Here is a 144179-nt window from a genome sequence, read left to right as displayed (position 1 = left end):
CAGACTGGCAAATTGGATAAAAATCCAAAACCCATCAGTGTGCTGTATTCAGGAAACCCATCTCACATGCATGGATACACAAAGGCTCAAAATAAAGGGATGGAGGAAGATTTACCAAGCTAATGGAAAACAAAAAAAAACAGGAGTTGCAATTCTCATCTTTGATAAAATAGACTTTAAAGCAACAAAGATCAAAAGAGACAAAGAAGGCCATTACATAATGGTAAAAGGATCGATACAACAAAAAGAGCTAACGATCCTAAACATATATGGACCCAATGCAGGAGCACCCAGATACATAAGGCAAGTTCTTAATGACTTACAAAAAAACTTAGACTCCCACACAATAATAAGGGGAGACATTAACCCTCCACTGTCAATATGAGACAGATCAACCAGACAGAAAATCAACAATGAACTCAGACCTGGAGCAAGCAAACCTGATAGACATTTACAGAACTCTCCACCCCAAATCCACAGAATACACATTCTTCTCAGCACCACACCACACCTACTCTAAAATTGACCACATAATTGGAAGTAAAGCACTGCTCAACAAATGCAAAACAACTGAAATCATAACAAACAGCCTCTCAGACCATAGTGCAATCAAGTTAGAACTCAGAATTCAGAAACCGACCCAGAACCGCACAGCTTCATGGAAACTGAACAACTGGCTCTTGAATGTTGACTGGGTAAACAACAAAATGAAGGCAGAAATAAAGAAGTTCTTCGAAACCAATGAGAACGAAGACACAACGTGCCAGAACCTCTGGGACACATTTAAAGCAGTCTCTAGAGGAAAGTATATAGCAATAAGTGCCCATATGAGGAGAATGGAGAGATCCAAAATTGACACCCTATCATCAAAATTGAAAGAGCTAGAGGAGCAAGATCAAAAAAACTCAAAACCCAGCAGAAGACAAGAAATAACGAAGATCAGAGCTGAACTGAAGGAGATTAAGACACGAAAAACCCTTCAAAAAATCAATAAATCCAAGAGCTGGCTTTTTGAAAAGATCAACAAAATAGACAGACCACTAGCCAGATTGATTAAAAACAAAAGAGAGAACAACCAAATAGATGCAATTAAAAATGATAAAGGGGAAATCACCACAGATTCCACAGAAATTCAAACCATCATCAGAGAATATTACAAACAACTATATGCGCATAAACTTGTAAACCTGGAAGAAATGGATAAATTCCTGGACTCCTGTGTCCTCACAAGCCTAAACCAGGAGGAAGCTAAAACTATGAATAGACCAATAACAAGGTCTGAAGTCGAGGCAGCAATTAAGAGCCTACCACACAAAAAAAGCCCAGGTCCAGACGGGTTCACAGCCGAATTCTACCAGACACAAAAGGAGGAGCTGGTACCATTCCTTCTAAAACTATTTCAAACAATCCAAAAAGAGGGAATCCTTCCCAAATCATTTTATGAGACCAACATCATCCTGATACCAAAACCCGGCAGAGACCCAACGAGAAAAGAAAACTTCAGGCCAATATCCATGATGAACATAGATGCAAAAATCTTCAATAAAATATTGGCAAGCCGATTGCAAAAGCAAATCAAAAAACTTATTCGTCATGATCAAGTAGGATTCATCCCAGGGATGCAAGGCTGGTTCAACATACGCAAGTCTATCAACGTAATTCACCACATAAACAGAACCAAAAACAAAAACCACATGATTATCTCAATTGACGCAGAGAAGGCATTTGACAAAATTCAACAGCTCTTTATGCTAAAAACCCTCAATAAACTCGGTATCGATGGAACGTATCTCAAAGCAATAAAGCTATTTATGACAAACCAACAGCCAATATCATACTGAATGGGAAAAAACTGGAAGCATTCCCTTTGAAATCTGGCACTAGACAAGGATGCCCTCTCTCACCACTCCTATTCAATATACTACTGGAAGTTCTAGCCAGAGCAATCAGGCAAGAAAAAGAAATAAAGGGTATTCAAATAGGAAAGGTGGAAGCCAAATTGTCTCTATTTGCAGACGACATGATAGTATACCTAGAAGACCCCATTGCCTCAGCCCAAAAACTCCTGAAACTGATAAGCAACTTCAGCAAAGTCTCAGGATATAAAATCAATGTGCAAAAATCACAAGCATTCGTCTACACCAATAAAAGAGTTAAAGAAAGCCAAATCAAGAGCGAACTGCCATTTGCAATTGCTACAAAAAGAATAAAATACCTTGGAATACAACTCACAAGGAACGTAAGAGACCTCTTCAAGGAGAACTACAAACCACTGCTCAACGAAATCAGAGAGGACACAAACAGATGGAGAAACATTCCATGTTCATGGTTAGGAAGAATTAATATCGTGAAAATGGCTATACTGCCCAAAGTAATTTACAGAATCAACGCTATCCCCATCAAGCTACCATTGACTTTCTTCACAGAACTGGAAAAAACCACCATGAACTTCTTATGGAACCATAAGAGAGCCCGCATAGCCAAGTCAATTCTAAGCAAAAAGAACACAGCGGGGGGCATCACACTACCGGATTTCAAACTATACTACAAGGCTACAGTAATCAAAACAGCATGGTACTGGTACCAAAACAGAGATATAGACCAATGGAACAAAACAGAGGCACCGGAGGCAACACAACATACATACAACTATACAATCTTTGATAAACCTGACAAAAACAAGCAATGGGGCAAGGATTCCATGTTTAACAAATGGTGTTGGGAAAACTGGCTAGCCATGTGCAGAAAGCAGAAACTGGACCCCTTCCTGACACCTTACACTAAAATTAACTCCAGATGGACTAAAGACTTAAACATAAGACCTGGGACCATAAAAACCCTAGAAGGAAATCTAGGCAAAACTATCCAGGACATAGGAGTAGGCAAGGACTTCATGAACAAAACACCAAAAGCATTGACAACAAAAGCCAAAATAGACAAATGGGACCTAATCAAACTCCATAGCTTCTGCACGGCAAAAGAAACAGTCACTAGAGTAGATCGGCAACCAACAGAATGGGAAAAAATTTTCGCAGTCTACCCATCTGACAAAGGGCTGATATCCAGAATTTACAAAGAACTCAAACAGATTTACAGGAAAAAAACAAACAAGCCCATTCAAAAGTGGGCAAAGGATATGAACAGACACTTTACGAAAGAAGACATATATGAGGCCAAAAATCATATGAAAAAATGCTCATCGTCACTGGTCATCAGAGAGATGCAAATCAAAACCACATTGAGATACCATCTCACGCCAGTTAGAATGGCGATCATTAAAAAATCTGGAGACAACAGATGCTGGAGAGGATGTGGAGAAAAAGGAACACTTTTACACTGTTGGTGGGAGTGTAAATTAGTTCAACCATTTTGGAAGACAGTGTGGCGATTCCTCCAGGCCTTAGAAATAGAAATTCCATTTGACCCAGCAATCCCATTACTGGGTATATATCCAAAAGACTATAAATCGTTCTACTATAAGGACACATTTACAGGAATGTTCATTGCAGCACTGTTTACCATAGCAAAGACCTGGAATCAACCAAAATGTCCATCGATGATAGACTGGATTGGAAAAATGTGGCACATATACATTATGGAATATTATGCAGCAATCAGAAATGATGAGTTTGTGTCGTTTGTAGGGACATGGATGAATCTGGAGAACATCATCTTCAGCAAACTGACACAAGAACAGAAAATGAAACACCGCATATTCTCACTCATAGGCGGGTGATGAAAAATGAGAACACATGGACACAGAAAGGGGAGTACTAAACACTGGGGTCTATTTTGGGGAAAAGGGGAGGGCCAGTGGGAGGGGGAGGTGGGGAGGGATAGCCTGGGGAGAAATGCCAAATGTGGGTGAAGGGGAGAAGAAAAGCAAAGCACACTGCCATGTGTGTACCTACACAAGTGTCTTGCATGTTCTGCTCATGTACCCCAAAACCTAAAATCCAATAAAAATTAAAAAAAAGGGGGGGTTTTCGATTTTGTCAAAGGCATTCTCTGTGACAATTGAGATAATCATGTGGTTTTTGTTTCTGTTTCTGTTTAGGTGTTGGATTACGTATATAGACTTCTGTATTTTGAACCAGACTTGCATCCTCAGGATGAATCCTACTTGATCATGGTGGGTAAGCTTTTTGATATGCTGTTGAAATCGGCTTGCCAGTATTTTATTGAATATTTTTGCATTTATGTTTATCATGAATATTGGCCTGAAGTTTTCTTTTCTGGTTGAGTCTCTGCCGGGTTTTGGTATCAGGATGCTGTTGATCTCATAAAATTATTTGGGAAGGATTCCCTCTTGTTACATTATTTGGAATAGTTTCAGAAAAAAATGGTTACAGTTTCTCTTTGTGTGTCTGGTAGAATTTGGATGTGAACCTATCTGGACCTGGGCTTTTTTTGGTTTGGTAAGATATTAATTGCTGCCTCAACTTCAGACCCTGTTATTGGCCTATTCATAGTTTTGAATTCCTTCTGGTTTAGGCTTGGGAGGACACAAGTGTCCAAGAATTTACACATTTCTACCAGGTTTACAATTTTATGTGCATAGAGTTGTTTGTAATATTCTCTGATGATGGTTTGAATTTCTGTGGAATCTATAGTGATTTCTTCTTTACCATGTGTTATTGCATCTATTTGGTTATTCTGTATTTTTTTATCAATCTGGCTACTGGTCTGTCTATTTTGTTGATCTTTTCAAAAAACCCGTCTGGAAGTTATTGATTTTTTGAAGGGTTTTACCTATCTCTATCTACTTCAGTTCTGCTCTGATCTTAGTTATTTCTTGTCTTCTTCTAGGTTATGAGTTTTTTTTATCTTGCTTCTCCTGCTCTTTCAATTTTGACGTTAGGATGTCAATTTTGAATCTCTCCATTGTCCTCATATGGGCACTTACTGCTATAGATTTTTTTCTAGAGACTTTTTAAAATGTGTCCCAGAGATTCTGGCATGTTGTGTCTTCGTTCTCATTGGTTTTAAAGATCTTCTTTATTTCTGCCTTCATTTCATTGTTTATCCAGTCAACATTCAAGAGCCAGTTGTTCAGTTTCCATGAAGCTGTGCGGTTCTGAGTTGGTTTCTGAATTCTGAGTTCTAACTTGATTGCACTATGGTCTGAGAGACTGTTTGTTATGATTTCAGTTGCTTTGCATTTGCTGAGGAGTGCTTTACTTCCAATTATGTGGTCAATTTTAGAATAGGTGTGATCTGGTGCTGAGAATAATGTATATTCTGTGGATTTGGGGTGGATTCTGGGTTGAAAGTTCTTTTCTTTAAGGATGTTGAATATTGGCCCCCTCTCTCTTCTGGCTTGTAGTGTTTCTACTGAGAGATCTGCTGTGAGTCTGATGGGCTTCCCTGTGTGGTGACCCGACCTTTTTCTCTGGCTGACCTTAGTATTTTCTCCTTTATTTCAACCTTGTTGAATCTGACGATTATGTGCCTTGGGGTTGCTCTTCCTGCGGAATATCTTTGTGGTGTTCTCTGTATTTCCTGAATTTGAGTGGTGGCCTGTCTTGCTGGGTGGGGGAAATTTTTTTGGATAATGTCCTGAAGAGTGTTTTCCAGCTTGGATTCTTTCTCTTCATCACATTCTGGTACACCTATCAAACGTAGGTTAGGTCTCTTTACATAGTCCCACATTTCTTGGAGACTTTGTTCATTTCTTTTTGCGCTTATTTCTCTGATCTTGGTTTCCTATTTTATTTCATTGAGTTGATCTTCAACTTCTGATATTCTTTCTTCTACTTGGTCAATTCGGCTGTTGAAACTTGTGCATGCTTCGCGAAGTTCTCGTATTGTGTTTTTCAGCTCCTTTAATTCATTCATATTCCTCTCTATGTTATCCATTCTTGTTATCATTTCCTCAAATCTTTTTTCAAGGTTCTTAGTTTCTTTGCATTGATTTATAACACGTTGTTTTAGCTCACAAAAGTTTCTCATTATCCACCTTCTGAAGTCTAATTCCTTCATTTCGTCACAGTCATTCTCCGTCCTGCTTTGTTCCCTTGTTGTTGAGGAATTTTGTTTTTTTGTAGGAGGCAAGGTGTTCTGGTTTCGAGTGTTTTCCTCCTTTTTGCGCTGGTTTCTTCCCATCTTTGTGGATTTATCCACCTGTCGTCTGTGTAGTTGCTGACTTTTGGATTGGGTCTCTGAGTGGATGCCCAGATTGTTGATGATGAAGTATTTCTGTTACTTGGTTTCTCTTCTACCAGACTAGCCCCTCCACTGTATGACTGCTGAGGTCCACTCCAGGCCCTGCTTGTCTGGGGTGCACCTATAACAGATGCAGAACAGTGAGGGATGCTACCAGTTTCTTTTTCTGCTATCTTTGTCCCAGAATGATGCCTGCCAAATGTCAGTCTTCTGGATATAGAGGGGTCAGGGAGCTGCTTGAGGAGACAGTCTGTACTTTATAGGAGCTCAAGTGCTGAGCTTGAGCTCTGTTGTTTATTCAGGGCTGTTAGGCTGCTACATTTAATTCTGCTGCAACAGAACTCAAAATGCTTTTTCTCAGGGGGTAGGGCTTTCTTTGTGAGTGTCCGTTGTGCTGTCCTGCCCAGCTAGAAGGCATTCTAGTCACTATTTGCCTGCCAAGGTTCTGCCCTGCTGGTGTGAGTTTCACCCTGTTGCTGCAGGCTCTGCCCTTCTTCTGTGGTCTCTGCCCTTCTTCCATGGGCTATGCCCTGTGGTGGAGTCTCTCTGTTGTAGCAGGTTGCCTCGGCAATGGCAGGCTGCATCAGAAATGGGCGTGTACCTCAGTGGGACGGATCGCCTCGGTATTGGTGGACTTCTTTTCCCCATGGAGCTGCACTGTACTGGGTTCAGCTGTGCCCTAAGGCAACCTCTCCACCGGGAGCGTTTGGAATCACCGTTTTGTTTGTCCCACTGCGCTACCCCAAACTCTGTTTCCCTGGAATCTCCTGAGCTGGCTCACTGTCCAAGTCCCATTCAGTCTCAGGTTCAGCCCTCTCAAGTCTTAGATTGCCGGTTCAACAGGGCATCTGGACCAGTGCACTTTGTGCGGAGCGCTGTGTAGTGCCACTGCGCTACAGCGCCGGCCACCGGCTGCACCAGCCAAAACCTCTGCCTGGCGTTTCGCATCTCTTTTATACCTGGGAATTTCCCCGTTTTGTGGGCAACAAAGATCCTTGTGGAAATGCGGCCCTGACTCACCCTCTCTGCACACTCACCGAGAGCTTCAATCCTGGGTTGTTCTCCCTGCGCCATCTTGAGTCCTCTCTCGGGTTTATATTGTTATGTGTGAATTTGATACTGCCATTTTGATGCTAGCTGACTGTTTTGTCCGTTAGTTGATTCAGATTTTTTAGTTTGTTGATGATCTTTAGCATTTGGTATGTTTTTGGAATGGCTGGTACTGGTTTTTTCTTTCGATGTGTAGTGCCTCTTCCAGGATCTCTTGTAAAGCAGGCCTGGTGGTGATAAAAATCTCTGAGTACTTGCTTGTTTGCAAAGGATTTTATCTTTCATTCACTTATGACGCTCAGTTTGGCTGGATATGAAATTCTGGGTTGAAAGTGTTATTTCTTTAAGAATGTTGAATATTGGTCCCCACTCTCTTCTGGCTTGTAGGGTTTCTGCCAAGAGATCTGCTGTGAGTCTGATGGGCTTCCCTTTCCTGGTGACCTGACATTTCTCTCTGGCTGCCCTTAGCATTTTCTTTTTCATTTCAATCCTGGTAAATTTGACGATTATGTGCCTTGGGGTTGCTCTTTTTGCAGAATATCTTTGTGGTGTTCTCTGTATTTCCTGGACTTGAATATTGGCCTGCCTTGCTAGGTTGGGGAAATTTTTTTGGATAATATCTTGAAGACTATTTTCCAGCTTGGATTCATTGTTTGCGTCGCATCCAGGTACACCTATCAAACGTAGATTAGGTCTCTTCACATAGTCCCACATTTCTTGGAGACTTTGTTCATTATTTTTTTGCGCTTTTTTCTCTAATCTTGGCTTCTCATTTTATTTCACTGAGTTGATCTTAACCTTCTGATATCCTTTTTTCTGCTTGGTCAATTCGGCTGTTGAAACTTGTGCATGCTTCACAAAGTTCTCATGTTGTGTTTTTCAGCTCCTTCAATTCATTCATATTCCTAAATTGTCCATTCTTGTTATCATTTCCTCAAAATTGTTTTCAACGTTCTTTGTTTCTTTGCATTGAGTTAGAGCATGATTTTTAGCTTATGGAAGTTTCTCATTACCCACATTCTGAAGTCTGATTCTGTCATTTAATCACACTCATTCTCAATAAAGCTTTGTTCCCTTGCTGGAGAGTAGTTGTGGTCATTTGTAGGAGGCGAGGTGTTCTGCTTTTTTTTTTTTCTTTTTGTTTTTCTTCTTTTTGTGCTGGTTTCTTCCCATCTTTGTGGATTTATCCACCTGTTGTCTGAGTAGTTGCTGATTTTCTGATTGGGTCTCTGAGTTGATGTCCAGATTGCTGATGATTAAGTATTTCTGTTTATTAGTTTTCTTTCTAACAGTCTGGCCCCTCTGCTGTAGGACTGCTGAGCTCCACTCTAGGCCCTGCTTGCCTGGGGTACACCTGTAGCAGCTGCGGAGTTGTGAGGGTTGTTACCAGTTTCTTCTTCTGCTATGTTTGTCCCTGAATGTTGCCCACAAAATGTCAGTCTGATCAGTTCTTTGTGAGGTGACTCTTTGTATATATGGGTGTCAGGGAGCTGCTTAAAGAGATTCTCTGTACTTTATACTTGAGGAGACAGTCTGTACTTTATAGGAGCTCAAGTGCTGAGCTGTGAGCTCCGCTTTTAATTCAGTGCTGCTAGGCAGGTACGTTTAAATCTGCTGCAGCAGAACTCATAAAGCCCCTTTTTATCCTCAGGTGCTCCTTCCCGGGGAGTTAGGGCTTTATTTATGAGTATCTGTTGCACTGTCCTGCCCAGTAAGGAGACAGTCTAATCACTGCCTGCCTGTAGTGGCTATGCTGAGCGTTATGGGCTCCACCCTTTTTCTGTGGGGCCAGCTGTCGTGGGCTTCACCCTGCTGCCATGGGTTCTGCCCTGCTGCCATGTGTAATCCCTGTAGTCCTGTTTATATGGGTGTGGTTAGAGCTGCCGTGGTGATTGTGGCCCCTCTGTAGTGGCAAACTCTCTCTGTTATGGAAGGTTGCCTTGGCAATTGCGGGTTGCCTCGGCAATGGCAGGCTGCCTCAGCAATGGCAGACTACCTCCATAGGGGTCGAGTGCCTCAGTAATGGCAGACGCCCCTCCCACACTGAGCTTCTTTATCCGGAGTTCAGCTGTTCTTGCAATAAAACTCTCAACCCCGAGTGTTTCCAATTGCTGTTTTGTTTGTTTTTGTTGGGGTGGGCTCCGCCGAGTCTGATCACCTGGCTCCCTTCCTCAGAGCCCTTTTTTTTTCTTTTTAAGTTTAGCGGTTGACTCTTTCCCAGGTGTTCCTGTCACATGCTGAAAGGGCGCTGTGACCTGTGTGATTTTTCATGCAGCGACTCACTGCACTGGCTGGAAAGATGTTGCTTCCCGGGAATCTCCTGGCCTGGCTTTCTGTTTAAGTCCCGTTTAATCTGATGAGTTTGCTAATCTGCCTCCCAAAATCTCCAATTGCTGGTTTAACAGGGAAACCAAACCAGTGTATTTTGTATGGAGTGCTGCTGTGCTGCAGCCTTAGCCCAAACAGCCACGCCGGCCCAAACATCAGCACTGGAAGCCCGTGGGGCTCTGACACCTGGGAATCTCCTGGTCTGTGGGCAACAAAGATCAGTCTGGAAATGCGGCATGCACTCACCCTCTGCCATTTCACTGGGAGCTGCAATCCTGAGTTAATCCTACAGCGCCATCTTCTCCCCTCCTCCAGTTTATTTTTTTATACTCCAGTGGCACCTGGAACACCAGCAAAACAGAACTATTCACTCCCCTGGAAATGGGACTGAAGCCAGGGAGCCAAATGTTCTAGCTTAGCAAATCCTACCACCACAGAGCCCAGCAAGCTAAGATTCACTGGCTTGACATTCTCGCTGCCAACCAAACTCATAGTTTTTTTGGTTTCATAGTATTCCATGGAGTATATGTGTTACATTTTTTCTGGTCCAGTCTATCATAGATGGGCATTTGGGTTGGTTCCAGGTCTTTGTTTCATGACATTCTTAATCCCACATCATACATATTATGGTTCACCCAACATAGCACATTACAGTCAGAAAAATCCTCCTCAACATGGATATCCCCTACCGAATTTTTGTCTGTTAATCTACCATCCCCTGGAAAATCAGCAACCCCCTCAAGCGTACTGCTCCCATGATTGCTTAAGTGGGTGACAGGACAATACCATCATGATGTCTTATTTAAGGGAAACTGTGGGCAAGCTGAACAGTATGACATGGAGTTAGGAACTAGATGCCAGATACAGATATAGTCTAGGCCCCTCTCTGGCCCTGCCTTTTTTCAGTCCATTCTCTCACCTTACCATGGCCCTGGCCACTTTCTGGTACTGCCTTGTTTCTGGTCCTACACTGCCCATGTTCCAAACCTGACTCTGGCCCTGGCTTTCCCTTTCCCTTTTCTACCATCCCCTTCCCCTGTTCTTGCCCTGGCCTTGTTCCCCCTCCTACTGGCCCTGCCCTACCTTTGCTCTGCACTACCCTAGCCCTCCCTTACCCTGGTCCTGTACTCGCCCTGAATTTGCCCTGTCCCAAGCCCTGGTCCTGCAATTCCGTCCTGTCCCTGGTTCTTCCCTGCTTCTGGCCCTTTCCTAGTCCTGGTCTTTGTCCTGTCATGTCTTTGGCTGTGACCTTGCCAATGGATTTTCCTTGGCCATGACCCAGCCCTGGTCTTGCCCTAACTCAGGTTCTGATCTGGCTCTGGTCCTTTCCTGATCCAGTCCTTACTCAGCACTGCCTAATCCTAGACGTGGTCATGTCCCTGCCCCTACCCTGGCCCTGGCATGGACCCTCGCCCTGACCCTTTCCAGCTTAAGGTCTTACCCTGACCCTGGTCTGTCCTTACCCTGATCTTGTCCTGACTGTTATTTGCCTGAGCCCTTCCCTGGCTGGCTATTTGGACCCTAGCCATGTTGCTGGCCCTGTGACTGTCATGGCCCTAGCCATGTTGCTGGTCATGCCATGACCCAGCCAGGCTCTGGCTTTGCCTTGGTTCTGGCATTGCCCTTTTCTGGTCCCAATTTTTCCCTGGTGTTTTTCTGACCATGCTCTGGACACTGGTTCTGTATTGGACCTACCCTACCTTTCCCCTGAGCTATCCTGGCCTGGCCCTGCCCTGTCCCAGTGCTGCTCTAACCCCACCATTTCCTGGTCCTCCCACTGTCCTGCCCAATCCTGCCCTGGTTGTCCCCTGGCTCTACCCTGCCCTTGACTCCCTTGATCCCTGGTACTGTCTTGCATCTAATTCTGACTCAGCCTTGGACCTACCCTAACCCTGCCTCAGTCTTTGCACTCAGGGCTCAGTCTCCATCCTGGCACTATCTGGCCCTGCCTTGGCATTTGCTCTACCTTTCTATGGTCCTTCCCTGCCCTAACCCTGGTCCTGCCATATTCCTGGCCCTACCCTTGTCATGACCTTTATCTGCCATGATTTTTCCCTTTTGTGTCTTGGTCTTGCCCTCACATTGCATTGGTTTTGTACTTGTCCTGCACTACCCTGGCTGTGCCTTGGCCCAGGCACTGACTTCTGTAAGCCTGGAAATGTCTGACCTTGCCCTGACCTGTCCCTGGGCTAACTCCAGGCCTACTCTGTCCATAACATGAACCTAACTCTGCCCTTCCCTCAACTTTCCTAGCCCTGTCATGTCTTGGTCCTAGTGCTTTCCTTGATCTTGTTCCTACTACTGCCACTGTTATGGCCCTGTCCTGCTTTTGGCCATGCCCAGTGCTACCTTACTCCTGCTCTACCCTGTACCTACCCTGGCCATACCCTGCCCTGGTCCAGCCTTTGCCTTGTCCCGATTCTGGTTCTGCCCAGTCCTGGCCCTTGCCCTGAACCCACTCTGGCCCTGTCCATGCTCTGTACCTGTCCCTGATCCAACCTTGGCCTGGCCCTGTCAATGTCCTAGACCTCACTGAGCCTGCATTGACACTGGATTTAGTTGTTGCTTGCATTTGCCCTGGCCCTCCTTGGACTGCATTGTTCCTGGACTTTCTCTGGTTATACCACAGAGATGACCCTACCCTGCTCATGCCATAGACCTGACCCTGTCCTGGCCCTGACATGTCCTCATTCTTTCCTACTTATGTCCAGGCTCTGCCCTTCCCCAGACCTTCCTTTGCCTTGTGCTATTCTAGTCCTGCCTCAGCAATGAACTTGCCCTAGTCCTGACCTTCCCTTGCTTTTGCTCTTCCCTGGTCCTGTCTTTTTCTTTGCTCTTCTCTGGTCTTGCCCTTGTCCTGGCCCCTTTCTGGCCCTGCTTTTCTGTGGGCCCTTCCCTGTACATTTCCCAAACCTTGGCATTCCCTGTCCCTGCCCTGCCATCCCCTTTTACTGTCCTTGCTGTGTACTGACCTTGCCTTTTCTTGGCTCTGCAGTACCCTAGCTCTGCTCTGCACTGGCCTTGAGCAGGTCCTGGCCTTTCCCTGTGCCAAGCCCTAGTCCTGCCATGTCCCTGCTCTGGCACTGGTTCTGCACTTCTTCTGGTCCTGGTCTTGGTCCTATCATGTCTTTGTCTGTAATCCTGTCCCTAGTTTTTTCCTGGCCATGACCCACCCTGGTCCTGCCCTGTCCCAACCAACTGGACACTGCACTCCCCAATATGCTGGCTCTGCTCTGCCCTACACTGTCTATGCCAGGGTGCTATCCTTCCCTAATATTGTCCTGGCTCTGACTTGGCCAAGATGCTCACCCTGCCACTCATCCCACTGTAGCCCTGACTCTAACTTAGCCCTGGCCCTGCCCTTTCATTCATTTATCCCATCGTTCTTAGTTTGCTTCTGGCCCTGTCCTGGTCACTAACTATCCTGGCCTTTCCTTGGCCCTCGGCTAAGCTGGCCATGCCATTCCCTGGCCCTGCCTCTGCATTGGCTTCCCCTGCTCTGAGCATGGAATTGGCATTTGGCCTAGTCCTGTCCTGTCATCCACTGTCCTGGCTCGATACTGGCCTCATCATACTCAAACCCAGTGCTGGACCTGGTCCTGTTCCTAGTCTTGTACCTGCTATGACCCTAGTCCTGACCTGTTTGGTCCTGGTTCTTGTTCTGACCTGGTCCTGCCCTTGATCTGGACCCTCCCTGGTCCTGCCTTCTCTCTGGCCCTGGCCTTGGCCCAGTCTTGATTCTAACCTAACCCTGGCCCTGTGCTATACTAGTCCTGCCCTAGCTCTGACAGAGCCCTGGTTCTGGTCTTTCCCTTTTTCCCTGAACCTGGTTCACCTTGATGCTCAACCTGTCCCTAGCCCAGCCCTGGCCCCAGCATTGACCTTGATCTGGCACTAGCCTCTGCTTCTGACCGTGGTTCTGCTGTGGTCCTGCCCAATCCTTATCCTAGGCCTGGCCATGGTCCTGTACATTCCCTGGCCTTTGCATGAACCCTAGTATTAACCCTTCCTTGCTTAAGTCTTTACCCTAACCCTGTCCTAGCCCGGGCCCTACTCTGACTTCACGTTGGTCCTGACATTTCCCCTTTCTGGTCCTAGTCATGGCCCTAGTCCTGTCCCGGCACTTCTCTGGCCCTGGTCTGCACCCTGACCCTGCATTGTACCTGTCCTGCCTTTGCCCTGTGCTATCTTAGCCTGGCCCTGTTCTGTCCTGGTGCTGACCTGGCCCTGCCATAACCTGGTTCTTTCATCGCTTTGCCCAACCCTGCCCTGGTTTTGTTGTGGTTTTGTCCTGTACCTGATCCTGCCCTAGCACTGTCCTGGATCTAATTCTTACTAAGCCTTGGACCTTCTGTGACCCTGCCTCAGCCTTTGCACTCAGGGCTCCATGTCACTCAGCCCTAGCACTAACTGGACCTGCCTTGGCACTTGCCCTGAACTCTCTATGGCCTGAACCTTGGTCTGTCCTGCCCTTTCTTTGCCCTAACACAGCCCTGGCCCTGGCTCTGGCCCTGTCTGTTCCTGGTTCTGCCCCTACCCTTGTCCTGGCACTAACCTGCTATGGGCCTGCCCTTGCCCTCACCATGCATTAGCCTTGCACCATTCCTGCTCTACCCTGGTGCTTCCTTTGTCCAGACCCTGCCTTCTCTGGGCCTGCACATCGCTGACCTTGCCCTAGCTCTGCCATAGGCTGCTACCAGTACTATTCCATCCAACTCATGTCCCTGTCACTGCCCTGCCCTCATCTGTCCTGGTCCTATCATACCCTGGGCCTAGTGCTTACCCAGGTCCTGTTCCTAGTCCTGCCCCTGCTATAAACCTACCTTTAGCCAGGCCTGTGCTACATTAGTACTGCTCTACTCTGGCCCTACCCTGGCTGTGCTCTGCCATCGCCCAGGCCATACATTGTCCTGGTCCTAGTTCTACCCAGGTCCAGCTCTTTTCCCATATCCTCCCTAACACTGCCCTTGATCTGGCCCTGTCCCTGAACCAATCTTGGACTGGCCCACACTGGCTGTGGCAATTTCCTGGCCATGGACCAGGCATGCATTAGCACTTGTTCAACCCTACGCCTAGCTTTACTCTGACCTCTTTTGGTCCTCCATTGTTTCTGGACCTGTCTTGACTATGGTATGGTGCTGATCCTGCCCTGTCCATCCAAAAGACCTGACCCTGACATGCCATACCCTAGTTCTGTCTTGGTCCTGCCCTTCTCTATCAATCCCATGGCCCTGTGCCTTCATAGTCCTGCTTCAGCCCTGACCTTTCCTTGTCCTTACCCTGGACTGTCATGGCCTTCCCTATTCTGGTCTTGCCCTGTCCTTTGGTCTGTCCTGACTGTGTCTGACCTGGCCTTGTCCTTGCCTTGGCCCCTCCCTGGTCCTGCCTTTTCACTGGACTTTCTCTGGTCTTGCCCTTGCCCTTGCTCCTTTCTGGCCCTGCCTTGTTGTTGGCCATGTTCAATTCATGACCTGGGTCTGATCTTCCCTGTCCATGCCCTGCCATCCCATAGTACTGTCCTTGCTCTACACTGGCCTTGCCTTTCCTTGGCTCTGCACTACCCTAGTTCTGCTCTGTCCTTGTCCTGACCTTTCCCTGTCTCCAGCTCTGTCCCTGCCATGTTCCTTCCCTGGTGCTGATTCTGCAATGTTTCTGGTTCTTACCTGGTCTTGGTCTTGTCCTGTCCCTGTAACCCTGCTGCTGGTATTTCCCTGGCTATGACCCAGTACAAGTTCTCCCCTGGCTCTGTCTCTGACCCTGCCCTGACCCAGCCCTGATTGGCACTGCACTACCCACTACCCTGGCCATGCCTTACACTGCCAATGCCAAGGCCCTGCTTTAGGTCCACCTCTGTTCTGGCCCTGATTTGGCCATGGCCCTCACCCTGCCACTCATCCTGCTGTAACCCTGACCCTGACTTGGCTCTGGTTCTGCCCTTGCCCTGCTTCTGACCCCTACCTAACCTGGAATTTCCTTGGCCCTTTTCTACACTGGCCCTACCATGTCATGATACTGCCACCATCTCGGCTCTGCACTAAGCATGGTCTTGTCATTCAGCCTGGCTCTGCTCTGACCTGGTCCTGGTCTTGCAGTACCCTTCCCTGTGTCTGCCCTACTCTGCCCTGCCCTGCTCCCACTCTGGCGCTGTCTTGGCCATGTGCAAACCTGTCCCTTCCCTGGACCTGCACTCACCCTGCCTTGGCTCTGGTACTGGCCCTCATCCTGACTTATTCCTGCAATGGCCCCAAGTCTGCCAGCAGTCATGGTCCTGGTCCTGTTCTGACCCAGACATGGACATGGACATGTCTTGATTCTGATCTGTCCTGGTCCTGCCCTTGTTCCACTAAGGTCCTGCCTGTTCTTCCCTTCCCTGGACCTGCCCTGACACTGCTTTGTCTTTTGTCCTGCACTTTCTTTGGCCTGGGTCTGTCCCTGACATGTCCCTGGTCTTGCCATATCCCTGACCCTACCTACCTTTATTCTAGCCTTAACCCTGACCTTGCCCTGACCTAGATCCTGGTGCTTCCTTTGATCTTTTGTACCCTGGCCGTACCCTCACCCTGCATTGATCATGCACTGGCCCTCTCTGCCTTGGCACAGCTGTGGTCTAGGTCTTGTTTTCTACCTTGACTTAAGCTTTTCTGGCCCTGTCCTGGGCTGACCCTGGCCTACCATGTACATAACATGGTTCTGGCCCTGTCCTGTCATTCTCTGTCCTGGCCCTGTACAGGCCCCACCACACCCTGTCACAGTGCTTTCCCTGGCCCTGTTCCTGGTCCTATACCTGCTATGGCCATGCCCTGACTTTGACCATGCCCTGTGCTATAGTAGTCCTTCCCTGACCCTAACATGCCCTGTCCCTGCCTTTGCTTTGTACTGGTTCTAGTTCTGCCCTGGCCCTGGCCCAGCCCCTGGCTCTGCATTGTCCCTGACTTGGCCCTGACCCTGTATTGGTCATGACTTTTCCCTGGCACTGCACTATTCTAGTCCTTCCCTGGCCCTGAACTCACCCTGATTCTAGTCTTGACCCTTTGCATTGGCCCTGCCCAGTCATTACCCTGTCCCTAGGCCAGAGCTTGCCCCAGGCCTGACCTTGGCTCATTATAGTCCTGGCTTCTAACTTCATCCTCCCATGGCCCTATCTCTGCCAAGACCATGGCCCAGCCTTGTGCTACACCTGGCCATGATCCTGCTGCTTCCCTGGTCCTGGTATGCACCTGGCCCTGACCATTCCCCAATTAAGGCCTTATCCTGAACCTGGTCTGGCACTGGCTCTGACCCTGTCCTGGCACTAATTTCCTGGGCCCTAACCTGGCATGCTGTTCTGGTCCTAGCCCTGACCATGGTCCCATCACTTCCCTGGCCCTAGTGCTGTTGCCGGTCCTACCACAACATACGTCCCGGCTCTACTCTGTCTTTGCCTTGTTCCTGCATTACCCTTTCCTGGTCCTGGTCCTGGCCATTCCCTGGCATTTCTCTGGCCCTAGTCTGGACCCTGTCTCTCCATTGGAAGTGCCCTGCATTTACCTTGTGCTATCCTGGCCCTGGCCCCCTGTCTTGGTGCTAACCTAGCTTTGCCATATCCTGGTCTTTCCACTGCTCTTCCCAACCATGCCCTGATCCCTCCCTGATTCTGCTCTGGCCATGTCTTGGATATAACTCTGACTTAGCCCTGAAATTGCATAGCCAAGACAGAAAGAACAAAGCTGTAGACTTCATGCTATCTGACTTCAAACTATACTACAGGACTACAGTAAACAAAACAGCATGGTACTGGTACCAAAACAGAGATATAGACCAGTGGAACAGAACTGAGTCTTTGGAAGTGACACAACACATCTTCAACCATATGATTTTTGACAAACCTGACAAAAACAATCAATGAGAAAAAAATATCCTGTTTAATAAATGGTGTTGGGAAAACTGGCTAGCCATGTGCAGAAAGGTGAAACTGCACCTCTTCCTTACACCTTATACAAAAATTAACTCTGGATCGATTAAAGATTTAAAACATGAGACTTAACGCCATAAAAACTCTAGAAGAAAACCAAGGCATTAGCATTCAGAACATGGACATAGGCAATGAATCCATAACTAAAACACCAAAAGCAATGACAACAAAGCCAAAATAGACAAATGGAATCTAATTAAACTCAATAGCTTCTGCACAGCAAAAGAAACAATAGTCATAGTGAACTGGCAACCAGTAGGATGAGGAAAATATTTTGGAAGCTACCCTGACAAAGGACTAATATCCAGAATCTACAAAGAAGTAAAACAGATTTACAAGAAAAAACAAACAACCCCATCAAAAAGTGGGCAAAGTAATATAAATACTTTTCAAATGAAGACATTTATGCAGCCAATGAACATATTAAAAAAGTTCATCATCACTTGACATTAGAGAAATGCAAATCAAATCAAAACCACATTAAGATACCTTCTCATGCCAGTTAGAATGGCGATCATTAAAATATCTGGATACAGGGCCAGGCGTGGTGGCTCAAGCCTGTAATCCCAGCACTTTGGGAGGCCGAGACAGGTGGATCACGAGGTCAAGAGATCGAGACCATCCTGGTCAACATGGTGAAACCCTGTCTCTACTAAAAATACAAAAAATTAGCTGGGCATGGTGGCACGCGCCTGTAATCCCAGCTACTCAGGAGGCTGAGGCAGGAGAATTGCCTGAACCTAGGAGGCGGAGGTTGCAGTGAGCCGAGATCGCGCCATTGCACTCCAGCCTGGGTAACAAGAGCGAAACTCCGTCTCAAAAAAAATATCTGGATACAATAGATGCTAGGGAGGATGTGAAAAAATAGGAATGCTTTTACACTGTTTGTGGTGGGAGTATAAATTAGTTCAACCATTGTGGAAGACAGGTTGGCGATTCCTCAAGGATCTAGAAATAGAAATTCCACTTAACCCAGCAATCATATTTTTTAGTGTATACCCCAAGGATTGTAAATCATACTATTATAAAGACACATGCACGTGTATGTTCATTGTGACACTGTTTACAATAGTAAAGACCTGGACCAAACCCAAATGCCAATCGATGGCACATATACATCATGTAATAATATGCAGCCATAAAAATCGATGAGTTTGTATCCTTTGTAGGAACATGGATGAATCTGGAAACCATCATTCTCAGCAAACTGACACAAGAACAGAAAATTGAACACTGAATTTTCTCACTCATGAGTGTTGAACAATGAGACCACATGGTCACGGGGAAGGGAACATCACACATTGAGGTCTGTGGTAGGATGGGGGACTAGGGAAAGGATAGCAGTGGGTGGGAGGATTGGGGAGTGATAACATTAGGAGAAATACCTAATGTAGGTGATGGATGAATGGAGCCAGCAAATCACCACAGCATGTGTATACCTATGTAACAATTCTGCAAGAACTGCACTTGTATCCCAGAACTTCAAGTATGATTTTTAAAAAAAGACAGAGACAAGTGAGAAATAAAGTTTCTTCTCACTTTGTCCACAGCCCAACTCACTTGAGGAGTAAGAGCTCAGAGTGGGGCTAACAGATTTGTTGGTAAATCGTGGGGAATTGCAGAAAGAAGAGAGTCACTGAGTGTGGGAGTCCCAAATTCTGAATATAAAACGAGGAAAAAAAGCCTTTACTGTCCCTGCCCTATGTGTGTATATGGGAATGGCATGTGGATTCCATATGCACTTTAAATTCACATTCTATGCCTTCACTTTCTCAAATGACAAAATCCTTGGGGAAAAAGTCCCTCTACAGTCAGCACTGCTAGGGGAGATCAGCTGTAGGCACTCATAGAGGTGGACTCTCATTTTCCAGGGCTTGGGCACTGGAGGAGTGCAGGCTTGTGTACTGAGCTAGACAGGAACGTCCAGCTTCCTCCCAATTTTGGAAGCAAGTACTGTTGAAGTAGGATGACGTGAAGCTAAAAAGAAAAGAAAAGAAAATCCAAAATTCTAGATTCTAAAATTATGTGGTTGTATCAATGGTTACAAAGGTTTACTAAAATATTGTAGATGCCAATATTTCAAATTTACAGCATTCTATCCAAAGCTGTTTTGTCTTCTAGGACAATATGTGTCCTCTGTCCTGGGTGCTGAGACACTGCAGGAGGCTTGACCAGCGGGGAGAGATATCTAGACCCATGAGCCCAGGGCAATGTCCACCCATATTTGGAAAAAGCAAGGAAGGAAGCCTGCAGGAGCCTTATAAGGAGATCCAGGGAAGGATGGAGACGCATATAACCCTCATCCTTAGGACCCAAAGAGAAGGCAGAACTGCTGAAAATTTATTACACAAATTTATATCCCAAGGAGAGATCAGGACCTGCGATGAGCATTAATATGTGTAGTTTTAGGAAGATGACAGTACCCAGACATGTGGGTAGTATTAGGTAGGCCAAACCCTGTTGCCAAAGTTTTAAAGCATATGTCAGGGTATACAAGATGTTCCCATTATGCATAATTCCCCACTATTTATAATACCAAAAGCCCAGTTCAATAGAACACCATGTGCTGTAAGACAAACCCACGCTCTTTCGGAGACAGGCCAAGGCACATATTGGAAATAACCGTTTATTATGTAGAAAAGCACTTTGGTATCTCTTTACAAAAATGAACAATGCAGGTTCCACGTCTAATGTTTGGAAAGACAGTCAGGGACCCTCATATCACACTGGTTCCCTATCCTGCTAAGAGGTTTCTGAGTCCTCATTCTCCACCAGATAACAGGTCACAGTGTCACACATACTCATATTTGCACTACTAAAAAACAAGGCAAAACAGGGCAGAGAAAGGCAATTCCTGGCAAGGCAATTTTAGGTAAGGCAAGGCAAGGCAAGGCAATTAAAGGGAAGGCAATCCAGGAAATGCAAGGCAGAGCAATTCCAGCCAAGGCAACTGCCAGAAAGGCAATTCCAGGAAAATTAAGACAAGATAATGCAGGGAAAGGCAATACCAGGCAAGGCAATTCCAGGTAGGGCAAGGCATAACAATTCCAGGCAAAACTATCCAAGGTAAGGCAATTCTAGGTAAGGCAAGGCAAGGCAATTCCACGCAAGGCAAGGGAAAGCAAGGCAATTTTAGGAAAGGCAATTCCAGGCAAGGCCAAAAAAGTAAAGGCCATTCCAGGAAACACAAAACAAGGCAAGACAAGGTAAGGAAATTCCAGGCAAGAAAGCTCCTGGCATGGCAAGTCAATGCAAGGCAATTCGGGGCTAGTCAATTTCAGGCAAGGCTAGGGAAGGAAATTGCTGGAAAGGCAAATCCAGGCAAGGCAAGAAAATTTCAAGCTAGGCAAGGGAAGGCATGACAATTGCAGGCAGGAAAATTTCAGGCAAGGCAAGGCAAGGCAGGGCAATTCCAAGCAGGGCAATTTCAGACAATGCAAGGCAAGGCAAGACAATTCTAGGAAAGGCAATTCCAGGTAAGGCAAGAAAAAACAAGGCAATTTCAGAAAGGGCAATTCCAGGCTAGGCAAGGAAAGGCAATGCAAGAAAATTCCAAGCAAGGCAAAACAATTCCCAGCAAGGGAATTCAAGGCAAGGCAAAACAAGGCAAGGCAGGACAATTCCGAACAAGGGAATTCGACGTAAGAAAAGGCAAGGCAAAGCAAGGCTATTCCAGACAAGGCAATTCGAGACAAGGCAAGGCAGCAAAATTTCAAGCAAGGGAATTCAAGGCAAGGCAAGGCAAGGGTAAAAAGGCCAATTCCAGGAAAGGCGATTTGATGCAAGGCAAGGCAAGGCAATTTCTGGCCAAGCAAGACAAGACAAGGCAAGACAATTCCAGACAACGAAATTCCAGGAAAGGCAAGCAAAGGAAATTCCAGGCAAGGCAATTCCAGGCAAGGCAGAGTAAGGCAAGGCAATACAATGCAATTCTAGGCAAGGCAAGACAATGCAAGGCAAGGAAATTTTAGGCTAGGTAATTCCTGGCAAAGAAAGGCAAGGCAATTCCAGGCAAGGCAATTTCCAGAAAGGCAATTGCAGGCAAGGAAAGGAAAGACAAGGAAGGGAAAGGTATTTTCATGCAAGGGAATTTCAGCTAAGTCAAGGCAAGATAATTTCAGGCAAGGTAATTCCAGTTGAGGGAAAGCAAGACAACGCAAGGTAAGGCAATTCCAGTCAAGGAAGGGCAAGAAAAATCAATTCCACGCAAGGCTACTTCCGAAAAAAAAAGGCAGGGAAATTACAGACAAAGAAGCAAGGCAATGCAAGGCCATTATAGGCAAGGCAAGGCTAGACAAGGCAATGACATGCAAGGCAATCCCAGGAAAGGCAAGGCAAGGGAAGGGAAGGCAAGGCAAAGCAATGCAATTCTAGACAAGGCAATTGCAGGAAAGGCAATTTCAGGCAAGGCAAGGCAAGAGAAGGCAGAGAAAGGCAATACCCAGCATGGCAATTTTAAGTAAGGCAAGGCAAGGAAATTACAGGGAAGACAAGGCAAGAGAAAGGCAATTCCAGGCATGGCAATTTTAGGTAAGGCAAGGAAAGGCAATTCCAGGGAACACAACTCCAGGAAATGCAAGGCAGGGCAATTCCAGGCAAGGCAATTGCCAGAATGGCAAATCCAGAAAAATTCAAGCAAGAGAAAGCAGGTAAAGGCAATCCCAGGCGAGGCAATTCCATAGAAAACAACTCCAGACAAGGCAAGCCAAGGTTATTATAGGAAAGGCACTTCCAGGTAAGGCATGTCAAAACAAGTCCAGGTAAGGCAATTCCAGGCAAGGCAATTCTTGGCAAGGCAAGGCACAGCAAGGCACAGCAAGGCAATTCCAGACAAGAAAATTCCTAAGAAGGCAAGTGAATACAAGGCTATTTCAGGCAAGTAAATTCCAAACAAGGTTATGCAAAAAAAAATGCAGGCAAGGAAAACCCAGGCACGACAAGGCAAGGCAAGGCAAGGCAGGGCAATTCCAGACAACAGAAGACAAGGCAAGACAATTTTAGACAAGGCAATTACAGGCAAGGTAAAACAAGCCAAAGCAAGGCAATTCCAGACAGGGCAATTCCAGGCTAGGCAATGAAAGGCAATGCAAAAAAATTCCCAGCAAGACAAAAATATTCCAGGCAAGAAAATTCAAGGCAAGGCAAAACAAAGCAAGGCAGGCCAATTCCAGGCAAGGCAATTCTAGGTAAAGAAAGGCAAGACAAAGCAGGGCAATTCCAGGCAAGGCAATTCGAGGCAAAGCAAGGCAAGGCAGAAAAGTTTCAAGAAAGACAAGTTGAGGCAAAACAAGGCAAGGCAACAAAGGGCAATTCCAGGCAAGGCAACAAAGGGCAATTCCAGGCAAGGCGATTTCAGACAAGCCAAGGCAAGGCAATTTCAGGCAAGGCAAGACAAGACAAGGCAAGGCAGTTCCAGAAAAGAAATTTCAGGCAAGGCAAAGAAGGCAATTTCAGGCAAGTCAAGGGAGGGCAAGACAATATAATTCTAGGCAAGGCAAGTCCAGGTTCGGCAAGAAAATGAAAGGCAAGGCTATTTCAGGCAAGCCAATTCCTAGTAATGTTAGGCAAGGCAATTCCAAGCAAGGGAATTCCTGGCAATGCAATGCAGGACAATTCTAGGCAAGTCAAAGCGAGACAGTGCAAGAAAAGGCAATTTCAGACAAGGCAATTCCAGCTAAGTCAAGGCAAGGCAATTCCAGGCAAGGCAATTCCAGGTAAGGCAAGGCAAGGCAATGTAAAGCAAGACAATTCCAGGCAAGGCAATTTGAAACAAGGCAATTCCAATCAAGGCAAGGCAAGACAAGGAAATTCCAGGCAAGACTATTTTAGGGAAAGGAAAACAGGATGATTCCAGGCAAGAAAAAGCAAGGCAAGGCAAGGAAAGGCAATTTGAGGCAAGGGAATTCCAAGCAAGGCAATGTAAGGCAATGCAATTCAATTCTAAGCAAGGCAATTCCAGGCAAGCCAAGGCAATGCAAGGCAAGACGATTCCTGACAATGCAAGGCAGGGCATTATCAGATAAGGCAAAACAAGAAAAGGCAGGAAAAGGCAATTCCACCGAAGGCAAGGCAAGGCAAGGATAGGCAAGGCAAGGATATGCAAGGCAAAACCATTCTAGGCAAGGCAATTCCAGGCGAGGAAAGGCAAGGCAAGGCAATTGGAAACAAGGCAATTCCAGTCAAGGCAAGGCAAGACAAGGTAATTCCAGTCAAGGCAAGGCAAATCAAGGCAATTCCCAGCAAGGCAATTCCAGGAAAGGCAAGGCAATTTCAGACAAGGCAATTCTAGGCAAGACAAGGCAGGGTTAGGCATGGCAATTCCAGGCAAAATAATTTTTTTCAAGGCAAGTCAATGCAAGGCAATTTTAGGCAAGTAAATTTCAGGCAAGTCTAAACAAGACAACTGCAGGCAAGTGAAATCCAGGCAAGGCAAGGCAATTCCAGGCAAGGCAAGGCAAGGCAGGTCAATTGCAGGTAGGGCAATTTCAGGCAAGGGAAAGCAAGGCAGGGAAATTCCAGACAATGCCATGCAAGGCAAGGCAAGACAGTTTTAGGCAAGGCAATTCCAGGCAAGGCAAGTCAAGTCAATGGAAGACAATTCCAGACAGGGCAATTCCAGGCTAGGCAAGAAAATTTCCAACAAGGCAAAAACGTTTCAGGCAAGGAAATTCGAGGCAAGACAAAACAAGGCAAGGCAGGCCAATTCCAGGGAAGGCAATTAGAGAAAAGGAAAGAAAAGGCAAAGCAGGGCTATTTCAGGCAAGGCATTTTGAAGCAAAGCAAGGCAGGGAGATACCAAGCAAGACAATTCGAGGCAAGGCAAGGCAACGCAAAAAGGGCAATTCCAGGCAACTCGGTTTCAAACAAGGCGAGGCAAGGAAATTCCAGGCAAGGCAAGACAAGACAAGGCAACGCAATTCCAGACAGGAAAATTCCAGGAAAGGCAATTCCAGGCAAGGCAAGGTAAGGCAAGGCAATTCCAGGCAAGGCAAGGAAATGCAAGGCAAGGCAATTTCAGGCAAGGCAATTTCTGACAATGCAAGGCATGGCCATTCCAGGTAAGGCAATAGCCAAAAAGGCATTTCCATGCAAGGCAAGGCAAGACAAGGCAGGGAAAGTTATTTCCCGACAAGGCAATTTCACCTAAGGCAAGGAAAGACAATCCCAGGCGAGACAATTCCAGTAAAGGCAATTCAAGGTAACGCAAGACAAGGCAATATTAGGCAAGACAATTCCAGGCGAGTAAAGTCAAGGAAAGGCAATTCGAAGCAAGGCAATTCCAGTCAAGGCAAGGCAAGGCAAGGCAAGGCAACACCAGGCAAGGCAGAGCAATTCTACGCAAGGCAATTCCAGGCAAGGCAAGGCATGGCAATTCCAGGCAAGCAATTCCAGGCTAGGCAAAACAAGGCAAGGCAGGCCAATTCCTAGCAAGGTAATTCGAGGTAAGGAAAGGCAAGGCAAAGCAGGGCAATTCCAGGCAAAGCAATTCGAGGCAAGTCAAGGCAGAAAAATTCCAAGCTAGGCAATTCAAGGCAAGGCAAGGAAAGTCAAAAAGAGCAATTCCAGCCAAGGCGATGTCAGGCAAGGCAAGTCAAGGCAATTAAAGACAAGAAAACTCCAGACAAGGTAGTTCTAGGCAAGGAAAGGAAAGGAAATTTTATTCAAAGCCAGGTAAGTTAAGGCAATGCAATTCTGGGCAAGGCAATTCCAGGAAAGGCAAGGGAAGCAAAACAATTACAAGGGAGGCAAAACAAGGCAATTATAGGCAAAGCAAGGCAAGGCAGAGCAATTCCAGGCAGGGCAATTTTAGACAAGAAAAAACAAGGCAATTCTAGGCATGGCAATTCTATGCAAGGCAAGGGGCGCCACGGAAAGGACATTCCAGACAGGGCAATCCAGGCTAGAAAAAGCAAGGCAATGCAAAAAAATTACCAGCAAGGCTAGGAAATTTCAGACATGGCAATTTCAGGCAAGACAAGGCAAGGCAATTCCAGGCAAGGCAAGGCAAGGTAAGGTAAAACAATGCATCTCTCAGCAAGGCAATTCATGAAAGGCAAGGCAAAACAAAGCAATTGTAGGCAAAGCAAGGCAAGGCAGGTCAATTTTAAATAAAAAAAAAGTCAAGGCAATTCTAGGCATGGCAATTCCAGGCAAAACAAGGCAAGCCAAGGCAAGGAAATTCGACAGGACAAATCCAGGCTATGTAAGAAAAAGCAATACAAGAAAACTCCCAGCAAGGCGAAGAAATTTCAGGCATAACAATTTCTGGCAAGGCAAAGTATGGCAATTCCAGGCAAGGACATTCCAGGAAAGGCAAAACAAAAAAATCGCAGGCAAGACAATTCGAGGTAAGAAAAATTAAGGCAAAACAAAGCAACTCCAGACAAGGCAATTCAAGGCAAGGCAAGGCAGGGAAATTCCAAACAAGGCAATTCTAGGCAAGGCAAGGCAAGGCCAAAAAGGGGAATTCCAGGTAAGGCGAGTTCAGGCAAGGCAAGGCATGGCAATTCCAGGCAAGGCAATTCCAGGAAAGGTAATTCCAGGCAAGGTAAGAAAAGGCAATTCGAGGCAAGGGAATTCCAAGCAAGTGAAGGTGAGGCAACGCAATGCAATTCTAGGTAAGGCAATTTCAGGCAAGGCAATTCCAGGCAAGGAAAGGCAATGTAAGGCAAGGAAATATAAAGCAAGGTAATTCCTTGCAATGCAAGGCAGGGAAATTCCAGGCGAGGCAAGGCAAGGCAAGGCAAGGCAGGGAAAGGCAATTTCAGACAAGGCAATTCCAGCTAAGGCAAGGCAAGGCAATTCCAGGCAAGACAATTCCAGGTAAGGCAAGGCAACGCAATGCAACACAAGGCAATTCTAAGCAAGGCAATTCCAGGCGAGAAAAGGCAAGGCAAGGCAATTCGAAACAAGGCAATTCCAGACAAGGCAAGGCAAGGCAATTTCAGGCAAAGCTATTTTAGGGAAGGCAAGGCAGGGCAATTCCAGGCAAGGAAAAGCAATGCAAGGCAAGGCAATGCAATGCAAGGCAATTCCAAGCAAGGAAATTAGAGGCAACGCAATACAAGGCAATTCCAGGCAAGGCAGTTCTAGGGAAGTCAAGGCATGAGAAGGCAGTGGAACTCTAGGCAAGACAATTCCAGGCAAGGCAGGGCAAGTCTATGTGGGGCAATTCCAGGCAAGGCTCTTTGAGACAAGGCAAGTCATAGCAATTCCAGGAAGGGCATTCCGGGCAAAGCAAAACAATGTAAGGCAGGCCAATTCCAGGTAAGATGATTCGAGGTAAGAAAAGGCAAGGAAAAGCAAAACAACTCTAGACATGGCAATTCGAGACAAGGCAAATCAACACAGAAACATTTTGAACAAGGCAATTCTAGGCAAGGCAAGGAGAGGCAAAGTAGGGCAATTCTAGGCAAGGCTCTTTTAGGCAAGGCAAGGAAAACGCAAGCGAACGCAAGGCAATTTCAGGAAAGTCAACATTAGGCACGGCAAGGCAAGGCAAGAAGAGCTAATTCCAGGCAAGGCAATTTCAGACAAGAACAGAAAAGGCAATTCCATGTTAGGCAATTTCAGGCAACACAAGGCAATGCAAGGCAAGGCAATTCAAGGCAAGACAATTCCAGGCAAGTAAATCCCATGCAAGGCAAGGTAAGACAATGCAAAGCAATTCCGGGAAAGTCAATTCCAGGCAAGAAAAGGCAAGGCAATTCCAGGCAAGGCAGTGCAATTCCAGGCAGGGAAATTTCAGACAAGGTAATGCAGGGCAGGTTAGTTTCGGGCAAGACAAGGCAAGGCAAGTATAACCAAGGCAATTCCAGTCAAGGCAAGGCAAGCCAAGGCAAAATAATTCCTGGCAGGGCAATTCCAGGCTAGGAAAAGCAAAGCATCGCAAAAAAATTCCAGACGAGGGAGGGGACTCAAGATGGCGCTGTGAGAACAACCCAGGATTGGAGCCCGTGTTGAATTTGCAAACGGTGAGTCAGTGCTGCATTTCCAGACTGATCTTTGTTGCCCACAGAACGGGGAAACTCCCAAGTATAAAAAGACACGGGACGCCAGGCAGTAGGTCTGCCTGGCGAAGCCGGCAGCCGGGGCGGCGGCGGCCGGCCCTACCCAGCAATCCCCACAGGGTGTGCTTGTCCGGGTGCCTTGTTGAACCGGCAACCTGAGACTTGAGAGGGCTGGACTTGAGACTGAACGAGACTTGCACAGTAGCCCAGCCCAGGGGATTGCAGGGACAGATCGTTTGGGATACCCAGTGGGATGAACAAAACCGCGATTTCAAACTATCCCGGGCAGACGGTCCGAGACACTCTGTGGGGGAGGGGCGTCCACCACTACGGAGGCAACCTGCCCCAACTGATATACACGCCCACTGCTGAGGCAGCCAGCCATTGCCGAGGCACCCCGCCCAAACTGAGATACACGCCCACTGCTGACGCAGCCTGCCGTTGCTGAGGCAACACGCTACAACGAAGAGACTCCGCCACAGGGCGTGGCGGAGACCACAGCAGAGCCGGCAGGAACAGCGCGAATCACACAACAGCAGGGCGGAGCCTCAGCAGCAAAACAGTGGCTAGTCTGCCTTTGAGCTGGGCAGGACACCTGATCGGACATCCAAAAATAAAGCCCAAACCCCTCAACACAGAGCATTTGAGAAAAAAAAAGGGTTGTTTAATGAGCTGTGTTGCAGCAGAATCAAACATAGCAGCCTAACAGCCCTGAATGAACAACAGAGTGCACAGCTCAGCAATTAAACCCCTATAAAGTACAAACTGTCTCCTCAAGCAGCTCCCTGACCCCTCTATATCCAAAAGACTGTCATTAGGCAGGCATCATCCTGGGACAAAGAGAGCAGAAAAAGAAACTGGTAACATCCCTCGCTGTGCCACGGCTACTAGAGGTGCACCCCAGACAAGCAGGGTCTGGAGCGGACCTCAACAGTCGTACAGTGAAGGGGCTAGACTGGTAGAAGGAAAACCAAGCAACAGAAATACTTCATCATCAACATTCTGGGTGTCCACTCAGAGACCCAAACGAAAAGTCAGCAACTACGCAGACGACCAGCGGACAAATCCACAAAGATGGGAAGAAACCAGCGCAAAAAGGAGGAAAACACCCGAAACCAGAACACCTCACCTCCTAGAAAGGACCAAAACTCCTCACCAGCAAGGGAACAAAGCTGGACGGAGAATGACTGTGACGAAATGACGGAATTAGACTTCAGAAGATGGATAATGAGAAACTTTGGTGAGCTAAAAGATCATGTATTAAATCAATGCAAAGAAACTAAGAACCTTGAAAAAAGATTTGAAAAAAGATTCGAGGAAATGATAACAAGAATGGATACCTTAGAGAGGAATATGAATGAATTAAAGGAGCTGAAAAACACAATACGAGAACTTCGCGAAGCAAACGCAAGTTTCAATAGCCGAATTGACCAAGCAGAAGAAAGAATATCTGAAGTCGAAGACGAACTCAATGAAATAAAACGAGAAACCAAGATCAGAGAAAAAAGCGCAAAAAGGAATGAACAAAGTCTCCAAGAAATGTGGGACTATGTGAAAAGACCTAACCTACGTTTGATAGGTGTACCAGAAGGGGACGAAGAGAATGAATCCAAGCTGGAAAATACTCTTCAGGACATCATCCAGGAAAATTTCCCCCACCTAGCAAGACAAGCCAACACTCAATTGCAGGAAATACAGAGAACACCACAAAGATATTCCGCAAGAAGAGCAACCCCAAGGCACATAATCGTCAGATTCAACAGGGTTGAAACAAAGGAGAGAATACTAAGGGCAGCCAGAGAGAAAGGTCGGGTCACCCACAAAGGGAAGCCCATCAGACTCACAGCAGATCTCTCGGCAGAAACACTACAAGCCAGAAGAGAGTGGGGGCCAATATTCAACATTCTTAAAGAAAAGAACTTTCAACCCAGAATTTCATATCCAGCCAAACTGAGCTTCAGAAGTGAAGGAAGAATAAAATCCTTTGCGAACAAGCAAGTACTCAGAGATTTTGTCACCACCAGGCCTGCTTTACAAGAGCTCCTAAAAGAGGCACTACACATAGAAAGGATCAATCAGTACCAGCCATTCCAAAATCACACTGAATGCTAAAGAGCTTCAACATAATGAAGAATCTACAACAACTAACAGGCAGAGCAGCCACTTAGAATAAAAATGGCAGTATCAAATTCACACATAACAATATTAACCCTAAATGTAAATGGACTAAATGCACCAATCAAAAGACACAGACTGGCAAATTGGATAAAAATCCAAAACCCATCAGTGTGCTGGATCCAGGAAACCCATCTCACATGCAAGGATACACAAAGGCTCAAAATAAAGGGATGGAGGAAGATTTACCAAGCTAATGGAAAGCAAAAAAAAGCAGGAGTTGCAATTCTCATCTCTGATAAAATAGACTTTAAAGCAACAAAGATCAAAAGAGACAAAGAAGGCCATTACATAATGGTAAAAGGATCGATACAACAAGAAGAGCTAACGATCCTAAACATATATGGACCCAACACAGGAGCACACAGATACATAAGGCAAGTTCTTAATGACTTACAGAAGGACTTAGACTCCCACACAATAATAGTGGGAGACTTTAACACTCCACTGTCAATACTAGACAGATCAACCAGACAGAAAATCAACAAGGATACCCAGGGCTTGAACTCAGACCTGGAGCAAGCAAACCTGATAGACATTTACAGAACTCTCCACCCCAAATCCACAGAATACACATTCTTCTCAGCACCACATCACACCTACTCTAAAATTGACCACATAATTGGAAGTAAAGCACTGCTCAACAAATGCAAAACAACTGAAATCATAACAAACAGCCTCTCAGACCATAGTGCAATCAAGTTAGAACTCAGAATTCAGAAACAGACCCAGAACCGCACAGCTTCATGGAAACTGAACAACTGGCTCTTGAATGTTGACTGGGTAAACAACGAAATGAAGGCAGAAATAAAGAAGTTCTTTGAAACCAATGAGAACGAAGACACAACATGCCAGAACCTCTGGGACACATTTAAAGCAGTCTCTAGAGGAAAGTATATAGCAATAAGTGCCCATATGAGGAGAATGGAGAGATCCAAAATTGACACCCTATCGTCAAAATTGAAAGAGCTAGAGGAGCAATATCAAAAAAACTCAAAACCCAGCAGAAGACAAGAAATTACTAAGATCAGAGCTGAGCTGAAGGAGATTGAGACACGAAAAACCCTTCAAAAAATCAATAAATCCAAGAGCTGGTTTTTTGAAAAGATCAACAAAATAGACAGACCACTAGCCAGATTGATTAAAAATAAAAGAGAGAACAACCAAATAGATGCAATAAAAAATGATAAAGGGGAAATCACCACAGATTCCACAGAAATTCAAACCATCATCAGAGAATATTACAAACAACTCTATGCACATAAACTAGTAAACCTGGAAGAAATGGATAAATTCCTGGACTCCTGTGTCCTCCCAAGCCTAAACCAGGAGGAAGCTGAAACTATGAATAGACCAATAACAAGGTCTGACGTTGAGGCAGCAATTAAGAGCCTACCTCACAAAAAAAGCCCAGGTCCAGACGGGTTCACAGCCGAATTCTACCAGACACACAAGGAGGAGCTGGTACCACTCCTTCTAAAACTATTTCAAACAATCCAAAAAGAGGGAATCCTTCCCAAATCATTTTATGAGACCAACATCATCCTGATACCAAAACCCGGCAGAGACCCAACGAGAAAAGAAAACTTCAGGCCAATATCCATGATGAACATAGATGCAAAAATCTTCAATAAAATATTGGCAAGCCGATTGCAACAGCAAATCAAAAAACTTATTCATCTTGATCAAGTAGGATTCATCCCAGGGATGCAACGCTGGTTCAACATACGCAAGTCTATCAACGTAATTCACCACATAAACAGATCCAAAAACAAAAACCACATGATTATCTCAATTGACGCAGAGAAGGCATTTGACAAAATTCAACAGCCCTTTATGCTAAAAACCCTCAATAAACTCGGTATCGATGGAACGTATCTCAAAGTAATAAAAGCTATTTATGACAAACCAACAGCCAATATCATACTGAATGGGCAAAAACTGGAAGCATTCCCTTTGAAATCTGGTACTAGACAAGGATGCCCTCTCTCACCACTCCTATTCAATATAGTACTGGAAGTTCTAGCCAGAGCAATCAGGCAAGAAAAAGAAATAAAGCGTATTCAAATAGGAAAGGTGGAAGCCAAATTGTCTCTATTTGCAGACGACATGATAGTATACCTAGAAGACCCCATCGCCTCAGCCCAAAAACTGAAACTGATAAACAACTTCAGCAAAGTCTCAGGATATAAAATCAATGTGCAAAATCACAAGCATTCGTCTACACCAATAACAGACTTAAAGAAAGCCAAATCAAGAGCGAACTGCCATTCGCAATTGCTACAAAAAGAATAAAATACCTTGGAATACAACTCACAAGGAACGTAAGGGACCTCTTCAAGGAGAACTACAAACCACTGCTCAACGAAATCAGAGAGGACACAAACAGATGGAGAAACATTCCATGTTCATGGTTAGGAAGAATTAATATCGTGAAAATGGCTATACTGCCGAAAGTAATTTACAGAATCAACGCTATCCCCATCAAGCTACCATTGACTTTCTTCACAGAACTGGAAAAAGCACCATGAACTTCATATGGAACCAAAAGAGAGCCCGCATAGCCAAGTCAATTCTAAGCAAAAAGAACACAGCGGGGGGCATCACACTACCAGATTTCAAACTATACTACAAGGCTACAGTAATCAAAACAGCATGGTACTGGTACCAAAACAGAGATATAGACCAATGGAACAAAACAGAGGCACCGGAGGCAACACAACATACATACAACTATACAATCTTTGATAAACCTGACAAAAACAAGCAATGGGGAAAAGATTCCATGTTTAACAAATGGTGTTGGGAAAACTGGCTAGCCATGTGCAGAAAGCAGAAACTGGACCCCTTCCTGACACCTTACACTAAAATTAACTCCAGATGGATTAAAGACTTAAACATAAGACCTGGCACCATAAAAACCCTAGAAGGAAATCTAGGCAAAACTATCCAGGACATAGGAGTAGGCAAGGACTTCATGAACAAAACACCAAGAGCATTGGCAACAAAAGCCAAAATAGACAAATGGGACCTAATGAAACTCCACGGCTTCTGCACGGCAAAAGAAACAGTCACTAGAGTGGATCGGCAACCAACAGAATGGGAAAAAATTTTCGCAGTCTACCCATCTGACAAAGGGTTGATATCCAGAATTTACAAACAACTCAAGCAGATTTACAGGAAAAAAACAAACAAGCCCATTCAAAATTGGGCAAAGGATATGAACAGATTCTTTAAGAATGAAGACATATATGAGGCCAACAATCATATGAAAAAATGCTCATCGTCACTGGTCATCAGAGAGATGCAAATCAAAACCACATTGAGATACCATCTCACGCCAGTTAGAATGGCAATCATTAAAAAATCTGGAGACAACAGATGCTGGAGAGGATGTGGAGAAAAAGGAACACTTTTACACTGTTGGTGGGAGTGTAAATTAGTTCAACCATTGTGGAAGACAGTGTGGCGATTCCTCAAGGCCTTAGAAATAGAAATTCCATTTGACCCAGCAATTCCATTACTGGGTATATATCCAAAAGAGTATAAATCGTTCTACTATAAGGACACATGTACACGAATGTTCATTTCAGCACTGTTTACAATAGCAAAGACCTGGAATCAACCCAAATGCCCACTGATAATAGACTGGATTGGAAAAATGTGGCACATATACACCATGGAATATCATGCAGCAATCAGAAATGATGAGTACGTGTTGTTTGTAGGGACATGGATGAATCTGGAGAACATCATCCTCAGCAAACTGACACAAGAACAGAAAATGAAACACCGCATATTCTCACTCATAGGTGGGTGATGAAAAATGAGAACACATGGACACAGAAAGGGGAGTACTAAACACTGGGGTCTATTGGGGGGAAAATGGGAGGGCCTGTGGGAGGCGGAGGTGGGGAGGGATAGCCTGGGGAGAAATGCCAAATGTGGGTGAAGGGGAGAAGAAAAGCAAAGCACACTGCCATGTGTGTACCTACGCAACTGTCTTGCATGCTCTGCTCATGTACCCCAAAACCTATAATCCAATAAAAAATTAAAAAAAAAAAAAAAAAAAGAAAACAGAAAAAGAAAAAGAAAAAAAGAAATTCCAGACAAGGCAAGAAGAGGCAAGGCAAAGAATGTCAAGACAAAGAAGAAAAAGGGAATTCCAGGCAAGACTATGTTAGGCAAAGCAAGGCAAAGAAAAACAAGGCAAGACAAGGCAAACCCAGGCAAGGCAGTTTCAGGCAAGGCAATACAAGGAAAGGCAATTTCAGGCTAAACAATTGCATGTAAGGCAAATCCAGGCAAGGCAAAGCAAGACAAGGCAATTCCAAGCAAGGCAATTCCACCTAAGGTAAGGCAGAGCAATTCTAGGAAAGGCAAATTTAGGCAAAGCAATTGCAGGCAAGGCAACGCCAGGCATTTCCAGGGTAGGCAATTCCAGGCAAGGCAAGGAAATTCAAAAAATGGATTTGCAGGCGAGGCCAGGAAAGTCAAGGCAATTCTCAGCAAAACAATGCAAGCCAAAGCAAGACAATGCCAGATAGGGCAATTCCAGGATAGGCAAGGAAAGGCATTGCAAGAAAATCCCCAGCAAGGCAAAAAAAACTTCAGGCAAGGGAATTCAAACCCAGGCAAAACAAGGCAAGGCAGGCCAATTCCAACCAAGTCAATTGGAGGTAAGGAAAAGCAAGGCAAAGCAGGGCAATTCCAGGCAAGGAAATTCGAGGCAAAACAAGGCAGGGAAATTCCAAGCAAGGCAATTTGAGGCAAAGAAAGGCAAGGCCAAGAAGAGCAATTCCAGGCAAGGCGATTTCAGGCAAGGCAAAGCAAGGCAATTCCAGGCAAGGCAAGATAAGACAAGGCAAGGCAATTTCAGACAAGGAAATTTTAGGCAAGTCAAGTAAAGGCAAATCCAGGCAAGGCAATTTCGAGCAAGACAAGATAAGGCAAGGCAATGCAATTCTAGGCAAGGCAATTTCAGGCAAGGCAAAGCAATTCCAGCCAAGGCAAGTCAATTTCAGGCAAGGCAATTCCTGGCAATTATAGGCAAGGCAATTGCCGGAAAAAACAATTCCAAGCAAGGCAAGGCAAGAAAAGACAGGGATAGGTATTTCCAGGCAAGGCAATTTCAACTAAGACAAGGCAAGGCAACTCCAGTCAAGGCGAGGCAAGGCAATTGAAGGCAAGGCAATTCCAGGCAAGGAAAGGCAAGGCAAGGCAATTTGACGCAAGGCAATTCCAATCAAGGCAAGGCAATACAAGGCAATTTCACGCAAGGCTATTCCAGGGAAGGCAATGCAAAGCAATTCCAAACAAGGAAAAGCAAGTCAATGCAAGGCAAATCCAGGCAGTGCAAATCCAGGTAAGACAAGGCAAGACAATTTCAGGCAAGGCAATTCCAGGCAAGGCAAGGCCAGGGAAAACAAGGCAATGCCAGGCAAGGCAGTTCCAGTCATGGCAAGGCAAAAGAAGGCAAGGCAAAGCAAAGCAATACTAGGCAAGACAATTGCAGGAAAGGCAATTCCATGCAAGGCAGGGAAAAACAAGGCAGAGAAAGGCAATTCCAGGCAAGGAAATTTTAGGTAAGGCAAGACCAGGCAATTCCAGGGAAGGTAGCTGCAGAAAATGCAAGGCAGGACAATGCCAGGCAAGGCAATTGCCAGAAAGGCAATTCCAGGAAAATTAAGGCAACAAAATGCAGGGAGAGGCAGTCCAGGCAAGGAAATTTCATGTAAGGCAATGCAAGGCAATTCCAGGGAAGGCAACTCCAGATAAGGCAAGGCATCACTATTCCAGGCAAGGCAATTCCAGGAAAGGCAAGGCAAAATAATTCCAGGCAAGGCAATTCCAGGAAAGGCAGGGAAAAATAATTCCAGGCAAGGCAATTCCAGGAAAAGCAAGGCAAAATAATTCCAGGTAAGGCAATTCCAGTCAAGGAAATTCTAGGCAAGGCAAGGAAAGGCAATGAAAGGCAAGGCAAGGCAATACCAGGTAAGACAATTTCTGGCAAGGCAAGTCAATGCAAGGAAATTACAAGTAAGTAAATTTCAGGCAAGGCTAGGCAAGGAAATTGCAAGAAAGGCAAATACAGGCAAGGCAATGAAAGGCAACGCAATTTCAGCCAAGGCAAGGGAAGTCAGGGCAATTGCAGGCAGGGTAAATTCAGGCAAGGCAAGGAAAGGCAATTTCAGTCAAGGCAAGGTAAGGCAAGGCAATACAATTCTAGGCAACGTAATTCCAGGCAAGGAAAGGCAATGCAAGGCAAGGCAATTCCAGACAGGACAATTTCAGCCTATGCAAGGCAAGGCAATGCAAAAAAAAATTTCCAGTAAGTCATGGAAATTTAAAGCAAGGCAATTTCATTCCAGGCAAGGCAATTGCAGGCACGGCAAAGCCAGGCAAGGAAGGGCAATTCTAGGAGAGGCAATTCCAGGCAAGGCAATGCATAAGAATTCCAGGCAAGGCAATTTTAGGTAAGGCGAAGCAAGGCAATTCCAGGGAAGGCAACTCCAGACAAGGCAAGGCAAGGCAATTCCAGACACAGCAGGTAAAGAAAGTCAAAACAATTCCAGGCAAGACAATTCTAGGCAAGGAAAGGCAAGTCAAGTCAATGCAAGGAAAGGCAAGGCAATTCCAGGCAAGAAAATTTTTGGCAAGAAAAGTCAATGAAAAACAATTCCAGGCAAGTAAATTCCAGGCAAGTCTAGGAAAGGAAATTGCTGGCAAGGAAAGCAAAAAAATTCCAAGCTAGGCAAGGCAAGTCAGAGCAATTGCATTCAGGGCAACTTCAGGCAAGGCAAGGAAAGTCCAAGCAATTCCAGTCAGGGAAATCCCAGACAACACAAGGCAAGGCAAGACAATACTAGGCAAGGCAATTCCAGGCAAGGCAAGACAAGCCAAAACAAGGAAATTCCAGACAGGGAAATTTCAGACTAGGCAACAAAAGGCAATGAAAAAAATTTCCCAGGCAAGGAAATTCAAGGCAAGGCAAAGCAAGGCAAGGCAGGACCATTCCACGCAAGGCAATTCGAGGTAAGAAAAGGCAAGGCAAAGCAGGGCAATTCCAGGACAGGCAATTCGAGGCAAGGCAAGGTAGGGAAATTCCAAGCAAGGCAATTCTAGGCGAGGCAAGGCAAGGAAAAAAAGGACAATTCCAGGCAAGGTAATTTCAGGCAAGGCAAGGCAAAAAAGGGCAATTCCAGGCAAGGTGATTTCAGGCAAGGCAAGGCAAAAAGTTCAATTTCAGGCAATGTGATTTCAGGCAAGGCAAGGCAATTCCAGAGAAGGCAAGACAAGACAAGGCAAGGCAATTCCAGACAAGAAAATTCCAGGCAAGGCAAGGAAAGGCAATTCCAGTCAAGGCAAGGTGAGGCAAGGCAATGCAATTCTAGGCAAGATAATTCCAGGCAAGGCAATTCCAGACAGGGCAATTCCAGACTAGGCAAGGTAAGGCAATGCAAGGAAATTTCCAGCAAGGCATGGAAATTCTAAGCAAGGCAATTTCAGGCAAGGAAAGGAAAGGCAATTGCAGGCAAGGCAAAGCCAGGCAAGGAAGGGAAATTCTAAGCAAGGCAATTCCAGGCAAGGCAAGTCATGGCAATTACAGGCAAGGCAAAAAAGGAAAGGCAGGCCAATTCCAGGCAAGGTAATTCGAGGTAAGAAAAGGCAGGGCAAAGCAGGGCAATTCTAGGCAATGCAATTCGAGGCAAGCAAGGCAGAAAAATTCCAAGCAAGTCAATTCGAGGCAAGGAAAGGAAAGGCAAAAAAATGCAATTCCAGGCACGGCAATTTCAGGCAAGGCAAGTCCAGGCAATTAAAGGCAAGAGAACATCACACAATGTAATTCAATGCAAGGCAAGGAAAGGAAATTTCAGCCAAGGCAAGGCAAGACAAGGCAATTCCAGGCAAGGCAAGACAAGGCAAGGGAATTCCAAAAACGGAAATTCCAGGCAAGGCAAGGCAATGCACTTCTAGGCAAGGCAATTCCACGCAAGGCAAGACAATTTAAGCCAAGGTAATTTTAGGCAAGGCAATTCCTGGCAATGCAAGGCAGGGCAATTTCAGGCAAGGGAAAACAGGACAAGGCAGGGAAAGGCAATTTCTGACAAAGCAAGTGAAAGCAATGCAAGGCAAGGCAATTCTCGGCGGGGCAATTCCAGAGGAAGAAAGGCAAGGCAAGCAATTTGAAACAAAGCAACTCCAGTCAAGGCAAGGCAACACAAGGCAATTCGAGGCAAGGCTATTCTAGGGAAGTCAAGGCAGGGCAATTCCAGGCAAGGAAAAGTAAGGCAAGGCAAGGCAATGAAATGCAAGGCAATTCCAATCCAAAAAATTCCAGGCAAGGCAACGCAAGGCAAATCCAGGCAAGGCAATTCTAGTCAAGGCAAGACAAGGGAAGGCAGTGCAATTCTAGGCAATGCAATTCCAGCCAAGTCAGGGCAAGACAATGTAGGGCAATTCCAGGCAAGTCTCTTTTAGGTAAGGCAAGGCAATGCAAGGCAGTTTCAGGAAAGTCAATTTTAGGCATGGCAAGGCAAGGCAAGGCATGGAGAGGCAATTCCAGCCATGGCAATTCTCGGCCACGCAAGGCAAGGCAAGCGAATTCCAGGCAGGACAACTAATGGCAAGGCAACCCCATGCAAGAAGAGGCAAGGAATGCAAGGAAATTTTGGGAAAGTCAGTTCCGGGCAAGAAAATGCAAGGTAATTCCAGGCAAGGCAAGGCAGTGCAATTCCAGGCAGGAAAATTTTAGGGAATGTAATGCAAGGCAGGTCAATTCCAGGCAAGGCAAGGCAAGGCAAATATAGGCAAGGCAATTCCAGGCAAGACAATATAAGCCAAGGCAAAACAATTGCAGGCAGAACAATTCCAGGCTAGGCAAAGCAAGCCAACGCAAAAAAGTTCCAGGCAAGGCAAGGCAATTCCAGGCAAGGCAAATAAAGTCAAGGCAAAGAAAGGCAAGGCAATTCCAGGTAAGGCAATGCCAGGCAAAACAATTCTAGGCAAAGCAAGTAAAGGAAAGGCAAGGAAATGCAAGACAATGCCAGACAAGCTAAATCCAGGCAAGGCAGATCCAGGCAAAAAAAAAAAACAAGGCAAGAAAAGGCAATTTCAGGCAAGGCAATTGCTGGAAAGGCAACTCCAGTCAAGGCAAGGCAAAACAAGGAAATTCCAAGAAAGGCAATTCCACGAAAGGCAAGGCAGGGCAATTTTAGGAAAGGCAAATCCAGGCAAGGCAAGGCAATTCCAGGCAAGACAACTTCATGTAAGGCAAGGCAAGGCAATTCCAGGTTAGGAAATTTCAGGCTAGGCAAGACAAGGCAGAGCAATTTCAAGCATGGCAATTTCAGGCAAGGCAAGGCAAGTCAGAGAAATTCCAGGCAGGGCAATTCCAGACAACACTAGGCAAGGCAAGATAATTCTAGGTAAGGCAATTCAAGGCAAGGCAAGGCAAGCCAAAGCAAGGCAATTTCAGACAGGGCAATACCAGGCTAGGCAAGGAAAGGCAATGCAAATAAATATCCAGCAAGGCAAAGAAAGTCCAGGCAAGGGAAATCAACACAAGGCAAAATAAGGCAAAGCAGGCCAATTCCAACCAAGTCAATTCGGGGTAAGGAAAGGAAAGGCAAATCAGGGCAATTCCAGGCAAGGCAATTCGAGGCAAGGCAAGGCAGGGAAATTTCAAGCAAGGCAATTCGAGGTAAGGCATGGCAAGGCAAAAAAGGGAAATTTCAGGCAAGGCGATTTCAGGCAAGGAAAGGCAAGGCAATTCAAGGCAAGGCAAGACAAGAGAAGGCAAGGAAATTTCAGACAAGGAAATTCCAGGCAAGGCAAGGAAAGGCAATTCCTGGCAAGGAACGGTAAAACAAGGCAATGCAATTATCAGCTAGGCAATTCCAGGCACAGCAAGGCAATTCAAGCCAAGGCAATTACTGGCAATGCAAGGCAAGGCAATTCCAGACAAGGCGATTGCCAGAAAGGCAATTACAGGCAAGGCCAGGAAAAACAAGGCAAGGCAACGCAATTCCAGACAGGGCAATTCCAGGCCAGGCAAGGCAAGGCAAGGCAATGCAAGAAAATTTTCAGCAAGGCGTGGAAATTCTAAGCAAGCCAATTTCAGGCTAGAAAAAGCAAAGCAAGGCAGAACAACTTCAGGCAAGGTAATTCGAGGTAAGATAAAACAAGGCAAAGCACGGAAATTCCAGGCGAAGCAATTCGAGGCAAGGCAAGGCAGGGGAATTTCAAGAAAGGCAATTCGAGGCAAAGCAAGGAAAGGCAAAAAAGAGAAATTCCAAGGAAGGCGATTTCAGGCAAGGCAAGTCAAGGAAATTAAAGACAAGACAACTCCACACAAGATAATTTCAGGTAAGGCAAAAATAGGCAATTCCAGGCATAGCAATATAAGTTGAGGTGATGTAATTCTAGGCATGGAAGTTTGAGGCAAGACAAGGGAAGGCAGGGAAAAACAAGGCAATTCCAGGCAAGTAAAAGCAAAACAGGGCAATTCCAAGCAGTGCAATTTCAGGCAAGGCAATTCCAGAAAGGGCAATTTCACGCTAGGCAAGGCAAGGTAATGCAAAAAAAAATTTCTCTGCAAGGCAAGAAAATTTCAGGCATGGCAATTTCAGGCAATGCATAGCGTGGCAATTCCAGGCAAGGGCATTCCAGGCAAGGCAAAACAAGGCAAGGAAGGCTAATTCCAGGCAAGGCAATTCGAGGTAAGGAATGGTAAGAAAAAGCACGGAAACTCCAGACAAGACAGTCCTAGGGAAGGCAAGGCAGGGAAATTCCAAACAAGGCAATTTGAGGCAAGGCAGGGCAAGCCAAAAAAGGGCGATTCCAGGGAAGGTGATTTCAGGCAAGGCAAGGCAAGGCAATTCCAGGCAAGACAAGGCAATTCCAGGCAAGGCAAGGCAAGACCAGGCAAGGCCATTCCAGACAAGGTAATTCCAGGCAAGGCAAGGAAAGCCAATTCGAAGCAACAGAATTCCAAGCCAGGCTAGGTAAGGCAAGGCTATGCCATTCTAGGCCAGGCAATTCCAGGCAAGGCAAGGCGATTCCAGGCAAGGCAATTCCTGGCAATGCAAAGAAGTTCAATTTGAGGCAAGGTAAGGCAAGACAAGGCAGGGAAAGGCAATCCAGACAAGGCAATACCAGCTAAGGGAAATCAAGGCAATTCCAGGCAAGGCAATTCCTGTTAAGGTAAGGCAAGGCAACACAAGGCAAGGAAATTCTAGGCAAGGCAATTCCAGGCGAGGAAAGGCAAAGCAAGGCAACCCAAAACAAGGCAATTCCAGTCAAGACAAGGCAAGACAAGGCAATTCCATTCAAGGCTATTCCAGGGAAGGCAAGGCAGGGAAATATCAGGCAAGGAAAAGCAAGGCAAGGGAAGGCAATGCAATGCAAGGCAATTCCAAGCAAGAAAATTAAAAGCAAGGCAAGGCAATTCTAGGCAAGGCAGGGCAAGGTAATTCCAGGCAAGGCAATTCTAGGCAAGGCAAGTCAAAGTAATGCAGCACAATTCTAGGCAAGGCAATTCCAGACAAGACAGGGCAAGGCAATGTAGGGCAATTATAGGCAAGGATCTTTTAGGCAAGGCGAGGGAACACAAGGTAATTTCAGAAAAATCAATATTAGGCAAAGCAAGGCATGGCAAGAAAAGGAGAGTCAATTCCAGGAAAGGCAATTAGGAAAGGCAAGGCAAGGCAATTCCAGGCTAGACAACTCCAGGCAATGCAAGGCAAGGCAAGGCAAGAAAAGGCACAGCAATTCCAGGCAAGACAACTCCACGCAAGGCAATACCATGGAAGAAAAGACAAGTCAATGCAAGGCAATTTCTGGAAAGTCAATTACAGGCAAGGAAAGGCCAGACAATCCCAGGCAAGACAAAGCAAGGCAGTGCAATTCCAGGCAAGGAAATTTCAGGCAAGGTAATGCAAGTCAGGTCAGTTACAGGCAAGACAAGGCAAGGCAATTCTAGAAAAGGCAAGGCAAGGCAATACAATTCCAGGCAGGGCAATTCCAGTAAGACTAAGCAAGGCAACTCAGAAAAATTCAAGGCAGGGCAAGGCAACAAAAGACAAGGCAAAGAAAGTCAACGCAAAGAAATTCAAAACAAGTAAAGGCAAGGCAATTCCAGTCAAGGTAATTCCAGGCAAGGCAATTAAAGGCAAGGCAAGGCAAGACAAGGCAAGTCCAGTCAAGGCAATTTTACATAATGCAAGGCAGGGCAATTCCAGAAAATGTAAATGCAGGAAGGCAAGATAAGGCCATTTCAGGCAAGGAAACTCTAAGCAAGGCAAGGCAAGGTATTTCCAGTCTAGGCAATTCCAGACAAGGCAAGGCAAGGCAAAACAATTAAAGAAAAGGCAATTTCAGGCAACGCCAGGAAATTCAGGGCAATTCCAGGCAAAACAAGGCAACGCAACGCAACGCAACGCAACTCCAGGCCAAAGAAAAAATCCTGGCAAGGCTAGCCAATTCAAGGCAATTCCAGGCAAGTCTAGGCAAGAAAATTGCAGGAAAGGGAAATTCAGGCAAGGCAAACAAAACAAGGAAATTCCAGGCAAGGCAAGGCAATTTCAGGCAGGGCAATTGCAGGCAAGGTAACGCAAGGCAGGGCAATTTCAGTCACAAAAATTCCGAACAACGCAAGGTAAGGCAAGACAGTTCTAGTCAAGGCAATTCCAGGCGAGGCAATGCAAGCCAAAACAATGCAATTTCAGACAGGGCAATTCCAGGCTAGACAAGGAAAGGCAATACAAAAAAATTTCTGGAAAGGCAAAAATATTTTTCGCAAGGGAATTTAAGGCAAGGCAAAACAAGCCAATTCCAGGCAAGAAAATTCCAGCTAAGGCAAGGCAATTTCAGGCAAGGCAATTCTAGTCAAGGCAGGGAAATTGCAGGCAGGGCAATTGCAGGCAAGAGAAAGCAAGGCATGGCAATTTCAAACATAGCAATTTCAGACAATGCAAGGCAAAGTAAGACAATTCTAGGCATGGAAATTTCAGGCAAGGCAAGGCAAGCCAAAGCAAGGCAATTTCAGACAGGGAAATTCCAGGCTAGGCAAGGAAAGGCAATGCATAAAAATTCCCAGCAAAACAAAACAATTCTAGGCAAGGCAAAACAAGACAAGGCAGGCCAATTCCAGGCAAGACAATTAGCATTAGAATTTCATGCAAGGCAATTCGAGGCAAAGCAAGGCAAGGCAAACAAGGGCAATTCCAGGCAAGGCGATTTCAGGTAAGGCAAGGCAAAGAAATTCCAGGCAAGGCAAGACAAGACCAGGCAAGGCAAGACAAGACAAGGCAAGGCAATGCCAAACAAGAAAATTCCAGGTAAGGCAAGAAAAGGCAATTCAAAGACAATTCAAGGCAAGGCAGGGCAAGAGAAGGCAAGGCAAGGCAATGCCATTCTAAGCAAGGCAATTTCAGGCAAGGCAAGGCAATTCCAGGTAAGACAATTCCAGGCAAGTCTAGTCAATACAAGGCATAGCAAGGCAATTCCAGGCAAGGAAATTTTAATTAAGGCAAGGCAAAGCAATTCCAGGTAAGGCAAACTTAGAAAATGCAAGGCAGGGAAATTTCAGGCTAGACAATTGCCTGAAAGGCAATTCCAGGAAAATTAAGGCAAGAGAAAACAGGGAAAAAAAATTTCAGGCAAGGCAATTCCAGGTAAGGCAAGGCAAGCAATTCAATGGAAGGCAACCTGCAAACAAGGCAAGGCAAGGCAATTCCCGGCAAGGCAATTCCAGGTACGGCAGAGAAAAACAATTCGATGCAAGGCAATCCCAGGCAAGGCAATTCTAGGGAAGATAAGGCAAGGCAATGGAAGGCAATTCCAGGCAAGAAAATGTTGGGCATGGCAAGTTAATGCAAGGCAATTTCAGGCTAGTAAATTTCAGGCAAGACAAGGCAAGGCAAGGAAATTTTATGAAAGGCAAATACAGACAAGGCAAGGCAAGGCAAGGCAAGGCAATATCAGGCAATGCAAGGCAAGGCAGGACAATTCCAGGCAGGGCAATTCCAGGCAACGCAAGGCAAGGCAAGACAATTCTATGCAAGGCAATTTCAGTCAAGGCAAGGCAAGCCAAAGCAAGGCAATTCTAGGCTAGACAAGGAAGGGTAATGAAAAACAATTCTCAGCAAGGCAAACAAATTCTAGGAAAAAGAATTCAAGGCAACGCAAAACAAGGCAAGGCAGGCCAATTCCAGGCAAGGCAATTCGATGCAAGGCAAGGCAGGGGAATTTCAATAAAGGCAATTAGAGGCTAGGCAAAAAAGGACAATTACAGGCAAAGCGATTTCAGGCAAGGCAATGCAAGGTGATTCCAGGCAGGCAAGACAACGCAAAGCAAGGCAATTCCAGCCAAATAAATTTCAGGCAAGGCAAGGAAAGGCAATTCCAGGAAAGCCAATTTTAGGCAAGGCAAGGTAAGGCAAGGCAATGTAATTCTAGGCAAGGCAATTTCAGGCAAGACAAGGCAATGCAAGGCAAGAAAATTTCAGGCAAGGCAATTCCTGGCAATGCAAGACAAGGCAATTTGAGGCAAGGCAATTTCTGGAAAAACAATTGCAGGCAAGGCAAGGCAAGACAAGGTAGAGAAAGTTATTTCAAGGCAAGGAAATTCCAGCTAAGGCAAGGCAAATAAATTGCTGTCAAGGCAATCCATTCATGGCAAGGCAAAGCAATGCAAGGCAAGGGAATTCTAGGCAAGGAAACGCCAGTTGAAGAAAGGCAAGGCAAGGCAATTTGAAGCAAGGCAATTCTAGTCAAGGCAAGGCAAGACAATGAAATTCCACTAAAATCTATTCCAGGAAAGGCAAGGCAGGGCGATTCCAGGCAAGAGAAAGCAAGGCAATGCAAGGCAATTCCAGGTAAGGCAACGTAAGACAAGGCAAGGCAATTCCAGGAAACGAAATTCCCGGCAAGGCAAGACAAGGCAATGCCAGGCAAGGCAAGGGAAGGCAAGGCAATGCAATTGTATGGAAGGCAATTGCAGAAAAGGCAATTCCAGACAAGGCAGAGAAAAACAATTCCAGGCAAGGCAATTCCAGGTAAGGCAAGGCAAGACAATTCCAGAGAAGGCAACTCCAGACAAAGCAGGGCAAGGCAATTCCAGGCAAGGCAATTCTAGGTATGGCAAGGCAAAACAATTCCAGGTAAAGCAATTCCAGGCAAGGGAAGACAACCCAGGGCAAGGCAATTTCAATCAAGGCAAGGCAAGGGAATGCTATTTTAGGCAAGACAATTCCAAGCAAGGCAAGGGGAAAAAATCCAGATAAGAAAATTTCAGGCAAGGCAAAGAAAGGCAAGGCAATGAAAGGACATTCCAGGCAAGGAAATTTCTGGCAAGGCAAGGCAATGCTATCCAAAGAAATTCCACGCAAGGAAATTTCAGGAAAGACAAGGCAAGGCTAGGAAATGCAAGGCAAGGCAAGGCAGGGCAATTCTAAGCAAGGCAATACCAGACAAGTTAGGGCAAGGTAATGAAGGGCAATTTCAGGAAAGAAAATTTTAGTCACGGCAAGGCAAGGCAAGGCAATTTCAGAAAAGGCAAGTCAAGTCAGGGCAAATCCAGGCAGGGCAATTTCATGCAAGGCTCTGCAACGGAAGGCAATTCCAGGCAGGGCAATTTTAGACAAGGCAAGGCAGGCACAGCAGTTCTAGGCAAGGCAATTCCTGGCAAGGCAAGGCAAGGCAAGCCAAGGCAAGGCAATTCCAGACAGGTCAAGTTCAGGCTAGGCAAGGCAAGGCAATGCAAAAAAAATTTCCAACAAGGCATAAAAATTCCAAGCAAGTCAATTTCAGACAAGGCAAGACAATGCAATGCAACGTAATTCCAAGCTAGGAAATTCTAAACAAGACAGGGCAAGGCAATTCCAGACAAGGTAGTTTCAGACAATGAAAGCAAAGGCAACTCCAGGCAAGGCAAAAAAGGGCAATTCCAGGCAAGGCGATTTCAGTCAAGGCGAGGCAAGGCAATTCCTGGTAAGGCAAGGCAAGACAAGGCAAGGCAATTCAAGATGAGGTAATTCCAGGAAAGGCAAGGCAAGGCAATTCTAGGCAAGACAATTTCCAGAAAGGCAATTGCAGGCCAGGCAAGGCAAGGTAAGAAAACTAAGAGAAAGAAAATTCCAGGCAAGGCAATTCCCGTTAAGGCAAGTCAAGGCAATTTCAGGCTAATCAATTCCAGTCAAGGTAAGGCAATTCTAGGCAAGGCAATCCCAGGTGAGAAAGGGCAAGGCAAGGCAATTCGACATGAGGCAATTCCAGTCAAGGCAAGGGAAAACAAGGCAATTCCAGGCAAGGCTACTCAAAGAAATTCAAAACAGGTCAATTCCAGGCAAGGAAAAGCAAGGCAATGCAAGGCAATTCTAGGCAAGCCAATTCCAGGTAAGGCAAGGCAAGGCAAGGCAATTCCAGTTAAGTCAATTCCAGACAAGAGAACTCTAGGCAAGGCAATTGAGGCAAGGTAAGGCAAGGCAAGGTAATGCAATTCCAGGTAAGGCAATTGCAGGAAGGGCAATTCCAGGCAAGTCAAGGCAAAACAAGGCAGGAAAAGAAAATTCAAGGCAAGGCAATTCCGGGTAAGGCAAAGCTAGGCAATTCTAGGAAAGGTAACTCCAGACAAGACAAGGCAAGGAAATTCCAGGCAACGTAAGGCAAACGAGGACAAGGCAATTCCAGGGAAAACAATCTAAGGCAATCAAGGCGACGCGGTTCCAGGCAAGGCAACTCCAGGCAAGAAAAGACAAGACAATTCCAGGCAAGGCAATTTCAGGCAAAACAAGGCAAGGCAATTCTGGGAAAAGTAATTTCAAGCAAGGCAAGGCAAGGCAAAGCAAGGCAATTCCAGGCAAGGCAAGACAACGCAAGGCAACGGAAGGCAAGGAAAGGCAAAGCAGAAGAATTCCTGACAAGGCAAGTCAATGCAAGGCAATTCCAGGCAAGTAAATTTTAGGCAAAGCTAGGCAAGGCAATTGCAAGTAAGGCAAATCCAGGTGTGGCAGACAAGGAAAGGCAACGCAATTCCAGGCAAGGCAAGCAAGCCAAAAAAAAGGCAATTCCAGACAGAACAATTACAGGTCACGCAAGGCAAGGCAATGCAAGAAAATTCCCGGCGAGATAAGAAAACTTTGAGCAAGGCAATTTCAGGCAAGGCAAGGCACGGCAATTCCAGGCAAGGTAATTCTAGGCAAGGCAGGCCAATTTCAGGCAAGTTAATTTGAGGTAAGAAAAGGCAAGGTAAAGCAGAGTAATTTCAAGCAAGGCCATTCAAGGCAAGGCAAGGCAGGGAAATTCCAAGCAAGGCAATTCAATTCAAGGCAAGGCAAAGCAAAGAAAAGCAAGGCAAGGCAAAAAAGGGCTGATTGAGGCAAAACGATTTCAGGCAAGGCAAGGCAAGGCAAGGCAATTCCAGAGATCACAATTCCAGGAAAGAACCAGGAAAGGCAATTCCAGGCAAGGCAATTTTAGTCAAGGCAAAGTAAGGCAAGACAATGCAATTTTAGGCCAGGCAATTCCAGGAAAGGCAAGGAAATGCAAGGCAAAGCAATTCCAGGCAATGCCAGTCAAGACAATTCCAGGCAAGGCAATTTCCAGAGAGGCAATTTCAGGCCAGGCAAGTCAAGACAAGAAAGGGAAAGGCAATTCCAGGCAAGGCAATTCCAGTTGAAGCAAGGCAAGGCAACTCCAGACAGGGAAATTCCAATCAAGGCAAGGCAAGGCAATGCAAGGCAATGAAATTCTAGGCAAGGCAATTCCAGGTGAGGAAAGGCAAAAACAAGTCAATTTGAAATAAGACAATTCCAGTAAAGGCATGACATGACAGGGTAATTCCAGGCAAGGCTGTTTTAAAGAAAACAAGGCAGGGCAATTCCAGGCAAGGAGAAGCAAGGTAATGCAATGCAATTCCATTCAAGACAAGGTAAGGCAATGCAAGAAAATTCCCGGCAAGGCAAGAAAAGTGCAGGCAAGGCAATTTCAGGCAAGGCAAGGCATGGCGATTCCAGGCAAGACAATTCTAGGCAAGGCAAAATAAGGCAAGGCAGACTAATTTCAGGCAAGGTAATGTGAGGTAAGGAAAGTCAAGGTAAAGCAGGATAATTCCAGGAAAGGCAATTCGAGGCAAGGCAATTCAAGTCATAGGAATTACAGGAAAGGAAAAACAAGGCAAGGCAAGGCAATGCAATTTCAGTCAAGGCAATTGCAGGAAAGGCAATTCCAGGCAAGGCAATTCCAGGTAAGGCAAGGCAAGTCAATACCAGGGAAGGAAACTTCAGGCAATGCAAGGTAGGGCAATATCAGGCAAGGCAATTCCAATCAAGGCAAGGCAACACAGATTAAGGCAATTTCAGGCAACAGAAGGCAAGACCATTTCCGGCAAGGTAATTTCAGGCAATGCAAGGCAAGGCAAGGAAAAATAATTTCATTAAGGAAATTTCAGTCAAGGCAAGGAAAGGCAAGGAGAGGCAAAGTCACTCCAGGCAAGGAAATTTCAGGTAAGCCAAGGCAATGCAATGCAACGCAATTCCAGGTTAAAAATTTTCAGGCAAAGCAAGGCAAGACAATAACAGGAAAGATAATTCCAGGTATAAGAATTCCAGGTAAGGCAAGGCAAGGCAATTCTAGCCAACACAATTCTATGAAAGGCAAGGCAATTTAACTCCAGGCAAGGCAATTCCAGGTAAGGCAAGGCAAGGCAATTCTAGGGAAGGCAAATCCAGGTAAGGCAAGGCAATTCTAGGGAAGGCAATTAAAGGCAAGGCAGGGCAAGACAATTCCAGGTAAGGCAAGGCAGGGCAAGACAATTCCAGGTAAGGCAAGGAAAGCCAAGGCAAGGAAATTCCAGAAAAAGAAATCCCAGGCTTGGCAAGGCAGGGCAGTGCAAGAATATTCCCAGCAAGGCAAAAAAAATTTAGGCAAGGAAACTTCAGGCAAGGCAAGGTATGGCAATTCCAGCAAGGCAATTCCAGGCAAGGCAGACCAATTCCAGGCAAGGTAATTCGAGGTAAAGAAAGGCAAGGCAAAACATGGTAATTTCAGGCAAGGCAAGGAAAGACAAGGCATTTCCAGGAAAGTCAATTCCAGGAAAGGCAAAGTATAACAAGGCAATGCAATTCTATGCCAGGCAATTCCAGCTAAGGTGAGGCAAGGCAATTCAAAGCAATACAAGGCAAGGGAATTCCAGGCAAGACAATTGCTGGAAAGGCCATTCCAGGCAAGGCAGGGAAAGACAAGGCAGAGAAAGGCAATTCCAGGCAAGGCAATTTCAGCTAAGGCTAGGCAAGGCAATTCCAGTCAAAACAAGGCAAGGCAACAAGAGGCAAGGAAGTTCTAAACAAGGCAATTCCAGTCAAGGCAAGGCAAGACAAGGCAATTCCAGGCAAGGCTATTCCAGGAAAGACAAGGCATGGAAATTTCAGGTAAGGAGAAGCAAAGTAATGGAATGCAATCCCAGACAAGGCAATTCCAGGTAACGCAAGACAAGGAAATTCCAAGCGTGTCAATACCAGGCAAGTCAATACTAGGCAAGGCAATGCAAGTCATAGCAATTTCAGGCAAAGCAAAACAAGGCAAGGCAATGCAATACCAGTCTAGGCAATTGCAGGAAAGGCAATTCCAGGCGAGTCAAGGAAAGACAAAGCAGGTAAAAAGAATTCCAGGGAAGAAAAGGCAAGGCAAGGCAATATCAGGCAAGGCAATTTCAGGCAAGGCAAGGCAACACATGGTAAAACAATTCCAGGCAAAGGAAGGCAAGGCTATTTCAGGCAAGGCAATTCCAAGCAATGCAAGGCAAGGCAAGGCAAACAAATTCCAGCAATAAAACTAAAGGCGAGGCAAGGAAAGTCAAGGAGAAGCAAGGTCATTCCAGGCAAGACAAGGCAAGGCAATTCCAGAAAAGGTAATTTTAGAAAATAACAGAAAAGGCAACTCCAGGCAAGGCAAGGCAACGCGAAAAAGAGCAATGCCAGGCAAGGCGAGGCAAGGCAATTCTAGATAAGGCAAGGCAAGACAAAGCAAGGCAATTCCAGGCAAGGTAACTCCAGGCAAGGCAATTCTAGGCAAGGCAATTGCCAGAGAAAACATTTTCCGGCCAGGTAAGGCAAGGCAAGAAAACACAGAGAAAGCAAATTCCAGGCAAGGCAATTCTCGCTAAGGCAAGTCAAGGCAATTTTAGGCAAATTAATTCCAGGCAAGGTAAGACAATTTCAGGCTAGAAAAGGCAAGACAAAACAATTCAAAATGAGGCAATTTCAGTCAAGGAAGGGGAAGTCAAGGCTATTCCAGGAAAGCCAAGGCAGGTCAATTCCAGGCAAGGAAAAGCAAGGCAATTCTAGGCAAGGAATTCCAGGTAAGGCAAGGCAAGGCAAGGCAAGAAAAGGCAAGGCCATGCAAGCCAATTCCAGGCAAGACAAGGCAATTCCATGCAAGAGAATTTCAGAAAAGGCAATTCCAGGAAAGGCAAGGCAAAACAAGGCAGGGAAAGAAAATTTAAGGCAAGGAAATTCCAGGGCAAAGCAAGGCAATTCTAGGAAAGGTAACTGAAGGCAAGGCAAGGCAATTTCAGGCAAGGAAATTCCAGGCAATGCAAGGCAAAACAGGGCAAGGCAATTCCAGGCAAGGCAAGGCAAGGCTATTCCAGGCAAGGAAATTCCAGATATTGCAAAAAAAGGCAAGGCAAAAAAAATTCAAGGCAAGGCAAAAAAAGCAAGGCAAGGCCATTCCAGGCAAGGCAATTTCAGACAAGGCAAGGCAATTCCCGGGAAGGCAATTTAAGGCAATCAAGGCAACACAATTCCAGGCAAGGCAAGGCAAGGCAAGACAACGCAACGCAATTTCAGGTGAGGCAACTTCAGACAAGGCAAGGCAAAGCAAGGCAATTCCAGGCTAGGCAAGTAAAGTCAACTGAAGGGAATTCCATGCAAGGCAAGGCATGACAAGTCAAGACAATTCCAGGCAAGTCAGGACAATTCCAGGCAAGGCAAGACAAAGAAAGGCAAGGCAATGCAAAACAAGGCAGGGAAAGAAAATTCAAGGCAAGGCAATTCCAGGTAAGGCAAAGCAAGGCAATTCTAGGAAAAGTAATTGTGGGCAAGGTAAGGCAAGGCAATTCCAGGCAAGGCAAAGCAAAGGAGAGCAAGACAATTTCAGGAAAGGCAAGGCAAGGCTATTTAAGGCAAGGCAACTTTAGGTATTGCAAGGCAAGGCAAGGCAATTTCAGTCAAAAAAATTCCAGTCAAGCTAGTCAAGACAAAGCAATTCCAGGCGACTCAAGGCAAGAAAAGGCAAGGCCAGGCAATTCCAGGCAAGGCAAGGCATGGCATTTAAAGGCAAGGCAAGACAAGGCAAGGAAATACTGGAACAGGCAATTGCAAAAAAGGCAAGGCAATCAAGGCAATTCTAGGCAAGGCAGGACAAAGCAAGGCAAGGAAAGGAAAGGCAAAAAAAAGCAAGACAATTTTTGGCAAGGTAAGTCAATGCAACGCAATTCAAGGCAAGTAAGTTTTAGGCAAAGCTAGACAAGGCATTTGCAAGCAAGGCAAACCCAGGCTTGGCAGGCAAGGAAAGGAAAGGCAATTCTAGGCAAGGCAATTACAGGAAAAGAAATTCTAGGCAAGGCAATTCCAGAAAGGGACATCCCAGGCTAGGCTAGGCAAGGCAATGCAAGAAAATTCCCGGCAAGGCAAAAAAGTTTTAGGCAAGGCAATTTCAGGCAAAACAAGGCATGGCAATTCCAGGCAAGGCAATACAAGGCAAGGCAGGAAAATTCCAGGTAAAATAATTTGAGGTAAAAAAAGGCAAGACAAAACATGGTAATTCCAGGCAAAGCAATTCGAGGCAAGGCAAGGCAGGGAAATTCCAAGCAAGGCAATTCGAGGCAAGGCAAGCCAAGGCAAAAAAGCACAATTCCAGGAAAGGCGATTTCAGGCAAAACAAGACAAGACAAGGCATATCCAGGAAAGGTAAAGTATGGCAGGGCAATGCAATTCTATGCCAGGCAATTCCAGGCAAGGCAAGGCAATGCAAGGCAAGGCAATTCCAAGCAATGCAAGGCAAGTCAATTCCAGGGAAGGCAATTTCTGGAAAGGCAATTCCAGGCCAGGCAAGGCAAGACAAGGAATGGAAAGGCAATTCCAGGCAAGGCAAGGCAATTTGAGGGAAGGCAATTCCAGGCACTATAAGGCAAGGCAATTCCAGGCAAGGCAAGGCAAGGAAAGGCAAGGCATGGAAATGCAATTACAGGCGAGGCAACTCCAGGTAAGGCATAACAAAGCAAGGCAATTTCAGGCAAGGCAAGAAAGTCAACTGAAGGAAATTCCATGCAAAGCAACGCATGGCCAGGCAAGGCAATTCCAGGCAAGACAAGCCAAGGCAAGGCAAGGGAAGGCAATTCCAGGAAAGGCAAGAAAAGGCACGGTAAGGCAATGCAATTCCAGGCAAAAGATTCCAGTCAAGCAAAGCAATGCAATTCCAGGCAAAAAATTCCAGGCAAGGAACTTCAGGCAAGGCAAGGCACAGTAATTCCAGGAAAGACTATTCCTGGCAAGGCAAGAAAATGCAAGGTAATTCCAGGCAAGGCAATGCAAGGAAATTTCAGGCTAGGCAATTCCAGGCAACGCAAGGAAATGCAAGGAAATGCAAGGCAATTTCATGCAAGGCAAGGCAGGGCAATTCAATTCCTGGAAAGACAATTCCAGGAAAGGCAAGGCAAGGCAATTCCAAGCAAGCAAGACACGGCAAGGCATGGGAAGGCAAGGAAAAAAAAGACAAGAAAATTCCTGGCGAGAAATGTCAATGCAAGAAAATTCCAGGCAAGTAAATTTAAGGCAAAGCTACACAAGGCAATTGCAAGCAAGGCAAATCCGGACTCAGTAGGCAAGGCAAGGCAAGGCAAGTCAATTAAAGGAAAGGCAAAGCCAGGCAATACCAGAAAAGGCACTTCCAGGGAAGGCAAGGAAAGGCAACACAAGGCAATTCCATGCAAGGCAAAACAAAACAAGTCAAGTCAATGCAACGCAATGCAAGGCAAGTAAATTTTAGGCAAAGCTAGGCAAGGCAATTGCAAGCAAGGCAAATCCAGGCACGGCAGGCAAGGTAAGAAAGGCAATTCTAGGCAAAACAACTTCAGGCAAGGCAAGGCAAGGCGATTCCAGGCAAGGCAAGGAAAGCCAAGGAAAGGCAATTCCAGACAGGGCAATTCCAGGCTAGGCAAGGCAAGGCAGTGCACGGAAATTTCCAGCAAGGCAAGAATATTTCAGACAAGGCAATTTCAGGCAAGGCAAGGCATGGCAATTTCAGGCAAGGCAATTCTAGGCAAGGCAAAACAAGGCGAGGCAGGCCAATTCCAGGCAAGGCATTCGAGGCAAGGCAAAAAAGGGAAATTCCAAGCAAGGCAATTCGAGGCAAGGCAAGGAAAGTAAAGGCAAGGCAAAAAATGGCAATTCGAGGCAACACAATATCAGGCAAGGCAAGTCAAGGCAATTCCAGGCAAGTCAAGGGAAGACAAGGCAAGGCAATTCCAGAGAAGGCAATTTCAGGAAAGGCAAAAACGGCAATTTCAGGCAAGGCAAAATAAGGCAAGGCAATGTAATTTTAGGCCAGGCAATTCCAGGGAAGGGAAGGCAATGAAAGGCAAGGCAATTTCAGGCAATGCAAGGCAAGGCAATTCCAGGCCAGGTAAGGCAAGACAAGGTAGGGAAAGGGAATTCCATCAAGGCAATTCCAGTTAAGGCAAGGCAAGGCAACTCCAGGCAATGCCATTTCAATCAAGGCAAGGCAAGGCAAGGCAACCCAAGGCAAAAAAATTCTAGGCAAGGCAATTCCAGGTGAGGAAAGGCAAGGCAATTTCAGTCAAGGCAAGGCAAGACAAGGCAATTCCAGGCAAGGCTATTCCAAAGAAGGCAAGGCAGGGCAATTCCAGGCAAGGAGAAACAAGGTAATGGAATGCAATTCCAGGTAAGGCAAGACAATGCAATTCCAGGCATGCTCATTTCAGGCAAAACAATTCTAGGCAAGGCAAGGCAAGTCAAAGAAATTCCAGGCAAGTCAAAACAAGGCAAGGCAATAAAATTTCAGTCTATGAAATTGCAGGAAAGGTAATTCCAGGCAAGGCAAGGCAAACCAAGGCAGGGAAATGCAATTCCAGGCAAGGCAATTATAGGTAAGGCAAGGCAAGGCAATTCCAGGTAAGGCAACTCCAGGCAAAAAAAGGCAGGGAAATACCATGCAAGACAATTCCAGGCAAGGCAAGACAATGCAAGGTAAGGGAATTCCAGGCAATGGAAGGCAAAGCCATTCCACCTAAGGTAATTCCAGGCAATGCAAGGCAAGGCAAGGAAAAATACCAGCAAGCAAATTTCAGGTGAGGCAAGGAAAGGCAAGGAGAGGCAAGGTCATTCCAGGCAAGGCAATTTCAGGCAATGCAATGCAACGCAATTCAAAGCAAGGAAATTCCAGGAAACTCAAGGCAAGGCAATTCCAGACAAGGTAATTTCAAACAAGAGAAGGAAACATAATTCTAGGCAAGGCAAGGCAAGGTACAAAAGGGAAAGTCCAGGCAAGAAAATTTCAGGAAAGGCGAGGCAAGGCAAGGCAAGACAAGGCAAGGCAATTCCAGATAAGATAATTCCAGAAAAGGCAAGAAAAGACAATTCCAGACAAGGCAATTCCAGGTACGGTAATGCAATTCTAGGCAAAACGCAGAGAAAAGCTGTTTTAGGGAAGGCAATGGCCACTAAGCAAGTCAAGAAAATTCCAGGCAAACCAATTACAATCAAGGCAAGGCAAGGCAATTCTATTCAAGGTAATTCAAGGTGAGAAAAAGCAAGGCAAGGCAATTCAAAATGAGGCGATTCCAGTCAAGGGAAGAAAAGACAAGGCAATATCAGGCAAGCCTATTCCAGAAAAGTCAAGGCAGGGCGATTCCAGGTGAGACAAAGCAAGGCAATGCAAGGCAATTCCAGGAGAGCCAATTCCAGGTAAGGAAAGGCATGGGAATTCCAGGCTAGTAAATTCCAGGCAAGACAATTCTAGGGAAGACAAGGCAAGACAACGCAATGCAAGGCAAGAGAAGCCAATGCCAGGCAAGGCATTTCCAGGCAAGGCAAGGCAAGGCAAAGCAAGTCAAGGCAAGGCCAGGCAAGGCAAAATGATGCAATTCGAGGCAAGACAATTGCAGGATAGGCAATTCCAGCCAAAACAATTTGAGGCAAGGCAAGGCAATGCAATTCCACTCAAGGCAATTCCAGATAAGGCAAGGCAAGGCAATTCCAGGGAAGGCAATTCAAGGCATGGCAACGCAAGACAATTCCAGGCAAGGCAACTCAGGGCAAGGCAAGGCAATATCCAGCAGCGCAATTCCATTCAAGGCAAGGCAAGTCAAGAAAATTCCAGGCAAGGCAAGGCAATTTTAGGTAAAACAAGACAAGGCAAGGCAATGCAAGGTAATTTCAGGCAAGAAAATTCCAGTCAAGCAAGGCAAGGGAAGACAATTCCAGACAAGACCATTCCAGGCAAAAAAAGGCAAAGCAAGGCAAGGCAATTCCAGGCCAGACAATTCCAGGCAAGGCAAGGCAAGACAATTCTAGGCTATGCAATTCCAGGTAATGCAAGGCAAGGCAATTCCAGGCAATGCAAGGCAATTAAAGGCAAGGCAAGGCAATACCAGGAAAGTAAATTCCAGCCAGGCAGAAAAAGGCAACTCAAGGCAATTCCACACAAGGCAAGACAATGCAAAGCAAGGAATTGCAATGCAAGGAAAGGCAAGGCAAGGCAATGCAACACAATTTCAAGCAAGTAAATTTTAGCCAAAACTAGGCAATGCAATTGCAAGCAAGGAAAATTCAGGGAAAGCTGTCAAGCTAAGGCAAGGCAATTTTAGGCAAGGCAATTCCAGAAGAAGGAATGCAGGGTAAAAAGGGCAAGACAATTTTATCCAAAACAATTCCAGGAAAGGCAAGGCAATTCCAGGTAAGGCGAGGCAAGACAATATTATGGAAGGCAATTCAAGGCAAGGCAAGGCAAGGAAATTCCAGGCAATGCAACTCCAGGCAAGGAAAGGCAAGGCAAGGAAATTTCTAGCAAAACAAGCAAAGGCAACTCAAGGCAATTCCAGTCAAGGCTAGCCAAGACAAGGCAATTCCAGGCAAGGCAAGACAAGGTAAGACAATGCAATGCAAGGCAAGGCAACTCCAGGAAAAATAATTCAGTCAAGCAAGACGAGATGTGGGGGTCTGGCACATCTGCCGGGGGGCTTTTGACCAGTGGAGAGCCTCAGTCCCATCTAAATGTTCTCAACCTGGAAGAGGGAGTGCGTGGAAGAAAAGATAGATAAACAGTAAGGTCTAGAGGACTTCCAAGCTATGCCAGAGCAGCAAGTTTATTTGTGCACACCATAGTTTATATACTTTTCAGTGTTTAAGCAGTGACATAGATTCCATTGTATCTTGAAATAAAATCATGAACATAAATCACAAGAAAAGGGGTACAGAATGCATGACTCTTAATCATAGGGTGTACAGGAAAGGGACAAGAAAGTTTGCAAGAGGGGGTCATAAATCTAAACATATGTTTATCTAAAATCAGTCAAGCAAGCAAGTAAGATCGTTAACAAGGTACAGCTGGACCTTTCCAAATGTCATTCTAACCTCTCCTATTCATATAAGATCATATGCAAACAATATGATTGAGTGAGCAGAGGTAAACAAAGTCATACAGTTATTGTGCAGAGAAGGAACTAAGAGTCACACAATGTCTAACCACACAATGTCTCATTAGACCAAAAAGCCTGAGCTCAGACATCCTGTTGTAAATGTCAGAGGCAAAGATAGATGTTTATAAAATCAGTGCAACCAGACTTCCTCTTTTCCCTTAGCTCAACAACCTCCAAGAGAGGAGAAAGGTGTATGGGCCCAAGCTCAAGATGGCGAGGGTCCTGTCAAGGATCTCTTGCAGCAGGAGAAATCCCCACATTTTCACCTTTGTTTTTAGATTTTAAATGCGACTCAAAAAGCTTAAGCTGTATCTTCTGGAGGGAGGAGAACACAAGGTGAAAGATGAAAGGCAGTCACACGATGAGCAAAAGAACACAGCCTTTAACTGCAATGATAGAAGAAAAGGATGGCAGGTGTAGACCACGGGTTCAAGAAGACAGAGTGTCAACGATGTCACGAGCAATTGTGGCATCCTGAGGAATCTCTCTGTGGGAAATATCAATAGCATGAATTTCTTGCTGCAATTTAAGAATATCCAATGACATATTATTATGACTCCATATACCTTGCAAGTGAGCCTTAACTAAGGGCCAATTCCTATGAGTATCATTATAGGGAGTATTAGTAACACAAATATACTTAAAATGCACGTGACAACGAAGAGCAAGACGATTTTGAATATTATACACCTTATCTGCAATTATGGTAACAGTTTCTTCTAAAGCATTACGTTTAACCTCAATTTTCTTTCCAATGTCCATTTTAGTTCCCATAGTAACTGAAATATTTTTTGCCAAATGATTAACATAAGAAGCAGTCTGAACACTATGAGCAAGAACAGCAGCCACAGTGGCAGCAGTAGCCACAACAGAAACAATAGCTATAATATTAGCAATGAGAATACCAATAAATTGTTTAGGTCTTAACAGAAGTTCATAAACTTCATGAAAAATTTGTAAGGCTCTTTCATCATACCAATCACCATAAATGTTAACAGGAAGCAAAACATAAGGAGGTTGATGAACAATCAATATTGTAAAAGTAGGAAACATAGAGGAGTCAATACAATTGGTGAGGGTAAAATTAAACCAAGAAATTGAATAATGTTCATTGTTTTTAGAAAAAGAAACATTACCAAGTAAAATAGCATAGGGGGATGCAACACAAGATTGAATGTATACATGATCTTTTCCTGGATAGGCAGGGCTACGAGAGCCAGCAAAATAATAACTGGGGTACAAAGACAAAAACAATTTCCAAAGAGAGGTGTAAGTTGTGCCCTTATCAGTGGTAAAAATAGAAGTGCTCCACCCACCGGGCATTTCATAACGAGTTAGATCGTCATGGAAAGGGTTAGGGATGGACCAGTCATACAAAGTAAAACCAGAAGGCAGAGTATAAAACAGAGCTTGGTTTTGATTAGGATAACAAAATCGCCATGGGGGAGAAGGATAAAAGGGAGCATTGCTGGAGTGAGAGAGTTGTTGTTCCATGAAAGAAAAATTAGGATAACACATGTTAGTAGATTTCTGAATACTAAGATAAAATAGTGTCCAATCTCTTTTAAAAACAGACTCACCAGGGAAAAGAGTGGAAGGGCCATTGTATGTTTGTAATTGCTTAACTCCTAAAGGAAAGCAGAAGTTTCCAGGAATAGCCAGAGGAGAGGAAGGTTGTAAAGAAACATTATCACTGTAAGAAAATTTATCTTATATAAAAGAAGCATAAAAACACATAGTAGGAGCAATGGCCTGAGCTGTATTTGTGTAATTGTCAAGTTGAAAAGTAATATGAAAGGAAGAAAAAAAGCCAAGTATAAAGGTATCATTAATGTAAACAGGAAAAGCAGGATCATCCCAAGTGATGGTCTTAAGACAGGTGGATCAGGAACATAAGCCCACAGCGTTTGGCAGGTAGAGGGGGTAGAAAGAGAAATGGGAAAGGTGGTAGCCTGTTCACAAGTCAAAAAACAAGCATAGCAAGAAACAAGGTAGCAGGATTTCTAGAATGTCCTTGTTGCTTAACGAGATCAGAGACTTCAGCACTAAGATGGCAAAGTTGATTCCAGCAAAGTAGAGACACATCATGGTATGAGGAGTTACGTCTGTTGTTTTGCCAGGGTCGGTGTCTGTGACGAGCAGGAGTCATCACCCGTGGTTGACGAAGCCTCGAGATCAAGGAGTTTGGACCTCATCTGTTGTTTATGTTTATGCTTCACAAGGCATGTAGGAACCCAAATAGGTGAATCAGCAGACCTAGGAAAAACACAAACATGTCCTTGGCCCCATATGAGGACTGGATCTGGGCCATGCCACTGATTAGAAAGGGCGTCTTTCCAGAGAACTTTGGGGTGAGCCTTATAATCAGGATACCGAAAGCCATCAGCAGCAGAACAATTGTTGTCATCTAAAGTGAGAAAGTTTAGTACATAGAGTGCATGACGAAGCCAGTCATGCGGTGACTTGGAGAAAGACACAGCATTAGAATCATGTTTCAGTTTGGATAGCAGATTTTTGAAAACAGCATGAGAGCGTTCAACAATAATCTGGCCTTGAGGGTTGTAAGGAATACCTGTATGAAGAGAGATTTGAAATTGTCAACAAAATGACTGAAAACTTGTACTAATATATGCAGGGCCATTGTCAGTTTTTAAAATCTTAGGAGGACCAATAATAGAGAAAACCAAAAGGCAATGACATCTTTAACTGCTTCTCTGGTGTGGGCGGAAGCTGCAAGAGACTGGGAAAACGTATCAATGGTAACATGAATAAATTTAAGTTTACCAAAAAAAAGAAAATGTGTAACATCCATTTGGTAGATATGGGCAGGTTGTAAACCGCGCAGGTTAACTCCAAGATGAATGGTCTGTGGGAGAAAAGAAACACAGGCAGGGCATTGTTTTACAATTTGTCTTGCCTGTTTCCTAGTAATGTGAAACTGTAGTCAGAGGCTCCTTGTGTTTTGATGATGTATAGTATGGGAAGACTCTGCCTGCTGTATAGGAGAAAGGGCAGGAAAAATATTTTGAGTTAAACTGTCAGCGGCATAATTTCCACTAGCCAAGAGTCCGGGTAGGTTAGAGTGGGCTCTGATATGTCCTACAGAGAAGGAATGAAATCTGCATCAAAGAACCTGTTGGAGAGGCAGAAGTAAGGAAATGATGGAAGAGGAGTCTGAGAAAGACAATGGAGCAGTTTCAAGGTTTTGGACTAAGTTAACAACATATTGGCTATCAGAATATAAATTTAAAGGGAAATCCCAATTTGAAAGCACATGTTGAACAGCAAGTAATTCTACTCTTTGCACAGAGCGTTCCTCAGTCTGAAAAGGAAAAGATTGATCATTAACTACTCCAGCAGCGATGCCAGATGCTGATCCATCAGTAAAGGCTAAATAGGCTGATGGCAAAGGGGTTTTTACACAAACTTGTGGGAAAATAAGACAGCATTGAGAATAAAATTGGAGGAATTTATCAGTAGGATAATGACATAAAATTTTACCAGGATATCCAGCAAAGGCAATCTGCCAATAATCAGAAAATGTCCAAACCCATTGTTGTTGAGAATTATTTTATGGAATAACAATTTCCGGTGGTTCACAACCAAGGAATGTTAGGGCTCTGGATTGGCCTTTGATGACCAGAATGGCTACAGGGTCAAAATAAGGAGTGATGACCTTGCCTCTACTGGCCGGCAGATGGAGCCACTTTAACACTCCCTGTTACCAAAAAACTCCAGTGGGGGTATACTGCGTGTGGAGCACACAGTAGCACCAGGAAGTTTTTACAGAAATTCTAGTAAGTTTCTGTTGTCTTCAAGACTCATTAACCAACTGTAAAGCCTGCTTAGCTGGTTCCGTCAGTTGCCTAGGAGACTTGGGATCAGAGGAACCCTTAAGAATGTCAAACAAATATTTCAATTGTCCAGTAGTTAATTTTAAACTCGGTCGTATCCAACTAATATTTCCTAGAAATTTGTGAAAATCATGAAGAGTTTTTAAATGGCTTGTAACTAATAAAGAAGTTTTAAAAGAAACCTGGTAAGATTCAATAAGTCTGCCTAGATAATGATAAGAAGCAACTAGCTGAACCTTGTCAGTAGCAACAACAAGATTAGCACTTAATAAACATGCCTGCAAGGAGTTGTAGATTTCAAAAAGAAGCCCCTCTGTGGGTGCAGCTAAGAGTAGGTCATCCATGTAATGTAAGAGTAAGGCCTCAGAAAACTGATGATGAAGTGGAGAGTACCTTAGCAACATAGGATTGACACGAAGTAGCACTATTAGCCATACCCTGAGGTAAGACAACCCATTCAAATCTTTCATAAGGTCTGCCATAATTGGTAGCTGGTACGCTAAAGGCAAAACATTTACAATCCTGAGGAGCTAATGGGATGGAAAAGAAATGATTCTTTAAATCAATAACTAACATATGCCATTCCTGTGGAACCACAGCAGAGGAGGGCAGTCCAGGTTGAAGTGCCCCCATAACCACCATGGTGTTATTAACTTTTCTCAGGTCCTGTAACAATCTCCATTGGACAGACTTTTTCTTGATAACAAAAATAGGAGAAATCCAAGAACTATTAGTGGGTCTGATATGGCTCACTTCGAGTTGCTCCTGAACCAACTTGCGAGCTGCTAAAATTTTTTCAGAAGAGAGGGGCCACTGCTCTACCCAAATTGGTATATCAGATACCCAAGTGATGGGATCAGCATGAGTATCAGGAGTTACAGTGGCCCCCTCTAAAAACACCCAAGACCGGCATGGTCAGTTTTCACCTGTACAGGCAGGAGCTCAGAAGAGCCCTGCAGATGTTTACCAAGACCTGTAGCTGGATGGAATCTTTGTTTAAGCATAATGTCTAAAGCAGGGCTGTGTGTAACTAGGTTAGTCCCCATAGCTCCCAAAATGTTTCTGCCCCACAAATTAATGGGAATGCCCAGGAGGACATAGGGGTGAACAGTACCAGAATGACCATCAGAGTCTGTCCAATACAGTAGCAGACTGTTGGGGATTGGAACTCATGCCAATACCTTGTAAAGAGGTTATTGCCACAGTAAGTGGCCAGGCAGAAGGCCAATGTATAGAAGAGATGACTGAAACATCGGCAACAGTGTCCAAAAGTCCTTTAAACATTTTACCATTAATGTTAAGAATCATCTCAGGCCTACTAGCCGAGATGGATTGAATCCAATATGCATAAGAAGAGGAGCCAAAACCTTCAGATCCTCTAGTTTCCTTTGATAAAGGATGTCCAATTGATACGTTAACAGGAACTAACAAGAGCTGAGCAGAAGGCTGAGCTGGGTCTATAGTGCAAACACCCAAAGGAGTACATGCAATTACCTTAATTTCTGCAGTATAGTCATTACCAGTAACCCCAGATATAATCTGTAAACCTCAAAGGGAGGAGGAATTACGTCCAAAAATTAAACCTGCATACCCAAAGGAAAGAGGGCCATAAATGCCAGTTGATATTAAATAAACACCCGAGTTAGGTGTTAATACCTGTCGGTGGAGGAACAGAGGTCAAGTCCTGCACTGTTGGGTGTGGCACGGCGGAGGTCAGAAATGGATTTGTGGCGACTTGTGAGGTTTGTACTAGAGGTGGCCTGATTTGTTGCAGGGGCCGAGGCTGCCCCCTCTTGGAGTTTCCCGAATGGGGCACCAAAGGATTATCTTGTGCATCCCGTTTGGGTCTGCACTCATTGGCCCAGTGATTTCTGCGATGACAACGGAGACACTCGCCAGCAGGGCGAGTTTTAGATTTCTCTGATGTGGGTGGTGCAGGGAGAGCTAAAAGTTGCATAGATGGCTGTGCAGGGGCAGGTAAAGCCAATTGTTGTCCAGATGGGCATTTATTTGCTACATGGCCAGGTAAACCACCACGAAAACACTTGATATTAGAATTATGAGACTGTCTCTTTTATTTTTTTATTTTTATTTTTAATATTTTATTGGATTATAGGTTTTGGGGTACATGAGCAGAGCATGCAAGACAGTTGCGTAGGTACACACATGGCAGTGTGCTTTCTTTTCTTCTCCCCTTCACCCACATTTGGCTTTTCTCCCCAGGCTATCCCTCCCCACCTCCCCCTCCCACTGGCCCTCCCCTTTTCCCCCCAATAGACCCCAGCGTTTAGTATTCCCCTTTCTGTGTCCATGTGTTCTCATTTTTCATCACCCGCCTATGAGTGAGAATATGCGGTGTTCCATTTGCTGTTCTTGTGTCAGTTTGCTGAGGATGATGTTCTCCAGATTCATCCATGTCCCTACAAACGACACAAACTCATCATTTCTGATTGCTGCACAGTATTCCATGGTGTATATGTGCAACATTTTTCCAATCCAGTCTATTATCAATGGGCATTTGGGTTGATTCCAGGTCTTTGCTATTGTAAACAGTGCTGCAATGAACATTCGTGTACATGTGTCCTTATAGTAGAACGATTTATAGTCTTTTGGATATATACCCAGTAATGGGATTGCTGGGTCAAATGGAATTTCTATTTCTAAGTCCTTGAGGAATCGCCACACCGTCTTCCACAATGGTTGAACTAATTTACACTCCCACCAACAGTGTAAAAGTGTTCCTTTTTCTCCACATCCTCTCCAGCATCTGTTGTCTCCAGATTTTTTAATGATCGCCATTCTAACTGGCGTGAGATGGTATCTCAATGTGGTTTTGATTTGCATCTCTCTGATGATCAGTGACGATGAGCATTTTTTCATATGATTGTTGGCCTCATATATGTCTTCTTTCGTAAAGTGTGTGTTCATATCCTTTGCCCACTTTTGAATGGGCTTGTTTGTTTTTTTCCTGTAAATCGGTTTGAGTTCTTTGTAAATTCTGGATATCAGCCCTTTGTCAGATGGGTAAACTGCAAAAATTTTTTCCCATTCTGTTGGTTGCCGATCCACTCTAGTGACTGTTTCTTTTGCCGTGCAGAAGCTGTGGAGTTTCATTAGGTCCCATTTGTCTATTTTGGCTTTTGTTGCCAATGCTTTTGGTGTTTTGTTCATGAAGTCCTTGCCTACTCCTATGTCCTGGATAGTTTTGCCTAGATTTTCTTCTAGGGTTTTTATGATGCCAGGTCTTATGTTTAAGTCTTTAATCCATCTGGAGTTAATTTTAGTGTAAGGTGTCAGGAAGGGGTCCAGTTTCTGCTTTCTGCACATGGCTAGCCAGTTTTCCCAACACCCTTTGTTAAACATGGAATCCTTTCCCCATTGCTTGTTTTTGTCAGGTTTATCAAAGATTGTATAGTTGTATGTATGTTGTGTTGCCTCCGGTGCCTCTGTTTTGTTCCATTGGTCTATATCTCTGTTTTGGTACCAGTACCATGCTGTTTTGATTACTGTAGCCTTGTAGTATAGTTTGAAATCCGGTAGTGTGATGCCCCCCGCTGTGTTCTTTTTGCTTAGAATTGACTTGGCTATGCGGGCTCTCTTTTGGTTCCATATGAAGTTCATGGTGGTTTTTTCCAGTTCTGTGAAGAAAGTCAATGGTAGCTTGATGGGGATAGCGTTGATTCTGTAAATTACTTTGGGGAGTATAGCCATTTTCACGATATTAATTCTTCCTAACCATGAACATGGAATGTTTCTCCATCTGTTTGTGTCCTCTCTGATTTCGTTGAGCAGTGGTTTGTAGTTTTCCTTGAAGAGGTCCCTTACGTTCCTTGTGAGTTGTATTCCAAGGTATTTTATTCTTTTTGTAGCAATTGCGAATGGCAGTTCGCTCTTGATTTGGCTTTCTTTAAGTCTGTTATTGGTGTAGACGAATGCTTGTGATTTTTGCACATTGATTTTATATCCTGAGACCTTGCTGAAGTTGTTTATCAGTTTCAGGAGTTTTTGGGCTGAGGCAATGGGGTCTTCTAGGTATACTATCATGTCATCTGCAAATAGAGACAACTTGGCTTCCACCTTTCCTATTTGAATACACTTTATTTCTTTTTCTTGCCTGATTGCTCTGGCTAGAACTTTCAGTACTATATTGAATAGGAGTGGTGAAAGAGGGCATCCTTGTCTAGTGCCAGATTTCAAAGGGAATGCTTCCAGTTTTTGCCCATTCAGTATGATATTGGCTGTTGGTTTGTCATAAATAGCTTTTATGACTTTGAGATACGTTCCATCGATACCGAGTTTATTGAGGGTTTTTAGCATAAAGGGCTGTTGAATTTTGTCAAATGCCTTCTCTGCGTCAATTGAGATAATCATGTGGTTTTTGTTTTTGGTTCTGCTTATGTGGTGAATTACATTTATAGACTTGCGTATGTTGAACCAGCCTTGCATCCCTGGGATGAATCCTACTTGATCATGATGAATAAGTTTTTTGATTTGCTGTTGCAATCGGCTTGCCAATATTTTATTGAAGATTTTTGCATCTATGTTCATCATGGATATTGGCCTGAAGTTTTCTTTTCTTGTTGGGTCTCTGCCGGGTTTTGGTATCAGAATGATGTTGGTCTCATAAAATGATTTGGGAAGGATTCCCTATTTTTGGATTGTTTGAAATAGTTTTAGAAGGAATGGTGCCAGCTCTTCCTTGTGTGTCTGGTAGAATTCGGCTGTGAACCCATCTGGACCTGGGCTTTTTTTGTGTGGTAGGCTCTTAATTGCTGCCTCCACTTCAGACCTTGTTATTGGTCTATTCATAGTTTCAGCTTCCTCCTGGTTTAGGCTTGGGAGGACACAGGAATCCAGGAATTTGTCCATTTCTTCCAGGTTTACTAGTTTATGTGCATAGAGTTGTTTGTAATATTCTCTGATGATGGTTTGAATTTCTGTGGAATCTGTGGTGATTTCCCCTTTATCATTTTTTATTGCATCTATTTGGTTGTTCTCTCTTTTATTTTTAATCAATCTGGCTAGTGGTCTGTCTATTTTGTTGATCTTTTCAAAAAACCAGCTCTTGGATTTATTGATTTTTTTGAAGGGTTTTTCGTGTCTCAATCTCCTTCAGCTCAGCTCTGATCTTAGTTATTTCTTGTCTTCTGCTGGGTTTTGAGTTTTTTTGATCTTGCTCCTCTAGCTCTTTCAATTTTGACGATAGGGTGTCAATTTTGGATCTCTCCATTCTCCTCATATGGGCACTTATTGCTATATACTTTCCTCTAGAGACTGCTTTAAATGTGTCCCAGAGGTTCTGGCACGTTGTGTCTTCGTTCTCATTGGTTTCGATGAACTTCTTTATTTCTGCCTTCATTTCGTTGTTTACCCAGTCAACATTCAAGAGCCAGTTGTTCAGTTTCCATGAAGCTGTGCGGTTCTGGGTTGGTTTCTGTATTCTGAGTTCTAACTTGATTGCACTATGGTCTGAGAGGCTGTTTGTTATGATTTCAGTTGTTTTGCATTTGTTGAGCAGTGCTTTACTTCCAATTATGTGGTCAATTTTAGAGTAGGTGTGATGTGGTGCTGAGAAGAATGTGTATTCTGTGGATTTGGGGTGGAGAATTCTGTAAATGTCTATCAGGTTTGCTTGCTCCAGGTCTGAGTTCAAGCCCTGGATATCCTTGTTGATTTTCTGTCTGGTTGATCTGTCTAGTATTGACAGTGGAGTGTTAAAGTCTCCCACTATTATTGTGTGGGAGTCTAAGTCGTTTTGTAAGTCCTTAAGAACTTGCCTTATGTATCTGGGTGCTCCTGCATTGGGTCCATATATGTTTAGAATCATTAGCTCTTCTTGTTGTATCGATTTTTTTTACCATTATGTAATGGCCTTCTTTGTCTCTTTTGATCTTTGTTGCTTTAAAGTCTATTTTATCAGAGATGAGAATTGCAACTCCTGCTTTTTTTTGCTTTCCATTAGCTTGGTAAATCTTCCTCCATCCCTTTATTTTGAGCCTTTGTGTATCCTTGCATGTGAGATGGGTTTTCTGGATACAGCACACTGATGGGTTTTGGCGTTTTATCCAATTTGCCAGTCTGTGTCTTTTGATTGGTGCATTTAGTCCATTTACATTTAGGGTTAATATTGTTATGTGTGAATTTGATACTGCCATTTTGATGCTAAGTGGCTGTTTTGCCTGTTAGTTGTTGTAGATTCTTCATTATGTTGATGCTCTTTAGCATTCTGTGTGATTTTGGAATGGCTGGTACTGGTTGTTTTTTTCTATGTGTAGTGCCTCTTTTAGGAGCTCTTGTAAAGCAGGCCTGGTGGTGACAAAATCTCTGAGTACTTGCTCGTTCGCAAAGGGTTTTATTTTTCCTTCACTTCTGAAGCTCAGTTTGGCTGGATATGAAATTCTGGGTTGAAAGTTCTTTTCTTTAAGAATGTTGAATATTGGCCCCCACTCTCTTCTGGCTTGTAGTGTTTCTGCCGAGAGATCTGCTGTGAGTCTGTTGGGCTTCCCTTTGTGGGTGACCCGACCTTTCTCTCTGGCTGCCCTTAGTATTCTCTTCTTCATTTCAAGCCTATTGAATCTGACGATTATGTGCCTTGGGGTTGCTCTTCTTGCGGAATATTTTTGTGGTGTTCTCTGAATTTCCTGCAATTGAGTGTTGGCCTGTCTTGCTAGGTGGGGGAAATTTTCCTGGATGATGTTCTGAAGAGTATTTTCCAGCTTGGATTCATTCTCTTCGTCCCCTTCTGGTACACCTATCAAACGTAGGTTAGGTCTTTTCACATAGTCCCACATTTCTTGGAGACTTTGTTCATTCCTTTTGGCGCTTTTTTCTCTGATGTTGGTTTCTCGTTTTATTTCATTGAGTTAGTCTTCGACTTCAGATATTCTTTCTTCTGCTTGGTCAATTCGGCTATTGAAACTTGTGCATGCTTCGCGAAGTTCTCGTATTGTGTTTCTCAGCTCCTTTAATTCATTCATATTCGTCTCTAAGGTATCCATTCTTGTTATCATTTCCTCGAATCTTTTTTCAAATCTTTTGTCAAGGTTCTTAGTTTCTTTGCATTGATTTAATACATGATCTTTTAGCTCACCAAAGTTTCTCATTATCCATCTTCTGAAGTCTAATTCCGTCATTTCGTCGCAGTCATTCTCCGTCCAGCTTTTTTCCCTTGCTGGTGAGGAGTTTTGGTCCTTTCTAGGAGGCGAGGTGTTCTGGTTTCGGGTGTTTTCCTCCTTTTTGCGCTGGTTTCTTCTCATCTTTATGGATTTGTCCGCTGGTCGTCTGCATAGTTGCTGACTTTTTGATTGGGTCTCTGAGTGGACACCCTGAATGTTGATGATGATGTATTTCTGTTGCTTGGTTTTCCTTCTACAAGTCTAGCCCCTTCGCTGTATGACTGCTGAGGTCTGCTCCAGACCCTGCTTGTCTGGGGTGCACCTCTAGCAGCTGTGGCACAGCAAGGGATGCTACCAGTTTCTTTTTCTGCTCTCTTTGTCCCAGGATGGTGCCTGCCTAATGTCAGTCTTTTGGATATAGAGGGGTCAGGGAGCTGCTTGAGGAGACAGTTTGTACTTTATAGGGGTTTAATTGCTGAGCTGTGAGCTGTATTGTTCATTCAGGGCTGTTAGGCTTCTATGTTTGATTCTGCTGCAACAGAGCTCATTAAAAAAACCCTTTTTTTTCTCAAATGCTCTGTGTTGAGGGGTTTGGGCTTTAATTTTGGATGTCCGTTGAGGTCCTGCCCAGCTAGGATGCAGACTAGCCACGGTTTGCCTGCCGAGGCTCCGCCCTGCTGTTGTGAGGCTTGCCCTGGCTCCGCTGTTCTGCTGTTCTCCGCCACACCCTGCGGCGGAGTCTCTCTATTGTAGCGTGTTGCCTCGGCAATGGCTGGCTGCGTCAGCAGTGGGCGTGTATCTCAGTAGGGACGGGTTGCCTCGGCAACGGCTGGTTGCGTCAGCAATGGGCGTGTATCTCAGTTGGGGCGGGTTGCCTCGGTAATGGTGGCCGCCCCTCCCCCTCAGAGCGTCTCGGGCCGTCTGCACGGGGCTTTTTTGAAATCGCGGTTTTGTTCGTCCCACTGGGCCAATCCTAACGCTCTGTTCCTGCAATCCCCTGGGCTGGCCCACTGTGCAAGTCTATCTCAGTCTCAAGTCCAGCCCTCTCACGTCTCCAGTTGCCGGTTCAGGTTCAACAGGGCACCCGGACAAGTGCGCCCTGTGGGGAGCGCTGGGTAGGGCCGGCCGCTGCCACCCCGGCTGCCGGCTTCGCCAGGCGGAATATCTGCCTGGCGTCCCACGTCTCCTCTTCACTTGGGAATTTCCCCGTTCCATGGGCAACAAAGATCAGTCTGGAAATGCAGCTCAGACTCACCTCTCCACAGGCACAACGAGAACTCCAATCCTGGGTTGTTCTCACAGCGCCATCTTGAGTCCTCCTCGAGACTGTCTCTTTTAAAAAGCAACCACCATCATGCCATTCTGAGCAGCAGCCCCAGCTAAGCCGTGCTGATATGCTGTGCCAATATCTGCACACATTCGGATATAATCAGAAATAGTGGTATGTTGCCATTGTGTTATGGCAGCCTGACATGCAGCATTAGCGTTCTCAAAAGCCAATTGTCTGGCCAGCATAAAGCTGGCTTCCTGATCACCAACCTGACGAGTAATTGCTTCTAAGAGATGAGAAACAAATTCCTGATATGGTTCATCAGGTCCTTGGCAAATTTTAGATAGCTCTTCTGTTTTAGCTCCTTGAGACGGAAGTTGGTGCCATGCCTTTAGAGCTAATGTATTAATTTGTAACAAAGCATCGTCAAGAAGAGAACTTTGATTTTGCAAAGTTTCAGAAGCACCTCTGCCCAGAAGAATATCTAAAGTAACCTGGCTTCTGGCATGGCAGTTGCACTCAGACTGATTAAAAGTGGCCTCATCATAATAGGCCCTCCACAACAAAAATTCTCCACCAGAAAGACAAGCTCTAGTTAGTCTTATCCATTCAGCTGGTGGCAAGGCAGCTGTTGAAAAATTTTCTAAAATAGACAAAGTTTAAGGAGCTGTAGGGCCATAGTGTGTGACAGCTTCTTTGAGATCTTTTAAAAACTTAGAAGAAATAGCTTCATAATGACGGGTGACATTGCCTGCATTATCAGTAACTTCTATGAGAGGATATAATGACATACTATCAGCGTTGACAAAACCCTTATGCATGGACATCATGGCTTGTGTTAACGGAGAGATGGGAGAAGTGAGGGTGGATCTAATTACCAATGAATTGAAAGGTACAGAAGACGGTGCCTGAGCAGCAACATAGCAATGTTGTTGTTGTAGGGTAAGTGTTTTAGAACAAAGGAAAGCAAGATTCTGACTTGATCAGAAAGATCTGAGGGGAGAGTGAAAGTTACAGGATTATGATCTTGGTGAGAAGTGTTAGGTGGGGGAACACACCCATTGGGTTCTTTTAAAACAGCTTCTGTAACAAGTTGGCAACTATCCATAGGTGGATGTCTAGAAAAAGAATCATCAAGACCACGCTCCATTCGATCAAGAGGATTAAGTTCAGAAGCAGGAGGGGAAAAAGCAGCAGCAGGGGAAGAAACAGCAAGTCAGGAGCAAGGGTGAGCAGGTTCCGCTTGAGAGGAGAAGACACTGTTCTTAAGCCTAGACAAAACAGAAAGTAAAACCTCAGTCTGAGGTAAAGCTTTGTTATGAAAGGCATATTGTTCAATTTTCTCACCAATTGCGTCCCATGCAGTTTCCTCCAATATTCCTTCTTCTGGAACCCACAGGCAAATTTCACGAATAATGTGCACAGATTCCTCCACTGTTTTTAGCTTAATATCATGTCCATGTGACTTAATCATTTTTTGCAATAATTGTATAAAGGTACACTCCTTATATTCTATATTCCCCATGTTTTACTCCAGATGAAACTTAAAAATTCTGTTTACTTTGACTTGCATGGACAACAAAGAGAGAAAAAATTTGATTAATATTATACAAAATCAAAAATAGAGAGTTTACTTACAAAAAAAGCCAAACTTACTGCTGCAGCCTTACCTTTATAACCTGAGCGTCACTGTGATCCCTCGTGTCCAGGGTCCCTGTTCGGGCACCAGATGAGGGGGTCTGGCACGTCTGCTGGGTGGCTTCCGACCAGTGGAGAGCTTCAACCCCACCTAAATGTTCTTAACCTTGAAGAGGGAGTGTGTGGAAGAAAAGATAGATAGACAGTGGGGTCTGGAGGACTTCCAGGCATTGCCAGAGCAGGAAGTTTATTTGTGCACACCATAGGTTATATACTTTTCAGTCTTTAAGCAGTGACGTACATTCCATTGTATCTTGAAATAAAATCAAGAACATAAATCACAAGAAAAGGGGTACAGAAAGTATGACTCTTAATCATAGGGTGTATAGCAAAGGGACAATAAAGTTTGCAAAAGGGGATCATAAATCTAAACATATGTTTATCTAAAATCAGTCAAGCAAGCAAGTAAGATTGTTAACAAGGTACAGCTGGACCTTTCCAAATGTCATTCTAACCTTGCGTATTTATATAGGATCATACGCAAACAATATGATTGAGTTAGCAGAGGTAAACAAGGCCACACAGTTATTGTGCAGAGAAGGAACTAGGATGCACACAATGTCTAACCACACAATGTCTCGTTAGACCACAAAGCATGAGCTCAGCCATCCTGTTGCAAATGTTAGAGGCAAAGGTAGATGTTTATAAAAGCAGTCCAACCAAACTTCCTCTTTTCCCTTAGCTCAACAGCCTTCAGGAGAGGAGAAACGTGTATGGGCTCAAGCTCAAGATGGCGAGGGTCCTGTCAAGGATCCCTTGCAGGAGCGATCCCCACAGCAAGACAAGACAATTCCAGGCAAAGGAGTTCCAGGCAAGGCAAAGCAGGACAACTATTGTCAAGACCATTCCAGGCAAAGCAAGGTAAGGGAATTCCAGGCAAGGCAATTCCAGGCTACACAATTCCAAGCAACGGAAGGCAGGCAAGACAAGCCAAGGCAATTCCAGGCAATGCAACGCAAGGGAACACAATTCCAGGCAAGGTAAGACAAGGCAAGGCAATTTCGAAAAAGGCAATTCCCTGTAAAGCTAAAAAATGCAAGTCAAGGCAATTCCAGGCAAGGAAAGGCAAGGCAATTCCAGGCTAGACAATTTCAGGCAACGCAAGGCAGGCAAGACAAGGCAATTCCGGAAAAGGCAATTCCAGGAAACGCAAAAAAAGGCAACTCAAGGCAATTCCAGGAAAGGCAAGACAAGGTAAGGCAATTCCAGGCAAGGCAAGGCAATTCCAGGCACGGCAAGGAAAGGCAACTCAAGACAATTCCAGGCAAGGCAAACAAGGCAAGGCAAGACAAGGCAAGGCAATTCCAGTGAAGCAATGCAAGACAAAGCAATTCTGGAAAAGGCAACACCAGGCAAGGCAAGGCAGGGCAATTTTAGGCAAGACTCTTCCAGGCAAGGCAAGGAAAGACAATTCCAAGAAAGGCAAGGCAAGGCAGGGCAATTCTAGGCAAAACAATTTCAGGCAAGACAAGGCAGGGTGGGGCAATTCCAGGTAAAGCAAGAAAAGGCAAAACATGCCAGGCAAAACAACACAATTTAAGGAAGGCAAAGAAAAGCGAGGCAATGCAAAGCAGGGCAAGGCAATTTAAGGCAAGGCAAGGCAATTCCAGGCACAGCAAGGAAAGGCAACTCAAGACAATTCCAGGCAAGGCAACTAGGCAAGGCAAGACAAGCCAAGGCAATTCCAGTGAAGCAATGCAAGACAAAGCAATTCCAGAAAAGGCAACACCAGACAAGGCAAGGCAGGACAATTTTAGGCAAGACTCTTCAAGGCAAGGCAAGGCAAAAAAGGCAATACAATTCCAGGAGAGGCGATTCCAGGCAAGGCAAGGGAAGGCAATTCCAGGCTAGGGAATTCCAGGCAAAGCAAGGCAAGGCAAGGCAATGCAGGCAAGGCAAGCAACTCTAAGCAAGAAAAAAAGGCAAGGCAATTCCAGAAAAGGCAATTTTAGGCAAGGCAAGGAAAGGCAAGGCAATTCAAAACAAGGCAATTTAAGTCAAGGCAAGGCAAGACAAGGCAATTCCAGGCAAGGCTATTTCAGGGAAGAAAAAGAAGGGCAACTCCAGGCAAGGAAAAGCAAGGCAATGCAAGGCAATTCCAGGCCAGCCAATTCCAGGTAAGGCAAGGCAAGGCAAGGCAATTCCTGGCTAGGGAATTCCAGGCAACGCAAGGCAAGGCAAGGCAAGGCAAGGCAAGGCAAGGCAAGGCAAGGCAAGGCAATGCAGGCAAGGCAAGCAACTCTATGCAAGAAAAGGAAAGGAAAGGCAATTCCAGGAAAGGCCATTTTAGGCAAGGCAAGAAAAGGCAAGGCAATTCAAAACAAGGCAATTTAAGTCAAGGCAAGGCAAGACAAGGCAATTCCATGCAAGGCTATTCCAGGGAAGAACAAGAAGGGCCATTCCAGGCAAGGAAAAGCAAGGCAATGCGAGGCAATTCCAGGCAAGCTAATTCCAGGTAAGGCAAGGCAAGGCAATTCCAAGTAAGCCAATTCCAGTCAAGGCAATTCTAGGCAAGGCAAGGCAAGACAAGACGAGGCAATGCCAGGCAAGGCAATTATAGGCAAGGAAGGCAAGACAATTCCAGGCACGGCAAGGAAAGGCAACTCAAGACAATTCCAGGCAATTCTATGCAAGGAAAAGCAAGGCAAGGCAAGGAAATTCCAGGCAATAAAATTTCATTCAAGCAAGGCAAGACAAAACAATTCCATGCAAGGCAATTCCAGGCAAGGCAAGGCAAGACAAGTCAAGGCAATTACAAACAAGGTAATTCCAGGCAAGACAATTCCAGGAAAGACAGGGTAAATCAAGGCAATTCCAGGAAAAACAAGGCAATGCAAGGGAAGGCAATTCCTGACAAGGCAATTCCAGGCAGTGCAATTCAAAGCAAAACAAAAATATTTCAACAAGGAAATTCAAGGCAAAAGAAAAACAGGCAAGGGGAGGCAAGGTCATGCCAGGCAAGACAATTTCATGCAAGGCAAGGCAATGCAATTCAAGGCAATTCAAAGCAAAAAAATTCCACGCAAGACAAAACAAGGCAATTTCAGACAAGGTAATTTCAGACAAAAAAGAAAAGGCAACTCCAGGCAAGGCATGGCAAGGAAGAAAACGGCAACTTTAGGAAAGGCAATTTCAGGAAAAGCAGGCAAGGAATGGCAGGGCAATTTCAGGCAAAACAAGGCAAAATAAGGCAAGGCAATTCCAGAAAATATACTTCCAGGAAACGCAATTCTAGGCAAGGCATTTCCAAGCAAGGCAAGACAATGCAATTCTAGGCCAGGGAATTTCAGGCAAGGCAAGGCAAGACAGGGAAATTCCAGGCAAGGCAATTCCATGCAAGGCAATGGCTGGAAAGGCAATTCCAGGCCACGCAATGCAAGAAAAGGCAGAGAAAGGCAATTCCAGGCAAGGCAGTTCCAGCTAAGGCAAGGCAAAACAAGTTTAGCCAAAACAATTCTAGTCAAGGCAAGGCAATTCCAGGCAAGGCAATGCAAGGCAAGGAAAGACAATTCCAAGCAAGTCAAGGAAAGGCAGGGAAATTCCAATCAGGGCAATTTCAGGCAAGACAAGGCAAGGCGGGGCAATTCCAGGCAGGGCAATTCCAGGTAAGGCAAGGCAAGGCAATTACAGAAAAGGCAACTCCAAGCAAGACAAAACAAGAAAATTGCAGCAAGGAAATGAAAAGCAACGCAATGCAACACAGGGCAAGGCAATTCCAGGCAAGGCAAGGCAATTTCAGGCACAGCAAGAAAAAACAACTCAAGACAATTCCAGGAAAGGCACACAAGGCAAGGCAATTCTAGGCAAGGCAAGACAAGGCAAGGCAATTCCAGGCTAGGCAATTCCAGGCAACACAAAGCAAGGCAAGGCAAGGCAATGCAGGAAAGGCAAGCAACTCCAGAAAAGGAAAGGAAAGGAAAGGCAATTCCAAGAAAGGCAATTTTAGGCAAGGCAACGAAAGGCAAGGCAATTCAAGTCAAGGCACGGCAATTCAAGTCAAGGCAAGGCAAGACAAGGCAATTCCAGGCAAGGCTATTCCAGGAAAAGAAAGGCAAAGCAATTCCAGGCAAGAAAAAGCAAGACAATGCAAGACAATTTCAGGCACGCCAATTTTAGGTAAGACAAGGCAAGCAAATTTCAGGAAAGCCAATTCTAGGCAAGGCAAGACAAGAGAAGGCAATGCCAGGCAAGGCAACTATAGGCAAAACAAGGCAAGGCAAAGCAAGGCAAGGCATTTGCTTTTCTTCCAGGCACAGCAAGAAAAGGCAACTCAAGACAATTCCAGGAAAGGCACACAAGGCAAGGCAATTCTAGGCAAGGCAAGACAAAGCAATGCAAGGCAAAATAATTTCAAGAAAAAAAATTCCCGTCAAGCAAGGCAAGACAAAGCAATTCCAGGAAAGGCAATTCCAGGCAAGGCAAGGCAGGGCAATTTTAGGCAAGACTCGTCCAGGCAAGACAAGGCAAGGAAAGGCAATGAATTCCAGGAGAGGAAATTCCAGGAAAGGCAAGGCAAGGTAATTCCATGCTAGGCAATTACAAGCATGGCAAGAAAAGGCAACGCAATGGGAGGCAAGGCAATGCAGGCAAAGCAAGCAACTCCAGTCAAGGAAAGGAAAGGCAATTCCAACAAAGAAAAGAAAAGGCAAGGCATTTTGAAACAAGGCAATTCCAGTCAAGGCATGCCAGGACAAGGAATTTCTAGGCAAGGCTATTCCAGGAAAAAAAAAGGCAGTGCAATTCCAAGCAAGAAAAAGTAAGGCAATTCCAGGCAAGCCAATTCCAGGTAAAGCAAGGCAAGGAAATTCCAGGCATGGCAATTCTAGGTAAGGCAAAGCAAAGCAAGACAAGGCAATGCCAGGCAAGGCAATTATAGGGAAAGCAAGGCAAGGCAAGGCAATTCCAGGCAAGGTAATTGCATTAAAGGCAATACCAGGCAAGGCAAGGCAAGACAAGGCAAGAAAAGGAAATTTCAGGCAAGGCAATTCCAGGTAAGGCAAGACAATTCTAGGGAAGGCAACTCCAGGCAAGGCACGAAAAGGCAATATCAGGCAAGAAAATTCCAGGCAAGGCAATTCTAGGTAAGGCAAGACAATTCTAGGAAAGGCAACTCCAGACAAGGCACGAAAAGGCAATATCAGGCAAGGAAATTCCAGGCAAGGCAAGGCTATTCCAGGCACGGCAATTCCAGGCAATGCATGGCAAGACAAGACAAAAGAATTCTTAGCAAGGAAATTTCAGGTAAGGCAAGAAAAGGCAAAAAAAGGCAAGGCCATTCCAGAAAAGGCAATTTCATGCAAAGCAAGGCAATGCAATGCAAGGCAATTCCAAGCAAGAGAATTTCTGTCAAGACAAGGCAAGGCAATTACAGAAAAGGTAATTTCAGATAAGGAAAGAAAAAAAAATTCCAGGCAAGGCATTTCTAGGCAAAGCAAGGTAATGCAAGGCAAGACAATTCTAGGCAAGGCAATTCCAGGAAAGACAGGAGAAGGCAATTCCAGGCAAGGCAAAGCAAGGCAGGGCAATTCTAGGCAAAGCAATACTAGGCAAGGTTGGACAAGCCAATGTAGAACGATTATAGGCAATGCTTTTTTACACAAAACAAGGCAACGCAAAGCAATTACGGAGGGGAGAACTCAAGATGGCGCTGTGAGAAAAACCCAGGATAGAAGCTCTCGGTAGATGCGTGGAGAGGCTGCTATAGGTGCAACCCAGACAAGCAGGGCCTGGAGCGGACCACAGCAGTCGTACAGCAAAGGAGCTAAATTGGTAGAAGGAAAACCAACTAACAGAAATACTTCATCATCAAAAATCTGGGTGTCCATTCAGAGACCCAACCGAAAAGTCAGCAACTACACAGATGACAGGTGGATAAATCCACAAAGATGGGAAGAAACCAGGGCAAGAAAAAGGAAAAGACCCAAAACAAGAACACCGTCTCCTACAAACGAACAAAACTCCTCACCAGCAAAGGAACAAAGCTGGACGGAGAATGACTGTGAGGAAATGACAGAATTAGACTTCAGAAGGTGGATAATGAGAAAGTTTTCTGAGCTAAAAGAACATGTTTTAAATCAATGCAAAGAAACTAAGAACCTTGAAAAAAGATACGAAAAAAGATTTTAAAAAACGATAACAAGAATGGATAACTTAGAGAGAAATATGAATGAATTAAAGGAGATGAAAAACACAATACGAGAACTTCGCGAAGCATGCACAAGTTTCAATAGCCGAATTGACCAAGCAGAAGAAGGAATATCAGAAGTCGAAGATCAACTCAATGAAATAAAATGAGAAACCAAGATCAGAGAAAAAAGCGCAAAAAGGAATGAACAAAGTCTCCAAGAAAAGTGGGACTATGTGAAGAGACCTAACTTACGTTTGATAGGTGTACCAGAAGGGGACGAAGAGAATGAATCCACGCTGAAAAATATTGTTCAGGATATTATTCAGAAAAATTTCCCCCACATAGCAAGACAGGCCAACACACAATTTCAGGAAATACAGAGAACACCACAAAGATATTCCGCAAGAAGAGCAACCCCAAGGCACATAATCGTCAGATTCAACAAGGTTGAAATAAAGGAGAAAATACTAAGGGCAGCCAGAGAGAAAGATCGGGTCACCCACAAAGGAAAGCCCATCAGACTCACAGCAAACCTCTCGGCAAAAACACTACAAGCCAGAAGAGAGTGGGGGCCAATATTCAACATCCTTAAAGTAAAGAACTTTCAACCCAGAATTTCATATCCAGCCAAACTGAGCTTCATAAGTGTAGGAAAAATAAAATCCTTTGGGAAAAAGCAAGTACTCAGAGATTTTGTCACCACCAGGCATGCTTTACAAGAGCTCCGGAAAGAGGCACTAAACATAGAAAGGAACATCAAGTACAAACCATTCCAAAATCACACTAAATGCTAAAGAGCATCAACATAACGAAGAATCTACAACAACTAACGAGCAAAACAGCCAGCTAGCATCAAAACGGCAGTATCAAATTCACATATAACAATATTAAACCTAAATATAAATGGGCTAAATGCACCAATCAAAAGACACTGACTGGCAAATTGGATAAAAATCCAAAACCCATTAGTGTGCTGTATCCAGGAAACTCATCTCACATGCAAGGATACGCAAAGACTCAAAATAAAAGGATGGAGGAAAATTTACCAAGCAAATGGAGAGCAAAAAAAGCAGGAGTTGCAATTCTCATCTTTGATAAAATAGACTTTAAAGCAACAAACATCAAAAGAGACAAAAAAGGCCATTACATAAGGGTAAAAGGATCGATACAACAAGAAGAGCTAACGATCCCAAACATATATGGACCCAATACAGAAGCACCCAGATATATAAGGCAAGTTCTTAATGACTTACAAAGAGACTTAGACTCCCACACAATAATAGTGGGAGACTTTAACACTCCACTGTCAAGATTAGAAAGATCAACCAGACAGAAAATCAACAAGAATATCTAGGGCTTGAACTCAGACCTGCAGCAAGCAAACCTGATAGACATTTACAGAACTCTCCACCTCAAATCCACAGAATACACATTCTTCTCAGCACCACATCACACCTACTCTAAAATTGACCACATAATTGGAAGTAAAGCACTCCTCAGCAAATGCAAAACAACTGAAATTATAACAAACAGCCTCTCAGACCATAGCGCAATCAAGTTAAAACTCAGAATCCAGAAACCAACCCAGAACCGCACAGCTTCATGGAAACTGAACAACTGGCTCTTGAATGTTGACTGGATAAACAATGAAATGAAGGCAGAAATAAAGAAGTGCTTCGAAACCAATAAGAACGAAGACACAACATGCTAGAATCTCTGGGGCACATTTAAAGCAGTCACTAGAGAAAAGTGTATAGCAATAAGTGCCCATATGAGGAGAATGGAGAGATCCAAAATTGACACCCTATCGTCAAAATTAAAAGAGCTAGAGGAGCAAGATCAATAAAGCTCAAAATCCAGCAGAAGACAAGAAATAACTAAGATCAGAGCTGAACGGAAGGAAATTGAGACACGAAAAACCCTTCAAAAAATCAATAAATCCAAAAGCTGGTTTTTGGAAAAGATCAACAAAATAGAACAGTAGCTAGACTGATAAAAAAGAAAAGAGAGAACAACCAAATAGATGCAATAAAAAATGATAAAGGGGAAATCACCACAGATTCCACAGAAATTCAAACTGTCATCAGAGAATATTACAGACAACTCTATGCACATAAACTAGTAAACCTGGAAGAAATGGATAAATTCCTGGACTCCTGTGTCCTCCCAAGCCTAAACCAGGAGGAAGCTGAAACTATGAATAGACCAATAACAAGGTCAGAAGTCGAGGCAGCAATTAAGAGCCTACCACACAAAAAAAGCCGAGGTCCAGACGGGTTCACAGCCGAATTCTACCAGATACACAAAAAGGAGCTGGACCCATTCCTTCTGATACTATTCCAAATAATCCAAAAAAAGCGAATCCTTCCCAAAACATTCTAAGATACCAATATCATCCTGATGCCAAAACCCGGCAGAGACCCAACCAGAAAAGAAAACTTCAGGCCAATATCCATGATGAACATAGATGCAAAAATCTTCAATAAAATATTGGCAAGCCTATTGCAACAGCAAATCAAAAAAACTTATTCATCATAATCAAGTAGGATTCATCCCGGGGATGCAAGGCTGGTTTGACATACGCAAGTCTATAAACGTAACTCACCACATAAACAGAACAAAAAACAAAGACCACATGATTACCTCAATTGATGCAGAGAAGGCATTTGACAAAATTCAACAGCCCTTTATGCTAAAAACCCTCAATAAACTCGGTATCGATGGAACGTATCTCAAAGTAATAAAAGCTATTAATGACAAACCAACAGCCAATATCATACTGAATGGGCAGAAACTGGAAGCATTCCCTTTGAAATCCGGCACTAGACAAGGTTGCCCTCTTTCACCACTCCTATTCAATATAGTACTGGAATTTCTAGCCAGAGCAATCAGGCAAGACAAAGAAATAAAGGATATTCAAATAGGAAAGGTGGAAGCCAAATTGTCTCTATTTGCAGACATGATAGTATACCTAGAAGACACCATCGCCTCAGCCCAAAAAATCCTGAAACTGATAAGCAACTTCAGCAAAGTCTCAGGATATAAAATCAATGTGCAAAAGTCACAAGCCTTCCTCTACACCAGTAACAGACTTAAAGACAGCCAAATCAAGAACAAACTGCCATTCACAATTGCTAAAAGAAGAATAAAATACCTTGGAATACAACTCACAAGGAACGTAAGGGACCTCTTCAGGGAAAACTACAAACCACTGCTCAATGAAATCAGAGAGGACACAAACAGATGGAGAAACATTCCATGTTCATGGTTAGGAAGAATTAATATCGTGAAAATGGCTATACTGCCCAAAGTAATTTACAGAATCAATGCTATACCCATCAAGCTACCATTGACTTTCTTCACGGAACTGGAAAAAACCACCATGAACTTCATATGAAACCAAAAGAGAGCCTGCATAGCCAAGTCAATTCTAAGCGAAAAGAACACAGCGGGGGGCATCACACTACCGGATTTCAAACTATACCACAAGGCTACAGTAATCAAAACAGCATGGTACTGGTACCAAAACAGAGATATAGAACAATGGAACAAAACAGGCATCGGAGGCAACACAACATATCTACAACCATACAATCTTTGATAAACCCGACAAAAACAAGCAATGGGGAAAGGATTCCCTGTTTAACAAATGGTGTTGGGAAAACTGGCTAGCCATGTGCAGAAAGCAGAAACTGGACCCCTTCCTGACACCTTACTCTAAAATTAACTCCAGATGGATTAAAGACTTAAACATAAGACCTGGCACCATAAAAATCCTAGAAGGAAATCTAGGCAAAACCATCCAGGTCATAGGAGTAGGCAAGGACTTCATGACCAAAACACCAAAAGCATTGGCAACAAAAGCCAAAATAGACAAATGGGACCTAATGTAACTCCACAGCTTCTGCACAGCAAAAGAAACAGTCATTAGAGTGAATTGGCAACCAAAAGAATGGGAAAACATTTTTGCAGTTTACCCATCTGACAAAGGGCTGATATCCAGAATTTACAAAGAAGTCAAACAGATTTACAAAAAAATAACGAACAAACACATTCAAAATTGGGCAAAGGATATGAACAGACACTTTACGAAAGAAGACATATATGAGGCCAACAATCATATGAAAAAATGCTCATCGTCACTGGTCATCAGAGAGATGCAAATCAAAACCACATTGAGATACCATCTCACACCAGTTAGAATGGTGATGATTAAAAAATCTGGAGACAACAGATGCTGGAGAGGATGTGGAGAAATAGGAACACTTTTACACTATTGGTGGGAGTGTAAATTAGTTCAACCATTGTGGAAGACATTGTGACGATTCCTCAAGGCCTTAGAAATAGAAATTCTATTCGACCCAGCAATCCCATTACTGGGTATATATCCAAAAGACTATAAATCATTCTACTATAAGGACACATGCACTCGAATGTTCATTGCAGCACTGTTTACAATAGCAAAGACCTGGAATCAACCCAAATGCCCATTGATGATAGACTGAATTGGGAAAATATGGCACATATACACCATGGAATATCATGCAGCAATCAGAAATGATGAGTACGTGTCGTTTGTAGGGACATGGATGAATCTGGAGAACATCATCCTCAGCAAACTGACACGAGAACAGAAAATGAAACACCGCATATTCTCACTCATAGGCGGGTGGTGAAAAATGAGAACACATGGACACAGAGAGGGGAGTACTAAACACTGGGGTCTATTGGGGGGAAAAGGGGAGGGCCAGTGGGAGGGGGAGGTGGGGAGGGATAGCCTGGGGAGAAATGCCAAATGTGGGTGAAGGGGAGAAAGCAAGCAAAACACACTGCCATGTGTGTACCTATGGAACTATCTTGCATGCTCTGCACATGTACCCCAAAACCTAAAATGCAATAAAAAAATAAATAAATTTATAAAAAAGCAATTACAGGAAAGTCAATTTTAGGCACGGCAAGGCAAGGCACTTCAAGGCCAAAAAAGGAGAGGATATGCCAGGCATGGCAATTCCAGGCAAGTCAAGACAAGGCCATTCCATTCAAGACAATTTTGGGCAAGGCAATCCCATCCAAGAAAAGGCAATGCAATGCAAGGCAATTCCAGGAAAGTCAATTCCATAAAAGGCAAGCCAAGGCAATTTCAGGCAAGGCATGGCAAGGCAATTCCAGGAAAGGCAATTCCAGGAAAGGCAATTACAGGAAAGGCAATTACAGGCAAGGCAATTCCAGGTAAGGCAAGGCAAGGAAATTCCAGCCAAAACAATTCCAGGCAAGGCAAGGCAATTCAGTTCCAGGCAAGAAAATTCCAGATAAGACAAGTCAAGGCAATTCTAGGGAAGGCAATACAAGTCAAGGGATGGCAAGGCAAGGCAACTTCAGGCAAGGCAAGGCAAGTCAATTTCAGGCAAGACAAAGAAAGGCAACTCAAGGCAATTCGAGGCAACGCAAGGCAAGGCAAAACAAGGAAAGGAAAAGCAAGGAAATTTCAGGGAAGGCAAATCGAGGCAAGGCACGAAGAGGCAATATCAGGAAGGCCATGCAAGGCAAGGCAACATAGAGCAAGGCAATTTCAGGTAAGGCAATGCAAGGCAATGCAAGAAAATTTCAAGTAAGAAAATTTCTGGCAAGGCAAGGCAAGGCAATTCCAGAAAAGGTAATTTCAGACAAGGGAAGGAATGACAATTTCAGGCAAGGCAAGGTAAGGCAAGGCAGTGCAATTCTAGGCAAGGCAATTAAACACAAGGAAAGGCAATGCAATGCATGGCAAGAATATTCCAGATGGGGCAAGGAAAGGTAATTCCAGGCAAGACAATTCCAGGCAAGGCAAGGCAACTGTGTACCTTTAGTCAGGCTCTCAATGAGTGGCCATATGACAGAGACTTCTGACTATTCCGCAAGTGTGCATTATTCCATGAGGCTGTGAAAGAGTGGCCATATGAAATAAACTTCTGACAATTCCTCAGGTATGTAATATTCAGTGAGGTTCTGAATGAGTTTCCATATGTAATAGTCTCCTTTTACCTGGTGTGCATTATTCAGTGAGGCTCTGAATGTGTGGCCCTAAGAAATAGACTCCAGACTATATCACAAGTGTGCAATATTCAGTGAAGCTGTGAAAGAGTGGCTGTATGAAACAGACTCCTTATTACTCCACATGTGTGCATTATTCACTGATTATCTGAATGAGTAGCCATATGAAATAGACTCCTAATTATTCTCCATGTGTGCATTATTCAAAGAGGTTTTGTATGAGTGTCCATACCAAATAGCCTCCTGACACTCCACCAGGTGTGTATTATTCAGTGAGGCCCAGAATAAGAGGTAATATGAAATAGACTCCTGTGGAGAGGGGAGAAGATGGCGCTGTAGGATCAACTCAGGATTGCAGCTTCCAGTGAAACGCAGAGGGTAAGTAGATGCTGCATTTCTAGTCGGATATTTATTGCCCACAGACCAGGAGATTCCCAGGTGTAGGAGGCCCACAGGCCGTCAGCACAACTGTTTGGGCTGGTGTGGCTGCTTGGGCTGGGACCGCAGCACAGCAGCACTCCGTAAAAAATACACTGGTTTTGTTGCCCTATTAAACCGGAAACTGGAGATTTCAGAAAGCAGGTTAGCACATTCATCTGATTAAATGGGACTTAAACAGAAAGCCAGGCCAGGAGATCCCTGGGCAGCAATGTTGTTCCAGCCAGTGCAGTGGGTCTCGGCATGGGAAATCACACAGATCCTGGTGCCCTTTCAGCAGGAGACTGGAACACCTGGTAGAGAGTAAACGTTCAACTTAGAAAAAGGGGCTCTGAAGCAGGCAGCCAGGTGATCAGGTTTGGTGGGTCCCACCCCCCAAAAAAACAAACAAAACAGCAATTGGAAACAATCGGGGTTGAGAGTTTCATGGCAAGCACAGCTGAATGCAGAGCAGTGCAGCTCGGTGGAGGAGGGGCGTCCACCATTACCAAGGCACTTGAACCCAAAGGAGGTAATCTGTCATTGCTGATGCAGCCTGCTGTTGCCAAGGCAACCCACCATAACAGAGAGAGTCTGCCACTACAAAGGCAGGCCACCATCACCACGGCAGCTCTAACCACACCCATATAAACAGGAAGACAGGGAATTACACACAGAAGCAGGGCAAAGCCCAGGACAGGAGTGCAGAGCCCATGGCAGCAGGGTGGAGAACACGACAGCAGGGTGGAGCCCACAGATACAGGGCAGAGCAAACAGCAGCTCAGCATAGTCACTAGAGGCAGGCAGTAATTAGACTGGCTCTTTGCTGGGCAAAACAGTGCAACGGATACTCATAAATAAAGCCCTAACTCCCGGGAGAGAGCACCTGAAAAAAAAAGGGGCTTTATGCATTTTGCTGCAGCAGACTTAATTACACCTGAGTAGCAGCCCTGAATAAAAAACGGAACTCACAGCTCAGGACTTGGGCTCCTATAAAGTACAAACTGTCTACTCAAGTATAAAGTACAGACAGTCTCCTCAAGCAGCCCCCTGACCCCATATATACAAAGAGTCACCTCACATAGGACTGATCAGACTGACATTTGGCGGGCATCATTCAGGGACAAAGATAGCAAAAGAAGAATCTGGTAGCAACCATCACGGTTCCGCAGCTGCTACAGGTGTACCCCAGGCAAGCAGGGCCTGGAAGGAACCTCAGCAGTCTTACAGCAGAGGGGACAGACTGTTAGAAGAAAAACTAAGAAACAGAAATAATTCATCATCAACAATCTCCGAGACCCAGTCGGAAAATCAGCAACTACTCAGACGACAGGTGAATAAATCCACAAAGATAAAAAAAAATCAGCGCAAAAAAAAGGAAACACCCGAAACCATAACATATCACCTCCTACAAGGGACCACAACCGCTCACCAGCAAGGGAACAAAGCTGGACAGAGAATGAGTGTGATGAAATGACAGAATCAGACTTCAGAAGGTGGGTAATGAGAAATTTTCGTGAGCTAAAATAACATGTTCTAACTCAATGCAAAGAAACTAAACCTTGAATAAAGATTTGAGCAAATGATAACAAGAATGGACAACTTAAAGAGGAATATGAGTGAATTGAAGGAGCAGAAAAACAAAACAGAAGAACTTCGCAAAGCATGTACAAGTTTCAACAGCTGAACTGACCAAGCAGAAGAAAGGATATCAGAAGTTGAAGATCAACTCAATGAAATGAAAGGAGAAGGCAAGATTAGAGAAAAAAGCACAAAAAGGAATGAACAAAGTCTCTAAGAAATGTGGGACTATGTGAAGAGACCTAATCTATGTTTGATAAGTTTACCAGAATGTGACAAAGAAAATGAATCCAAGCTGGAAAATGCTCTTCAGGATATTATCCAGAAAAATTTCCCTAAACTAGAAAGGCAGGCCAATATTCAAGTCCAGAAAATACAGAGAACGCCACAAAGATATTCCACAAGAAGAGCAACCCCAAGGCATATAATTGTCAAATTGACCAGGGTTGAAATGAAGGAGAAAATGCTAAGGGCAGCCAGAGAAAAAGGTCGGGTCACCCACAAAGGGAAGCCCATTAGACTCACAGTAGATCTCTCGGCAGAAACCCTACAAGCCAGAAGAGAGTGGAAGCCAGTATTCAACATCCTTAAAGAAAAGAACTTTCAACCCAGAATTTCATATCCAGCCAAACTGAGCTTCATAAGTGAAGAAAAAATAAAATCCTTTGCAAACAAGCAAGTACTCAGAGATTTGGTCACCATCAGGCCTGCCTTACCAGAGTTTCTGAAGGAGGCACTACACATAGAAAGGAACAACCAGTACCAGCCATTCCAAAAACATACCAAATGCTAAAGAGCATCAAAAAAATGAAGAATCTACATCAACTAATGGGCAAAACAGTCAGCTAGCATCAAAATGGCAGTAAAAAATTCACACATAACAATATTAACCCTAAATGTAAATGAGCTAAATTCACCACTCAAAAGTCACAGACTGGCAAATTGTATAAAAAGCCAAAACACATTGGAGTGCTGTATCCAGAAATCCCATCTCACATACAAGGATACATAAAGGCTTAAAATAAAGGGATAGAGGAATATTTGTCAAGCAAATGGAGAGCAAAAACAAGCAGGACTTGCAATTCTCGTCTCTGATAAGGTAGACTTTAAAGCAACAAAGATCAAAAGAGACAATAAAGGACATTACGTAATGGTAAGAGGATCGACACAACACGAAGAGCTAATGATCCTAAATATATATGGACCCAATACAGAAGCACCCAGATATATAAGGCAAGTGCTTAAGGACTTACAAAAAGACTTAGACTCCCACACAATAACAGTGGGAGACGTTAACACTCCACTGTCAATATTAGACAGATCAACCAGACAGAAAAGTAACAAGGACATCCAGGACTTGAACTCATACCTGGAAAAAGCAAACCTGATAGACATTTACAGAATTCTCCACCCCAAATCCACAGAATACACATTCTTCTCAGCACCACATCAAACCTACTCTAAAATTGACCACATAATTGGAAGTAAATCACTTCTCAGCAAATGCAAAACAACGTAAATCATAACAAACAGTCTCTCAGACCATAGTGCAATCAAATTAGAACTCAGAATTCAGAAACTAACTCAGAATCGCACAGCTTCATGGAAACTGAACAACTGGCTCTTGAATGTTGACTGAATAAACAATGAAATGAAGGGATAAATAAAGAAGTTCTTTGAAACCAACAAAAACAAAGACACAACATACCAGAATCTCTGGAACACATTTAAAGCAGTCTGTAGAGGAAAATATATAGCAATAAGTGCCCACATGAGAAGAGTGGAGAGATCCAAAATTGACACCCTAACTTCAAAACTGAAAGAGCTGGAGAAGCAAGATAAAAAAAACTCAAAACCTAGCAGAAGACAAGAAATAACGAAGATCAGAGTAGAAATGAAGGAGATAGAGACACAAAAATCCCTTCAAAAATGAACACATTCAAGCGCTGGTTTTTTGAAAAGATCAATAAAATAGACAGACCACTAGACAGATTGATAAAAAAAGGAAAGAGAGAATAACCAAATAGATGCAATAAAAGACGATAAAGAAGAAATCACCACAGATTCCACAGAAATTCAAACCAGCATCAGAGAATATTACAAACAACTCTATGCACATAAACTAGTAATCCTGGAAGGAATGGATAAATTTCTGGACACTTGTGTCCTCCCAAGCCTAAACCAGAAGGAAGCTGAAACAATGAATAGACCAATAACAAGGTCTGAAGTTGAGGCAGCAATTAAGAGCCTACCACACAAACAAAGCCCAGGTCCAGATGGGTTCACAGGCAAAATCTACCAGACACACAAGTAGGAATTGTTACCATTCCTTCTAAAACTATTCCAAATAATCCAAAATGAGGGAATCCTTCCCAAATCATTTTATGAGACCAACATCATTCTGTTACCAAAACGCGGCAAAGATTCAACAAGGAAAGAAAACTTCAGGCCAATATCCATGATGTACATAGATGCAAAAATCTTCAATAAAATACTGGCAAGCTCATTGCAACAGCACATCAAAAAGCTTATCCACCATGATCAAGTATGACTCAACCCGGGATGCAAGGCTGGTTCAACATACACAAGTCCATAAACGTAATTCGCCACATAAAAAGAACCAAAAACAAAAACCACGTGATTATCTCAATCTATGCAGAGGCCTTTGACAAAATTCAACAGCACTTTATGCTAAAAACCCTCAATAAACTCGGTATTGATGGAACGTATCTCAAAATAATAAAAGCTATTTACGACAAACCAACAGCCAATATCATACTCAATGGGCAAAACTGGAAGCATTCCCTTTGACATCTGGCACTAGACAAGGATGCCCTCTCTCACCACTCCTATTCAATATAGTACTGCAAGTTCTAGCCAGAATAATCAGGCAAGAAAAAGAAATAAAGGGTATACAAATAGGAAAGGAGGAATCCAAATTGTCTCTATTTGCAGGCGACATGATAGTATATCTAGAAGACCCAATGGTCTCAGCCCAAAAACTCCTGAAACGGATAAGCAACTTCAGCAAAGTCTCAGGATATAAAATCAATGTGCAAAAATCACAAGCATTTTTATACACCAATAACAGACTTAAAGAGAGCCAACTCAAGAACGATCTGCCATTCGCAATTGCTACAAAGATAATAAAATACCTAGGAATACAACTAACAAGGAACGTAAAGAACCTCTTCAAGGAGAACTACAAACCACTGCTCAAAGAAATAAGAGAGGACACAAACAGATGAAGAAACATTCCATGTTCATGGTTAGAAAGAATCAATATTGTGAAAATGGCCATACTGCCTGAAGTAATTTACAGACTCAACGCCATCCCCATCAAGCTATTATTGACTTTCTTCACAACTAAAAAAAATCACCTTGAACTTCATATGGAACCAAAAGAGAGCCTGCATAGCTAAGTCAATTCTAAGCAAAAAGAACACAGCAAGAGGAATCACACTACCGGACTTCAAACTATAAGACAAGGCTACAGTAATCAAAGCAGCGTGGTACTGGTATCAAAACAGAGATATAGACCAATGGATCAGAACAGAGGCATCGGAGGGAACATAACATGTCTACAACCATAAAATCTTTGATAAACCTGACAAAAAGAAGCAATGGCGAAAGGATTTTCTGTTTAATAAATGGTGTTAGGAAAACTGGCTAACCATGTGCAGAAAGCAGAAACTGGACCTTTTCCTGACACCTTACTCTAAAATTAACTTCATATGGATTAAAGACTTAAACATAAGACCTGGCACGATAAAAGCCCTAGAAGAAAATCTAGGCAAAACCATTCAGGACATAGGAGTAGACAAGGACTTCTTGACCAAAACACCAAAAGCATTAGCAGCAAAGGCCAAAATAGACAAATGGAACCTAATTAAACTCCACAGCTTCTGCAGGGAAAAAGAAACAGTCCCTAGGTAAATTGCAACCAACAGAATGGGAAAAAAATGTTCAGTGTACCCATCTGAAAAAGGGCTGATATCCAGAATTTACAAAAACACAAACAGATTTACAAGAAAAAAACAAACAGGCCCATTCAAAAATGGGAAAAGGATATGAACAGACACTTTACAAAAGAAAACATACATGAGGCCAACAAACATATCAAAAAATTCTTATCATCACTGGTTATAAGAGAAATGCAAATCAAAACTACATTGAGATACCATCTCACGCCAGTTAGAATGGCAGTCATCAAAAAGCCGGAGACAACAGATGTTGGAGAGGATGTGGAGAAATAGCAACATTTTTACACTGCTGGTGGGAGTGCAAATTAGTTCAACCATTGTAGAAGACACTGCAGCGATTCCTCAAGGACCTAGAAATAGAAATTCCATTTGATCCAGCAATCCCATTACCGGGTATATATCCAAAGGACTATAAATCGTTCTACTATAAGAACACATGCACACGAATGTTCATTGCAGCACTATTTACAAAAGCAAAGACCTGCAACCAACTTAAATGTCCATCGATAATAGACTGAACTGAAAAACTGTGGTACATATACACCATGGAATATTATGCAGCAATAAAAAACGATGAGTTCATGTCTTTGTAGGGACATGGATGAATCTGAAGAACATCATTCTCAGCGAACTGACACAAGAACAGAAAATGAAATACCGCATATTCTCACTCATAGGTGGGTGATGAACAGAGAACACATGGACACAGGGAAGGGAGCACCACACACTGGGGTCTATTGAGGGAATAGGGGAGGGACAGCGGGGGGGGGGAAGCTGTGGAGGGATACCATGGGGAGAAATGCCAGATGTGGGTGAAGGGGAGAAAGACTACAAATCACACTGCCACGTTTGTACCTATGCAACTATCTTGCATGTTCTGCACATGTACCCCAAAACCTAAAATGCAATAAAATAAATAAATAAATAAACAAATATACTCTTGAGAATCCTCCAGGTGTGCACTATTCCCTGAGGCTCTGAATGAGTGACCACATGAAATAGACTCCTCACTCTTCCCCAGGGGTTTAGTATTCACTGAGGCTCAGAAGGAGTGGCCAAATGAAATAGATTCCTGACTATTCCACAGGTGTGCATTATCCAGTGTGGCTCTCAATGAGTGTTCATATGAGACAGTCCTGACTATACCTCAGGTGTGTATGACTCAGTGAGGCGCTGAAAGAGTGGCCATATAAAATAGACTCTTGACTATTTCCCAAGTGTGTATTATTCACAGAGGCTCTGGATGAATGTTCATCGGAAATAGACTCCAAATTATTCTCCAGATGTGTATTATTCAGTGAGGCACAGAATAAGTGGCCATATTAATTAGATTCCTTACTATCCCACAGGTGTTCATTATTCACTGAGGCTCTGAATATGTGGCTACATGAAATAGACTCCTGACTACTCCACATTATTTAGTGACACTCCGAATGAGAGGCCACATGAAAAAGACTCCTGACTATTCCACAGGTGTGCATTATTCAGTGAGACTGAATGAGGGATAAAACAGAATCCTGACTATTTCCACAGGTGTGTACATTTAGTGAGGCTCTCAATGAGTTGCCATATGAAAGAGACTTCTGACTATTCCGCAGGTATGCATTATTCCGTGAGGCTGTGAAAGAGGGGCCATATGAAACAGACTCCTGACAATTCCCCAGGTATGTCATATCCAGTGAGGTTCTGAATGAGTTTCCAAATGAATTAGTCTTCTTTTACCTGGTGTGCATTATTCAGTGAGTCTCTGAATGAGTGGCCATAAGAAATAGACTCTAGACTATATCACAAGTGTGTAATATTCAGTGAGGCTCTAAAAGAGTGGCCATATGAAACAGACTCCTTATTACTCCACGTGTGCGTTATTCAGAGAAATTCTGTATGAGTGTCCATACAAAATAGACTCCTGACACTCCACCAGGTGTGTATTATTCAGTGAGGCCCAGAATGAAAGGTCATATGAAATAGACTCCTCACTACCACCCAGGTGTGTATCATTCAGGGAGGCACTTAATTCGTGGTTATCTACTACTTCATAGGGGTTCATTATTCACTGAAGCTCTGAATGAGAGACCATATAAAATAAACTCATCACTATTGCCCCGTTATGAATTATTCAATAAGGCTCTGAATGAGTGGTAGTATGGAATAGAATCCTGACGATTCCCCAGGTGTGTATCATTCAGTGAGGCACTGAATGAGTGGCCATATGAAAGAGGCTCCTGACTATTACCCTGGTGTGCATTATTCACTGTGGCTCTGAATTATTGGCCATGTGAAATAGACTCCTGAGTATTCCCCAAGTCTGCATTATTCACTGATTCTCTGAGTGGCCATATAAAATAGACTCCTGACTATTCCCCAGTTGTGTATTTTTCCCTGGGGGTCCTACTGAGTGACGATATGAAAAAGACTCCTGACTGTTCCCCATGTGTGCATTATTCAGGGAGTCTCAGAATCCAGGGTGATATGAATTAGTCCCCTCAGTACTCCACAGATGTGCATTATTCACTGAGGCTCATAATGAGTGGTCATGTTAAACAGACTCGGGACTATACCCCAGGTGTGCATTATTCACTGAGGCTCTGAAACAGTGTCCCTATGAAAGAGACACCTGACTATTCCCAAGGTGTGCATTATTCAGCTTGGCTCTCAATGACTGGTCATATAAAATAGAATCCTGACTATTCCTCAGGTGTGTATCATTCAGTGAGGCTCTGAATTTGTGACCATATAAAATATGCCATTGACTATACCCCAAGTATCTATTACTTACAATAAAATCCTCAGTACTCCCCAGGTGTGCATTATTCACTGAGGCTCCGAATGAGTGGCAATATGAAATAGACTCTTGACAATCCCTCAGGAGTGTTTCATTCAGTGAGGCTCTGAATGAGTGGCCATATGAAAGAGAATCCTCACTTATCCAGTGGTGTTCATTACTCCATGAGATTCTGAATTAGTGGCCATATATGACTATTCCAAGGTGTGTACCATTCAGTGAGGCTCTGAGTGGCCATACTAAAAAAATTCCTGAATATCCACAAAAAACTTATTACTCAGAGAGGCTCTGAATGAATGGCTATATAAATTAGGCTGCTGACTACTTCACAGGAGTGCATTATTCAGTGAAGCTCCGCATGAGAGGCCAGATGAAATTGTCTCCTAACAATTCCCCTGGTGTGTATTATTCACTGAGCTTCTGAATATGTGGCCATTTGAAATGCAGTCCTGACTATTCCCCAGGTGTGTATTATTCACTGAGGTTCTGTATGAGTTGCCATACAAAGTAGACTCCTGACACACTCCAGGTGTGCACTACTCCCTGAGGCTCTCACTTAGTGGCCATATGAAATTGACTCCTGACTCTACCCCATATGTGTATTCTTCAGAGAGGCTCTGAAAGAGTGTCCATATGAAATACACTCCTGTCGATTCCCCAGGTGTGCATTATTCACTGAGGCTCTGAATTACTTTCAATATGAAATACACTCCTGACTATTCTTCAGGGGTGTTTCATTCACATGGGCTCTGAATGAAGGGAGGTATGAAATAGACTCCTAAATATTCCACAGGTATTATTCACTGATGTTCTAAATGTGTCACCAAGGAAAATAGACACATGGCTACTCCACAAGTGTGCATTCTTCACTGACGCTCTAAATGAATGAACATGTGAAAGAGACTCCAAGATTTTTCCAGGTATGCATTATTCAATGAGACTCTGAATTAGAGGACACCATTAATAAACTTCTGATAATTTTCCAAACTTGCACTATTCGAAGGGCTCTCAAGGAATGGCAATATGAAATAACCTATTCTATATTACTCTGGTGTGTATTATCCATTGAGGCTCTAAAACAGTTTTCATATGAAAGAGAAACCTGTCTATTCCAAAAGTGTGCATTATTCAGTTTGGCTCTAAATCACAGGGCATATGGAAGAAGATACTGGTTGGTCCCCAGGCGTGTATCATTCACTGAAGCTCTGAATGAGTGGCCATATGATATAGAGTCCTTAATATTCCCCATGTGTGTATTATTCACTGATGTTTTGAATGAGGACTCATTTGATACGGAATCCTCAGTACTCCCCAGGCATGCATTATTCACTATGGCTCTGAATGAGTGGAAATATGAAATAGACTCCTGACTATTCCACAGGTGTGTACCATGCAGTGAGGCTCTGAATGAGTGGCCATATGAAAGAGAATCCTGTCTATTCCAAACGTGTGCATTATTCAGTGAAGGTCTAAATGAGTGGCCATATGAAATAGATTGCTGAGTACTCCCCAGGTATGCATTATTCACGGAGGTTATGAATCAGTGGTTACGTAAATACACTTCTGAATATCCCCCATGTGTGCATTATTAAGGGAGGCTCTGAAAAAGTATCACTATGAAATAGATTTCTGACTATAACCCAGGTGTGGATTATTCACTGAGGCTATGAATGGGAGGCAATGTGAAATAGATGCCTGATTATTTTCCACGTGGGTTTTATTCACACAGGCACTAAATGAGGGGCCGTGTGAAATAGACTCCTGTCTATTCCACAGGTGTGTATGATTCGCTGAGGTTCTTAACGTGTGGCCAAAGGAAATATACACCTGGCTACTCCACATGTATACATTATTCACCGACGATCTGAATGAATGGCCATATGAAAGAGACTCCAAATTTTTCTCCAGGTATGCATTATTCAATGAGGCTCTGAATACAGGCCACATGAAATAGACTCCTAACAATTCCCCAGGACTGTATTACTCAGTCAGAATCAAAAGGAGGGGCGATATGAAATAGACTTCTCACTATTCTACAGGCATAGGTTATTCAGTGAGTCTCAAAATGGGTGTCCATATTAAATAGAATCCCGACTATTCCCCACGTGTGTGTCATTCAGTGAGGTGCTGAATGAGTGGCCATATGACATACATTCCTGAGGACTCAACAGGTGTTCATTGTTCACTTAGGCTTTGAATGAGGAGCTATATGAAGTCGACTCCTGACAATTTCCCAGGTGTGTATAATTCACTGAGCCTCTGAATCATTGGCCTGAAGAAATAAACTCCTGACTATTACCCAGGTGTGTATTATTCAGTGAGGCTCAAAATGAGTAGCCATATGAAATAGACCTCTTAGTACTCCACAGGGGTGAGTTATTAAGTGAGACTCTGAAAGAGTGAGCATATGAAATAGACTCCTGACTATTCCTCGGGTGTGCATTATTCACTGAGGCTCTGAATGTGTGGCTATTGGAAATAGAATCCTCGCTATTCCCTAGGTGTGTATTTTTCACTGGGTCTCTGAATAAGTGGCCATTCTAAATAAACTGCTGACAATTCCTCAAACTTGCACTACTTCGAGAGGCTGTGAATGAGGGACAATATTAAAAAGACTCCTCAGTATTCCCCTGGTGTGTATTATTCACTGAGGCATTGAAAGAGTGTTTCTATGAGACTCCTCACTATTACCAAGGTGTGCATTATTCAGTTTGGCTCTCAATATTGGTCGTATGAAATAAAACCCTGATTATTCCCCAAGTGTGTGTCATTCACTGAGGCTCTGAATGAGTGGCCATATGGAATAGACCCTTGACTATTCCCCATGTGTGTAGTATTCACTGAGGCTTTGAATGAAGGGTCATTTGAAATAAAATCCTCAGTCCTCCTCAGGAGTACATGATTCACTGAGGCTCTGAATGAGTGGCTATATAACATAGTCTCCTGACTATTCCACAGGTGTGTGCCATTCAGTGAGGCTCTGAATGAGTGGCCATATGAAACAGAATCCTCACTATTCCAAATGTGTGCATTATTCAGTGAATGTCCAAATGAGTGTTCATAAGAAATAGAATCCTGACTATTCCCCTGGTGTGCATTATTCACTGATGTGAGTAATGAGTGGCCATATGAAATAGATTGCTGAGTACTCCCCAGGTATGGTATGCATTATTTACTAAGACGTTGAATCAGTGGCAATATGAAATAGAAACCTAAATATCTCCGAGGTGCATATTATTCAGAGAGGCTCTGAATGAGTAGCTATATCAAATAGGTTCCTGACTATTCCACAGGAATGCGTTATTCAATGAAGCTCTGAGTGAGAGTCCAGATGACATTGACTCCTGATTCTTCCCCAGTTGTGTATAATTCACTGAACCTCTTAGTGTGTGCTTAATTGACATACACGTCTGACTATTCCCTAGGTGTGTCTTATTCGCTGAGGTTCTGTATGAGTTGCCATATGAAATAGACTCGTGACAATTCCCCAAGTGTGCATTATTCCCTGGGAGTTTCAGTGACTGGCCATAAGAAACAGATTACTGACTGTTCCCAATGTGTGTATTATTCAGGGAGGCTCTGAAAGAGTGTCCATATGAAATAAACTCCTGACTATTTCCGACTTGTGCATTATTTACTGAGGCTCTTAATAAGTTGCAATATATAATAGTCTTGACTATTCCCCAGGTGTGTATTCTTCACTCAGCCTCTGAATGAGGGGCCTTATGTAATAGACCTCTGACTATACCACAGGTGTTTATTATTCACTGATGTTCTGAATGTGTGGCCAAAGCAAATAGACACCTGGCCACTCCACAGGTGTGCATTCTTTGCTGATGCTCTGAATAAATGGCCATATGAAAGAGACTCCAAATTTTTCTCCAGGTATACATTATGCAATGAGGCTCTGAAGGAGGGGCCATACGAAATTTACTCCTTACAATTCCGCATGTGTTAATTTTTCTGTTAGACTGGGAAAGGGGTTCAATAGAAAATAGACTCCTTGGGATTCCAAGGCATACATAATTCAGCGAGGCTCATAATGGGTGTTCATATTAAATAGAATCCTGACTATTCCCCACGTGTGTATCATTCAGTGTGGTGCTGAATGAGTGGCCATATGAAATAGAGTCCTGAGTACCCAACAGGTGTGCATTGTTCAGTGAGGCTTTGAATGAGACGGCCTATGTAATAGACTCCTGAGTATTTCCTAGATGTGTATTATTCACTGAGGCTCTGAAGGAGTGTTTATATGACATAGCCTCCTGATTAATGTCTGGGTGTGCATTGTTCAATGAGGCTCTCGATCAGTGGTCATATGAAACAGAATTCTGCCTATTTCCCAGGTGTGCATCATTCAGTAATGCTCTGATTGAGTGGCTATATGGCATGGACTCTGACTATTTCCCAGGTGTGTATCATTCAGTGAGTTTATTTCATGTGGTCACTCGTTCAGGACCTCAGTGAAAAATACACCCCTGGGAAATAGTCAGGAGTCTACTTCAAATTGACTTTCCTGAAGTTGCATTGCCTTAGCTGGAATTGCCTTGCATGGAAATACCTTACCCTGCCTCGTCTTGCCTTGGCTTGCCTGAAATTGCCTTTCTGGCAATTGCTTTGTCTGGAATTGCCTTGCCTTGCCTTGCATTGCCTGAAATCGCCTTGCCTGGAGTTGCCCTTTTTTGCCTTGCCTTGCCTTGACTCAAATTGCCTCGCTTGGATTTTCTGTGCCTTGCCTTGCCTGGAATTGCCCTGCTTTGCCTTGCCTGTAATTGGTCTGCCTTGCCTTGTATTCCCTTGCCTAGAATTTTTTTGCTTTGCTGGGAATTTTCTTGCATTGCCTTTCCTTGCCTAGCCTGTAATTGCCCTGCCTGGCTTGCCTTGCCTGAAATTGCCCTGCCTGCAATTGCCGTGCCTTGCCTTGCCAAGCTTGGAATTGCCTTGCCTTGCCTTGACTGCATTTACCTTGCCTGCAATTTTCTCGACTAGACTTGCTTGGAATTTACTTGCCTGGAATTGGCTTGCATTGACTTGCCTAGCTGGGAATTTTCTTGCCTGGAATTGCCTTGCCTTGCCTTGTCTTGCCTTGCCTAAAATTGCCTTGAATTATTTGGCCTTGCCTGGAGTTGTCTTTGCTGGAATTGTCTTGCCTTGCCTTGCCTTGCCTTGTCTGGAATTGCCTTGTCTTGCCTGAAGTTGCCTTGCCTGCAATTGCCTTGCCTTGCCATGCCTTGCCATGCCTTGCCTGGATTTGCCTTTCCTGGAATTGCCCTGCCTTAAATTACATGGAATTGCCTTGCCTGGAATTGCTTTGCCTGAAATTGCCTGTCTTGCAATTGCCAAGCCTTGAATTGAATTGCCTTGCCTTGCCTTGCCTTGTCTGGAACTGCCTTGCATGGATTTGCCTTGTCCTGCCTTGTCTTGCCTTGCCTTGACTCTCCTTGCTTTGCCTTGCCTAGCCTAGAATTGCCTTGCGTGGAATTGCCTTGCATGGAATTTCCTTTCCTTGCCTTGCCTTTTTGTTTTTTGCCTGATATTGCCTTGCCTTGCCTTGCCTGGAATTTTTTTGCATTGCCTTGCTTTTCCTAGTTTGGAATTACCCTGCCTAGAATCGTTTTGCCTTGGCTTGCCTTGCCTTGCCTGGAATTCCCTTGCCTATAATTGTGTTGCCTTGTCTTGCCTGAAACTGACCTGCCTTGCATTACCTTGCCTGAAATTTCCCTGCCTGGAATCGCACTGTATTGCCTTGTCTTGCCTTGCCTGGAATTGACTTTCACAGAATTGCCCTGCATTGCCTTGCATTGCCTTGCCTTGCCTTGCCTTGCCTGGAATTGCCTTGCCTGAAATTGTCTTGCCTAAAATTGCCTTAGCTTGCCTTGCGTTTCCTTGTGTTGCCTGGAATTGCCCAACCTAATATTGCCTTGCCTTGCCTTGCCTTGCACGGAATTCCCTTGCATGAAATTGACTCTTCTTGCCTTGCCTTGCCTTGCCTAAAAGAGCCTTGCCTGGAATTGCCCTACAATGCCTTGCCCTGCCTTGTTTGGAATTGCCTTGCCTCAAATTGCGCTGCCTTCCCTTGACTTGTTTTGCCTAGCCTAGAATTGCCTTGCCTGGAATTGCCTTGCCTTGCCTGGGAATTCCTTGCTTGGAATTGCCTTGCATTGAATTGCCTTTCCTTTCCTTGCCTTGCCTTGCTTTTTCTTGCCCAGAATTGCCCTATCTTGCCTTCCCTGGAATAGCCTTGCATGGAATTGCCTTGACTGGAGTTGCCTTGTTTTGAATTGCCTTGCCTTGCCTTGCCTTTCCTCGCCTGGAATTGCCTTGCTTAGAATTGTCTTGCCTTGTCTTGCCTTACCTTGCCTTGACTGAAATTGACTTGCCTTACCTTGCCCTCCCTGGAATTGCCTTTTTTTCAATTTTTTTTTTTGCCTGGCCTGGAAGTACTTTGTCCAGAATTGTCTTGCCTTGTCTTTCCTTGCCTTGCTGGAATTGCCTTGTGTTGCCTTGCCTAAAATCGCCTTGCCTGGAATTGCCTTTCCTGCAATTGCCTTGCCTGGAATTGCCTTGCCCTGCCTTGCCTGGATTTGCCGTGCCTTTCCTTGCCTGGAATTGGCTTCCCACAATTGCCTTGCATTGCCTTGCCTTTATTTGCATGGGATTGACTTGCCTGAAATTTTTTTGCCTGGCATTGCCTTGCCTTGCCTTGGGTTGCCTTGTTTTGCCTAGCCTGGTATTGCCTAGCCTGGAATTGCTTTGCCTAGAATGGCCTTTCCTTACCTTAGCTGAAATTACCTTGTCTGGAATTGCCTTTCCTTTCCTTGTCTTGTCTTGCCTTGCCTGGAATTATCATGCACAGAATTGCCTTGGCTTGCCTTGCCTTGTCGGGAGTTGCCCTGCCTTAAATTGCCCTGCCTTGTTTTGCCTTTCCTGGAATTGCCTTGCCTTGAGGTGCCTAAAGTCGACTTTCCTGAATTTGCCTTGCATTTTTTTGCCCTGTCTAAATGTGCCTTGCCTGTAATTGCCCTACATATTTTTGTCATGCCTTGCCTGGAATTGCCTTTCTTAGAATTGCCCTGCCTTGCCTTGCCTTGCCTTCCCTTTTCTTGCCTTGCCTTGCCTTGCCTGGAATTTCCTTGCTTGGAATTTCCTTGCATTGCATGGTCTTGCCTTGCCTGAAATTGCCTTGCCTGAATGTCCTTGCCTTGCCTTGCTTTACCTAGCATTGCCTGGAATTGCCTTGCCTGAAATAGCCTTGCATTGGTTGAAATTACCTTCCCTTGCATTGTCTTGCCTTGCCTGGAATTGCCTTGCTTTGCCTTGTCTGGAGTTCCCTTTCCTGGAATTACCTTGCCTTGCATTACCTGAAATTGTCTTGCCTGGGATTGCCATTCCCTGCCTTCTCTTGCCTTAATTTTTCTGGAATTGCCTTTTTGGGAAATGCCTTTCCTGGAATTGCCCTTCCTTGCATTTTCTGGAGTTGTCTTTTTTGGAATTGCCTTGCCTTGCCTTACCTATAATTGCCTTGCCTGGAATTGCTTTTCTCTGCCTTGTCTTGCCTTACCTTGGCAGGAATTGCCTTTCCTGCAATTGCCTTGCCTAGGATTGCATTGCCTTCCCTTGCCTTCCCTTTCCTTGCCTTGCCTGGAATTACCTTGCCTGTCATTGCCTTGCCTTGCCATGCCTTGCCATGCCTTGCCGTGCCTTGCCGTGCCTTGTTTTGCCTAGAATTGCCTTGCCTTGTTTTTCCTGGAATTGCCTTGAATTTCCTTGCCTGGAATTGCCTTGCCTAGAGTTTCCCTGCCTTGACTGGCTTGGCCATCCTGGAATTGCCTTGCCTGAAGTTGCCTTGACTGGAATTTCCATGCCTTGCTCAAAATTCCCTTACATTGCCTTTTTTTTGCCTAGCCTGGAATTGCCTTGCCTTCGCTTGCCTTGCCTTGTCTGGAATTGCCCTGCCTGGAATTTCCCTGCCTTGCCTTGCCTAGCCTGAAATAGTTCTGCCTGGAATTGCCCTGCCTTGCCTTGCCTTGCCTAGCCTGCAACTGCCCTGTCTGGAATTGCATTGCCTTGGCTTGCCTTGCCTTGCCTGGAATTGCCTTGCCTAGAATTACCTTGCCTTGCCTTGTCTTGTCTGGAATTGCCCTGCCTTGCCTTGCCTTGCCTGTAATTGACCTGCCTATAATTGCCCTGCCTTGCATTGCTTTTTCTGATATTGTCTCGCCTTGCCTTGCCTTGCCATGCCTAAAATTGACTTTACTAAAATTGCCTTGCGTTGCCTTGCCTTGCCTAAAAGAGTCTTGCCTGGAATTCCCCTACATACCCTTGCCCTGTCTTGGCTGGAATTGCCTTGCTTAGAATTGCACTGCCTGGAATTGCCTTTCCTTTCCTTGCCTTGCCTTGCTTGGAATTGCCTTGCATTGCATTGCCTTTCCTTGCTTGAAATTGCCCTGCCTGGAATGTTCTTGCCTTATCTTGCTTTCCTTTCCTTGCCTGAACTTTTCTTTCCTAGCATTTCCTTGCCTTTCCTGGAATTTCCTTACCTAAAATTTTTGCTGTGCCTTGCCTTGCATTGCCTAGAATTGTCTTGCCTAGGATAGCCTTGCCTTGACTTGTCTTCATTAGATTTGCCTTGCCCTGCGTTTTCTTACCTTTCCTGGAATTGCCTTGCTTGTGATTGTCTTGCCTTGCCTTGTCTGAGGTTGCATTCACTGGAATTGCCTTGCCTTGCCTTATCTGGGATTGCCTTTCCCTGCTTTTTCTTGCCCTAACTTTTCTGGAATTTCCTTTCTGGCAATTGCCTTACCTGGAATTACCCTACCTTGAATTTCCTGGAGTTGCCTTTCCTTGAATTGCCTTGCCATGCCTTATGTAAAGTTGCCTTTTCTGGAATTGCCTTTCTCTGCCTTGTCTTGCCTTGCTGTGCCTGGAATTGCCTTGCCTTGTCTTTCCTGGCATTGCCTTGCCTTGCCTTGCGTTGCCTAGAATTGCCTTGCCTAGAATTGTCTTGCCTTGCCTTACCTGGAATTGCCTTGCCTGGAATTGCCTTGCATTGCCTTGTTTTTTCTTGCCTGAAATTGCCCTGCCTTGCCTTCCATGAAATAACCTTGTGTGGAATTATTTTGTCTTGCCTTGCCTTGACTGCAATTGTCTTGCTTTGAATTGCCTTGTTTTGCCTTTCCTCACCTGGAATTGCCTTGCCTTGCCTTGCGTTGCCTTGCCTTGACTGGAATTGCCTTGCCTAAATTTTTCTTTCCCTGCCTTAGCTGGAATTGCGTTGCCTGAAAATACCTTTTCCTGCCTTGTCTTGCCTTGCCTTGCCTGAAATTGCCTTTCTGGAAATTGCCTTGCCTGGAATTGCCTTGCCTTGCATTGTCAGGAATTGCCTTGCCTGGAATTGCCGTGTTTTGCCTTGCATTGCCCTTCCTTGCCTGGAATCGCCTTGCGTAGAATTACACTGCCTTGCCTTACCTTGCCTTGCCTGGAATTGTTTTGCCTGGAATTGCCTTATTTTGCCTTTCTGGAATTGCCTTGCCTGGAATTGCCTTGTCTTGCCTTGCCTGAAATCGCCTGTCCTGGAATTGCCCTTTTTTCCCATGCCTTGCCTTTCCTCAAATTGCTTTGCTTGGAATTTCCTTGCCTCGCCTTGCCTCGAATTTCCTTGCCTGGAATTGCACTGCTTTGCCTTGCCTTTCCTTACCGCGAATTGCCTTGCCTGGAATTGGCCTGCACTGTCTTGTTTTGCCTTGCCTGGAATTTTTTTAACTTCCTGGGAATTTTTTTGCATTTCCTTTCCTTGCCTAGCCTGTAATTGCCTTTCTTTGGCTTGCCTTGTTTTGCCTGAAATTTCCTTACCTAGAATTGTCTTGCCTTGCTTTGTTTTGTCTGGAATTGCCCTGCCTGGAATTGCCCTGCCTTGCCTTGCCAGAAACTGCCCTGCCTGCAATTGCCCTGTCTTGCCTTGCCTTGCCTGGAATTTCCTTTCCTTGCCTTGCCTGGATGTGCCTTGCCTGCAATTTCCTTGCCTAGCCTTGCCTGGAATTGCCTTGCATTGACTTGCCTTGCCTGGAATTTTTTTACCTGGAATTTCCTTGCCTTACTTTTCCTTGTCTTGCCTTGCCTGGAATTGCTTTGACTTTCCTGGTCTTGCCTGGAATTGCCTTTCCTGGAATTGCTTTGCTTTGCCTTGTTTTGCCTGGAATTGCCTTGCCTTGCCTTGCCTGGAGTTGCCTTGCCTAGAATTGCCTTTCCTTGCCTTGTCAGAATTTGCCCTTCCTAAAATTGTCCTGCTTTGCCTTATGTGGAATTCCCTTTCCTGGAATTGCCTTGTCTTGCCTTGCCTTGCCTGGAATAGCCTTTCCTGTATTGCCTAGCCTGGAATTGCCTTGCCTTGCTTTGCCTGGAACTGCCTTGCATTGCCTGGAATTGCCTTTCCTGCAACTGCCTAGCCTGGAACTGCCTTACTTTGCCTTTCATTGCCTTGCCTTGACTACAATTGCCTTGCCTAGAATTGCTTTTCCTGGAACTTTTTTGTTTTGCCTTGTCTTGCCTGGAATTGCCTAGCCTGGAATTGCCTTGTCTTCCCTTGCCTGGTTTTGCCTTTACTGGAATTGCCCTACCTTGCCTTACATGGAATTTCCCTACCTTGCCTTACGTGGAATTCCCTTACCTGGAATTGCGTTGTCTTGCTTTCACTTGCCTGGAATTGCCTTGCCTTGCCTGGAACTGCCTTGCCTGGATTTGCCTTGTCTTGCCTTGTCTTACCTTGTCTTGCCTTGCCTAGAATTGACTTTCCTGGAATTGCCTTTCCTGGAACTTTTTTGTTTTGCCTTGCCTTGCCTGGAATTGCCTAGCCTGGAATTGCCTTGTCTTGCCTTGCCTAGATTTGCCTTTCCTGAATTTGCCCTGCCTTGCCTTAAGTGGATTTGCCATGCCTGGAATTGCCTTGTCTTGCCTTGCCTTTCCTGGAATTGCCTTTCCTGCAATTGGCTAGCTTGGAATTTTTTTACCTTGCCAAGAACTGCCTTGTCTTGCCTTGTCCTGCCTTGCATTGCCTTTCCTAGACTTGCCTTGCCTGGAATTGCCTTGCCTGGAATTGCCTTGCCTGAAGTTGCCTTGCCTTGAATTGCGTTGCCTTTCCTTGTCTTGACTTTCTTTGCCTTGCCTTTTCTTGCCTTGCCTAGTATTGCCTTGCCTTGCCTGGAATTTTTTTGCATTGCCTTGCTTTGCATAGCCTGGAATTGCCCGGCCTGGAATTACCTTGCCTTGGCTTGCCGTGCCTTGCCTGAAATTGGTTTTTCTATAATTGCCTTGCTTTATTTTGCTTAAAACTGACCTGTTTTGCATTACCTTTCCTGAAATTTTCCTGCCTGGTATTGCACTGCCTTGCCTTGCCTTGCCTGGAATTACCTTGCTTTTGTTTCCCTGGAATTGACTTTCCCGGAATTGCCTTGCATTGTCTTGTCTTTTTTTGCATGGGATTGCCTTGCCTGAAATTGTCTTGCCTGGAATTGCCTTGCTTTGCCTTGTGTTGCTTTGCTTTGCCTGAAATTGTTTAGCCTTGCTTTGCCTTGCCTTGCATTGCCTGGAATTGCCTTGCCTGGAATTGACTCCTTGCCTTGCCTTCCCTTGCTGTGCCTAAAATTGAAATTTCTAAAATTGCCATCCGTTGCCTTGCCTTGCCTCAAAGAGTCTTGCCTGGTATTGCTCTACATACACTTTTGCCTTGCCTTGCCTTGCCTTGCCTTGCCTTGCCTTGCCTTGCCTTGCCTCGCCTCGCCTCGCCTCGCCTCGCCTCGCCTCGCCTCGCCTCGCCTCGCCTCGCCTCGCCTCGCCTCGCCTCGCCTCGCCTCGCCTTGCCTGGAGTTGCCGTGCCTGGATTTGACTTCTTTTGCCTTGCCTTGCCTTACATAGAATTGTCTTGCCTGGAATTGCATTGCCTGAAATTGCCTTTCCTTTCATTTTTCCTTTCCTTTCCTTTCTTTTTTTTTTTCTTACCTTTCCTTTTCTTTCTTTCCTTTCCTTTCCTTGCTTTTTTTTGCCTTTCCTTTCTTTCCTTGCTTTGTCCGGAATTTTCTTGAGTGCCTTGCGTTGCCTAGCATGGCACTTCCCTGAATGAAATGGTCTTGCCTTGCCTGGAATTGCCTTGCCTTGCCTTGCCTTGAATTGCCTTGCCTAAATTTGCCTTGTTTTGCCTTGCCTTGCCTAGCCTTTCCTTTCCTTGCCTTGCCTTACCTAGAATTGTCTTGCCTGGAATTGCCTTGATTCGAATTGCCTTGCCTTGCCTTGCCTGAAATGGCCTTGCCTTGCCTTGTCTGAAACTGTGTTGGCTGGAATTGCCTTGCCTTGCTTACCTGGAATTGCCTTGCTTGGATTTGCCTTTTCTGCAATTGCCTTGTCTGGAATTGCCTTGCCTTGCCTTTCTCTGCCTTGCCTGCCATTGCCTTGCGTGGAATTTCCTGGCCATGCCTTGTCTTCCCCTGCTGTGCTTGGAATTTTTTGCCTGGAATTGCTTTGCCTCGAATTGCCTTGCGTGGGATTGTTTTGTCTTGCCTTGCCTAAAATTGCCTTTCCTTTCTTTTCCTTGCCTTTTTTTGCCTTGGCTGAAATTGCCTTGCCCTGCCTGGAATTATCGTGCATAGCCTGGCATTCGCTAGCATGGAATTGCCCTGCCTGGGCCGGTTTTGCCTCGACTGGAATTGCCTTGCCTAGAATTGCCATGCCTTTCTTCACAAAGAATTTCTTTTCCTGGATTTGCCCTGCCTTGTTTTGCCTTACCTGAAATTGACTGCCAGGAATTGTGTGGCCTTGCTTTGCCTTGCCTGGAATAACCTGGCATTGCATTGCCTGGCCTTGAATTGACTATCTCAAAATTGCCTTGCATTGCCTTGCCTGTCCTTACATTGGAATGCATTGCCTGGAATTGTCTTGCTTGGAATTGCCTTGAGTTGCCTTTCGTTGACTTGCCTGAAATATCCTGGCCTGGAATTGCCTTGGCTGGCATTGCCTTGTCTTGCCTTCTTTTTCTTTGCCTTGCCTTCCCTTGAATTGCCTTGATTTACCATGCCTTGCCTGGGATTGCCCTGCCTGGATTACCTTTCCTTGGATTGCCTTGTTTAGCCTTGCCTTGCGTTTCCTTTCCTTGTTTTGCCCTGCCTTGCCTTGCCCAAAATTGCCTTGCCTGAAATTGATTTGCCTTGCCTTGCCTTTTATTGCCTTGCCTTGCCTTATCTTGCCTAGAACTTTCTTGCATTGCCTGCGTTGCCAAGCCTAGAATTGCCCTGCCTGTAATGGCCTTACTTGCCTTGCCCGGAATTTTCCTGCCTGGATTTGCCCTGCCTTGTTTTACCTTTTATGAAATTACCCTACCTGGAATTACACTGCCTTGCCTTGACTTGGCTGAAATTGCCTTGTGTTGTCTTGCATGGAACTGACTATGCTAAAACTGTCTGGCATTGCCTTGCCTTTACTTGCATGAAATTGAATAGCCTGGAATTGCCTTGAGTTGCCTTTCCAGGTCTTGCCTGGAATTGTTTTGCCTTGCTTTACGTTTCTAGTAAAAGCTGCGTTTGGATATTCCTAAGTGAATGGGAGTATATGCAGTAATGACAAATATCTGGTCCTAAAACCAAAATGGAACTATCTAATAGAATGGTTGTTAATCTGTGCATTCAACATACAGAGTTAAACTGATGTCTTTATGCAGCAGCTTGGAAAAATTTCTGTGGAAAAACTAAATACAGACATTTTCAACAAAATACCCAGATATAACAGATATGGATAAGACTGCCTCAGAAACACAGAAGAAAGGTATCCATCAATCTGCTCTGCTGTGCGTTAGTTCAACTAAGTGACTGAATCTATATTTAGATTCAGGAGTTAGGAACACGTTTCTACTAAGAGCTCCTTTTGGATATTCCTGAGTGAATGGGAGTATCTGCTGTAATGAGAAATGTCTGGTTCTAAAACCAAAACAGAGATATCTAACAGAATGGTTCCCAATGTGTGAATTCAACTTACAGAGTTAAACTGATGTGATTTTGCAGCAGTTTGGAAACACTTTCTGTGAAGAATCTATAAAAATACATTTCCAGCAAAATACCCTCATATCAAAAATAACAGTAAGACTGCCTCTAAAACACAAAAGAAACGAATCCTTCAAACTGCTGTGCTGTGCATTTGTTCAAATAACTGAGCTGAATCTGACTTTGGATTCAGGAGGTAGGAACACGTTTCTCGTAAAAGCTGTGTTTTGATATTCTTGCGTGAATGGGTAGTATATGCTATACTGAGAAACATCTAGTTCTAAAATCAAAACGGAGCTATCTAACAGAATGGTTGTCAATGTGTGCATTCAACTTACAGAGGTAAACTGATGTGTTTATGCAGCAGTTTGGAAACGCTCTCTATGGAGAATCTAAAAACAGACATTGCCAGCAAAATACCCGCATATAATAAATTAGCAGTAAGACCGCCTCTAAAACACAGAAGAAACGTATCTTTCCATCTGCCCTGCTGTGCCTTCGTTCAACTAGGTGAGCTAAAGCTATCTTTAGATTCAGGAGTTAGGAACACGTTTCTAGTAAAAGCTGAATTTGGATATTCCTGGGTGAATGGGAATATATGCTATAATGAGAAACACCTGGTTCTAAAACCAAAACGGAGTTATCTAACAAAATGGTTGTCAATGTGTGCATTCAACTTACAAAATTAAACTGATGTTTTTATGGAGAAGTTTGGAGACGCTTTCTGTGGAGATTCTAAACTCAAACATTTCCAGTAAATCCCGCATATAACAGAAAACTGCCTCTAAAACACTGAAGAAACTTATCCCTCAATCTTCTCTGCTGTACATTTGTTCAACTAAGTGAGCTGAATCTACCTTTAGATTCAGGAGATAGGAACACGTTTCTAGTAAATGCTGCGTTTGGATATTCCTGAGTGAATGGGAGTATATGCTGTAATGAGAAATATCTGGTTCTAAAACCAAAACAGAGCTATCTCACAGAAGGGTTGTCAATGTGTGCATTCAACTTACAGAGGTAAACTGATGTCTTTATGCAGCAGTTTGGAAATGCTTTCTGTGGAGAACCTAAAAACAGACATTTCCAGCAAAATACAGCATATAATAAATAGCAGTAAGACTGACTCTAAAACACAGAAGACACGTATCCTTCAATCTGCCATGCTGTGCGTTCGTTCAACTAAGTGAGCTGAATGTATCTGTAGATTCAGGAGTAAGGGACACGTTTCTCATAAAAGCTGCCTTTGGATATTTCTGAGTGAATGGGAGTATGTGCTCTAATGAGAAACATCTGGTTCTGAAACCAAAACGGAGCTATTTAACAGAAAGATGGTCAATGTGTGCATTCAACTTACACAGTTAAACTGATGCTTTTATGCAGCAGTTTGGAAAGGCTGTCTGTGGAGAATCTACAGACATTTCCAGCAAAATACCCGCATATGACAAATGCAGTATGATTGCCTCTAAAACACAGAAGAAAGGTATTCTAAAATCTGCACTGCTGTGCGTTTGTTCTACTAAGTGAGCTGAATGTATCTTTAGATTCAGGAATTAGGAACACGTTTCTCGTAAAAGATGCCTTTGGATATTCCTGAGTGAATGGGGTCCATGCTGTAATAAGAAATATCTGGTTCTAATACCAAAATGGAGCTATCTAATAGAATGGTTGTCAATGTGTGCATTCAACTTACAGAGGTAAACTGATGTGTTTATGCAGCAGTTTTTAAACGCTTTCTGTGGAGAATCTAAAAACAGACATTTCCAGCAAAATACCCGCATATAATAAATAGCAGTAAAACTACCTCTAAAACACAGAAGAATGCCTCAATCTGCTCTGCTGTGCGTTCGTTCAACTAAGTGAGTTGAATCTATGTTTATTTTCACGAGTTCAAAAGACGTTTATAGTAAAAGCTGCATTTACAGTAAAAGCTGCGTTTATAGTAAAAGCTGCGTTTGGATATTTCTGAGTGAATGGGAATATATCCTATAATGAGAAATATCTGGTTCTAAAACCAAAACGGAACTATCTAACAGTATGTTTGTCAATGTGTGCATTAAACTTACAAAGTTAAACTGATGTGTTTATGCAGAAGTTTGGAGAGGCTTTCTGTGGAGATTCTAAATTCAGACATTTTTATTAAATTCCCACATATAACAATTAGCAATAAGAGTACCTCTAAAACACAGAAGAAACGTATCCTTCAATCTGCTCTGCTGTGCATTTGTTCAACTAACTAAGCTGAATCTATCTTTAGATTCAGGAGTTAAGAACACGTTTCTTGTAAAAGCTGCCTTTGGATATTCCTGAGTGAACGGGAGCATATGCTGTAATGAGAAATATCTGGTTCTAAAACCAAAACGGAGCCGTCTAACAGAATGGTTGTCAATAAGTGCATTCTACTTCCAGAGTCAAACTGATGTGTTTTTGCAGCAGTTTGGAAAAGCTTTCTGTAGAGAATATATAAACAGATATTTCCAGCAAAATACACTCATATCAAAAATAGCAGTGAGACTGCCTCTAAAACACATAAGAAACGTATCTTTCAATCTGCTCTGCTGTGCGTTTATTCAAATAACTGAGCTGAATCTGCCTTTGGATTCAGGAGTTAGGAACACGTTTCTCATAAAAGCTGCATTTGGATATTCCTGAGTGAATGGGAGTATATGCTGTAATAAAAAATATCTGGTTCTAAAACCAAAACCGAGCTATCTAACAGAATGGTTTTCAATGTGTGAATTCTACTTAAAGAGTTAAACTGATGTGTTTTTGCGGCAGTTTGGAAATGCTTTCTGTAAATGATCTAAAAACAGACATTTTCAGCAAAATACCCGCATATAATAAATAGCAGTAAGTCTGCCTCTAAAACACAGAAGAAACGTATCCTTCAATTTGCTATGCTGTGCGTTCATTCAACTAAGTGAGCTGAATCTATCTTTAGATTCAGGAATTAGGAACACGTTTATACTATAAGCTGCTTTTGGATATTCTTGAGTGAATGGGAGCATATGCTGTAATGAGAAACATCTTTTTTTAGAACCAAAACGAAGCTATCTAACAGAATGGCTGTCAATGTGTGCATTCAACTTACAGAGTTAAACTGATGCCTTTATGCAGCAGTTTGAAAACTCTTTCGATGGAGAATCTAAAAAAAGACATTTCCAGCAAAATACGATCATATAAAAAGTAATGGTAAGACTGCCTCTAAAACACAGAAGAAACGTATTCTTCAATCTGCTCTGCTGTGCGTTCGTTCAAAGTGAGCTGAATGTATCTTTAGATTCAAGAGGTAGGAACACGTTTCTAGTAAAATGTGCGTTTGGATATTCCTGAGTGAATGCTAGTATATGCTGTAATGAGAAATATCTGGTTCTAAAACCAAAACAAAGCTATCTAACATAATGGTTGTAAATGTGTGCATTCAAATCACAGACGGAAACTGATGTATTTATGCAGCAGCTTGGAAACCCTTTCCGTGGAGAATCTAAAAACAGACGTTTCCAGCAAAATACCAGCAGAAAACAAATAGGGGTAAGACTGCCCTTAAAACACAGAAGAAACGTATCCATCAATCTGCTCTGCTGTGTGTTCGTTCAACTAAGTGAGCTGAATCTATCTTTAGATTCAGGAGTTAGGAACACATTTCTAGTAAAAGCTGCATTTGGATATTTCTAAGTAAATGGGAATGTATGGTATAATCAGAAATATCTGGTTCTAAAACCAAAACGGAGCTATCTAACAGAATGTTTGTCAATGTGTGCATTAAACTTAAAGAGATAAACTGTGCTTATGCAGCAGTTTGGAAACGCTTTCTGTGGAGAATCTAAAAACAGACATTTCCAGCAAAATACCCGCATATAACAAATAGCTGTAAGACTACCTCTAAAACACATAGGAAACGTATCCTTCAAAAATCTCTGCTGTGCGGTGAATCTATCTTTAGATTCAGGAATTATGAACACGTTTCTAGTAAAACCTATGTTTGGATATTCCTGAATGAATGGGATTATATGCTTTAATGAGAAATATCTGTTTCTAAAAGAAAAACGGAGCTACCTAACAGGATGGTCTTCAATGTGTGCATTTAACTTACAGAGTTAAATGTGTTTTCAGAGTTAAGTGTGTTTGCAGCAGTTTGTAAACCCTTTCTGTAAAGAATGTAAAACAGATATTTCCACCCAATTCCCAGCATATAAAAAAATAGCAGTAAATCTGCGTCTAAAACACAAAACCCATTTTTCAAACTGCTCTGCTGTGAATTCGTTCAACTAAGATAGTTGAACCAATGTTTAGATTCGGCGAGTTAGAAACACGTTTCTTCTAGTAACGGCATTTGGATATTCCAGAGTGAATGGAAGTACATGCTGTATTGAGAAATATCTGGTGCTAAAAGGAAAACGGAGCTACCTAACAGAATGTTCTTCAATGTTTGCTTTCAACTTACAGAGTTAAACTGATGTATGTTTGCAGCAGTTTGTACACCCTTTCTGTAAAGAATGTAAAAACGATATTTCCAGCCAAATCCCAGCATATGACAAATAGCAGTAAGTCTGCCTCTAAAACATAAAACAAACATATCTTTCAAACTGCTCTGCTGTGGGCTCATTCTACTAAGAGAGTTGAACTGGTGTTTAGATTTAGCGAGGTAGAAACACGTTTTTTCTAAGAGGGGCGTTTGGATATTCCAGAGTGAATGGGAGTACATGGTGTATTGAAAAATATCTGGTTCTAAAAGGAAAACAGAGCTACCAGCAGAATGGTCTTCAATGTGTGCTTTCAAATTACAGAGTTAAACTGATGTGTGTTTGCAGCTGTTTGTAAACTCTTTCTGTAAAAACATAAAACGGTTATTTCCTGCCATATCCAGCATATAAGAAATAGCAGGAAGTCTGCATCTAAAACACAAAACTAACATATCTTTCAAACTGCTCTGCTGTGGGTTAATTCAACTAAGAGAGTTAAACAGGTGTTTAGATTTAGCGAGTTAGAAACACGTTTCTTGTAAGGGCTGAGTTTCGATATTTCACAGTGAATGTGATTACATGCCGTATTGAGAACTATCTGGTTTAAAAAGGAAAACGGAACTACCTAACAGAACGGTCTTCAATGTGTGCATTCAACTTACAGAGTTATACTGATGAACTCTATAAAAGCAGTTTGTAATCCCTTTCTTTAATGAATGTGAAAATGGCTACTTCCAGCCAAATTTCAGCATAAAAGAAATAGCCTGGGGAGAAATGCCAAATGTGGGTGAAGGGGAGAAAGAAAGCAAAACACACTGCCATGTGTGTACCTATGCAACTGTCTTGCATGTTCTGCACATGTACCCCCAAACCTAAAATGCAATAAAAAATTTAAAAAATAAATAAATAAATAAATAAAACCCACATTTATTGAGAAAAAAAGAAATAGCATTAAGTCTGCGTTTAAAACACAAAACAAATGAATCTTTCAAACTGCTCTGCTGTTGGTTCGTTCAGCTAAAAGGGTTGAAATGGTGTTTAGATTCAGCCAGGTACGAATACGTTTATTCTAGGAGGGGCATTTGGATATTCCAGAATGAATGGAAGTACATGCTGTGTTGAGAAATATCTGGTTCTAAAAGGAAAACGGAGCTACCTAACACAATGGACTTCAATGTCTGCATTCAACATACACAGATAAAGTGAGGTGTGTTTGCAACAGTTTGTAAACCCTTTTTGTAATTAATGTAAAAACAGACATTTCCAGCCATCTCCCAGCATGTAATAAATAGCAGTAAGTCTGCATCTAAAACACAAAACAAACGTATGTTTCAAAAAGCTCTGCTGTGGGTTCGTTCAGCTAAGAGAGTTAAACCAGTGTTTAGATTCAGCGAGTTAGAAACACGTTTCTTGTAAGAGCTGAGTTTTGATATTCCAGAGTGAATGGGAGTACATGCTTTATTGAAAATTATCTTGTTCTAAAAGGAAAACAGAGCTACCTAACATAATGGTCTTCAATGTGTGCATTCTACTTACAGAGTTAAACTGAGGTGTGTTTGAAGCAGTTTGTAAACCATTTCTTTAAATAATGTAAAAACGGATATTTCCAGCCTACTCCCAGCAATTAGTAAACAGCAGTAAGTCTGCGTCTGAAACACAAAACAAATGTATCTTTCAAATTGCTCTGCTGTTGGTTCATTCAACTAAGAGAGTTGAATCGGTATATAGATTCAGCGAGTTAGGAACATGTTTCTTGTAAGGGCTGAGTTTCGATATTCCAGAGTGAATTTGAGTACATACTGTATTGAGAAATATCTGGTTCTAAATGGAAAATGGAGCCACCTAACAGAATGGTCTTCAGTGTGTGCATTCAACTTACAGAGTGAAAGTGATGTGTGTTTTCAGCAGCTTGTAAACCCTTTTTGTAAAAAAATCAGAAAACGGATATTTCCAGCCAATCCAAGCATTTAAGAAATAGCTTTGAAACTGCATCTAAGACACAAAACAAAAGTATCTTTCAAACTGCTTTGCTGTGGGTTTGTTCAACTAAGAGAGTTGAAGATTTTTTTAGATTCAGCGAGTTAGAAACACATTTTTTCTAAGAGCTGCATTTAAATATTCCAGGGTGAATGGGAGTACATGCCATATTGAGAAATATCTGGTTCTAAAAAAAAAAAAAAACGGAGCTACCTAACAGAATGGTCTTAAATGTGTGCATTCAACTAACAGAGTTAAAATGATGTGTGTTGGCAGCAGTTTGTAAACCCCATCTGTAATGAATGTAAAAACAGATATTTCCAGCCAACTCCCAACATGTAACAAATAACAGAAAGTCTGCGTCTAAAACACAAAGCAAAGGTAGCTTTCAATCTGCTCTGCTGTGGGTTCATTCAACAAAGAGAGTTGAACCGGTGTTTAGATTCAGCGAGTTAGAAACATGTTTCTTGTGAGGGCTGAGTTTCGATATTCTAGAGTGAATGGGAGTACATGCTGTATTGAGAAATATTTGGTTCTAAAAGAAAAACGGAGCTACCCAACATAATGGTCTTCAATGTGTGCATTCAAATTACAGAATTAAACTGATGTGTGTTTGCAGCAGTTTGTACACCCTTTCTGGAAAGAATGTAAAACCGATATTTCCACCCAATTCGCAGCATATAACAAATACCAGTTAGTGTAGTTGTAAAACACAAAACAAACGTATCTTTCAAACTGCTCTGCTGTGGGTTCTGTCAACTAAGAGAGTTAAACCGTGGCTTAGATTCAGCGAGTTAGAAACACCTTTCTTGAAAGGGCTGAGTTTCGATATTCCAGTGTGAAAAAGAATACACGCTTTATAGAGAAATATCTGGTTCTAAAAAGAAAACGGAGCTACCTAACAGAATGGTTTTCAATCTGTGCATTTAACTTACAGGATTAAAATAATGTGTGTTTGCAGCAGCTTGTAAACCCTTTCTGTAAAGAGTGTAAAAACGCATATTTCCAGCAAAATTTCAGCATATATGTAATAGCAGTAGGTCTGGTTCTAAAACACAAAACAAACGTATCTTTCAAACTGCTCTGCTGTGGGTTCGGTCAACTAAGAGAGTTGAACCGGTGTTTAGATTCAGCGATTTAGAAACACGTTTCTTCTATGAGTGGCATTTGGATATTCCACAGTGAATGACAGTACATGCTGTATTGAGAAATCTCTGGTTCTAAAAGAGTAACGGAGCTACCTAACAAAATGGTCTTCAATATGTGCATTCAACATACAGAGTCAAACTGATGTGTGTTTGCAGCAGTTTGTAAACCCTTTCTTTAATAAATGTATAAAGGGGTATTTGCAGCCAAATCCCAGCATATAAGAAATAGCATTAAGTCTGCGTTTAAAACGCAAAACAAACGTATCTTTCGAACAGCTCTGCAGTGGGTTCCTTCAACTAAGAGAGTTGAACTGATGTTTAAATTCATCGAGATAGAAACAAGTTTCTTCTAGGAACTGCGTTTGAATATTCCAGAGTGAATGGCAGTATATGCTGTATTGAAAAATATCTGATTCTCAACAAAGATCAAAAGAGACAAAGAAGGCCATTACATAATGGTAAAAGGATCGATACAACAAGAAGAGCTAATGATTCTAAATATATACGGACCCAATACAGGAGCACCCAGATACATAAGGCAAGTTCTTAATGACTTACAAAGAGACTTAGACTCCCACACAATAATAGTGAAAGACATTAACATTCTACTGTCAATATTAGACAGATCAACCAGAAAGAAAATCAACAAGGATATCTAGGGCTTGAACTCAGACCTGAAACAAGCAAACCTGATAGACATTTACAGAACTCTCAACCCCAAATCCACAGAATATACATTCTTCTCAGCAGCACATCACACCTACTCTAAAATTGACCACATTATTGGAAGTAAAGCACTCCTCAGCAAATTCAAAAAAACGGAAATCAAAACAGTCTCTCAGACCATAGTGCAATCAACTTAGAACTCAGAATTCAGAAACCAACCCAGAACGGCACAGCTTCATGGAAACTGAACAACTGGCTCTTGAATGTTGACTGGAAAAACAATGAAATGAAGGAATAAATAAAGAAGTTCTTCGAAACCAATGAGAACGAAGACACAACATGCCAGAATCTCTGGGATACATTTAAAGCAGTCTCTAGAGGAAAATATATAGCAATAAGTGTCCATATTAGGAGAATGAAGAGATCCAAAATTGACACCCTATCGTCAAAATTGAAAGAGCTAGAGGAGCAAGATCAAAAAAACTCAAAACTCAGCAGAAGACAAGAAATAACTAAGATCAGAGCTGAAAGGAAGAAGATAGAGACACGAAAAACCTTTCAAAAAATTAATAAATGCAAGAGCTGGTTTTTTGAAAAGATCATCAAAATAGACAGACCACTAGCCAGATTGATTAAAAAGAAAAGAGAGAACAACCACATAAATGCAATAAAAAATGATAAAGGAAAAATCACCACAGATTCCACAGAAATTCAAACCATCATCAGAGAATATTAGAAACAACTCTGCACAAAAACTAGTAAACTTGGAAGAAATGGATAAATTCCTGGACTCCTGTGTCCTCCCAAGCCTAAAACAGGAGGAAGCTGAAACTATGAATAGACCAATAACAAGGTCAGAAGTCGAGGCAGCAATTAAGAGCTTACCACACAACAAAAGCCCAGGTCCAGATGGGTTCACAGCCGAATTTCATCAGACACAGAAAGAGGAGCTGGTACCATTCCTTCTGAAACTATTCCAAATAATCCAAAAAGAGGACATTTTGCCAAATCATTTTATGAGACCAATATCATCCAGATACAAAAACCCGGCAGAGACCCCCGAAAAAAAGAAAACTTCAGGCCAATATCCATGATGAACATAGATGCAAAAATCTTCAATAAAATACTGGCAAGCCGATTGCAATCGCAAATCAAAAAACTTATTCATCTTGATCAAGTAGGATTCATCCCGGAAATGCAAGGCTGGTTCAACATATGCAAGTCTATAAAGGTAATTCACCACATAAACAAAACAAAAAAAAAAAACACATGATGGTCTTAATTGATGCAGAGAAGGCATTCGACAAAATTCAACAGCCCTTTATATTAAAAACCCTCAATAAACTCGGTATCGATGGAACGTATCTCAAAGTAATAAAAGCTATTTATGACAAACCAACAGCCATATCATACTGAATGGGAAAAAACTGGAAGCATCCCCTTTGAATTCCGGCACTAGACAAGGATGCCGTCTTTCTCCACTCCTATTCAATATAGTACTGGAAGTTCTAGCCAGAGCAATCAGGCAAGAAAAAGAAATAAAGGGTATACAAATAGGAAAGGTGGAAGCCAAATTGTCTCTATTTGCCGATGACATGATAGTATACCTACTAGACTCCATCGCCTCATCCCAAAAACTCCTGAAACTGATAAGTAACTTCAGCAAAGTCTCAGGATATAAAATCAATGTGCAAAAATCACAAGCATTTCTCTACAGCAATAACAGACTGAAAGGGAGTCAAATCAAGAACGAGCTACCATTCGCAATTGCTACAAAAAGAATAAAATACCTAGAAATACAACTCACGAGGAACGTAGGGGACCTCTGCAAGAGAAACTACAAACCACTGCTCAACGAAATCAGAGAGGACACAAACAGATGGAGAAATATTTCATGTTCATGGTTAGGAAGAATTAATATTGTGAAAATGGGTATACTGCCCAAAGTAATTTACAGAATGAACGCTATCCCCATCAAGCTACCATTGACTTTATTCCCAGAACTAGAAAAAACCACCATGAACTTCATATGGAACCAAAAGAGAGCCCACATATCCAAGTCAATTCTAAGCAAAAAGAACACAGCGGGGGCATCACACTACCGGATTTCAAACTATACTACAAGGCTACAGTAATCAAAACAGCATTGTCCTGGTACCAAAGCAGAGATATAGACTAATGGAATAAAACACAGGCATCAGAGGCAACACAACATATCTACTACCATACAATCTTTGATAAACCTGACAAAAACAAGCAATGGGGAAAGGATTTCCTGTTTAACAAATGGTGTTGGGGAAACTGGCTAGCCATGTGCAGAAAGCAGAAACTGGACCCCTTCCTGACACCTTACACTAAAATTAACTCCAGATACATTAAAGACTTAAATATAAGACCAGGCACCACAAAAACCCTAGAAGGAAATCGAGGCAAAACCATCCAGGACATAAGAGAAGGCAAGGACTTCATGAACAAAACACCAAAAGCATTGGGAACAAAAGCCAAAATAGACAAATGGGACCTAATGAAACTCCACAGCTTCTGCACAGCAAAATAAACAGTCACTAGAGTGAATCAGCAACCAACAGAATGGGAAAAAATTTTTGCAGTTTACCCATCTGACAAAGGGCTGATATCCAGAATTTACAAAGAAATCAAACAGATTTACAGGAAAAATCAAAGAAGCCCATTCAAAAGTGGGCAAAGGATATGAACAGACACTCTACGAAAGAAGACATATATGAGGCCAACAATCATATGAAAAAATGCTCATCATCCCTGGTCATCAGAGAGATGCAAATCAAAACCACATTGAGATACCATCTCACGCCAGTTAGAATGGCGATCATTAAAAAATCTGGAGACAACAGATGCTGGAGGGGATGTGGAGAAAAAGGAACACTTTTACACTGTTGGTGGGAGTGTAAATTAGTTCAACCATTGTGGAAGACAGTGTGGCGATTCCTCAAGGCCTTAGAAATAGAAATTCCATTTGACCCAGCAATCCCATTACTGGGTATATATCCAAAGGACTATAAATCATTTAACTATAAGGACACATGCACATGAATGTCCATTGCAGCACTGTTTACAATAGCAAAGACCTGGAACCAACACAAATGCCCATCGATGATAGACTGGATTGGGAGAATGTGGCACATATACACCATGGAGTATTATGCAGCAATCAGAAATGATGAGTTCGTGTCGTGTGTAGGGACATGGATGAATCTGGAGAACATCATTCTCAGCAAACTGACACAAGAACAGAAAATGAAATACCGCATATTCTCACTCATAGGCGGGTGATGAAAAATGAGAACACATGGACACAGGGAGGGGAGTACTAAACACTAGGGTGTATTGGGGGCAAAAGGGGAGGGCCAGCGGGGGAAGGAGCTGGAAAGGGATAGCCTGGGGAGAAATGCCAAATGTGGGTGAAGGGGAGAAGGAAGCAAAACACACTGCCATGTGTGTACCTATGCAACTCTCTTGCATGTTCTGCACATGTACCCTAAAACCTTAAATGTAATTAAAAATTAAAAAAATAAATAATAAAACGTATAAATATAAGGAAAAATATCTGATTTTTTTTTTAAAGAACCTTTGGATATATACCCAGTAATGGGATTGCTGGGTAAAATGGAGTTTCTATTTCTAAGGCCTGGAGGAATCGTCATACTGTCTTCCACAATGTTTCAACTAATTTACACTCCCATCAATAATGTCAACATGTTCCCATGTCTCCACATCCTCTCCATCATCTGTTTTCTCCAGATATTTTATGATCGCCATTGTAGCCGGCTTGAGATGATATCTCAATGTGGTTTTGATTTGCATCTCTCTAATGACCAGTGATAATGAGCATTTTTTCATGTGTTTGTTGGCCTCATGTATGTCTTCTTTTTAAAGTGTCTGTTCATATCATTTGCCCATTTGTAAATGGGCCTGTTTATTTATTTCCTGAAAATCTGTTTGAGTTTTTGTAAATTCTGGATATCAGCCGTTTGTCAGATGGGTAAACTGCAAAAAATTTTTTCCCATTCTGTTGGTTGCCCATTCACTCTAGTGACTTTTTCTTTTGTCGTGCAGAAGCTGTGGAGGTTGATTAGGTCCCATTTGTCTTTTTTTTGTTGTTGCCAATGCTTTTTGTGTCTTGGTCATGAACTCCTTGCCTACTTCTATGTCATTAATGGTTTTGCCTTGATTTTCTACTAGGGTTTTTATGGTGCCCCGTCTTATGTTTAAGTCTTTAATCCATCTGGAATTAATTTTAGTGTAAGGTGTCAGGAAGGAATCCAGTTTGTGTTTTCTGCACGTGGTTAGCCAGTTTTTGCAACACCATTTATTAAGCAGGGAATCTTTTCTCCATTGCTTTTTTTCGTCAGGTTTATCAAAGATTGTATAGTTGTAGATATGTTGTGTTGCCTCCGATGCCTCTGTTTTGTTCCATTGCTTTTTATCTCTTTTTTGGTACCAGTACCATGCTGTTTTGATTACTGTAGCCTTGTGGTATAGTTTGAAGTCCGGTAGTGTGATTCCATGCGCTTTGTTCTTTTTGTTTAGTATTGACTTGGCTATGTGGGCTCTCTTTTGGTTCCATATGAAGTTCATGGTGGTTTTTTCCAGTTCTGTGAAGAAAGTCAATGGTAGCTTGACGGGGATAGCATTCATTCTGTAAATTAATTTGGGCAGTATAGCCATTTTCAGGATATTAATTCTTTCTAACCATGAGCATGGAATATTTCTTCGTCTGCTAGTGTCCTCTCTTATTTCGTTGAGCAGTGGTTTGTAGCTTTCCTTGAAGAGGTCTGTTACATTTTTGTGAGTTGTATTCCTAGGTATTTTATTCTTTTTGTAGTAATTGTGAATTCTTGATTTGGCTCTCTTTCAGTCTGTTATTGGTGTATAGGAATGCTTGTGATTTTTTCACATTGATTTTATATACTGAGACTTTGCTGAAGTTGCTTATCAGTTTCAGGAGTTTTTGGGCTGAGGCAATGGGGTCTTCTAGGTATACTATCATGGCGTCTGCAAATAGAGACAATTTGGCTTCCTTTTTTCCTATTTGAATATATTTTATTTCTTTTTCTTTCCTAATTTCTCTGGCTGGAACTTCTATTACTATATTGAATAGGAGTGGTGAGAGAGGCCATTCTTGTCTAGTGCCAGATTTCAAAGGAAGGGCTTTCAGTTTTTTTAATTCAGTATGATATTGGTTGTTGGTTTGTCATAAATAGGTTTTTTTACTTTGAGATATGTTCCATCGAAACCGAGTTTATTGAGGGTTTTTAGCATAAAGGGCTGTTGAATTTCGTCGTATCGCTTCTCTGCATCAATTGAGATAATCATGTGGTTTTGTCTTTGGTTCTGTTTATGTGGTGAATTATTTTTATAGACTTGCGTATGTTGAACCAACCTTGCCTTTCCGGGATGAATCCTACTTGATCATGGTGGATAATTTTTTTGATGTGCTGTTGCAATCATCTTGCCAGTATTTTATTGAAGATTTTTGCCTCTATGTTCATCATGGATATTGGCCTGAAGTTTCTTTTTTTGTTGAGTCTCTGCCGGGTTTTGGTATCAGGATGATATTTGGCTCATAAAATGATTTGGGAAGGATTCTCTTCTTTTGGATTATTTGGAATAGTTTCAGAAGGAATGGTACCAGCTCCTCTTTGTGTGTTTAATAGAATTTGGCTGTGAACCCACCTGGACCTGGGCTTTTGTTGTGTGGTAAGCTCTTAATTGCTGCCTCGACTTCAGACCTTGTTATTGGTCCATTAAGAGTATTGGCTTACTTTTGGTTTAAGCTTGTATAGACACAGGTTTCCAAAAATTTACCCATTTCTTCCAGTTTTACTAGTTTATGTGCATAGATTTGATTGTAATATTCACTGATGTTCGTTTGAATTTCTGTGGAATCTTTGGTGATTTTTCCTTTATTGGTTTTTATTGCATCTATTTGGTTGTTCTCTCTTTTTTTTTCTATCAGTCTTGCTAGTGGTCTGTCTAATTTGCTGATTTTTTCAAAAAACCAGCTCTTGGATATATTAATTTTTGAAGGGTTTTTCGCATCTCTATCTCCTTCACTTCTGCTCTGATTTTAGTTATTTCTTGTCTTCTGCGAGGTTTTGAGTTTTTTGTTCTTGCTCCTCTAGCTCTTTCAATTTTGATGATAGGGTGTCGATTTCGGATCTGTCCACTCTTCTCCTATGGGCACTTATTGCTATATATTTTCCTCTGGAGACTGCTTTAAATGTGTCCCAGAGATTCAGGTATGTTTTGTCTTTATTCTCGTTGGTTTTGAAGAACTTCTTTATTTCTGTCTTCTTTTCATTGTTTATCCAGTCAACATTCAACAGCCAGTTGTTCAGTTTACATGAAGCTGTGCGGTTCTGAGTTGGTTTCTGAATTCTGAGTTCTAACTTGATTGCACTATGGTCTGAGAGGCTGTTTGTTATGATTTCCGTTTTTTTGCATTTGCTGAGGAGTGCTTTACTTCCAATTATCTGGTCAGTTCAAACTAGGTTGATGTAATGCTGAGAAGAATGTATGTTCTGTGGACTTGGGGTGGAGAGTTCTGTAAATGTCTATCAGGTTTGCTTGTTCCAGGTCTGAGTTCAAGCCCTGGATATCCTTGTTAATTTTCTATCTGGTTGATCTGTCTAGTATTGACAGTGGAGTGTTAAAGTCTCCCAGTATTATTGTGTGGGAGTCTACGTTTCTTTGTAAGTCGATAAGAACTTGCCTTATGTATCTGGGTGCTCCTGTATTGGGTCCATATATATTTAGGATCGATTATTTGACCATTATATAATGACCTTCTTTGTCTCTTTTGATCTTTGGTGCTTTAACATCTATTTTATCCGAGAAGAGAATTGCAGCTCCTGCTTTCGTTTGCTCTTCATTTGCTTGGTAAATCTTCTTCCATCTTTTTATTTTGAGCCTTTGTGTATCCTTGCATGTGAGATGGGTTTCCTGGATACAGCACACCAATAAGTTTTGGTTTTTTATCCAATTTTTCAGTCTGTGCCTTGTGATTGGTGCATTTAGCCCATTTACATTTAGGGTTAATATTGTTATGTGTGAATTTGATACTGCCATTTTGATTCTAGCTGGTTGTTTGCCCATTAATTGATTCAGATTCTTCATTTTGTTTATGCTCTTTAGCATTTGTTGTGTTTTTTGGAATGGCTGTACTGGTTGTTTCTTTCTATGTGTAGTGCCTCTTTCAGGAGCTCTTTTAAAGCAGGCCTGGTGGTGACAAAATCTTTGAGTACTTCCTTGTTTGCAATGCATTTTATTTCTCCTTCACTTATAAAGGTCAGTTTGGCTGGATATAAAATTCTGCTCTGAAAGTTCTTTTCTTTAAGGATGTTGAATATTGGCCCCCACTCTCTTCTGGCTTGTAGTGTTTCTGCCGAGAGATCTGCTGTGAGTCTGATGGGCTTCCGTTTATGGGTGACCCGACCTTTTTCTCTGGCTGCCCTAAGTATTTTCTCCTTCTTTTCAACCCTGGTGAATCTGACGATTGTGTGCCTTGGGGTTGCTCTAATTGCGGAATTTCTTTGTGATGTTCTCTGTATGTTCTGGACGTGAATATTGACCTGCCTCGCTTGGTTGGAGAAATTTTCCTGGATAATATCCTGAAGAGAATTTTTTAGTTTGGATTCATGCTCTTCGTCACATTCTGGTACACATATCAAACGTAGGTTAGGTCTCTTCACATAGTCCCACATTTCTTGGAGACTTTGTTCATTTTTTTGCAGTCTTTTTTTCTAATCTTAGTTTCTTATTTTACTTCATTGAGTTGATCTTCCGATATTCTTTCTGCTGCTTGGTCAATTTGGCTGTTGAAACTTGCGCATGCTTCGCAAATTTCTAGTGTTGTGTTTTTCAGCTCCTTCAATTCATTTACATTCCTCTCTAAGTTGTCCCTTCTTGTTACCGTTACCTCGAATCTTTTTTCAAATCTTTTTTCAAGGTTCTTAGTTTATTTGCATTGATTTAAAACATGTTCTTTTAGCTCACGGAAGTTTCTCATTACCCACATTCTGAAGTCTGATTTTGTCATTTTGTCACACTCATTCTCCATCCAGCTTTGTTCCCTTGCTGGTGAGGAGTTTTGTTTTTTTGTGGGAGGCGAGGTGTTTTGGTTTCGGGTGTTTTCCTTCTTTTTGAGCTGGTTTCTTCCCATCTTTGTGGATTTATCCACCTGTCGTCTGATTAGTTTCTGACTTTTCGATTGGGTCTCTGAGTGGATGCTCAGACTGTTGATGATAAAGTATTTCTGTTATGTGGTTTTCCTTTACCAATCTAGCCCCTTCGCTGTATGACTGCTGAGGTCCACTCTTGGCCCTACTAGTCTGGGGTACACCTGTTGCAGCTGCAGAACAGTGAGGGATGCTACCAGTTTCTTCTTCTGCTATCTTTGTTCCAGAATGGTGCCTGCCTAATGTCAGTCTGATAAGTTTTTTTTGAGGTGACTCTTTGGATATACAGGGGTCAGGGAGCTGCTTAAGGAGACGGTCTGTACTTTATAGGAGCTCAAGTGCTGAGCCGTGAGCTTTGTTGTTCGTTCAGAGCTGTTAGGCAGGTATGTTTATGTCTGCTGCAGCAGAATTCATAAAACCCCATTTTTCCTCAGATGCTCTGTCTCGGGAGTTAGGGCTTTCTTTATGAGTATCCATTGCACTGTCTTGCCCATAAGCAGTCTCGTCACTTCTTGCCTGCTGAGGCTTTGCCCTGCTGGTGTGGGGTCCGCCCTGTTTCCGTGGGTTCCACCCTGCTGCCTCGGACTCCACCCTGCCTCAGAGTCTCTCTGTTATTGTGGGTTGCCTCGGACATGGCAGGCTGCATCAGCAATGGGAGTGTACCTCAGTAGGGGCAGATTGCTTCTGTAATGATGGTAGCCCCTCCTCCACTGAGCTGCACAATCCTGAGTTCAGCTGTGCCCACAATGAATCTCTAAACCCCAATCGTTTTAAATCGCTGTTTTGTTTGTCCCTGTGGGGGTGAAACCCGCCGAGCCTGATCACGTGGCTCTCTGCCTCAGAGCGCTTTTTTTTTATGTTGAACGGTTGATTATCTTCCAGGTGCTTCAGTCACCTGCTGATAGGGTACCGGAATCTGTGTGATTTCCCGTGCAGTGACCCATTGTTCCGACTTAAACTGCACTCCCCAAAAATCTCCTGGTCTGGCTCACTTTCAGTGTCTTTTTTAATCAGACGGAAGTGCTAATCTGCCCTCCCAAATCTCAGACTGCGTTTTAACAGGGCACTCAGACATTGCATTTTGTGCAGTGTGCAGAGTGTCACTGTGCTGTGGCCCCAGCCGAGGCGGCCCCACCAATTGAAACAGCTGTGCTGGCAACCCTTGTCTCACCTACATCTGGGAATTTCCCCGTTCTGAGGAAAACAAAGATCCGTCTGGAAATGCGGCTTTGACTCACTCTCTGCGCCATCACTGAGAGCTGCAATACTGAGTTGTTCCTACTGTGCCATCTTGAATCTATCTGGTGCAAAAAGGAAAACGGAGCTACTTACGAAAATGGTCTTCCGTGTGTCCATTCAACTTACAGAGTTAAACTGATGTGTGTTTGCAGCAGTTTGTAAACCCTTTCTGTAAAGAATGTAAAAACGGATATTTCCAGCCAAATTCCAGCATATAAGAAATAGCGGTAAGTCTGTGTCTAAAACAAAGACAAACGTATCTTTCAAACTGCTCTGCTGTGGGTTCGTTCAACTAAGAGAGTTGAACTGGTGTTCATATTCAGCGAGTTAGAAACTCGTTGCTTCTGGGAGCTGAGTTTGGATATCCCAGAGTGAATGGGAGTACATGCTGTATTGAGAAATATCAGGTTCAAAAGAAAATGGAGCTACCTAAGGGAATGGTCTTCAAAGTGTACATTCAACTTATAGAGTGTTTGCAGCAGTTGAAAAAAACCTTTCTGTAAAGAATGTAAAAACGGATATTTGAAGTAAAATCCCAGCATATAACAAAATACCAGTTAGTCTGCATCTAAAAAGCAAAACAAACGTATCCTTCAAACTACTCTGCTGTGGGTTCATTCAACAAAGAGAGTTGAACTGGTGTTTACATTCAGCGAGTTAGAACCACGTTTCTTATACGAGCTGCGTTTGGATATTCCAGAGTGAATGAAAGTACATGCTGTATTGAGAAATATCTGGTTCTAAAAGAAAAACGGAGCTACCTAACAGAATGGTCTTCAATGTGTGCATTCGACTTACAGAGTTAAACTGATGTGTGTTTGCAGCAGATTGTAAACCCTTTCTGTAAAGAATGTAAAACGGATATTTTCAGCCAAATTCCAGCATATGAGAAATAGCAGTAAGTCGGGGTTAAAAAAAAACTGCTCTGCTGTGGGTTTGTTCAACTAAGAGAGTTGAACCAGTGTTCAGATTCAGCGAGTTATAAACTCGTTGCTTCTAGGAGCTGAGTTTGGATATTCCAGAGTGAATGGGAGTACATGCTGTATTGAGAAATATCTTGTTTAAAAGAAAACGAAGCTACCTAACAGAATAATCTTCAATGTGTACATTCAACTTACAGAGTGTTTGCAGCAGTTTGTAAAAACCTTTCTGTAAATAATGTAAAAATGGATATTTCCAGACAAATTCCAGCATATAATAAAATACCGGTTAATTTGCATCTAAAAAGCAAGACAAAAGTACCTTTCAAATTACTGTGCTGTGGGTTCATTCAACTAAGAGAGTTGATCTGGTGTTTAGATTCACCAAGTTAGAAACACATTTCTTCTAGGAGCGGCGTTTGGATATTCCACAGTGAATGAGAGTACATGCTGTATTGAGAAATATCTGGTTCTAAAAAGAAAACGAAGCTACCTAACAGAATGGTCTTCAATGTGTGCATTCAACATACAAAGTTAAACTGACGTGTGTTTGCCATAGTTTGTAATACCTATCTGTAAAGAATGTTAACACGGATATTTCCAGCCAAATTCCAGCAAATAAGAAATAGCAGTGAGGGAGGACTCAAGATGGTGCTGTGAGAACAACCCAGGATTGAAGCTCTCACTGGACACATGGAGAGGGTGAGTCGGGGCAGCATTTCCAGACGGATCTTAGTTGCCCACAGAACGGGAAAATTCCCAGGTATAAAAGAGACGCGGGATGCCAGGCAGAGGTCTCCACTGGCGTAGCCAGCAGCCGGTGTGGCTCCGGCCTGCGCCGGAGCGCAGAGGCGCTCCACAGCACTCCATACAAAAGCGCACTGTTACGGGTGCCCTGTTGAACCGGCAAACTAAGACCCGAGATGGCTGAACTTGAGACTGAACAGGTCTTGAACTGTGACCCAGCCCAGGAAATCCCAGGGACTCAGCGTTTGGGGGAGCGCAGTGCGACAAACAAAACGGCGATTCCAAACGCTCCCAGTGAATAGGTTTTTTTTTTTAAAGTGCAGCTCCACGGGAGTGGGGCGTCAGCAATTACCGAGGCAATCAGCCCCTACTGAGGTACACGCCCATTGCTGACGCAGCCTGCCGCTACCGAGGCAACCTGGTAAAACAGAGAGACTCCGCTGCAGGGCATAGCCCGAGGCAACAGGGCGGAGACCACAGCAGAAGGGCGGAGCCTGCAGGAAAACGGCGAACCTCACACCAGCAGGGCGGAGCCTCGGCAGGCAAAAAGTGACTAGACTGCCTCCTAGCTGGGCAGGACAGTGAGGCGGACACTCACAAGGAAAGCCCCAACCCCCCCAGACAGAGCATATGAGGAAAAAAAGGGGTTTTCTTACAAGTTAGGTTGCAGCAGAACTAAACATAGCAGCCTAGCAGCCCTGAATGAACAACAGAGCTCACAGCTCAGTACTTGAGCTCCTACAGACTGTCTCCTCAAGCAACTCCCTGACCCCTCTATATCCATAAGACTGACATTCGGCAGACATCATCCTGGGACAAAGATAGCAGAAAAAGAAACTGGTAGCATCCCTCGCTGTTCCGCAGCCGCTACAGGTGCACCCCAGACAAGCAGGGCCTGGAGTGGACCTCAGCGGTCGTACAGTGAAGGGGCTAGACTGGTAAAAGGAAAACTAAGTAACAGAAATACTCCATCATCAACAATCTGGGTGTCCACTCAGAGATCCAATCAAAAAGTCAGTAACTACACAGACGACAGGTGGATAAATCCAAAAAGATGGGAAGAAACCAGCGCAAAAAGGAGGAAAACACCCGAAACCAGAACACCTCGCCACCTAGAAAAAACCAAAACTCCTCACCAGCAAGGGAACAAATATGGACGGAGAATGACTGTGACGAAATGACAGAATTAGACTTCAGAAGGTGGATAATGAGAAACTTTTGTGAGCTAAAAGAACATGTTTTAAATCAATGTAAAGAAACTAAGAACCTTGAAAAAAGATTTGAGGAAACGATAACAAGAATGGATACCTCAGAGAGGAATATGAATGAATTAAAGGAGCTGAAAAACACAATACGAGAACTTCGTGAAACATGCACAAGTTTCAATAGCCGAATTGACCAAGCAGAAGAAAGAATATCAGAAGTCGAGGATCAACTCAATGAAATAAAACGAGAAACCAAGATCAGAGAAAAAAGCGCAAAAAGGAATGAACAAAGTCTCCAAGAAATGTGGGACTATGTGAACAGACCTAACCTTCGTTTGATAGGCGTACGAGAATGTGATGAAGAGAATGAATCCAAGCTGGAAAATACTCTGCAGGACATTATCCAGGAAAATTTCCCCCACCTAGCAAGACAGGCCAACACTCAAATGCAGGAAATACAGAGAACACCACAGAGATATTCCGCAGGAAGAGCAACCCCAAGGCACATAATCATCAGATTCAACAAGGTTGAAATAAAAAAGAAAATACTAAGGGCAGCCAGAGACAAAGGTCGGGTCACCCACAAAGGGAAGCCCATCAGACTCACAGCAGATCTCTCGGCATAAACTCTGCAAGCCAGAAGAGAGTGGGGGCCAATATTCAACATCCTTAAAGAAAAGAACTTTCAACCCAGAATTTCATATCCAGCCAAACTGTGCTTCAGAAGTGAAGGAAAATAAAATCCTTTGCGAACAAGCAAGCACTCAGAGATTTTGTCACCACCAGCCCTGCTTTACAAGAGCTCCTGAAAGAGGCACTACACATAGAAAGGAACAACCAGTACCAGCCATTCCAAAATCACAATAAATGCTAAAGAGCATCAACATAATGAAGAATCTACAACAACTAACGGGCAAAACAGACAGCTAACATCAAAATGGCAGTGTCAAACTCACACATAACAATATTAAACCTAAGTGTAAATGGACTAAATGCACCAATCAAAAGACACAGACTGGCAAATTGGATAAAAAGCCAAAACCCAGCAGTGTGCTGTATCCAGGAAACCCATCTCACATGCAAGGATACACAAAGGCTCAAAATAAAGGGATGGAGGAAGATTTACCAAGCAAATGGAGAGCAAAAGAAAGAAGGAGTTGCAATCCTCATCTCTGATAAAATGGACTTTAAAGCAACAAAGATCAAAAGAGACAAAGAAGGCCATTACATAATGGTAAAAGGATCAATACAACAAGAAGAGCTAACGATCCTAAACATATATGGACCCAATACAGAAGCACCCAGATACATAAGGCAAGTTCTTAACGGCTTACAAAGAGACTTAGACTCCCACACAATAATGGTGGGAGACTTTAACACTCCACTGTCAATATTAGACAGATCAATCAGACAGAAAATCAACAAGGATATCCAGGGCTTGAACTCAGACCTGGAGCAAGCAAACCTGATGGACATTTACAGAACTCTCCACCCCAAATCCACAGAATATACATTCTTCTCAGCACGACATTATACCTACTCTAAAATTGACCACATCATTGGAAGTAAAGCACTGCTCAGCAAATGCAAAACAACTGAAATCATAACCAACAGCCTCTCAGACCATAGTGCAATCAAGTTAGAACTCAGAATTCAGAAACCAACCCAGAACCGCACAGCTTCATGGAAACTGAACAACTGGCTCCTGAATGTTGACTGGATAAACAACGAAATGAAGGCAGAAACAAAGAAGTTCTTCGAAACCAATGAGAACGAAGACACAACATGCCAGAATCCCTGGGACACATTTAAAGCAGTCTCTAGAGGAAAGAATATAACAATAAGTGCCCATATGAGGAGAATGGAGAGATCCAAAATTGACAACCTATCGTCAATATTGAAAGAGCTAGAGGAGCAAGATCAAAAAAACTCAAAACCCAGCAGAAGACAAGAAATAACTAAGATCAGAGCTGAACTGAAGGAGATTGAGACACGGAAAACCCTCCAAAAAATCAATAAATCCAAGAGCTGGTTTTTTGAAAAGATCAACAAAATAGACAGACCACTAGCCAGATTGATTAAAAATAAAAGAGAGAACAACCAAATAGATGCAATAAAAAATGATAAAGGGGAAATCACCACAGATTCCACAGAAATTCGAACCATCATCAGAGAATATTACAAACAACTCTATGCATATAAACTAGTAAACCTGGAAGAAATGGATAAATTCCTGGACTCCTGCATCCTCCCAAGCCTAAACCAGGAGGAAGCTGAAACTATGTATAGACCAATAACAAGGTCAGAAGTCGAGGCAGCAATTAAGAGCGTACCACACAAAAAAGCCCAGGTCCAGACAAGTTCACAGCCGAATTCTACCAGACACACAAAGAGGAGCTGGTACCATTTCTTCTGAAACTATTCCAAATAATCCAAAAAGAAGAAATCCTACCAAAATCATTCTACGAGACCAATATCATCCTGATACCAAAACCCGGCAGAGACCCAACAAGAAAAGATAACTTCAGGCCAATATCCATGATCAACATAGATGCAAAAATCTTCAATAAAATATTGGCAAGCCGATTGCAACAGCAAATCAAAAAACTTATTCATCATGATCAAGTAGGATTCATCCCGGGGATGCAAGGCTGGTTCAACATACGCAAGTCTATCAACGTAATTCACCACATAAACAGAACCAAAAACAAAAACCACATGATTATCTCAATTGACGCAGAGAAGGCATTTGACAAAATTCAACAGCCCTTTATGCTAAAAACCCTCAATAATCTCAGTATCGATGGAACGTATCTCAAAGTAATAAAAGCTATTTATGACAAACCAACAGCCAATATCATACTGAATGGGCAAAAACTGGAAGCATTCCCTTTGAAATCCGGCACTAGACAAGGATGCCCTCTGTCACCACTCCTATTCAATATAGTACTGAAAGTTCTAGCCAGAGCAATCAGGCAAGAAAAAGAAATAAAGGGTATTCAAATAGGAAAGGTGGAAGCCAAATTGTCTCTATTTGCAGACGACATGATAGTATACCTAGAAGACCCCATCGCCTCAGCCCAAAAACTCCTGAAACTGATAAGCAACTTTAGCAAAGTCTCAGGATTTAAAATCAATGTGCAAAAATCACAAGCATTCGTCTACACCAATAACAGACTTAAAGAGAGCCAAATCAAGAATGAACTGCCATTCGCAATTGCTACAAAAAGAATAAAATACCTTGGAATACAACTCACAAAAAACGTAAGGGACCTCTTCAGGGAAAACTACAAACCACTGCTCAACGAAATCAGAGAGGAAACAAACAGATGGAGAAACATTCCATGTTCATGGTTAGGAGGAATTAATATCGTGAAAAAGGCTATACTGCCAAAAGTAATTTACAGAATCAACGCTATCCCCATCAAGCTACCATTGACTTTCTTCACAGAACTGGAAAAAACCACCTTGAACTTCATATGGAACCAAAAGAGAGCCCGCATAGCCAAGTCAATTCTAAGCAAAAAGAACACAGCGGGGGCCATCACACTACCGGATTTCAAACTATACTATAAGGCTACAGTAATCAAAACAGCATGGTACTGGTACCAAAACAGAGATATAGATCAATGGAACAGAACAGAGGCATCAGAGGCAACACAGCATAGCTACAACCATACAATCTTTGATAAACCTGACAAAAACAAGCAATGGGGAAAGGACTCCCTGTTCAACAAATGGTGTTGGGAAAACTGGCTAGCCATGTGTAGAAAGCAGAAACTGGACCCCTTCCTGACACCTTACACCAAAATTAACTCCAGATGGATTAAAGACTTAAACTTAAGACCCGGCACCATAAAAACCCTAGAAGGAAATCTAGGCAAAACCATCCAGGACATAGGAGTAGGCAAGGACTTCATGAACAAAACACCAAAAGCATTGGCAACAAAAGCCAAAATAGACAAATGGGACCTAATCAAACTCCACAGCTTCTGCACAGCAAAAGAAACTGTCTCTAGTGTGAATCGGCAACCAACAGAATGGGAAAAAATTTTTGCAGTTTACCCATCTGACAAAGGGCTGATATCCAGAATTTACAAAGAACTCAAACAGATTTACAGGAAAAAAACAAACAAGCCCATTCAAAAGTGGGCAAAGGATATGAACACACACTTTACGAAATAAGACATATATGAGGCCAACAATCATATGAAAAAATGCTCATCGTCACTGGTCATCAGAGAGATGCAAATCAAAACCACATTGAGATTCCACCTCACGCCAGTTAGAATGGCAATCATTAAAAAATCTGGAGACAACAGATGCTGGAGGGGATGTGGAGAAAAAGGAACACTTTTACACTGTTGGTGGGAGTGTAAATTAGTCCAACCATTGTGGAAGACGGTGTGGCGATTCCTCAAGGCCTTAGAAATAGAAATCCCATTTTACCCAGCAATCCCATTACTGGGTATATATCCAAAGGACTATAAATCTTTCTACTACAAGGACACATGCACACGAATGTTCATTGCAGCACTGTTTACAATAGCAAAGACCTGGAATCAACCCAAATGCCCATCGATGATAGACTGGATTGGGAAAATGTGGCACATATGCACCATGGAATATTATGCAGCAATCAGATATGATAAGTTCGTGTTGTTTATAGGGACATGGATGAATCTGGAGAACATCATTCTCAGCAAACTGACACAAGAACAGAAAATGAAACACCGCATATTCTCACTCATAGGCGGGTGATGAATAATGAGAACACATGGACACAGGGAGGGGAGTACTAAACACTGGGGTTGGTAGGGGGAAAAGGGGAGGGCCAGTGGGAGGGGGAGGTGGGGAGGGATTGCCAGGGTAGAAATACCTAATGTGGGTGAAGGGGAGAAAGCAAACAAAACACACTGCCCTGTGTGTAGCTATGCAACTGTATTGCATGCTCTGCACATGTACCCCAAAACCTAAAATGCAACAAAAGAAAAAAGAAGAAAAGGAAAATATAAATAAATAAATAAATAAATAAATAAATAAATAAATAAAATCTAAAAAAAATAAAAATAAAAATAAAAATAAAAGAAATAGCAGTACGTCTGCGTGTAAAACACAAAACAAATGTATCTTTCAAACTGCTCTGCTGTGGGTTCGTTCAATTAAGAGAGTTGAACCGGTGTTCAGATACAGCGAGGTAGAAACACGTTCCTTCAAGGACCTGTGTTTGGATATTCCAGAGTGAAGGGGAGTACATGCTGTACTGAGAAATATCTGATTCTAAAAGAAAAACGGAGATACCTAACAGAATTGTCTTCAATGTGTGCATTCAACTTACAGAGTGTTAACAGCAGTTTGTAAACCCGTTCTGTAAAGAATGTAAGACGGATATTTCCAGCCAAATTTCAGCATATAAAAAAATACCCATAAATCTGCGCCTGAATCACAGAACAAACGTATCTTTCAAACTTCTCTGCTGTGGGTTCCTTCAACTAAGAGAGATGAACTGGTGTTCAGATTCAGCGAGTTACAAACACGTTTCTTCTAGAAGTGGTGTTTGGATATTCCAGAGTGAATGAGAGTACATGCTGTATTGAGAAATATCTGCTTCTAAAAGAAAAACGGAGATACCTAACAAAATGGTCTTCAATGTGTGCATTCAACTTACCAATTTAAACTGAAGTGTGTTTAGAGAAGTTTGTATACCCTTTCTGTAAAGAGTGTAAAAACAGATATTGCCAGAAAAATCACAGCATATAAGAAATAGCAATAAGTCAGCGTCTAAAACACAAAACAAACGTATCTTTCAAACTGCTCTGCTGTGGGTTTGTTCAATTAAGAGAGTTGAAACGATGTTTAGATTCAGCGAGTTAGAAGCACGTTTCTTATAGGAGCTGCGTTTGGATATTCCAGAGTGAATGAAAGTACATGCTGTATTGAGAAATATCTGGTTCTAAAAGGAAAACGGAGCTACCTAACAGAATGATCTTCAATGTGTGCATTCAACTTTCAGAGTTAAACTGATGTGTGTTTGCAGCAGCTTGTAAACTCTTTCTGTAAAGAGTGTAAAATCGTATATTTACAGCCAAATCCCAGCATATGAGAAATAGCAGTAAGTCTGCATCTAAAACAAAAACAAGCATATCTTTCAAACTGCTCTGCTGTGGGTTCGTTCAACTAAGAGAGTTGACCCGGTGTTCAAAATCAGCGAGTTAGAAACTCATTGCTTCTAGGAGCTGAGTTTGGATATTCCAGAGTGAATGGGAGTACATGTTGTATTGAGAAATATCTGGTTATGAAGAAAAAGGAGCTACCTAACAGAATGGTTTTCTTTTTTTTTTTTTTTTTTTTTTTAATTTTTTATTGGATTATAGGTTTTGGGGTACATGAGAAGAGCATGCAAGACCGTTGCGTAGGTACACACATGGCAGTGTGCTTTGCTTTTCTTCTCCCCTTCACCCACATTTGGCATTTCTCCCCAGGATATCCCTCCCCACCTCCCCCTCCCACTGGCCCTCCCCTTTTCCCCCAAATAGACCCCAGTGTTTAGTACTCCCCTTTCTGTGTCCATGTGTTCTCATTTTTCATCACCCACCTATGAGTGAGAATATGCGGTGTTTCATTTTCTGTTCTTGTGTCAGTTTGCTGAGGATGATGTTTTCCAGATTCATCCATGTCCCTACAAACGACACGAACTCATCATTTCTGACTGCTGCATAATATTCCATGGTGTATATGTGCCACATTTTTCCAATCCAGTCTATTATCAATGGGCATTTGGGTTGATTCCAGGTCTTTGCTATTGTAAACAGTGCTGCAATGAACATTCGTGTACATGTGTCCTTATAGTAGAACGATTTATAGTCTTTTGGATATATACCCAGTAATGGGATTGCTGGGTCAAATGGAATTTCTATTTCTAAGGCCTTGAGGAATCGCCACACTGTCTTCCACAATGGTTGAACTAATTTACACTCCCACCAACAGTGTAAAAGTGTTCCTTTTTCTCCACATCCTCTCCAGCATCTGTTGTCTCCGGATTTTTTAATGATCGCCATTCTAACTGGCGTGAGATGGTATCTCAATGTGGTTTTGATTTGCATCTCTCTGATGACCAGTGACGATGAGCATTTTTTCATATGATTGTTGGCCTCATATATGTCTTCTTTCGTAAAGTGTGTGTTCATATCCTTTGCCCACTTTTGAATGGGCTTGTTTGTTTTTTTCCTGTAAATCTGCTTGAGTTGTTTGTAAATTCTGGATATCAGCCCTTTGTCAGATGGGTAGACTGCGAAAATTTTTTCCCATTCTGTTGGTTGCCGATCCACTCTAGTGACTGTTTCTTTTGCCGTGCAGAAGCCGTGGAGTTTCATTAGGTCCCATTTGTCTATTTTGGCTTTTGTTGCTAATGCTCTTGGTGTTTTGTTCATGAAGCCCTTGCCTACTCCTATGTCCTGGATAGTTTTGCCTAGATTTCCTTCTAGGGTTTTTATGGTGCCAGGTCTTATGTTTAAGTCTTTAATCCATCTGGAGTTAATTTTAGTGTAAGGTGTCAGGAAGGGGTCCAGTTTCTGCTTTCTGCACATGGCTAGCCAGTTTTCCCAACACCATTTGTTAAACATGGAATCCTTGCCCCATTGCTTGTTTTTGTCAGGTTTATCAAAGATTGTATAGTTGTATGTATGTTGTGTTGCCTCCGGTGCCTCTGTTTTGTTCCATTGGTCTATATCTCTGTTTTGGTACCAGTACCATGCTGTTTTGATTACTGTAGCCTTGTAGTATAGTTTGAAATCCGGTAGTGTGATGCCCCCCGCTGTGTTCTTTTTGCTTAGAATTGACTTGGCTATGCGGGCTCTCTTTTGGTTCCATATGAAGTTCATGGTGGCTTTTTCCAGTTCTGTGAAGAAAGTCAATGGTAGCTTGATGGGGATAGCGTTGATCCTGTAAATTACTTTGGGCAGTATAGCCATTTTCACGATATTAATTCTTCCTAACCATGAACATGGAATGTTTCTCCATCTGTTTGTGTCCTCTCTGATTTCGTTGAGCAGTGGTTTGTAGTTCTCCTTGAAGAGGTCCCTTACGTTCCTTGTGAGTTGTATTCCAAGGTATTTTATTCTTTTTGTAGCAATTGCGAATGGCAGTTCGCTCTTGATTTGGCTTTCTTTAAGTCTGTTATTGGTGTAGACGAATGCTTGTGATTTTTGCACATTGATTTTATATCCTGAGACTTCGCTGAAGTTGTTTATCAGTTTCAGGAGTTTTTGGGCTGAGGCGATGGGGTCTTCTAGGTATACTATCATGTCGTCTGCAAATAGAGACAATTTGGCTTCCACCTTTCCTATTTGAATACGCTTTATTTCTTTTTCTTGCCTGATTGCTCTGGCTAGAACTTCCAGTACTATATTGAATAGGAGTGGTGAGAGAGGGCATCCTTGTCTAGTACCAGATTTCAAAGGGAATGCTTCCAGTTTTTGCCCATTCAGTATGATATTGGCTGTTGGTTTGTCATAAATAGCTTTTATTACTTTGAGATACGTTCCATTGATACCGAGTTTATTGAGGGTTTTTAGCATAAAGGGCTGTTGAATTTTGTCAAATGCCTTCTCTGCGTCAATTGAGATAATCATGTGGTTTTTGTTTTTGGTTCTGTTTATGTGGTGAATTACGTTGATAGACTTGCGTATGTTGAACCAGCCTTGCATCCCTGGGATGAATCCTACTTGATCATGATGAATAAGTTTTTTGATTTGCTGTTGCAATCGGCTTGCCAATATTTTATTGAAGATTTTTGCATCTATGTTCATCATGGATATTGGCCTGAAGTTTTCTTTTCTCGTTGGGTCTCTGCCGGGTTTTGGTATCAGGATGATGTTGGTCTCATAAAATGATTTGGGAAGGATTCCCTCTTTTTGGATTGTTTGAAATAGTTTTAGAAGGAATGGTACCAGCTCCTCCTTGTGTGTCTGGTAGAATTCGGCTGTGAACCCATCTGGACCTGGGCTTTTTTTGTGAGGTAGGCTCTTAATTGCTGCCTCAACTTCAGACCTTGTTATTGGTCTATTCATAGTTTCAGCTTCCTCCTGGTTTAGGCTTGGGAGGACACAGGAGTCCAGGAATTTATCCATTTCTTCCAGGTTTACTAGTTTATGTGCATAGAGTTGTTTGTAATATTCTCTGATGATGGTTCGAATTTCTGTGGAATCTGTGGTGATTTCCCCTTTATCATTTTTTATTGCATCTATTTGGTTGTTCTCTCTTTTATTTTTAATCAATCTGGCTAGTGGTCTGTCTATTTTGTTGATCTTTTCAAAAAACCAGCTCTTGGATTTATTGATTTTTTGAAGGGTTTTTCGTGTCTCAATCTCCTTCAGCTCAGCTCTGATCTTAGTTATTTCTTGTCTTCTGCTGGGTTTTGAGTTTTTTTGATCTTGCTCCTCTAGCTCTTTCAATTTTGACGATAGGGTGTCAATTTTGGATCTCTCCATTCTCCTCATATGGGCACTTATTGCTATATACTTTCCTCTAGAGACTGCTTTAAATGTGTCCCAGAGGTTCTGGCACGTTGTGTCTTCATTCTCATTGGTTTCGAAGAACTTCTTTATTTCTGCCTTCATTTTGTTGTTTACCCAGTCAACATTCAAGAGCCAGTTGTTCAGTTTCCATGAAGCTGTGCGGTTCTGGGTCTGTTTCTGAATTCTGAGTTCTAACTTGATTGCACTATGGTCTGAGAGGCTGTTTGTTATGATTTCAGTTGTTTTGCATTTGTTGAGCAGTGCTTTACTTCCAATTATGTGGTCAATTTTAGAGTAGGTGTGATGTGGTGCTGAGAAGAATGTGTATTCTGTGGATTTGGGGTGGAGAGTTCTGTAAATGTCCACCAGGTTTGCTTGCTCCAGGTCTGAGTTCAAGCCCTGGGTATCCTTGTTGATTTTCTGTCTGGTTGATCTGTCTAGTATTGAGAGTGGAGTGTTAAAGTCTCCCACTATTATTGTGTGGGAGTCTAAGTCCTTCTGTAAGTCATTAAGAACTTGCCTTATGTATCTGGGTGCTCCTGTGTTGGGTCCATATATGTTTAGGATCGTTAGCTCTTCTTGTTGTATCGATCCTTTTACCATTATGTAATGGCCTTCTTTGTCTCTTTTGATCTTTGTTGCTTTAAAGTCTATTTTATCAGAGATGAGAATTGCAACTCCTGCTTTTTTTTGCTTTCCATTAGCTTGGTAAATCTTCCTCCATCCCTTTATTTTGAGCCTTTGTGTATCCTTGCATGTGAGATGGGTTTCCTGGATCCAGCACACTGATGGGTTTTGGATTTTTATCCAATTTGCCAGTCTGTGTCTTTTGATTGGTGCATTTAGTCCATTTACATTTAGGGTTAATATTGTTATGTGTGAATTTGATACTGCCATTTTTATTCTAAGTGGCTGCTTTGCCTGTTAGTTGTTGTAGATTCTTCATTATGTTGAAGCTCTTTAGCATTCAGTGTGATTTTGGAATGGCTGGTACTGATTGATCCTTTCTATGTGTAGTGCCTCTTTTAGGAGCTCTTGTAAAGCAGGCCTGGTGGTGACAAAATCTCTGAGTACTTGCTTGTTCGCAAAGGATTTTATTCTTCCTTCACTTCTGAAGCTCAGTTTGGCTGGATATGAAATTCTGGGTTGAAAGTTCTTTTCTTTAAGAATGTTGAATATTGGCCCCCACTCTCTTCTGGCTTGTAGTGTTTCTGCCGAGAGATCTGCTGTGAGTCTGTTGGGCTTCCCTTTGTGGGTGACCCGACCTTTCTCTCTGGCTGCCCTTAGTATTCTCTCCTTTATTTCAACCCTGTTGAATCTGACGATTATGTGCCTTGGGGTTGCTCTTCTTGCGGAATATCTTTGTGGTGTTCTCTGTATTTCCTGCAATTGAGTGTTGGCTTGTCTTGCTAGGTGGGGGAAATTTTCCTGGATGATGTCCTGAAGAGTATTTTCCAGCTGGGATTCATTCTCTTCGTCCCCTTCTGGTACACCTATCAAACGTAGGTTAGGTCTTTTCACATAGTCCCACATTTCTTGGAGACTTTGTTCATTCCTTTTTGCGCTTTTTTCTCTGATCTTGGTTTCTCGTTTTATTTCATTGAGTTGGTCTTCGACTTCAGATATTCTTTCTTCTGCTTGGTCAATTCGGCTATTGAAACTTGCGTTTGCTTCGCGAAGTTCTCGTATTGTGTTTTTCAGCTCCTTTAATTCATTCATATTCCTCTCTAAGGTATCCATTCTTGTTATCATTTCCTCGAATCTTTTTTCAAATCTTTTTTCAAGGTTCTTAGTTTCTTTGCATTGATTTAATACATGCTGTTTTAGCTCACCAAAGTTTCTCATTATCCATCTTCTGAAGTCTAATTCCGTCATTTCATCACAGTCATTCTCCGTCCAGCTTTGTTCCCTTGCTGGTGAGGAGTTTTGGTCCTTTCTAGGAGGCGATGTGTTCTGGTTTCGGGTGTTTTCCTCCTTTTTGCGCTGGTTTCTTCCCATCTTTGTGGATTTGTCCGCTGGTCGTCTGCGTAGTTGCTGACTTTTCGTTTGGGTCTCTGAGTGGACACCCAGAATGTTGATGATGAAGTATTTCTGTTGCTTGGTTTTCCTTCTACCAGTCTAGCCCCTTCGCTGTACGACTGTTGAGGTCCGCTCCAGACCCTGCTTGTCTGGGGTGCACCTCTAGTAGCCGTGGAACAGCGAGGGATGCTACCAGTTTCTTTTTCTGCTCTCTTTGTCCCAGGATGATGCCTGCCTAATGACAGTCTTTTGGATATAGAGGGGTCAGGGAGCTGCTTGAGGAGACAGTTTGTACTTTATAGGGGTTTAATTGCTGAGCTGTGCACTCTGTTGTTCATTCAGGGCTGTTAGGCTGCTATGTTTGATTCTGCTGCAACACAGCTCATTAAACAACCCTTTTTTTTTCCTCAAATGCTCTGTGTTGAGGGGTTTGGGCTTTATTTTTGGATGTCTGATCAGGTGTCCTGCCCAGCTCAAAGGCAGACTAGCCACTGTTTGGCTGCCGAGGCTCCACCCTGCTGTTGTGTGATTCGCGCTGTTCCTGCCGGCTCTGCTGTGGTCTCCGCCACGCCCTGCGGCGGAGTCTCTTCGTTGTAGCGTGTTGCCTCAGGAACGGCAGGCTGCGTCAGCAGTGGGCGTGTATCTCAGTAGGGACGGGTTGCCTCGGCAACGGCTGGCTGCGTCAGCAGTGGGCGTGTATCTCAGTTGGGGCGGGTTGCCTCGGCAATGGCTGGCTGCGTCAGCAGTGGGCGTGTATCTCAGTTGGGGCGGGTTGCCTCGGCAACGGCTGGCTGCGTCAGCAGTGGGTGTGTATCTCAGTTGGGGCAGGTTGCCTTTGTAGTGGTGGACGCCCCTCCCCCACAGAGCGTCTCTGACCGTCTGCCCGGGATAGTTTGAAATCGCGGTTTTGTTCGTCCCACTGGGTATCCCAACCGATCTGTCCCTGCAATCCCCTGGGCTGGGCTACTGTGCAAGTCTCATTCAGTCTCAAGTCCAGCCCTCTCAAGTCTCAGATTGCCGGTTCAACAAGGCACCCGGACAAGCGCGCCCTGTGGGGATTGCTGGGTAGGGCCGGCCGCCGCCGCCCCGGCTGCTGGCTTCGCCAGGCAGACCTACTGCCTGGCGTCCCTTGTCTTTTTACACTTGGGAGTTTCCCCGTTCTGTGGGCAACAAAGATCAGTCTGGAAATGCAGCACTGACTCACCGTTTGCGAATTCAACGCGGTCTCCAATCCTGGGTTGTTCTCACAGCGCCATCTTGAGTCCCCTCCCCCCAGAATGGTTTTCAATGTGTACATTCAACTTACACAGTGTTTGCAGCAGTTTGTAAAAACGTTTCTGTAAAAAATGTAAAAACAAATATTTCCAGTCAAATACCAGCATATATTAAAATACCAGTTAGAATGCGTCTAAAAAGCAAAACAAACGTATCTTTTCAACTACTCTGCTGTGGGTTCATTCAACCAAGAGAGTTAAACTGGTGTTTAGATTCAGCAAGTTAGAAACACGTTTGTTCTAGGAGCAGCGTTTGGATATTTCAGAGTGAATGGGATTACATGCTGTATTGAGAAATATCTGGTTCTAAAAGGAAAACCGAGCTACCTAACAGAATGGTCTTCATTATGTGCATTTAACATACAGAGTTAAACTGATGTGTGTTTGCCACAGTTTGTAATCCCTTTCTGTCAAGAATGTTAAAACGAATATTTCCAGCCAAATTACAGCATAGAAAAAATAGCAGTAAGTCTGCATTTAAAACACAAAACAAACGTATCTTTCAAACTGTTCTGCTGTGGATTCGTTCAACTAAGAGAGTTGAACGGGTGTTTAGATTCAGCGAGTTAGAAACACGTTTCTTCTAGGAGCTGCGTTTGGATATTTCAGAGTGAATGTGAGTACATGCTGTATTGAGAAATATCTGGTTCTAAAAGGAAAAAGGAGCTACCTAACAGAATGGACTTCAATGTGTGTTTTCAAATTACAAAGTTAAACTTATTTGTGTTTGCAGCAGTTTGTAAACCCTTTCTGTAAAGAATGTAAGAATGGATATTTTCCGCAAAATTTCAGCATATAACAAATAGCAATAAATCAGCGTCTAAAACACAAAACAATCATATCTTTCAAACTACTGTGCTGTGGGTTCAACAAAGAGAGTTGAACCGGTGCTAAGATTCAGCGAGTTAGCAACACGTTTCTTCTAGGAGCTGCGTTTAGATATTCCAGAGTGAATGAAAGTACAGTCTGTATTGAAAAATGTCTGGTTCTAACAGAAAAACAGAGCTACTAACAGAATGGTATTCAATGTGTATTCAACTTACAGAGTAAAACTGATGTGTGTTTGCAGCAGTTTGTAAACCCTTTTTGTAAACAATGTATAAACGGATATTTCCAGCCAAATCCCAAGTTAAAAGAAATAGCAGTAAGTCTGCATCTAAATCACAAAACAAACGTATCTTTCAAACTGCTCTGCTGTGGGTTCGTTCAACTAAGAGAGTTAAAATGGTGTTTAGATTCATCGAGTTAGAAACATGTTTCTTCTAGGAGCTGCGTATGGGTATTCCAGAGTTAATGGGAGTACATACTGTATTGAAAAATATCTGGTTCTAAAAGGAAAACGGAGCTACCTAACAGAATGGTCTTCAAAGTGTGCCTTCAATTTACAAAGTTCAACTGATTTGTGTTTGCAGCAGTTTGTACACCCTTTCTGTAAAGAATGTAAAAACGGATATTTCCAGCCAAATCCCAGAATATAAGAAACAGCAGTAAGTCTGCGTCTAAAACACAAAACAAATGTCTTTCAAACTGCTCTGCTTTGTGTTCAGCTAAGAGAGTTGAACCGGTGTTAAGATTCAGCGAGTTAGAAACACGTTTTCTCTAAAACTGCGTTTTGATATTCCAGAGTGAATGGGAGTACAGGCTGCGTTGAGCAATATCTGGTTGTAAAAGTAAAATGCACCTTCCTAACAGAATGGTCTTCAATGTGTGCATTCAACTTACAGAGTTAAACTGATGTTTTCTTGCAGCAGTTTGTAAAACTTTCTGTAAAGAATGTAAAAACGATTATTTACAGCCAAATTCCAGCATATAAGAAATAGCAGTAATCTGCGTGTAAAACACTAAACAAATGTATCTTTCAAACTGCTCTGCTGTGGGTTCGTTCAACTAGGAGAGTTGAACTGGCGTTTAGATTCAGTGAGTTAGACACACGTTTCTTCTAGGAGCTGTGATTGGATATTTCAAAGTTAATGGGAGTACATGCTGTATTAAGAAATATCTAGTTGTAAAAGAAAACAGAGCTACCTAACAGAATGGTCTTCAATATGTACATTTAAATTACAGAGTTAAACTGATGTGTGTTTGCTGCAGTTTGTAAACACTTTCTGTAAAGAATGTAAAAACAGATATTTCCAGCCAAATCCCAGCATATAAGAAATAGCAGTAAGTCTGCGTCTAAAACACAAAACAAACGTATCTTTCTAACTGCTCTGCTGTGGGTTCGTTCAATTAAGAGAGTTTAACCTGTGATTAGATTCTGTGAGTTACAAACACGTTTTCTTTAAAAGATGCATTTGGATATTCCAGAGTGAATGGGAGTACATGCTGTATTGAGAAATATCTGGATCTGAAAGGAGAGCAAAGCTACCTAACAGAATGGTCTTCAAGGTGTGCATTCAATTTACAGAGTTAAAGTGATGTGTGTTTGCTGCAGTTCGTAACCGCTTGCTGTATATAATGCAAAAACGGATATTTCCAGTCAAATCCAAGCATATAAGAATCAGTAGTAAGTCGGTGTCTAAAACACAAAACAAACGTATTTTTCAAACTTCTCTCTGTGGGTTTGTTCAATTAAGAGAGTTTAACCGGTGTTTAGATTCAGCGAGTTACCAACACATTTTTTCTAGGAGCAGTGTTTGGATATTCCAGAGTGAAAGGGAATACATGCTGTATTGAGAAATATCTGGTTATAAAAACAAAACGTAGCTACCTAACAAAATGGTCTTCAATGTGTGTATTCAACTTACAGTGTTAAACTGGTGTGTCTTTGCAGCAGTTTTTAAACTTTTTCTGTAAAGAATGTAAAAACAGATGTTTCCAGCCAAATCCCAGCATGTAAGAAATAGCAGTTAGTCTGCATCTAAAGCACAAAACAAACCTATCTTTCAAACTTCTATGCTGTTTGTTCAACTAAGAGAGTTGAACTGGTGTTGAGATTCAGCGAGTTAGAAACATGTTTCTTTTTTTTGTGAAGAGAGGAAGGGAGGAAGGCAGAAAGGGAGGAAAGGAGGAAGGAAGGGAGGGAGAAAGGGAGGGAAGAAAGGAGGGAGGCAGGGAGAGATGGAAAGGACGGAAATCAGGAAACGAGAGAGACATTACCGACCTGGATCTAGAGGTCTACAAGATGATTTCTTTTTTCTTTTTTTGCGAGAAGCAATTAAAATAAAAGGAGTGAAGTAGAATAAGAAAGAAGAAGGAGAAGAGGGAGAGAGGACGGTAATATTGCTTTATTCTAAAAAATGGGTATTAATAATGGCCAATCAATATTTTATTTAAACCTATGAGTAGGTGTGATGTGGTATTGACAAGAATTTATATTTTGTATATTTAAAGTGGAGAGCTCTATAAATATTTATAAAGTTTACTTGTTCCGGATCTGAGTTTGAGTCCTTGATATTCTTGTTAATTTTCTGTCTCATTGAGTCTAAGTCTCTATGTAACTGGGTGTTAGGATCATTAGCTCTTGTTGTTGCATTGATCCTTTTACCACTATATCTTTGTTGCTTTAAAATCTATTGTATCAGATATGAGAATTGCAACTCCTGCTTTTTATTTATTTGTTTATTTTTGCTCCCCATTTAGTTGGTAAATGTTTCTCCATCCATTTGTTTTGAGTCTTGTGAAGTGGGTCTGGATGTAGCATACCGTTGGGTTTTGGCTGTATCTTTTGACTGGGGAGTTTAGTCGATTTAAATTTAGAATTACTGCCATTGATGTTAACTGGCTGTTTTATTCGTTCGTTGATGTAAATTCTTCTTTATGTTGATGCTCTTTACTTTTTGGTATAGTTTTAGAAAGGCTAATACTGGTTGTCTCTTTCTATGTGTAATGCTTCTTTCAGAAGCTCTTGTAAAGCAAGCCTGGTGGTAACAAAATCTCCAAGTACTGCTTATTCATAAAAGATTTTATTTATCCTTCATTTCCTCTAGGAGCTGCCTTTGGATATTCCAGGGTGAATGGGAGTACATGCTGTATTGAGAAATATCTGGTTCTAAAAGGAAAACGGAGCTACCTCACAGAATGGTCTTCAATGTGTGCATTCAACTTACTGAGTTAAGCTGATGTGTTTTTGCAGCAGTTTGTAAACCCTTTCTGTAAAAAATGTAAAAATGGCTATTTCCCACCAAATTCCAGCATATAAGAAGTAGCAGTAAGTCTGTGTCTAAAACACAAAACAAACGTAGCTTTAGAACTGCTCTGCTGCGGGTTCGTTCAAATAAAAGAGTTGAACTGGTGTTTAGACTCAGCGAGTTAGAAACACTTTTATTCTTGGAGCAGCGTTTGGATATTCCAGAGTGAATGGCAGTACATGCTGTATTAAGAAATATCTGGTTCTAAAAGAAAAATGGAGCTACCTAACAGAATGGTTTTCAATATGTGCATTCAACTTACAGAGTTAAACTGATGTGTATTTGCAGCAGTTTGTAAACCCTTTCTGTAAAGAATGTAAACATGGTTATTTCCAGGCAAATCTCAGCATATGAGAAATAGCAGTAAGTCTGCATCTAAAACACAAAAGAAATGTGGGTTCGTTCAACAGGCAATTCCAGGCAAGGCAATTCCAGGAATAATAATTGCAGTCAATTTCAGCCAAGGTAATTGCAGGCAAGGCAATTCCAGGCAGTTCCAGGAAAGGCATTTCCAGACAAAGCGATTTCAGGTAAATCCAGGAAAGGCAATTTCAGGCAAAATAATTCCAGGAAAGAAAATTACAAGAAAGGCAATTCCTGGCAAGGCAGTTCCAGGCAAAGCAATTCCAGGCAAAAAATTTCAGGAAATTCAGGCCAAGGCAATTCCAGGCATTTCAATTTCAAGCAATTCCATGAAAGAAAATTTCTGGCAAGACAATTGCTGGCAATTTTTGGCAAGACAATTCCAGGCAAGGGTATTTCAAGAAATTCCAGGCAAGGCAATTCCTTGAAAAGCAATTCTGGGCAACTCAAGACAAGGCATTTCCAGGCCATTCCAGGCAAGTTATTTTCTGGCAATTTCAGGCAAGGAAATTTTAGGCAATTCCAGGCAAGGCAATCTCAGGCTAGGCAATTCCAGGAAGTTCCAAAAATGCAATAGCAGGCAAGGCAATTTCAGGCTAGGCAATTCCAGGCAATGCGATTCCAGGAAATTCCACACAAGGCATTTCCAGGAAAAACAATTTTATGCAAGGCAATTTCAGTCAAGGAAATTCAACGCAAGGCAATTCTAGGTGATTTCAGGCAAGGCAATTAGAAACAATTTCAGGCAAGGCGATTCCAGGCAAGTATATTTCAGAAAATTCCAGGCAAGGCAATTCCAAGCAAGGCAAATCCAGATAGTTTCAGGAAAGGCAATTTAAGGCAAGGCAAGTCCATCTAAGGCAATTCCAGGCAAAGCAATTAATGGCAAAACAATTTCAGGCAACCTTATTCCAGGCAGTGCAATTCCAGGCAAGGCAATTTTATGAATAACAATTTCAGACAATTCTAGTCAAGGAAGTTCCAAAGATGGCAATTACAGACAAAGCAACTCCAGTCAAGGCGA

This window comes from Callithrix jacchus, chromosome 6 (genome assembly GCF_049354715.1).
Source record: "Callithrix jacchus isolate 240 chromosome 6, calJac240_pri, whole genome shotgun sequence".
NCBI classification, from domain to species: Eukaryota; Metazoa; Chordata; class Mammalia; order Primates; family Cebidae; genus Callithrix; species Callithrix jacchus.
Note: the sequence above shows the minus strand (reverse complement) of the source record.